Source organism: Dendrobates tinctorius, unplaced genomic scaffold, assembly GCF_039654945.1.
Source record: "Dendrobates tinctorius isolate UK_male_01 unplaced genomic scaffold, ASM3965494v1 ptg000054l, whole genome shotgun sequence".
Lineage (NCBI taxonomy): Eukaryota > Metazoa > Chordata > Amphibia > Anura > Dendrobatidae > Dendrobates > Dendrobates tinctorius.
The window spans coordinates 12,739,299-12,883,477 of NW_027361722.1; the positions used below are offsets into that span (position 1 = coordinate 12,739,299).

General features: G+C 46.9%; 1 protein-coding gene across 2 annotated transcripts; it reads left to right on the forward strand.

Annotated features, from left to right (window-relative positions):
• Positions 1-43,090: 43,090 nt before the first annotated feature.
• Positions 43,091-120,481, forward strand: TEX55 (testis expressed 55). Of its 2 annotated transcripts, XM_073577089.1 has the most exons (6): positions 43,105-43,325; positions 57,139-57,188; positions 66,485-67,501; positions 79,521-79,658; positions 92,741-92,803; positions 120,160-120,481. In XM_073577089.1, the coding sequence occupies exons 2-6, from the start codon at positions 57,141-57,143 to the stop codon at positions 120,193-120,195; spliced, it is 1,302 nt and encodes a 433-aa protein (XP_073433190.1). In that variant the 5' UTR covers positions 43,105-43,325; positions 57,139-57,140; the 3' UTR covers positions 120,196-120,481. The 2 variants fall into 2 exon arrangements, with proteins under 2 accessions (XP_073433191.1, XP_073433190.1); XM_073577090.1 differs by lacking the exons at positions 79,521-79,658; positions 92,741-92,803; positions 120,160-120,481 and adding an exon at positions 78,985-79,498 and having other exon boundaries at positions 43,091-43,325.
• The last annotated feature ends 23,698 nt before the right edge of the window (positions 120,482-144,179 follow it).

The window sequence follows — 144,179 nt, forward strand, 5'->3', positions numbered from 1 at the left end:
TATGTACAAGAATATAACTACTATAATACTGCCCCTATGTACAAGAATGTAACTACTATAATACTGCCCCTATGTACAAGAATATATATCTACTATAATATTGCTCCTATGTACAAGAATATAACTACTATAATACTGCCCCTATGTACAAGAATATAACTACTATAATACTGCTCATATGTACAAGAATATAACTACTATAGTACTGCCTCCTATGTACAAGAATATAATTACTATAATACTGCCCCTATGTACAAGAATATAACTACTATAATACTGCTCATATGTACAAGAATATAACTACTATAATACTGCCCCTATGTACAAGAATATAACTACTATAATACTGCCCCTATGTACAAGAATTTAACTACTATACTGCTCATATGTACAAGAATATAACTACTATAATGCTGTCCCCTATGTACAAGAATATAACTACAATATTACTGCTCCTATGTACAAGAACATAACTACTATAATACTGCCCCTATGTACAAGAATATAACTACTATAATACTGCTCATATGTACAAGAATATAACTACTATAATACTGCCCCTATGTACAAGAATATAACTACTATAATACTGCCCCTATGTACAAGAATATAACTACTATAATATTTCTCCTATGTACAAGAATATAACTACTATAATACTGCCCCTATGTACAAGAATATAACTACTATAATACTGCTCATATGTACAAGAATATAACTACTATAGTACTGCTCATATGTACAAGAATATAACTACTATAATACTGCCCCTATGTACAAGAATATAACTACTATAATACTGCCCCTATGTACAAGAATATAACTACTATAATATTGCTCCTATGTACAAGAATATAACTACTATAATACTGCCCCTATGTACAAGAATATAACTACTATAATACTGCTCATATGTACAAGAATATAACTACTATAATACTGCTCATATGTACAAGAATATAACTACTATAATACTGCCCCTATGTACAAGAATATAACTACTATAATACTGCCCCTATGTACAAGAATATAACTACTATAATATTGCTCCTATGTACAAGAATATAACTAATATAATACTGCCCCTATGTACAAGAATTTAACTACTATAATACTGCTCATATGTACAAGAATATAACTACTATAGTACTGCCTCCTATGTACAAGAATATAATTACTATAATACTGCCCCCTATGTACAAGAATAAAACTACTATAATACTGCCCCCTATGTACAAGAATACAACTACTATAATACTGCTCCTATGTACAATAATATAACTACTATAATACTGCTCCTACATACAAGAATATAACTATTAAAATACTGTCCCTATGTACAAGAATATAACTACTTTAATACTGCTCTTATGTACAAGAATATAACTACTATAATACTGCCCCCTATGTACAAGAATATAACTACTATAATACTGCCCCTATGTCCTAGAATATAACTACTATAATACTGCTCCTATGTGCAAGAATATAACTACTATAATACTGCCCCTATGTACAAGAATATAACTACTATAATACTGCTCATATGTACAAGAATATAACTACTATAATACTGCCCCTATGTACAAGAATATAACTACTATAATATTGCTCCTATGTACAAGAATATAACTACTATAATACTGCCCCTATGTACAAGAATATAACTACTATAATACTGCCCCTATGTACAAGAATTTAACTACTATAATACTGCTCATATGTACAAGAATATAACTACTATAGTACTGCCTTCTATGTACAAGAATATAATTACTATAATACTGCCCCCTATGTACAAGAATATAACTACTATAATACTGCCCCCTATGTACAAGAATATAACTACTATAATACTGCTCCTATGTACAATAATATAACTACTATAATACTGCTCCTACATACAAGAATATAACTACTTATAATACTGCTCCTATGTACAAGAATATAACTATTAAAATACTGTCCCTATGTACAAAAATATAACTACTTTAATACTGCTCCTATGTACAAGAATATAACTACTATAGTGCTGCCCCTATGTACAAGAATATAACTACTATAATACTGCCCCTATGTCCTAGAATATAACTACTATAATACTGCTCCTATGTACAAGAATATAACTATTAAAATACTGTCCCTATGTCCAAAAATATAACTACTTTAATACTGCTCCTATGTACAAGAATATAACTACTATAATACTGCCCCTATGTACAAGAATATAACTACTATAATATTGCTCCTATGTACAAGAATATAACTAATATAATACTGCCCCTATGTACAAGAATTTAACTACTATAATACTGCTCATATGTACAAGAATATAACTACTATAGTACTGCCTCCTATGTACAAGAATATAATTACTATAATACTGCCCCCTATGTACAAGAATAAAACTACTATAATACTGCCCCCTATGTACAAGAATATAACTACTATAATACTGCTCCTATGTACAATAATATAACTACTATAATACTGCTCCTACATACAAGAATATAACTATTAAAATACTGTCCCTATGTACAAGAATATAACTACTTTAATACTGCTCTTATGTACAAGAATATAACTACTATAATACTGCCCCCTATGTACAAGAATATAACTACTATAATACTGCCCCTATGTCCTAGAATATAACTACTATAATACTGCTCCTATGTGCAAGAATATAACTACTATAATACTGCCCCTATGTACAAGAATATAACTACTATAATACTGCTCATATGTACAAGAATATAACTACTATAATACTGCCCCTATGTACAAGAATATAACTACTATAATATTGCTCCTATGTACAAGAATATAACTACTATAATACTGCCCCTATGTACAAGAATATAACTACTATAATACTGCCCCTATGTACAAGAATTTAACTACTATAATACTGCTCATATGTACAAGAATATAACTACTATAGTACTGCCTTCTATGTACAAGAATATAATTACTATAATACTGCCCCCTATGTACAAGAATATAACTACTATAATACTGCCCCCTATGTACAAGAATATAACTACTATAATACTGCTCCTATGTACAATAATATAACTACTATAATACTGCTCCTACATACAAGAATATAACTACTATAATACTGCTCCTATGTACAAGAATATAACTATTAAAATACTGTCCCTATGTACAAAAATATAACTACTTTAATACTGCTCCTATGTACAAGAATATAACTACTATAGTGCTGCCCCCTATGTACAAGAATATAACTACTATAATACTGCCCCTATGTCCTAGAATATAACTACTATAATACTGCTCCTACATACAAGAATATAACTACTATAATACTGCTCCTATGTACAAGAATATAACTATTAAAATACTGTCCCTATGTACAAAAATATAACTACTTTAATACTGCTCCTATGTACAAGAATATAACTACTATAATACTGCCCCCTATGTCCTAGAATATAACTACTATAATACTGCTCCTATGTGCAAGAATATAACTACTATAATACTGCCCCTATGTACAAGAATATAACTACTATAATACTGCTCCTATGTACAAGAATATAACTACTATAATACTGCCCCCTATGTACAAGAATATAACTATTATAATACTGCTCCTATGTACAAGAATATAACTACTATAATACTGCCCCCTGTGTACAAGAATATAACTACTATAATACTGCCCCTATGTACAAGAATATAACTATTATAATACTGCTCCTATGTACAAGAATATAACTACTATAATACTGCCCCTATGTACAAGAATATAACTATTATAATACTGCTCCTATGTACAAGAATATAAATACTATAATACTGCCCCTATGTACAAGAATATAACTACTATAATACTGCTCATATGTACAAGAATATAACTACTATAATACTGCTCCTATGTACAAGAATATAACTACTATAATACTGCTCATATGTACAAGAATATAACTACTATAATACTGCCCCTATGTACAAGAATATAACTACTATAATAGTGCCCCTATGTACAAGAATATAACTACTTTAATACTGCTCCTATGTACAAGAATATAACTACTATAATACTGCTCATATGTACAAGAATATAACTACTATAATACTGCCCCTATGTACAAGAATATAACTACTATAATAGTGCCCCTATGTACAAAAATATAACTACTTTAATACTGCTCCTATGTACAAGAATATAACTACTATAATACTGCCCCCTATGTCCTAGAATATAACTACTATAATACTGCTCCTATGTGCAAGAATATAACTACTATAATACTGCCCCTATGTACAAGAATATAACTACTATAATACTGCTCCTATGTACAAGAATATAACTACTATAATACTGCCCCCTATGTACAAGAATATAACTATTATAATACTGCTCCTATGTACAAGAATATAACTACTATAATACTGCCCCCTGTGTACAAGAATATAACTACTATAATACTGCCCCTATGTACAAGAATATAACTATTATAATACTGCTCCTATGTACAAGAATATAACTACTATAATACTGCCCCTATGTACAAGAATATAACTATTATAATACTGCTCCTATGTACAAGAATATAACTACTATAATACTGCCCCTATGTACAAGAATATAACTACTATAATACTGCTCATATGTACAAGAATATAACTACTATAATACTGCTCCTATGTACAGGAATATAACTACTATAATACTGCTCATATGTACAAGAATATAACTACTATAATACTGCCCCTATGTACAAGAATATAACTACTATAATACTGCCCCTATGTACAAGAATATAACTACTATAATACTGCTCCTATGTACAAGAATATAACTACTATAATACTGCCCCTATGTACAAGAATATAACTACTATAATACTGCTCATATGTACAAGAATATAACTACTATAATACTGCTCCTATGTACAAGAATATAACTACTATAATACTGCTCATATGTACAAGAATATAACTACTATAATACTGCCCCTATGTACAAGAATATAACTACTATAATAGTGCCCCTATGTACAAGAATATAACTACTATAATACTGCCCCTATGTACAAGAATATAACTACTATAATACTGCCTCTATGTACAAGAATATAACTACTATAATACTGCCTCCTAGCTGTGAGGTTGTGTGTCAGTGGTTCTCCTGATGTCTGGAGCAAGCCCAGGGAGGGGCCACCCTGGGCGGGGAAGCTCCCCTGGCAAGGCCCAGGCTTCCCGGCCTACACTTGGACTAGCCTCCCAGGCTTCTAATGGGAATGTTAATCCCAAAGCCACTGTGAGTCCAGTGAATGCAGCGAGTCAAAGCTGCAGCAGTTCGGTGAAGGAGGAGAAATCTTTGACTAAAGTTTTGGGAGGAAAACCTTCTCCAGTTCCAGCAAAGAAGCAAGAAGGCAATGTGTCAGTGAGTGATGGAAACCAGCAGAATGTGAAGTCTTGTAGCTCCCCAGTCAGTAAGCAGCTCCTGCCAGGTGCACAGGTGAGATCGGCCCCAGCTGTGCAGATCACCTCTCCAGCTTCCAGGCAGAGACGGACGTCTTTGGAAAGGCAGACAATGCAGGAGAACCTACAGCAGCATGGCAGTATGGCGCGGTCAGGACGCACACGGTCGCAATCAGGTGGCAGCGATAAACCTGCTGCGGAGCCTGCATCCAGCCAAGGGGCCACAAAACCATCCGTGGTGGACCCGCACAAGACTGTCTTCAAAACCCCTGTACCCGTGGTCAAGACTAAGCCTGTGGAGCCGGCGCGTGCACCCGAGCTGCAGCTAGCGGATGAGATACCGGGACTTGTCCGAAAACTGGGTGAGTTACAGCAGCAAAAAAAAGCGCTGCAAATGGAGGTAGACTTCATCTATAGCCTGAAGACCACTAATCCTGCCAGTAATGACGCCTATGACCTGAGACTGAACACACTGGGTGTACAGCTGGCGAGTGTTGTGCAGGACACTGAATCTGTGCTGGAGAGCATGGGGCCCCTGGCAGAGACCTACAGGAACCGGGAGCGGTTCGCCTCCTATAAGCAGGACTGTGCTGTAGAGGCCAGGACCCCTGATGTTCAGGACGGGACCCCCCAGCAGCGGATACGGCCAGTGTTACAGGCTGCCCGCTTCTGCTTCCAGGAGGGAAAACAGCTGCAGCAGCAGGCAGCTCAGTGTGAACAGGAGCATGTACTTCAGACTGCAGCAGAGGCACCACAGGTCCCAGAATGCCCCACACAGGAGCAGGACAGTGTATGTGAGACTGTTTGTGTTGATGAGGCTGAGGCAGCCGAGTGTGAACAGGAGCACACACTGCAGACTCCAGCAGAGGCACCACAGGTCCCAGAATGCCCCACACAGGAGCAGGACAGTATATGTGAGACTGTTTGTGCTGATGAGGCTGAGGCTGAAGCACAGACTGTGGCTGGTGATGCTGTGCCCATGGGGTCGGGGGTTGGAGGGGTCTCACATTCTGTAATAGACGTCGCACTGTCTGATGATAATGATGCTGCTCATGATAATGTGCATGATATGTGTGATTATCCCCCTTTGCCATCTAGTCCACAAGGTGTGACAGCCCCCCCTGCTGCAGGCCCTCTCCCTGTCAGTCAGCCCAGTGTGACCCGGCAGGTGCCCCCCAGGAATGCCTGGAGCCGCGGCGCCCCATCCTTCACTTCCAGCGCCAGGTATACCGGCCAGACATTCAAACGCATTAATGTGGTGCGGTTTAAATACATAGGTGCCAAGGAGGATCTGCCACAACGCAGGTATGTGGTGAGAGAGCTGCTCTGCGGCCAGATGGGGTTTGTGGCAAATGAGATACTGGCGGTGTCTAATCTTCAGGACAGGCAGGGCTACGAGGTCAGCTTCAAGCTCATGTCTGACCTGGATAGATTCTGGGCCAATTACCCCAAGTTCAGAGATGCTGAGGGCTGGAATAAGTTTGTGTTGGTTCCTATCTCCAGGCCGGACACTGTCACAGTGAATATCACCTTCTGGAATGAGGCCGTTCCTCCACAGGACATCGAGGTGTGGCTCCGGAGACACTGTGACCTCGTCTCTGGACTCACCAAGGTCAGAGATGAGGATGGTATCTGGACAATGGGGTGGCGGGTCTTGGTAAAATTACGGCAATGTGATAACATCACTGCCCACTTACCCAACTCCTTCTTCATTGGGAGGGAGAAGGGAAGGTGTTATTATCCAGGGCAACCCAGAAAGTGCTTCAAATGTGGTGGGAAAGGTCATCTGGCTAACGCCTGTACTGTGGTGAAGTGCAGTCTGTGTGGGGCAATCGGCCATGTCGCTGCAGACTGCCGGGACGTCAGGTGCAACCTCTGTGGTAGGATGGGCCACCCTCACAGGGACTGTCCAGACGCCTGGCACAACATCTGCAGAGTCTTCCCTGATGAGTTAGTGATGGCAGGGGCAGAGGCTCAGGAGGATGAGGATGTGGTGGCAGGGACACATGAGGAGGAGGATTTAATGTCAGGAGAGATGTTGACCAGCTCAGATGCCCACCAGGAGTCCACTCAGGCAGCACCAGAGAAGCAGGGTGCAGAGGGGAACATGGAGGTCGTCCATCAGGTCCAGCAGCCTCAGATAGCCCCCCCCTTCAGCATCGCTGTCTGTATCTGATGACTGGAGCATTAATAATAATAAAAGGAAGAAAAAGAACACATCCTCCCGTAAACCTGAGGCAGAATATGACACTGGTCAGACTGCTAGTAAGAAGGTTCAGAATTCTGCAGGAGTGATGGTCGTGTCCAACAAGTATGGAGTTTTATCTGAGTCCAATGGTGACGATTATGAGGAAGAGTTGAGGAAAGTTGATGCTGAGTGTGACAGAGACATAGAGGACCATCCCCCGCCAAAGCGGAAGCCCTTATCTGTGGACCCTCAGGTAGAGTCTGACATGGATACCAGTGGTGGACAGAACATCTCTGACTCATGATGATGGCTGTTACTCTGCTCCTTCTATATTGTGCTGTGATGGCGGGGTTCTCATTGACAGTGACCTCGAGCAATGTGAATAGCATTAAGCTGAGGAGAACTAGACACACGGTTTATGAACATCTCAAATATCTGGACACAGATGTCATCTTCCTGCAGGAGACACGACTGACATCTCTGGGGCTTATGAGAGAGGCTGAGAGGGAATGGCGGTCCGGTCCTTCTTTCTGGTCACTGGCTGTGGAGCCTTACGCCGGGGTCGCTGTCCTGTTTAACACCAATGATGTGACTGTGCATAGGATGACGGAGGTGGTCATGGGAAGATGTCTGGTCCTGGAAGTCACTGTCCATGGGAGGCGACTCCGGCTTATTAACATCTATGGGCCACAGACAGTGACGGACAGGATCCAGCTGTTTAATGACGTCAAGCCTTACCTCTTCACTTCTCTTCCAGTGGTGATGGCGGGGGACTTTAATGCCATAATGACATCAGGTGACAGCTCCTCGGGTAGGGCAGTGACCAGGGACGGTAAGGTCCTACATAACGTCATAATGCAGGCAGGATTGACCGACGTTTTCACACAGGGTGGGCGACAGCCAAAATTCACGTATTCATGTTCCAACAGAAGCAGTAGGATAGATTTTGCTTTTGTCAGTCCCACTGAGGCTGTCGGCGCCCTGAGTGAGAAGGTCGTCCCTTACTCTGATCACCTCGCCTTGTACTTCTCTTTGGGTTCCTCTAACCGTCCGGACATTGGTAGAGGGTTGTGGAAGCTCAATTCCAGTCTCCTGGATGATGCCTATGTTCAGAGCCGTGTTCACTCCCTTATCCAGCTTCATCTAGACAGGGTTGACTTCTATGACAACATGACCGACTGGTGGGAGGACGTCAAGGAGGATATCAGATCCCTCTTAAAGAGACTGTCAGTTAATAAAGGGAAGAATAAGTACAGCCAGTACCTAAAGCTGCGCAAAGAATTGGAGTCACTGTATTCGGCGGGCGGGGATGACAAAGTGAAGATCGACCGGCTGAAATCTGAGATAAAGCAGTATCAGTATAGCAGGTATACCTCCCTGGTTCTTGAACGGGATTATGGGTCCTTAGGGGCCCCTGATCCCTTTGAGAATTGCAGGGAGAGGGTGGCCAAAAAAATGGTCACGGGTCTCATTGACTCCCAGGGTGTATTGCAGGATTCACGGGAGGGTATCCTGGAGGTGGTGAGATCTTACTATGCTGACTTGTTTCAGAGGAAAGTTTTGGATAAAGATAAGATGACTCAATTCTTGGAGGCAACTCCAGCACCTGATACTAATGATCTGGACTTTCCTCCTTTGACAGCAGAATTAACGGTGGAAGAAGTTAAGGTGCCTATTGATAAGTTATATCTGAAGAAGGCACCAGGTCCAGATGGTATAACGGCAGAATTTTATAAGAAATTCAGAGACCTCCTGGCTCCAATTCTCGTGGATGTGTATAGAAATTGTCTAGAAAATCACCTGATGCCTCCATCCATGAGGGTGTCCTCGTTAATTCTGCTGTCTAAAGGTAAAGAGTCGAGCGACATCAAGAACTGGAGGCCGATTGCCCTCTTGAATGTGGACAGGAAGATTCTAGCAAAGATCCTATTTTCTAGATTAGTCTGTTTGTCCCCGGCACTGTTGGCAGGCTCTCAGTTTGGCACAGTAAAAGGGCGGAACATCTCTGGAGCAGTCATCTCGATACGAGAGATGTTTGAGAGATGTAAAGCTCTGCGGTGTGGGAGATATGTTGTTAGTCTGGACCAGGCTAAAGCCTTTGACAGGGTTGATCACGACTATCTGTGGGCCACTTTGTCAAAGTACGGTATTCCGGGACAATTTGTGGATTGGTTGAAGACGTTGTACAGAGAGGCGGTGAGCTTTCCTCTGATTAATGGTTGGCAGGGTGACACTTTTGGGGCGGGGGTGAGACAGGGCTGCCCAATGAGTCCGCTCCTGTATGTTTTTGCCCTAGACCCATTTCTGAGGTCACTGCAGGAGTGCGATTTTCAGGGGGTGCCGGTCCCCCACTGCCCGCCTCTGAATGTTGTTGCCTATGCGGACGATGTGACTCTGGTGATCTCCAATCCTTGTGATGTGCAGATGTTATCTGCGTCCATCAGAAGCTACTCAGAGGCCTCCGGGTCTCTGGTCAACCTTGAAAAGAGTCAAGCTCTGTGGACATTAGATACTGAGCCCAGCTTTGATCTGCCGCAGTTTTCCAAAGCCTCCACCCATATTAAGATCCTAGGGGTTAAATTTGGGAGGGATGATAATGCCACGCTAAATTGGGAGGAGAAATTGGAAACCGGAAATGCAAAGGTTCAGCGATGGAAGAACTGGAGGCTGACCTACAGAGACAGGGTCACAATGTTGAAGACTTACCTGGTCCCCGTTTTCTTGTATGTCTCTGTCATTTTCCCTTTGCCAGAATCTTTCTCAGCGAGGCTCTTCAGCCTGTTCTTCCAGCTCTTGTTGGGGAATAGGATGAACCTGATAAAGAGGGGAATAACGTACCTACGGCGGAGAGAGGATGGGCTGGATATGTTGAATCCAAGGGTTTTCTTTGACTCCTTGTTTCTAAAGGTGAATTTTGGGAACATGGACTCAAACAGTAGCTCCCTGTGGGTAAATAGTATCAGGTACTGGATATTGCCTTTTGCAGAATCTTGGGTGCGGGGCGGCAGTCTCAAGAGGAGGAGATGGACAGGTGACCACCTCCCCCAGTATCTGGACTATGGTCTGAAGTGTGTTAGGAGGTGGGGACTTGAGAGGTCTTACATTGAGAGCAGTACGAGAAGAGACCTGTATGCTCGTGTATGTAGGACTTTCTTCTACTCTCCACTGGCCCTGAGAGATTGTGTCACCACCACCCTGCAGGAAAGCCTTAGGTTCCTAAACGGGAAACGGCTACCTCCTAAACTGTTTGATGTCACTTGGCTTTCACTGCATAGTCGGCTCTTTGTCAAAGGGAACCTGAAACATCTGTGTGTCTCTGATCGGAATTGTCCCCTTGGTTGTCAGCAGGAGGAGACTATGGAGCACTTTATATGTGATTGCTGGGGAGGGAGGAAGATCTGGGAGGAAGTGTCAGATAATCTAAAAATCCCCAGACTGCGGACTCTAAAGTATCCCGACATAATCTATGGTGTCCCCTCCACTGTTAGTAACATCAACAGAGAGACGATGTACATTATAATCAGTGTCATCAAATACTATCACTGGCACATGAGAACCCGGGTGTCACTGCACAATGAGCTGTTCGATCACACCGCTGCCGCCAATCAGGTTATGTCAGAACTCCGGTGGATAAAATCACTAGAAGTTGGAAGGAGTCCAAGAAACATAACGTTATGGAGAAACGTAAAGTTCAGTTAGAAAATATGATAATGTTTTTTTGGTTTTTTTTCCTTCTAACTTTCTTTTTCCATCCCCAGGTGTGGACACTTTAATTTATTTATGAATATGATCTGATCATTAGTGCTGTGTATATATTACCTAAGTGGTTTGTGTTTTGTAATACTGGATGATTTTTGTTTTATTATAATTGTATTTATGTTTGGGTTTTTATAATAAAAATTGCCCCTATGTACAAGAATATAACTACTATAATACTGCTCCTATGTACAAGAATATAACTACTATAATACTGCTCCTATGTACAAGAATATAACTACTATAATGCTGTCCCCTATGTACAAGAATATAACTACATTATTACTGCTCCTATGTACAAGAACATAACTACTATAATACTGCTCATATATACAAGAATATAACTACTATAATACTGCCCCTATATACAAGAATATAACTACTATAATACTGCCCCTATGTACAAGAATATATATCTACTATAATATTGCTCCTATGTACAAGAATATAACTACTATAATACTGCCCCTATGTACAAGAATATAACTACTATAATACTGCTCATATGTACAAGAATATAACTACTATAGTACTGCCTCCTATGTACAAGAATATAATTACTATAATACTGCCCCTATGTACAAGAATATAACTACTATAATACTGCTCATATGTACAAGAATATAACTACTATAATACTGCCCCTATGTACAAGAATATAACTACTATAATACTGCCCCTATGTACAAGAATTTAACTACTATAATACTGTTCATATGTACAAGAATATAACTACTATAATGCTGTCCCCTATGTACAAGAATATAACTACAATATTACTGCTCCTATGTACAAGAACATAACTACTATAATACTGCCCCTATGTACAAGAATATAACTACTATAATACTGCTCCTATGTACAAGAATATAACTATTAAAATACTGTCCCTATGTACAAAAATATAACTACTTTAATACTGCTCCTATGTACAAGAATATAACTACTATAATACTGCCCCCTATGTCCTAGAATATAACTACTATAATACTGCTCCTATGTGCAAGAATATAACTACTATAATACTGCCCCTATGTACAAGAATATAACTACTATAATACTGCTCCTATGTACAAGAATATAACTACTATAATACTGCCCCTATATACAAGAATATAACTACTATAATACTGCTCCTATGTACAAGAATATAACTACTATAATACTGCCCCCTATGTACAAGAATATAACTATTATAATACTGCTCCTATGTACAAGAATATAACTACTATAATACTGCCCCTATGTACAAGAATATAACTACTATAATACTGCCCCTATGAGATATCTTATATACTTCTATTGTTAGGGGGGTCTTTGTAGCTGTGATTTCGGCTTTTGCCTGTGTACTATTTTTTCTGCTTTCGGGATATGACGGAGACACGCTGGAGCTTGGCGGATATAGAGTTCTGATTTATCGGACACGTTTGGGTTGTGTTCAAGCCTATCAATCTTTTTTATTCTGTTCCCGCTGCAGAATGTCCTGTATATATTACTTCAGTCGCGTTACTTTAAGTAATCTGCACATCTCAGCCGCTCTCTGGTCTCATGAATGCAAAGGTAAAATGCAGAAAGAAGAGGATGTATCGGGCCGCGTATATATGATATCTCCTCACATCCACTTAAGCCTCATTATTTATGGCGGTGCAATGATAATAAGAGGCAGCGAGGACGAGTCACGCATAAAGATTTCTTATGAGGAGCGTAATAACACTTCTTGACTTTCCCTCGATTTAAGTCATTGACGCCTGTGTCCCATTACGGTATAGTATGGCAAGAGGCAATATTCCACCTTCTTTACAGTCCGACTGAGCTTAAAGGGGAAGTCCATCTGTTACCTTCCAGAATAAAGGGACCGTGCACTTTTGAAAAAACTGATTTTACATACCTTTTGATCAGCATAGGTGATAAATTTCTGATAACTGAAAATCTGATCGCTGGGAGTCCCAGCGATCCAGATAACAAGAGTCCCAAAGTCCTCTGTGTTAGTAGAGAAGTAGTGCACATTTGTAACATCAGGTACTGCGCATGTGTAATGGCAGGTAGTGTGCATGTGTAACATCAGGTAGTGCGCATGTGTAAGAGCAGGTGCTGCGCATGTGTAACAACAGGTAGTGCGCATGTGTAACGGCCGGTACTGTGCATGTGTAACATCAGGTACTGCGCATGTGTAACAGCAGGTAGTGTGCATGTGTAATGGCAGGTAGTGTGCATGTGTAACATCAGGTAGTGCGCATGTGTAAGAGCAGGTGCTGCGCATGTGTAACAACAGGTAGTGCGCATGTGTAACGGCCGGTACTGTGCATGTGTAACATCAGGTACTGCGCATGTGTAACAGCAGGTAGTGTGCATGTGTAATGGCAGGTAGTGTGCATGTGTAACATCAGTTAGTGAGCATGTGTAATAGCAGGTAGTGCGCATGGTTAATAGCAGGTAGTGCGCATGTGTGACATCAGGTAGTGCGCATGTCTAACGGCAGGTAGTGCACATGTGTAATGGCAGGTATTGTGCATGTGTATCGGCAGGTAGTGTGCATGTGTGATGGCAGGTAGTGTGCATGTGTGATGGCAGGTAGTGCGCATGTGTAACAGCAGGTAGTGCACATGTGTAACTGCAGGTAGTGCGCATGTGTAACAGCAGTTACTGCTCATGTGTAACAGCAGGTAGTGCGCATTTGTAACAGCAGGTAGTGCACATGTGTGATGGCAGGTAGTGCGCATGTGTAACAGCAGGTAGTGCGCATGTGTAACGGCAGGTACTGCTCATGTGTAACGGCAGGTAGTGCGCATGTGTATCGGCAGGTAGTGCACATGTGTATCGGCAGGTAGTGTGCATGTGCAACGGCAGGTAGTGCACATGTGTATCGGCAGGTAGTGTACATGTGTAACGGCAGGTAGTGCGCATGTGTAACAGCAGGTAGTGCACATGTGTGACGGCAGGTAGTGCGCATGTGTAACAGCAGGTAGTGCGCATGTGTAACGGCAGGTACTGCTCATGTGTATCGGCAGGTAGTGCGCATGTGTATCGGCAGGTAGTGCACATGTGTATCGGCAGGTAGTGCACATGTGTATCGGCAGGTAGTGTGCATGTGCAACGGCAGGCAGTGCACATGTGTATTGGCAGGTAGTGTGCATGTGTAACGGCAGGTAGTGCGCATGTGTAACAGCAGGTAGTGCACATGTGTGACGGCAGGTAGTGCGCATGTGTAACAGCAGGTAGTGCGCATGTGTAACGGCAGGTACTGCTCATGTGTAACGGCAGGTAGTGCGCATGTGTATCGGCAGGTAGTGCACATGTGTATCGGCAGGTAGTGCACATGTGTATCGGCAGGTAGTGTGCATGTGTAACGGCAGATAGTGCGTATGTCTAATGGCAGGCATTGCGCATGTATAACAGCAGGTAGTGCGCATGTGTAACAGCAAGTAGTGCGCATGTCTAAAGACAGGTAGTGCGCATATCTTAAGGAAGGTAGAGTACACGCGTAACGGCAAGTAAAACAGACTGCTCTACTCGACTATAGTGTGGTGGTTCGCATGTGTGGGATCAGCCCTATGCCAATAGAGCCCCTTTCTCAGGAGTGTTGGGTCATAACTGCACCTCACAACCTGTGCACTCGACCCCATCCCATCCCACCTCCTCCCCAACCTCACCACCACACTTATCCCATCCCTAACCCACCTCTTCAACCTATCACTTACTTCTGGTACCTTCCCTTCTGCTTTCAAACATGCCACAATCACGCCTATCCTTAAAAAGCCAACGATCGACCCAACAGCTAGCTATGTCCAGCTATCGCCCAATATCGCTGCTCCCATTCGCTTCCAAACTCCTGGAACAGCACGTCCACGCTGAACTTTCTTCCCACCTCTCATCTAACCTGCTCTTTGACAATCTACAATCTGGTTTCTGCCCCCATCACTCCACTGAGACAGCCCCGACCAAAATTACTAACGACCTACTTACAGCCAAAGCTAACGGACAATACTCTATACTCCTCCTTCTAGACTTGTCCTCTGCATTCGACACAGTTGACCTCGCCCTATCCTGGATCTCCTCATACCTTTCCAACCGCACATTCAGCGTCTCCCACTCCGACACCACCTCCTCATCCCACCCTCTGTCTGTTGGAGTCCCCCAAGGCTCTGTTTTAGGACCCCTACTCTTCTCAATCTATACTCTTGGCCTGGTGCAACGCATCAAGTCCCACGGATTCCACTACCACCTTTATGCTGATGACACTCAGATCTACCTCTCTGGCCCAGACGTCACCTCTCTGCTGCCAGAATCCCACAGTGTATCAGCCATATCCTCCTTCTTCTCCTCTCGCTTCCTCAAGCTCAATGTGGACAAATCTGAGCTCATCATCTTTCCTCCATCTCACAGATCTTTCTTGCCTGACCTATCTATCACAATTAATGACATCATGCTTTCCCCCGTACCGTAACTCCGCTGCCTCAGAGTAACCTTTGACTCTGCCCTGTCCTTCAAACCGCACATCCAAGCTCTCTCCACCTCCTGTCGCCTCCAGCTCAAAAATATTTCCAGAATCCGTCCTTTCCTCAACCCTCAATCTACTAAAATGCTTGTGTATGCCCTCATCTCCCGCCTCGATTACTGCAACATCCTTTTCTGTGGCCTCCCTGCTAACACCCTCGCACCTCTCCAGTCCATCCTTAACTCTGCTGCCCGACTAATTCATCACTCTCCTCGCTACTCCTCCGCTTCTCCCCTCTGCAAATCTCTTCACTGGCTCCCATTCCCTCAGCGTATCCAGTTCAAATTACTAATACTGACCTACAAGGCCATCTACAACCTGTCTCCTCCTTACATCTCTGAACTAATCTCCCGATATCTTCCCTCACGTAATCTCCGGTCCTCCCAAGACCTCCTTCTCTCCTCCACATTTATTCGCTCCTCACCCAACCGCATCCAAGACTTCTCCCAAATATCCCCCATCCTCTGGAATTCTTTGCCCCAACACGTCAGACTATCAACCACATTCAGATCCTTCATACGGAACCTGAAAACCCACCTCTTCAGGAAAGCCTACAGCCTGCAATGATCCCCGCTGCCTCACCATCACTGGAGCTGCTGCAACCCCCCAACCTATTGTCTCCTTCCCCACCATCCTGTAGAATGTAAGCACGAAAGGGCAGGGTCCTCTCCCCTCTGTATCAGTCTGTCATTGTTAGATTGTTTACTGTAAGTGATATCTGTAATTTGTATGTAACCCCCTCTCATGTACAGCACCATGGAATCAATTGTGCTATATAAATAATAACAATAATAATAACCTATGTTATGAATAGATGACAACTTTGAAAGTTGGGAATAATCCTTTAAGGATCATGGTTGGACATTTTGACAAAACAGAGGAGGTTCCATATGGTCATTAGGAGGTTCACAGTCCAATTCACCGAAAAGCAACAATTTTCTGAGGGTTCCATGAGACTTGAAGCTCAAGGACCACCACCCACCACGGGCCATATACAACAATGGGTGCACAATATTCCATTTTTGCTCTTTGTATGTATTTTCTTCCTTTAAATTCTCTCTCAATCATTGGCTCTTGAAGAGCAATATTGTACAGTAGAGTGAGAACCACCATGACTACTTGGATCTTAGTTAAGATTTTTCTTTTCTTGCGCTTGATGCAGCTGAAAAGTGTTCAGGGAGCTGCCCCGTAGATAAACACATTGCACAAAGCTGAATCCCGCTGAGGGTTGTGTACAGGCTAAAAATAGGAGACAGCGTTGCAACGCCGGACTTTACAGAATTGAGCCTGCTGCTGTGTGCGCTAGTCCTGTACCACACTGCCTCTGCTGGTCACTCCTAGCATAGCGCCATGGACAATAACAATAATTATAACCATTATTATAGCACTAGTTATTAGGGTCTGAACTATTTAATTTCTGCAAATCTATGAGTGTATCTATCTATCTATCTATTTCTCTCGCATTCTGGATAATCATTTGTCACTTTCTACACATGTGGTAGGGGCCGGGATTGGGGGCTGGACCGCTGCTTACCCTGTCCGGATGACACAAACACCAGGCGATGCAAGGACGAGGCGGAGACAGATTTTGCTTCTAACAGTTCCGGATTTATTCGTCGTCCTCCTGACGACCGTAGCCATGCGCCGCAGCCACTTTACAGTTCTCCGTCTCTAGGCCCGGGTACCTGCACCTTTGCTCCAGTCGAAGTAACGTCCCTTGCGGATCTTTCACTGGGGCTGTCCTAGACCAATCTACCGCCAGCGCTTCACCTGCCTGAGGTCGTCGTCCAATCGGTACCCCCAGGGCCTTGTCTGTTCTGCGGTCCGTCGGGTCAGGGCCACCCCCCTGACTGTCTCTTTCCTGTCCGTCCCCTGGTTGAGCTCTTCTCTCTTCACTGTCTTCTACCGAGCTCCTCCCTGGACTAGCCTGCCTGGAACCCTACCCTGTTCTATTTATCCCCTCTCTCACCGGGAATTCCCCTCCTGGGTTCCTATCTCCCCGCCCCCCATGACTAAGCGTTTCTCAAGCCATAAGCTGATGTTGAGTCCTAAGCTCCTCCCCCCTGCCATCTTGTGGTCATTTCTAGGTACTGCATTCTCCTATCCACCTTTCCTAGCTGTCACCCTTCTATCCTGTCAATCTCCGTCTCTTGTGCACAAACCGTCCCCTCCTTCTACCAGTCACGTCTGTCCGTCAAGTCACCTTCCCCACACTCCACCTCCCTTTGTCCATTGTCGTCCCGACAATCGTACTCCCTACCTACGTCGTTCTGAAGCTTGTCCACAGTCTGTTGTCGGACCGTTCGTTGGGCCAAAACCCGCTGCACACGGGGCCGAACTTAACCGGGAGCATCATGCTCCGAGCAGCCTACTGCTACTTGCCAGCGCGCACGCCACGTGACAACTTATGTACAAGACCAAAGAAACAGGGATGGGCTATATACGGGGGATAACCACAGACAATAATTCGGCTTTTAGGTAGACAGTTTTATTGAACTTGTATAGACCACACATAAGTTAAAAACATAAAAAAGTCACACATGTGACTTGACAAAGACAAACTGGCTCACAATAGAACCCAAACCCTATAGGTACCCTCCACAAGAGACCTGTCTATATATAAACAGCATACCAGTTGGTGGATGGATATGGTGATTTGAGATGGAATAAGTGGGCTTACAATATTGTCCGTCTATCTGAAAAGAAGAAAATCACCGTTATACAGATAACAATGTACTCCCTAAAATAGGTTCCATATATATGACACATCACCATAATCTATTTTTATGTTTTTAACTTATGTGTGGTCTATACAAGTTCAATAAAACTGTCTACCTAAAAGCCGAATTATTGTCTGTGGTGATCCCCCGTATATAGCCCATCCCTGTTTCTTTGGTCTTGTACATACATTCTCTTTGAATGGGCTGGGTTGGATCCCACTATATTATTCATTGATGGTGGTGCCCCTACCCGTGGTTTGCACGCCACGTGACAACTTATTTCGGGTTGGCGAAGTCCACCCGGACTACTCTACGGCGTGAACCTCCCACTACTCTCCCCTTCTACTACCTTCAGCTGTCCGGAACGCCATGACCGAGGCCTTTCGCCTACCAGGTTATCATTGGTGCCCGCCCGTCCTTGTGGGGTGTCCCATGGTGTTGGGGACCTGACTGACGGACCCCTGTCTGGTTCAACATCCCTCGTCTCTTTGTCCTTCATTTAAAAGAGTCATGGTCGGCGTCTTAGTTACATCTACCTCGTACCCAGAACCTGTTACATACACATTTTTTGTTATACACACTATTCACTAAATCAACTCTTAACATACTATTATCTTTACTTTAATAACAATATGAGTTACCCAACAGGGGTAACCCCTTTTCCCTTATTTGTTTTTTTCATTTTTTTTTTTTTTTCTTTCAACATAACATTTTAAAAGAGAACATAAATACTCCCCCTCCCTTTAACATGAGTACTTCCTCTCCCACATCCCCGCTATGCCAGGAGCAAACAATCAACAATAAAACATGTCCCTTATCTTGGACGTCGAACTGTCCTCTTGGGGCCTGCACAACGGTGCAGCGAAATCCCGACAGTCCGGGCCATCTCCTGACGGCTGATGTTGCGCCAGTCCAGCAGGGAACTCCACAGCCGTGGAGCTCCCGGAGTGTCTCGACTGTTCCTGGGCCCGACTGTTCTCTTTGCCCAGGGCTCAGGGGTCATCTCCCTCTTGAGAGATGCGTCAAAAGGGGTAGAAGGGGCCGAAGGTGGTTCCATGGCACGCGTTCCACGACAGTTCTCTGCTTGGGAACCAGTAGTCGACCACCGGTGGTGGCGTGGACACGCTCATCTCTGTTGAAGTGGTGGCTTCGCTCCATCCGGCCCCCAGCTCCTGCAGCTCCAACCGCAGGTGAGGGACCGGGGTCGTTGACCGATGAGAAGCGGAGCAGCAAAGCTGGGGCCTGCTAGTGGCGGAGCCCGATGACCCGGCCAAAGCCGCTATCCGGAGGGGGGCCGGAGCAGCCGTGGACCTTGATGGGCAGGCCACAGGTGCAGTATGGAGTGCGGCAGAGGCGGCCCCGGGTATCAGTGAGCAGGCCACAGCTGGAACCATGAGAGAGGCCAAGGCGGCCACGGGTGCCGCCGGGTAGGCCGCGGCCGGCGCCGCAATCGAACCACAGGCGACCGCGGAGCAGGCCGCAATCGGAGTCGCAGACGGGGCCGGAGTGGCGGCCGGCACTGGTGGTAAACTGCTGCTGCCAGGTAGAACGCAGCAGCGTCGGCCGCGGGCTGGTTCCTCACCGGCGACGCGGGACGATTCGCCGCCAGGCGGGGTGGCTCAGGGTGGCGAGTGAGAGCGTCGGTCAGCCCAGCGGAGGCCGCAAAGCCCTCCGTGACCGGGCCCATAGGAACTCAGGAGGCTGCACGGGAAGGCCAGCTGGAGGGGGGCGGTCGCGGAGCCGCCGGCCGGAGGATCTCTCACCTTCCCCAGCGCCGCAGCCTCTGGCAGGTCACTCCGCAGCTCTTCCCGTGACCTCCGTCCGGCAGGGCTAGCCTCCAGGCTCGTGGGTCCCGTGGGGAGGATCCCAGGTGATGTCTTCAGCGGCTGCTCCAGCAGAGCCCGAAGTCGATCCTTCCCTCCACCCGATGTCTGGGGGCCGTCAGTGGCTCCCGAAAGCAGGCCTCCAGGCGAGATTCGACCTCTTGACGCCAGCGCCCCGGATCCGGAACCAAGTCTCCAATTATAATCCACAGGTATTTGTAATCCACAGATGAACAGTCCAAGTCCTGTTGGGTTCTTCAGAGGCAGACCCTGCGGCGGAAGATGTCGTATTAGCGGCAGCGATCCTGCCGACTATGCCAAATGTGGTAGGGGATGTGGGGTGGACCGCTGCTTACCCTGTCCGGATGACACAGACACCAGGCGATGCAAGGACGAGGCGGAGACAGATTTCGGTTGTAACAGTTCTGGATTTATTCGTCGTCGTCCTCCTGACGACCGTAGCCACACACGGCAGCCACTTTACAGTTCTCTGTCTCCAGACCCGGGTACCTGCACCTTTGCTCCAGTCGAAGTAACGTCCCTCGCGGATCTTTCGTTGGGGCTGTCCTAGACCAATCTACCGCCAGCGCTTCACCTGCCCGAGGTCATCATTCAATCGGTACCCCCGAGGCCTCGTCTGTCCTGCGGTCCGTCGGGTCAGGGCAACCACCCTGACTGTCTCTTTGCTGTCCGCCCCCTGGTCGAGCTCTTCTCTCTTCACCGTCTTCTACCGAGCTCCTCCCTGGACTAGACTGCCTGGAACCCTATCCTGTTCTATTTACACCCTCTATTACCGGGAATTCCCCTCCTGGGCTCCTATCTCCCCGCCCCCCATGACTAAGCATTTATCAAGCCATAAGCTGATGTTGAGTCCTAAGCTACTCCCCCCTGCCATCTTGTGGTCATTTCTAGGTACTGCACTCTCCTATCCACCTTTCCTAGCTGTCACCCATCTATCCTGTCAATCTCCGTCTCTTGTGCACAAACCGTCCCCTCCTTCTACCAGTCACGCCTGTCCATCAAGTCACCTTCCCCACACACAAGACCCATAATAAATACATATATAAAAGGGTGATCCCCCTTAAAAGAATCTTTCACAGACGGAATTGTTTAAAACTAGAAGAGTTTACTCTTTGGTTCTTCAGTTTCTTCACTTTGGCACCACATGCTTGATGGTGTCAATCTCTTAGACAAGGCACAATATGTGTAAGTGGTTCAATGCTCTCTAGAGGGCACTGTTACTTGAATTCTCTAGCCAATCTTCAACCTGCCCTTAACCAATCAGGCCACATCACAAGTCAAAGGGCGGCTGACCTTAGGCTCTAGTCGCTTCTCTCCTGTTGAGGCCACATCCAGATATGAGCCTAGCACCACCTGAGCAGCCTTGCCTGCCTCATGGGCTAACGTCTCTCCCAGTCCCAGTAGACTCCCCAAACCTGATCTCTTCTCAGGCTCTTCTATGGCCTGAATGTTCTAGCACGTCTGTGTAGGGAAGCGGACTAACCTATGGACCTCTCTGCAGCAGGAAGGAAACTGTACAATGTGCTTGACGTGGACTGCTGTATATGAATGTGGGAGACAGACAGCTGGAGATAGTAGAGGATAGTGAAGTACTGGATTTGGCCACTAGGGGGAGACCAAGGACAGCAGGAAAAGAAGATGTTGTAGTACTGTAGTTTGGCCACAAGATGGAAGCAAGTAGCAGTGAGGAAAGGGCTTACCAACAGCTTAAGGCTACGAAACTTCAGAGTCATGGGGGGCGGAGTTACAGGAGCTCTACAGGGGAATATAAGAAGGCAGAGAGAGTTCCAGAAGCCAGTCCAGGGAGAGGAGCTCAAGAGAAGAGAAGACAGGAGGAAGAGACGGACAGAGAAGAAGCTCCGGTAGGGACTGAGGAGAGAGACGGTCAGGGGGGTGGCCCTGACAGGAGAGCTGCAGGACAGAGAAGGCCCAGGGGGTACCAAACGGACGGACTCGGACGGGTGAAGCGCTGTGGTGGTAGGCCTAGAGCAGCCACAGTGAAGAGCCGTGAGGGACGTCAATTAGGAAAAGGAAGAAAGTGAAGGGTACCCGGGCCTGTGTGCGGAAGTTATCGTGCAGATGCTGTGTTGTGCTGTGGTCATCGAGAGGACGGCCAATAAAGAGGACCTGTTGAATGCACATCGGTGTCTGTCTCAAGTCTGTCTGTGATGGAAAAAGGACCACCCCCCCAGTCGGCACACGTACCTACATCTGTCCCAAGCAGCAATCACTCTCAACCTGCTCACAGTTTTCTCTCCATTAACCTCTCCAAGCCTTTCATGGCTGAAACAAGATGACAATTCTTGCCTAAAGAATTACCTAAGGGCACACAGGTAGGTTCTCTCCTTGAGGTCATAGTCTTGATCCTCATGGCCCCTAACTCACTGGCAAAGGACATGCAACTCGGATCTTCTAGCATGGATCAATCCTGAATAAACAAGCCTCTGTGGCCTTTAGGCACAATAATTTTACGAATATACAAGCCACTCTGTCCTTCAGGCATGTATTCTTCCCAAATAAACAAGCCACTCCAGTCTTCAGGCACAAATACTTCCCAAATAAACAAGCTCCTCCGGTTTTCAGGCACAAATACTTTCCGAATAAACAAGTCATTCCAGCCTTCAGGCATGGATATTTTTTAATAAACAAGGCAGTCCAGCCTACAGGCACAGATGCTTTTCAAATAATCAAGCCACTCCATCCATCAGGCACAGATCCGTCTAAATAAGCAAGTCATTTCTGCCTTCAGGCACGGATACTTCTCAAATAAACAAGTAACTACAGCCTTAAGTATCACAGGTAATCTGGTGTCACGGGGTTACTGCAACAGTGTGGTGCCAGAAGTCCGCAGCGTCTGATTGCTCCAACTCCGGTGCTGAGAAGAAGCACTTCTCCTTCATTTTAAATGTGTTTATTCGTTGTGGCAGAACAGGGGTTAATCGGCCATGTTGGAAATCCCTGTGCTCACAGCTGTGCCCGTTTAGCCACTCCTTTCCGCTTTATAATCTGGGCTCTGTTACAAATCCTTGTCAGAGCTATCATTTGCTGCATGGCTTAGGAGGGAGAGGAATTCATATTAGAAGGAGTTGGAGGAGTTATCAGTGACTGTTGCTTGGATTGTATGAGTAGTAATTCAATATCCTTCTCTATTTTGGTTTATTCCCTTATTTTCATAACCCGCTGCATTCCTCTGTTATATGTGAGTGAATATTTTATATGCCTGGAGTTTTCTGTTAAACCCTTGTTTGTGCTGCCTTGTTTGCCAGGTTGATGTACTACCGTGCACAGTAGCACCTCTCTTCCCTGGGTGGGGGAAGAGAACAGATGGAGAGCTAACTCAGGAGATAAGGCAAGGGTGGAGGCCCCGGCATCTTCACCTTCAGAAGTATCCCGGGGAGCAGGGTGAGCTAGGGCGCCCTCTAGTGTTAAGGACAGGGAAGGAACCCCTAGTCCTGGGTTACCCGACAGCTTTATCATGACATCTGGTTAAGTTTAATGGCTTCTCTGCAGAAATAGATGAAGTTAAGATAAGTTACATTCCCTTCGACTAGACCTTGTCAGTGGGACGAGGAGGGTGCTGCCTGCGCCCACTCCTAGGAGGAGCCGCACGCTCAACTGAAATGCCAATTCAGGTAAGTCACGTAGTCGTGAGCATACTACTCTTCTACTTCTCCCCATTTATAGGTCGCGGATCGGATTAAACCTTTGGAGTACAGGACGAAAGGGAACATAGTTTCACCCCTCTGTACTCAACTCCTAGTTAAGCCTCTGACCAGACCCTATAAAACACAAACTTTAGATCAGAGCCCCCCCAAATATACAGAGCTTAGATTGCTGTTTACAGACCCCAGACTAGACCCTAATAATTTAAAGGGAATCCATCAGTAGGATCAATAGACAGATAAATAGATAGTAACTCTTTAGTCTCTGATGTTTAATGCTCACATTTCCATATTTGCATTGTTTTATCTGTTCCCTTCAATTATCATATGATCATAAATACGGAATCCGCCCAGAAATGGTCATATAGAGACCTCAGGTCCGGCCGCACGACTTTCCCTGAATCAGAGCTATGGTGAATAGCATTTCCATGGTGGAATAAGAAGGTGAGTGATTTGTACGAGCGTCTATTAGGCCGCCATTATTAGCCAGGATTAATGCTGCGGACACGAGGGGCACTGAGCCTTGCATATTGACAGTCCATGCTGAGTTATTAGTAGCCGCGTCCTCTGGATTAATGACGGTGTACTGACGGAGTCATTACATGTGCGGTCACTTGGGGACTGATAGATAACTCTGTGACTCTCGGCGTTAGGACAGATAAATGGAAATCTGATAAAAGAAGACTTTACAGGTCAATTAAAAGATACTATTAAAGGGAACCTGTCAGCATATTATACATAGAGCAGCCGTGCTTTGGCCTTAATGGCTCAGGTACCCCCATAAAAATACTATTTTTATAGAGATCTAATGTTCCAGTCATGGGAAATCTAGTTCAGAAATCGTGTGTTAGTGCTAACTCTAAGCTAATCCTTCTGCCTCTTCATGTGACCCCAGATCTCCTGTGTATGAGGCTTGTGCGGATCCTTCTGCCTCTTCATGTGACCCCAGATCTCATGTGTATGAGGCTTGTGCGGATCCTTCTGTCTCTTCATGTGACCCCAGATCTCATGTGTATGAGGCTTGTGCGGATCCTTCTGTCTCTTCATGTGACCCCAGATCTCCTGTGTATGAGGCTCGTGCGGATCCTTCTGTCTCGTCATGTGACCCCAGATCTCCTGTGTATGAGGCTCGTGCGGATCCTTCTGCCTCTTCATGTGACCCCAGATCTCCTGTGTATGAGGCTCGTGCGGATCCTTCTGCCTCTTCATGTGACCCCAGATCTCATGTGTATGAGGCTTGTGCGGATCCTTCTGCCTCTTCATGTGACCCCAGATCTCCTGTGTATGAGGCTTGTGTGGATCCTTCTGTCTCTTCATGTGATCCCAGATCTCATGTGTATGAGGCTTGTGCGGATCCTTCTGTCTCTTCATGTGATCCCAGATCTCATGTGTATGAGGCTTGTGCGGATCCTTCCGTCTCTTCATGTGATCCCAGATCTCATGTGTATGAGGCTTGTGCGGATCCTTCTGTCTCTTCATGTGATCCCAGATCTCATGTGTATGAGGCTTGTGCGGATCCTTCTGTCTCTTCATGTGATCCCAGATCTCATGTGTATGAGGCTTGTGTGGATCCTTCTGTCTCTTCATGTGACCCCAGATCTCCTGTGTATGAGGCTTGTGCGGATCCTTCTGTCTCTTCATGTGATCCCAGATATCCTGTGTATGAGGCTTGTGCGGATCCTTCTGCCTCTTCATGTGACCCCAGATCTCCTGTGTATGAGGCTCGTGCGGATCCTTCTGTCTCTTCATGTGACCCCAGATCTCCTGTGTATGAGGCTTGTGCGGATCCTTCTGTCTCTTCATGTGACCCCAGATCTCCTGTGTATGAGGCTTGTGCGGATCCTTCTGCCTCTTCATGTGACCCCAGATCTCCTGTGTATGAGGCTTGTGCGGATCCTTCTGTCTCTTCATGTGACCCCAGATCTCCTGTGTATGAGGCTTGTGCGGATCCTTCTGCCTCTTCATGTGACCCCAGATCTCCTGTGTATGAGGCTTGTGCGGATCCTTCTGTCTCTTCATGTGATCCCAGATCTCATGTGTATGAGGCTTGTGCGGATCCTTCTGTCTCTTCATGTGATCCCAGATCTCATGTGTATGAGGCTTGTGCGGATCCTTCTGTCTCTTCATGTGATCCCAGATCTCATGTGTATGAGGCTTGTGTGGATCCTTCTGTCTCTTCATGTGATCCCAGATCTCATGTGTATGAGGCTTGTGCGGATCCTTCTGCCTCTTCATGTGACCCCAGATCTCCTGTGTATGAGGCTTGTGCGGATCCTTCTGTCTCTTCATGTGATCCCAGATCTCATGTGTATGAGGCTTGTGCGGATCCTTGTCTCTTCATGTGATCCCAGATCTCATGTGTATGAGGCTTGTGCGGATCCTTCTGTCTCTTCATGTGATCCCAGATCTCATGTGTATGAGGCTCGTGCGGATCCTTCTGCCTCTTCATGTGACCCCAGATCTCCTGTGTATGAGGCTTGTGCGGATCCTTGTCTCTTCATGTGATCCCAGATCTCATGTGTATGAGGCTTGTGCGGATCCTTCTGTCTCTTCATGTGATCCCAGATCTCATGTGTATGAGGCTTGTGCGGATCCTTCTGCCTCTTCATGTGACCCCAGATCTCCTGTGTATGAGGCTTGTGCGGATCCTTCTGTCTCTTCATGTGACCCCAGATCTCCTGTGTATGAGGCTCGTGCGGATCCTTCTGTCTCTTCATGTGATCACAGACCGACTGGATGATGTGAGATCGGGGCTCTGTGGGAGCCGGATCATCACTTCCAGGACTCCTCGTTTTTAACGACATTGGCTGGATGTTGTTCGGTTACGGAATAAATTAAGAGCCAATCAGACGCCTCTTGATGGTGTTACATGATGGGTAAGAATCTGCCTGGATTACTCAGCCCCGAGGACGCGATTAATCCTGACCAAATCCACAACTCTATTTGTAGAAATTCAGCCACAAATTTGCGGACCCTTCACCATGCGTCACTGCTCCTGCAGACCCTTATAATAATAATAATACATTTTTATTTTTATAGCGCCGACATATTCCGCAGCACTTTACATTTCAGAGGGGATTTGTACAGACAATAGACATTACAGCATAACAATAATCACATACAGTAGATTATAACAAATAACAAGAGGAATGAGGGCCCTGCTCGCAAGCTTACAGTCTATGAGGAAAGAGGTAGACACGAGAGGTGGGTGGTAACAGTTGCCCTGATTGTATGGACCAGCCATAATGTTAAGTGTGTAACAGTACAGACACAGAGGGCTAATGGATGCATAAAGCATGTGGGAACATGATGCGGGGAATCTGGTTATGGTAAAACTTTTGGCTGTGCCACACAGGGATAGGTTAGGTTAATGTGTTGAGGCGATAGGCCAGTCTGAATAAATGCGTTTTCAGGACACGCTTAAAATTGTGGGGATTGGGGACTAATCGTATTGACCTGGGAAGTGCATTCCAAAGAATTGGCGCGGCACGTGTAAAGTCTTGGAGACGGGAGTGGGAGGTTCTGACTATTGAGGATACTAACCTCAGGTCATCAGCAGAACGGAGGGCGCGGGTAGGGTGGTATACTGAAACAAGGGAGGAGATGTAGGGTGGTGCTGAGCCATGGAGGGCTTTGTGGGTGAGGGTAATAAGTTTATACTGAATTCTGGAGTGGATGGGTAGCCAGTGTAATGACTGGCACAAGGTAGAGGCATCGGTGTAACGATTGGTGAGGAATATGATCCTGGCTGCAGCATTCAAGACAGATTGGAGAGGGGAGAGTTTGGTAAGAGGGAGACCGATTAGAAGAGAGTTACAATAGTCGAGACGAGAATGAATAAGAGAAACAGTAAGAGTTTTTGCAGAGTCAAAAGTAAGAAAAGGTCGAATTCTAGAAATGTTTTTGAGGTGCAGATGACAAGAGCGAGCCAGTGATCGAATGTGGGGGGCAAAGGAAAGCTCGGAATCAAGTATGACCCCAAGACAGCGGGCATGTTGCTGGGGAGTAATAGTGGAACCACACACAGAAATAGCAATGTCGGGTATAGGTACATTAGTAGCGGGAGGAAACACCAGGAGTTCAGTCTTTGACAGGTTCAGTTTCAGATATAGTGAGGACATGATATTAGACACAGCGTTTAGACAATCGCCAGTGTTTTCTAGAAAGGCAGGCGTGATGTCAGGAGAAGAAGCGTATAATTGGGTGTCATCAGCATAGAGATGGTACTGGAAACCAAATCTACTGATTGTTTGACCAATAGGGGCAGTGTACAAGGAGAAGAGGAGGGGGCCTAGAACCGATCCTTGAGGAACCCCAACAGTAAGGGGAAGGTGAGAGGAGGAGGAACCGGCAAAAGAAACAGTAAAGGAGCGGTCGGAGAGATAGGAGGAGAACCATGAGAGAACGGTGTCCTTGAGGCCAATGGAATGGAGCATAGTGAGGAGGAGCTGATGATCCACAGTGTCGAATGCTGCAGAGAGATCCAAGAGAATTAGCATGGAGTAATGACCATTTGATTTAGCTGTTAGCAGATCATTAGAGACTTTAGTGAGGGCAGTTTCAGTGGAGTGTAAAGAGCGGAAACCGGATTAGAGAGGGTCGAGAACAGAGTTTTCTGAGAGATAGCGGATAAGACGGGAGTGGACCAGGCGTTCCAGGAGTTTAGAGATGAAGGGAAGATTAGAGACAGGTCTATAGTTAGCGGCACAGTTTTGGTCGAGGGATGGTTTTTTAAGTAGTGGATGTATGATGGCATGCTTAAATGAGGAGGGAAAAATACCAGAAGAGAGAGAGAGGTTAAATATTTTAGTTAGGTGAAGGGTGACAGCAGGGGAAAGGGACTGGAGGAGATGTGAGGGAAATGGGTCACTGGTGCAAGTAGTTGGGCGAGAAGATGCAAGGAGCCTGCTTACTTCTTCTTCTGTGACTGGTTCAAAATCAGAGAGTGAGTTAGATGCAGTGGGGGAGGGAGGACAGTGCATGGTATGAGGGGATTTGGAGATAATTTCCTGTCGGATCTGGTCAATTTTTTCTTTGAAGTAATTGGCCAGATCGTCAGCTCGGAGCTCTGTGGTTGGGGCCTGTACTCTTGGATTGAGTAGAGAATGAAAAGTGTCAAAGAGACGTTTCGGGTTATTGGACAGTGAGGTGATGAGGGTGTTGAAATAGGTTTGTTTGGAGAGGTGAAGGGCAGTGTTGTATGTTCTAAGCATAAACTTAAAATGGATGAAATCTTCGTGTAGATTGGATTTTCTCCACAGACGTTCGGCGCACCTGGAGCACCGCTGCAGGAAACGTGTTTGCACCGTGTGCCAGGGTTGTCGCCGTCTATGTTGTGGTGTTCTATTTATAGGGGGTGCAGATTCATCCAGGGCACTTTGAAGTGTTTCATTGTAATGCTTCAATGCAGAATCAGGACATGAGAGGGAGGAGATAGGGGCCAATGAAGACTGCAAGTTCTTCAGAAGTTTCTGGGTGTTAATGGCCTGTATGTTTCTATAAGTCTGGACAGTGTGGGTGACCTGAGCAGCCTGGCAGTTCTTTATAGAGAATGAAAGAAGATTGTGGTCAGAGAGCGGGAGAGGGGAGTTTGCAAAATCATCCACTGCACAAAGCCGAGAGAAGACCAAGTCGAGGGAGTTTCCGTCTTCATGCGTTGGAGAATTAGTAAGCTGCGAAAGGCCAAATGAGGAGGTTAGAGATAAAAGGTGAGTAGCAGATGGGGAGAGGGGAAGAGCAATGGGGATGTTGAAATCTCCCATGATGAGGGTAGGGATGTTACAGGAGAGAAAATGTGGAAGCCAAGTGGCAAAATGATCCAGGAACTGATGGGAGGGGCCGGGAGGACGATACACCACCGCCACTTGCATGGAGAAGAGGGTGTAGAGTCTGACGGCATGGACCTCAAAAGAAGGGAAGACAAGTGAGGGTACTTGAGGGATAACCTGAAAGGTACATTTTGGTGATAGGAGCAGACCAACGCCTCCACCAGCTCTATTGTCTGATCTTGGGGTATGAGAGAAGTGTAGCCCCTCGTATGAAAGAGCAGCAGCAGTGGTAGTATCTGACTGCTGGATCCAGGTTTCAGTAAGAGCCAGGAGGTTAAGAGAATTAGAAAGGAAGAAGTCATGAATGAAGGAGAGTTTGTTACACACTGACCCTTATTATTGTGCCGCTCTCCAGCCCTTCAGGAACAATCTGCTTCTGTTACAGTCGAATTTTCCACATGGTGACTCCTTAGTCCAGATACCTGATACCATTTTTCTGCTCCCCTATGTTTTCATGCATAGTTGAGTCATTGGTCTTATTTCCATGTACAAAGTATCCTTTTTGGCAGCAAATTCTTTCATGAAAACCACTTCTGGCCAGACTTCTCCAAAATGTAGATGGTGTAGCTGATCTCACTGGTTGCTTCCAGTTCTGAGTTGATGGCACTGCTGGAAATCTTCCAATTTTGAATGGAAGTATCATGGTGTGTCTGTCATCTGCTCCACGAAGCCTCCTTGACTGACCACTGCGTCTACAAACTTCAACGCAAGTGTAACTAGAAGAATTGATGAAGGCCACGGGTGGTCACCAAATATTGATGGAATTTAGTTTCTCTTGTTCATTCGCTTTGGATTTTGCTAATTAACAAAAGGTAAACTATTAACATTTCTATGTTTTGAAGCATTCTTACTTTACAGCATTTTTCCAAAGGTGCCTAAAACGTGTGCTGTATGTATCATACATTATACCGTGTTGACACATCTATAGCATATAACATGCCTACTGTACATATATACCATATGGTCATCTCTCCTATGGGACCTGCTCCTGCAACGTTTGCACTTGTCCAAAGCTGCTGCTGTATTCATTCTGCATGCGGCACTGGTGATGGGGGAGACGTCAGGATCAGAGGCTTTGGGCGTCGCAAGCTACGGCCAGCTACTGTTTAGGGTTGTTGGGACTTGTAGTGCCATCCAGTCTAGTAGAATAAGAATATGTACTGTCAGCTGGAATAATCAGCTCCTTACCCTGGCCAATTGGACTGCACCACACCCTACAAAAGCTCCCAGCTGCCTCCTAGAAGCTGCCAGATACAGTTCTGCTTGCTTGTGAAGGGGGGACCAGGGCCAGATGCTGTTGGGTCGCCCTCGCACACCCAGGGCAGCGGGGTACTCGGTACCGGGCTGATGTCAGGCGGGCATGTGTCACAGCAGCGGCGACCCGGTCCGTGGCCCTGGGCGCCCAATATCAATGGCGGTGATGTTAATGGTGTTAAAGTTTATTAGAATAGTTTGTGACGCCACCTGTGGTGTTTGGCAAGTAAGGTGTTGAGCCAACGCTGTGTGCAGATCCGCTGGGACTGATGGTGTGGTGCAGCAGAGATGGTGTAGCTCCCCACAGGTGGAGCTGTAGTCCCAGGGCAGTGTAGGTGCAATGGATGAGGAAAGGCACAGAATGGTATGGATGCTGATACTCAGGTGTAACGGTGCGGGAATAGCTAGAGGACACCAGAGTATGCGGTTCCAAGGCTTTACTCACTGTTTGCAGTTCACACCACTGTCTGCCTCCGTACTGTGTTCTCCAGGTCAGGGCCCCAGCCAACCTCCAGGCAGGATAGGATTCTCCCTTCCACACTCCGCCAACATGTACCTTGCTGAACGACTCCTCCCATGCGCCTTTAGGTGCGAAGCACTCCAGTACTTAGTTACCCTGGAATGCCTCTCTCTAGGTGTTCCAAGTCTTTGCTTGTATGACAGACAGCTGTAGCCTGCTTCGGGGACTCCTCTCTGCGTCCCAGCTCTCTATTCAGTTGCTGTTGTGTCCCAAGTCTATGATGGGAGCAAGGCGTTAGTGGCTCACTACTCCTCCTGTGTCTGTTGCCGAACATAAAGATCCAATCAACCTCGGGGACCGGGCCCCGGCCTTTGCGCTCTCTGGACTGGAAGGGTTCTCTATCTTTCTTCAACCAGATTCCCACCGTCCTTCTATTCTCCTTCGTTCCGATCTGTTCTCTCTCTTATGGAAGGTTAGGTTATCAATCTTATCAGTCTCTTTCTCTGGTCTTTCTCGTGCCAGCAGCCCAGATCACTGGGACCTGCTGCAGCACGTCCCTCAGACACCCATCTTCTCTCTTCTCTCTCCTCTAACCAACAACAACTTTCACTCTTCCCACTCTTTTATATCATCTCACTCCACCCGCCTCCCAGCACATCTCGTGTTACGAAGAAGGGTTCCACGAGGGGTGCTCTGCTACCCCCAGCCTGAAGCTGTTAGGTGGCCCCACTGAACTATCCTGTGTGTGGAATGCAGGTGTGGAGCGTGGAAAGGAGTTCCCACCCTACCTGGATGGTGGGGCACTACACCTTAGGAGAAGGTGCAGTACCTCTGTGGCGACTGAAGCCTCAGGGGCGCCACACTGTAGTATTCGTCCTGTACTCACATGTCATTCGGGGGTCCTTGTTACCTCCCCATCCATACAGCTGCACACGTAACAGGAGACCTTGGGTCTGCTTCAACAAGATCAGGTACATTCGGCTGTGGCATACAGTATGGGACAGAGTCCACTTTGATATTCCCTTTGCCTGGTATGTGTGATGGCCATCTGCGAATCTGGGCTGCAGTAGGAACAGCACCCTGAGTAACCCCAAGACCCTTAACCCCTATACAGGGATCTGGAATTGTAGCAAGGCCCAGGAGGTAGCTGTCTGGTGGAGCAGTGGACCAGAGCAGGACGGCTGCCAAAGGGTTAAAATTAAAACCCGTAATCGTGGTCAGGAGGCAGGAGTCGGAGGCCGGAGGGCAGCAGAGGTGCAAAATCAGTAGGCAGAAGAAGAGTCAAAAGTCTGGGCCAAGGTCAGTAAAACCAGAAGGGCAGCAAAGGTACAGAATCAGCAGGCAGCAGAAGGGTCAGGAATCCAAGCGAAGGTCAGCGTCAAAAAATCGGAAGAGAGGCAGGGGTGCAAAAACGGCAGCCAATAGAGTGGTCAGAAATCCAGGCTGAGGTCAGAGTTAACTATAGCAATTCACACAGTAACACGCAGGGGAACCAAGAATATATCCGGCGGCTTGCAAGACCCGTCCCAAGGTATTTGAGGGATCAGGTCTTCCCTCACAGGTTGCCAGACTGATGATGTAATTAGGACCGCCCCCAGGACCAGGCCAGATGGTGATGCAGTAAGCCCTACATGACTGACAGAGGGGCAGAGCCTGCACCCACCAGATGCCTGCACAGGAGCCTCTTCTCCGTCACCACCCTCACCCAGGGGTGAACCACGGCGTCTCCCAGTGGCCGAGGCAGGAACAGCCGTCCCCGAGTCCGACGGCGACGGTCCGGTGCCTCCTAGTGGCCGAGACCGGAACAGCAGGCCCCGAGTCTGGCGGCGACGTGCCAGTCCGGCGCCTCCTAGTGGCCGAAGCCAGACCAGCAGGCCCCGAGTCTGGCGGCGACGTGCCAGTCCGGCCCCTCCTAGTGGCTGAAGTCAGAACAGCAGGCCCCGAGTCTGGCGGCGACGTGCCAGTGCGGCCCCTCCTAGTGGCCGAAGCCGGAACAGCAGGCCCTGAGTCTGACAGCGACAGGACAGTATGCTAACAGTTTTTGCCTCCGTTCTGCCCAACCGGACTCCGCCTCAACAGCTCCTGTTGGTACCAGGGACTCCCTGTTCAGTGACCCAGCTATTCTGAGGCTTGCCACCGTTTCCCATAACTCTTCCCCAACCTGTTCCCTTCTCTTTGGAAAGAACGAGACATGCACTTCAATGCCTCTTCTGGGCCATAGTCCCCGGACCGGGGATATTTGTTAGCCTCTCGATGTGCTCTCTTGCTGGCTTGAAGCTTGGTACTTTTAGGACCCATCGCAGCTTTTACTTGAACTTGAACCCTCACAGTGTCCAAGACTCTCAGCGACTGAACTCTCTCTGAACTTGACTGACTAGGAGCAGGAAGTGCTTTTCCTTCTAATCTGATCTAACCCCTTCCCATATGTGCGCTAATCCCAAATGTTAACTATACCTTACCCAAATTGCTGCAAATATATCCCTATGCCTTGTAATGGTTCCCTTATGGACAGACTTCCCGAATCCCCGGGAACTGCTGTGAGTTAGAAACTCCAGGAAAACGGAGACACAAAACAACCATGAGGATAAAATCCAAAAACTTTTTAAAACATCTAACCATACAAAAATTCATATTCATTACTGTTTGCATTAACTTTCCTTGACTCAGTATCTCCTTCTAAACCCCTACACTTGGTTCACACACCTTGATTTTCAGTTTCTATTTTCTTGTGGATTTTCTGGTTTATGATCTCAACTGGTTTACTGACCATTATCTTGTCTCTTTCTCTTTACTTTTTTTTCCTTCCTGGTTCTGATCTGGTAACTGACTGTCGCAAAAACACAGCTGGGGAATCACAGCAGATCTTATGGGTCATAGCAATAGTCAAGAACCAACACTCAGCCGCCTCCAATAGTCAGGACAATTATGCAATTGACTGACGAGTGATGGACGAGACCGCAGCTGTTTTCACCACTAGCACGGTTAATGGGATCTGACAGTGAATGTATGGTTTATACACATCGAATTCAAACACATGGAAAATATACATATACCCCAGAATGGTCACTGCCATCTCCACAATAACAAAAAGAACCACTAGCTGCCACCACCAATAGTTTATACAGGTTGATTGGACACCCGTTACAGGTAACATATGGCTTCAGGGGTGCGGTTTACAGAACAAGAGGAACAGAACCATTCATATATTTGATCCAAAAAAGTAGGCAGTGTTTATAAAAAATATACAAAGATGTTACAAAATGCACAAAGCAATGCTGCATATACAATTTCAGTACATAGAATAAAAAGGAATAATCGAATAAGAGGACTAAATGTGTCATTTGTGTCCCTCCGTTTAGGGAATTGTTACAAAACCACAGCGAACGGTATCTTCCAGGACTGACAATGACATCGGACTCAAACTCTGACTTTATTGAATGCTGCATTTTTTTCTTTTTGCACGGAAATCCTGCAGTTTAACTGTCCAAGTAAAGTGGATGTTATTCCATGAAAACTGCGCACCCGGTGGTCTAAAGACGCTGCCGAACTGTGATTTTGGTGCTTTTTTCTCTCTTGTCTAAAAAAACTGCAGATACTTTTTTTTAAAGTGCAGAATCAAAGCTTTTCTGCACAATAAAAAACCACAAATGCAACTTCACATCTGCACCAAAACCGCATCAAATAATGGGAAAAGGGCAGAACAAAAAGGCAATAGTCAAAGAAGATTGTTATTACATACTTTGGTGAGTTAATCTGCAAAAAAACCCACAGTATTTATGCACTGTGTGGACACAGCCTTGCATACAGAAAAAAGCCAGGTATGATATAGTGAAGCTTACATAAAAATTAGAAAGTTCTGGCGGCTCCGACTGTGAATGAATTAAACAAAAATAGATCCACAGGTCCACTCTGCTCTGACTAATCAAAAGCCGCGCCGGAGATGCCGGGAGGTTAGGGATTCGGGCCTCCCGTCCAGCTGCCAGGTAGCACTGATCTGGACGCTGAATTGGAGTCCTGTGAATCGATCCTCTAGTCCCAACTGTCCTGGATACAGCGGACAGTTCTGGATTTTGGTCTACGCCCTGCAGTCACTATCTTCTGCTGAATGTCCCTCTGTGCCAGCGTCCCTCTGACAACTCCTCCGGCTGGGGGAGAAAATAATAGTAAATGGGAGTGGGGTGTGGCAAGGGGCGTGACCAAAATGTTTCCGAGGAAGGCTAGGCATGATTTCTCTTTTTATTCTTCAAAAGTTGGGAGGTATTTGAAAGGTTATGGATTTCTGGTCTTTTATAAGATATATTATGCTCCTGTGTTCTTTATAAGAGAGGTGCTGCCAGACTCTGGTTTCCAGACTCCTCTGTGCCCATCTCCTTTAGACTCATTTGTCTCCTCCTCCTCCGACTTCTCAGTCCTCTTCCAGACTTCTTTGTCCTGATCCAAACTCCTCTGTCCTCCTCCAGATCTCTATGTCCCCTCCTCTTCCAGGCTACTGTCATCCTCTATTTTCCTCCAGAGTCCTTTATCCTCCTCCAGATTCCTCTGTCCTGCCCTCTTGCACATTCCTTTGCCCCCTCATTTTCCAGACTCCTCTTTCCCCTCCTCTTCCAGACTCCACTCTTTTTCCAGACTTCACTGACCCCTACTCTTCCAGGCTCCTCTGTCCTCTTGTGTTTCAGACTCCTCTGTCCCCTCCTCTTCCAGACTTCTCTGTCTCCCCTTATTTTAGAAGTCTCCAGGAATTGCAGGAACCGATAGCTTTCAATGGCGGCTGTGAAGAAATGGAGGTGTTGCCCACACTTCCCCTTGAAGATATGTGAAGTGATGTAATATTATATGGTATTTGGAATGTTTAATGTTTTATATTGACAGTAATAGGGTGTGTTCTGCCCAACCACAGGTACAGTGCCTTGCAAATGTATTCAGCCCCCTGGAACTTTTCAACCTTTCCCCACATATCATTTTTCAAACATAAAGATACCAAATGTAAATTTTTGGTGAAGAATCAACAAGTGGGACACAATTGTGAAGTTGCTTGAAATTTATTGGTTATTTAAAATTTTTTTGGAAATTCAAAAACTGAAAAGTGGGGCGTGCAATATTATTCGACCCCTTTACTTTCAGTGCAGCAAACTCACTCCAGAAGTTTGTGGCGCCCCTGAGGCTCAGTCGCCACAGAGGTACTGCACCTTCTCCTAAGGTGTAGTGCCCCACCGCCTGGGTAAGTAGGGAACTCCTTTCCACACTCCAACACCTGCACCCCACACACAGGATAATTCAGCACTGATCACACTGCAGCTTATTATTATTATTATTATTATTATTTATTGTTATAGCGCCATTTATTCCATGGCGCTTTACATGTGAGGGGGGTATACATAAAAACAAGTACAATAATCTTAAACAATACAAGTCATAACTGGTACAGGAGGAGAGAGGACCCTCCCGCGAGGGCTCACAATCTTCAAGGGATGGGTGATAATACAGTAGGCGAGGGTAGAGCTGGTCGTGCAGCAGTTTGGTCGATCGGTGGTTACTGCAGGTTATAGGCTTGTCGGAAGAGGTGGGTCTTCAGGCTCTTTTTGAAGGTTTCGATGGTAGGTGAGAGTCTGATATGTTGTGGTAGAGAGTTCCAGAGTAGGGGTGATGCGCGAGAGAAATCTTGTATGTGATTGTGGGAAGAGGAGATAAGAGGGGAGTAGAGAAGGAGATCTTGTGAGGATCGGAGGTTGCGTGCAGGAAAGTACCGGGAGACAAGGTCACAGATGTATGGAGGAGACAAGTTGTGGATGGCTTTGTATGTCATGGTTAGGGTTTTGTAATGGAGTCTCTGGGCAATTGGGAGCCAGTGAAGGGACCTGAGCCAGCTGGCACGGGAAAGAGCCAGCTGGCACGGGAAAGAGAAGAGAAGGAGAAAGACGTAGACCTGCAACCTAAGCTTCCATAAGAGAGAGAAGGAACAGCGCGGAACGAAGGAGTAGGAGAACAGAGAGGAGTTGTGGGATGGAAGAGGAACCCTGCCTATAGGTTCTCAACGCAAGGCCGGGGCCCGGTCCCCGAGGTTGTATGGACACTTATGGTTCTGCAGCAGACACCGGTGGAGTAGTTGGCTGTAAATGCACTACTCCTATCTGAGACTTGGGACACAACAGCAACACGGATAGAGAGCCGGGATCCAGGAGGTCCCTGATCGGGCTACAGCTGTCTGTCATACAAGTAAGGTTCTAGGAACATCTGACAGGAGGAACTTCAGAGTAACCACGGTACTGGAGTTCTTCACACTAAAAGGCGCAATAGAGGAGTCGTTCAGGAAAGGCACATGTTGGCGGAGTGTTGGAGAGGAGAACCCTGACTTGCCTGGGAAGTTGATTGAGTCTCTACCTCGGAGGACACGGCATGGAGGCAAGCACCAGTGGGGACCACGAACTGTGAGTAAAGCTTTGAAACTGCAAGCCCTGGTGTCCTCCATTCATTCGCCGCTAACACCTTCAGCACCGCTACATCTGGGTACCAGCATCTATACCATTCTGTGCCTCTCCTCATCCATTGCACCTACACTGCCCTGGGACTACAGCTCCACCTGTGGGGAGCTACACCATCTTTGCTGCACCACACCATCAGTCTCAGTGGATCTGCATGCAGCGTTGGCTCAACATCTTACTTGCCAAACACCACGGGTGGCGTCACGAACTATCCATATAAACTATACTATTAACATCACCGCCATTGATATTGGGCGCCCAGGGCCACGGACCGGGTCAATGCTGCTGTGACACATCCCCCTGACACCGGCTCCGTACCGGGTACCCCGCTGCCCTGGGTGTGAGGGCGACCCAAGTTCATTGTGGATCTCTGAATAATCGAATGTTGTCCTAAATGACTAATGATGATAAATATAATCCACCTGTGTGTAATCAAGTCTCTGTATAAATGCACCTGCTCTGTGATAGTCTCAGGGTTCTGTTTGAAGCACAGAGAGCATCATGAAGACCAAGGAACACTACAGGCAGGTCCGTGATACTGTTGTGGAGAAGTTTAAAGCTGGATTTGGATACAAAATGATTTCCAAAACTTTAAACATCCCAAGGAGCACTGTGCAAGCGATCATATTGAAATGGAAGGAGTATCATACCACTGCAAATCTACCAAGACCCCGCCGTCCCTCTAAACTTTCATCTCAAACAAGGAGAAGACTGATTAGAGATGCAGCCAAGAGGCCCATGATCACTCTGGATGAACTGCAGAGATCTACAGCTGAGGTGGGACAGTCTGTCCATAGGACAACAATCAGTCGTACACTCCACAAATCTGGCCTTTATGGAAGAGTGGCAAGAAGAAAGCCATTTCTCAAAGATATCCATAAAAAGTGTCATTTAAAGTTTGCAACAAGCCACCAGGGAGACACAGCAAACATGTGGAAGAAGGTGCTCTGGTCAGATGAAACCAAAATCGAACTTTCTGGCAACAATGCCAAACGATATGTTTGGCGTAAAGGCAACACAGCTCATCACCCTGAACACACCATCCCCACTGTCAAACATGGTGGTGGCAGCATCATGGTTTGGGCCTGCTTTTCTTCAGCAGGGACAGGGAAGATGGTTAAAATTGATGGGAAGATGGATGGAGCCGAATACAGGACCATTCTTGAAGAAAACCTGTTGGGAGTCTGCAAAGACCTGAGACTGGGACGGAGATTTGTCTTCCAACAAGACAATGATCCCAAACATAAAGCAAAATCTACAATGGAATGGTTCACAAATAAACGTATCCAGGTGTTAGAATGGTCAAGTCAAAGTCCAGACCTGAATCCAATCGAGAATCTGTGGAAAGAGCTGAAAACTGCTGTTCACAAGCGATCTCCATCCAACCTCACTGAGCTCGAGCTGTTTGCCAAAGAAGAATGGGCAAGAATTTCAGTCTCTCGATGTACAAAACTGATAGAGACATACCCCAAGCGACTGCAGCTGTAATCGCAGCAAAAGGTTGGCGCAACAAAGTATTAAGTTACAGGGGCCGAATAATATTGCACGCCCCACTTTTCAGTTTTTGAATTTCCACAAAAATGTAAAATAACCAATAAATTTTGTTCAACTTCACAATTGTGTCCCACTTGTTGATTATTCACCAAAAATTTATATTTGGTAACTTTATGTTTGAAGCATGATATGTGGGAAAAGGTTGAAAAGTTCCAGGGGGCCGAATACTTTCACAAGGCACTGTAGTTGACAGAGATAGAGTTAATAGTTGGGACTAGCCCAGAGTGGGAAGGCTAAGTGTGAATACAGTGGAGTTAGAAAGGGATGAGCCTGCAGCAGTAGCAGACCTCCAACTAGCTGAGTAGCAGAACTGCATGCAGTGGGTGTATTTGTTGCAAGACAAGAAGGAGATGACTGAGGCAGGTAGTAAGCTCCTACGGGAGAAGCGACAAAGAGAAGGAAGTGATTAGTGTTCTGGATCGGTCCAGATGACAAAAAGGGAGTAGTATCGGGACCTGGGGCAGGAAGCCTAACGGGACAGTACAGAGTTGTCCGTCAGTCAGGTAACAGGATGGAAGAGGAAGGATAAATGAGACGATGAGGAAAGGCCCCGTGAGGTGGTGCAGAGGCGTCAATAGAGCGTAAAGCTAAGTATCGGCCATATTGGCAGAGAAAACTCCCCTAAGGGGAGACGGACGCAGAACCATGGGTGGAAGTATATTTTGCTTTCTGGACTGTAGTGCAGATATCGGGGACGAGGAGGCTTCCGGGATAATGTGCTGGGCTGTGCTGAGGCAGAAGAGCTAAGCGAAGTAGAAAGCGAGAGCGACTCCTGGAAAGAGAAGGGAAAGTGTGTGATGACCTCCATGTCAAAACAGCAATGACTATGAAGATGAATGCCTACGGCTGGTTTCACATTCGCGCTTTTTAAGCGCACGCACGGCCGGGGGTAGCTCCGCCCCCGAGCCGGCTCTCTGCCCGGCGTGCCCGCCCCTTCCTTGTAGCGCCGCCTCCTAGCGCACAGCGGCGCCTGCGATCGGTGCACCCTATCTTTAGCATAGGGTGCGCAGATCGTGTGCAGGCCGTGCGCTAGTTGCGCTTTGACCTGCGCTGCGCACTTTTGACGGTGCGCCGTGCGCGCCAAAATCAAACTTTTCGGATTTTGGCGCGCACGGCGCACCGTCAAAAGTGCGCAGCGCAGGTCAAAGCGCAACTAGCGCACGGCCTGCGCACGATCTGCGCACCCTATGCTAAAGATAGGGTGCGCCGATCGCAGGCGCCGCTGTGCGCTAGGAGGCGGCGCTACAAGGAAGGGGCGGGCACGCCGGGCAGAGAGCCGGCTCGGGGGCGGAGCTACCCCCGGCCGTGCGTGCGCTTAAAAAGCGCGAATGTGAAACCAGCCTACCATCTGCTGTACAAAGTTCCTCATAAGTTATTCTTCAGTAAATATACGCTTATTTATGAGCTATGGTCTACCTCACTGAACTCTGGAACATCTGGTCCTGGCCGGCTGAATCCACCGGCGTATCGTTGTGGACATGCGCACGCCTGCGTTTAAAATCGCATGCGTTTTAAGAGTTAACATGGCTAGAAAGTAGTTAGAACGCATGCGCCAAAAAAAAGCAAACGCGTGCAAAACGCATGATACGTCTTTTGCATGCGTTTCTATTGCGCACGAAGCGCGGCGCTAAAAAACGCTAATGTGAAAGTAGCCTAAGAAGAAGGGAAAAGGCAACCGCCTCGCTCTAGGTTACATAGTCAGGGGCGAACTGAAGGCCCCTGTGACTGGGCTTCATAGGAGATCAGAAATGTTACTGTATACTGCAATACTCTAATCTTGCAGTATATATTAGATGAGCTGGTCCCTCCAATGGGCTAAAACGTAAAGTAAAAATTAATTTAAAAAAAATATAATAATGTTGTTTTCATTCCATGGTGCTGTAGATGAGAAGGAGTTACTTACTGTTTTTCAATAAAAAAAAATATATATATATAAACTTTTTTGGCATCATTGTTTCTCTAAGAAGTCTGATGCCCGAAAATAGATTGAAACTCCTGAATTGTCTTTTTCAGTCAATGCACTTCTCCCAAAAGATGCAACAAAAAGCGATCAAACTGTCTTATGTACCCCAAAAAGGTCTTTATAAAAAGCCATGGCTCAGTTTGCAGGAAACAAGTCCTCGCCCTGCTCCATGGATGGAAAAACATAAAGATGACGAATCTCGTAAAATGGCGTCACACATTGCAATTGTTTACCCAGTACAATATAGTAATAAAAAACAGACAAGCTTGTCGTCGTCGTCGTATTCGGACTGACCGGAAGCCTCCAGGTCATTTTATTTTTTACAGCGCAATAAAAGACTTAAACCCCCCCCCCCCCTAAAAAAAAATTAATTTAAAAAAAAAAAATTGTGGCATTTTTTTTACCTCTAAAATTTTTTTTTTCTGCAATTTTACCCCATTTGGAACATTTTTCTTGTTTTTAGTACATTATATGGTAAAACGAATGGCATCATTCACAGCTACAATTCATCCTGCAAAAATACAAGCTGTGGTGACGGGAAAATGAAAAAGTTATGGCTCTTGGAAGAAGAAGAGGAAAAAAAAAATGAACTTGGAAAAGCGCAAAATGATGGTGGCGGGAACAGGATAAACTCCAGTCACTAAAAAACGTGACCAGTGCGACCCCAGGAATGGTGGCGGCAGCGATCGTAGCGGTCATCTTCCAGACGTCCGGGCTGACTCTCGTTATAACGATCCGCTAATCCGCGTGTGCTCGAGATCTGCTCCCTGATCCCGAGACCTTGACCGCTCAGGTGGTCACAGGAGTGACCATTAATGACTGAGACCCCCGGAGCTGGCGGCGGGGGATTAGCGGCGTCGTTATCCGAGCACGATGTTCTCTGTCATTATCTGATGCGCCTTCATTAAAGCGATCAGCGCCGACCGTGCCAAGAAATCGTAATTACAATTATGGACATTAGCGGGACGGGGCGCGAAACTAATGGAACAGACGCGTCCGGGGGCGATGGCGCACTCAGGAGCTCGGGGCTTTGATGTAACGAGCTGATGTGACGCCGGCGCACGGACCAGAAATCCCCAGCGACAGAAAAAACAAAAGTGTTGCTGTACAGGTCGTGTTCGGGGGAAATGTTTAACTCTTCGGCACATATGTAAATAACGGGACGGCAGCGCCACGGTCCGCGTCTGGAATTCAGCAGCGACCAGAGCTAGGGGTGGACTGCGTTACTCATGGCGACCGCCAGGGCTGTATTAATATATGTATAAACTCACTATCCCCCCAAAGCTAGAAAATTGGAAGTGATTTGTTTACATGTAGATTTAAAAAAAAAAAAAAAAAAAAATTAATTCCAACTTTAATTTTGTTTCCATGACAACAGAGGGTTATGGTGACACACTGAAAGGTGAATCTTCGCTCTACGGAAGCCGCAATGGGACATTTCAGCAGAAAGCAGCCGCTCAGCTGAGGCAAGAGCCTTTTTAGCTTGTTGCCATGACATCAGTGCGTCATCACGTGATCATTCGTGGGCGTCGTTGTACGGTGAACGGTCGTCATGGTGACGGGCTCAGCGTCCACACTACGGTGGCAGCAAAGGGACAATTCTAGACGACAAGCGCTGCAGCCTGACACCTCACAGGACAGAAGGAGGAGGTCCGGGTGCAGGTACGTGCTGCTCCGCCGTGGTAGTGACGGCAGAGCCTGCTGAGACTTGTTGTTCCCCTGCAGTAGCGGCTTTTTAGGTCGCTTTGTACTGAACGTGGTGTCAGCAGAAGACGGACCGGAACATGGAGGACTAATGTTCTGTAATCAGCGCAGTATCTGCAGGCAGCCACAAACATCAGTGCAGAGCCCAAACTGCAGCCCCCTAACTACAGCCCCCTAACTGCAGAGCCCAAACTGCAGCCCCCTAACTGCAGAGCCCAAACTGCAGCCCCCTAACTGCAGAGCCCAAACTACAGCCCCCTAACTGCAGAGCCCAAACTACAGCCCCCTAACTGCAGAGCCCTAACTACCGTCCCCTAACTGCAGAGCCTTAACTACAGCCCCCTAACTACAGCCCCCATACGCAGAGCCTTAACTACAGCCCCCATACGCAGAGCCCAACCGTAACTACAGCCCCCTAACTACAGCCCCCTAACTACAGCCCCCATACGCAGAGCCCAACCGTAACTACAGCACCCTAACTACAGCCCCCTAACTGCAGAGCCCTAACTACAGCCCCCATACTGCAGAGCCTTAACTGCAGCCCCCATACTGCAGAGCCCTATCTACAGCCCCCATACTGCAGAGCCTTAACTACAGCCCCCATACTGCAGAGCCTTAACTACAGCCCCCATACTGCAGAGCCTTAACTACAGCCCCCATACTGCAGAGCCTTAACTACAGCCCCCATACTGCAGAGCCTTAACTACAGCCCCCATACTGCAGAGCCTTAACTACAGCCCCCATACTGCAGAGCCTTAACTACAGCCCCCATACTGCAGAGCCTTAACTGCAGCCCCCATACTGCAGAGCCTTAACTGCAGCCCCCATACTGCAGAGCCTTAACTGCAGCCCCCATACTGCAGAGCCCTATCTACAGCCCCCATACTGCAGAGCCCTAACTGCAGCCCCCATACTGCAGAGCCTTAACTACAGCCCCCATACGCAGAGCCCAACCGTAACTACAGCCCCCTAACTACAGCCCCCTAACTGCAGAGCCCTAACTACAGCCCCCTAACTGCAGCCCCCTAACTACAGCCCCCATACGCAGAGCCCAACCGTAACTACAGCCCCCTAACTACAGCCCCCTAACTGCAGAGCCCTAACTACCGTCCCCTAACTGCAGAGCCTTAACTACAGCCCCCTAACTGCAGCCCCCTAACTACAGCCCCCATACGCAGAGCCCAACCGTAACTACAGCCCCCTAACTACAGCCCCCTAACTGCAGAGCCCTAACTACCGTCCCCTAACTGCAGAGCCTTAACTACAGCCCCCTAACTGCAGCCCCCTAACTACAGCCCCCATACGCAGAGCCCAACCGTAACTACAGCCCCCTAACTACAGCCCCCTAACTGCAGAGCCCTAACTACAGCCCCCATACTGCAGAGCCCTAACTGCAGCCCCCATACTGCAGAGCCCTATCTACAGCCCCCATACTGCAGAGCCCTAACTACAGCCCCCTAACTACAGCCCCCTAACTGCAGAGCACTAACTACAGCCCCCATACTGCAGAGCCCTAACTGCAGCCCCCATACTTCAGAGCCCTAACTCCAGCCCCCATACTGCAGAGCCCTAACTGCAGCCCCCATACTGCAGAGCCCTATCTACAGCCCCCATACTGCAGAGCCCTAACTACAGCCCCCTAACTACAGCCCCCTAACTGCAGAGCCCTAACTACAGCCCCCATACTGCAGAGCCCTAACTGCAGCCCCCATACTGCAGAGCCCTAACTACAGCCCCCATACTGCAGAGCCCTAACTGCAGCCCCCATACTGCAGAGCCCTATCTACAGCCCCCATACTGCAGAGCCCTAACTAATGCGCCCATACTGCAGAGCCCAGACTACAGCCCCCTAACTGCAGCCCCTCTACTGCAGAGCCCAAACTACAGCCCCCTAACTGCAGAGCCTTAACTACAGCCCCCTAACTGCAGAGCCTTAACTACAGCCCCCCAACTGCAGAGCCTTAACTACAGCCCCCTAACTACAGCCCCCTAACTGCAGAGCCCAAACTACAGCCCCCATACTGCAGAGCCCTAACTAATGCGCCCATACTGCAGAGCCCAGACTACAGCCCCCTAACTGCAGCCCCTCTACTGCAGAGCCCAAACTACAGCCCCCTAACTGCAGAGCCTTAACTACAGCCCCCTAACTACAGCCCCCTAACTGCAGAGCCTTAACTACAGCCCCCTAACTACAGCCCCTCTACTGCAGAGCCCTAACTACAGCCCCCTAACTGCAGAGCCTTAACTACAGCCCCCCAACTGCAGAGCCTTAACTACAGCCCCCTAACTACAGCCCCCTAACTGCAGAGCCCTAACTGCAGCCCCCATACTGCAGAGCCCTAACTACAGCCCCCATACTGCAGAGCCCTAACTGCAGCCCCCATACTGCAGAGCCCTAACTACAGCCCCCATACTGCAGAGCCCTAACTGCAGCCCCCATACTGCAGAGCCCTATCTACAGCCCCCATACTGCAGAGCCCTAACTAATGCGCCCATACTGCAGAGCCCAGACTACAGCCCCCTAACTGCAGCCCCTCTACTGCAGAGCCCAAACTACAGCCCCCTAACTGCAGAGCCTTAACTACAGCCCCCTAACTACAGCCCCCTAACTGCAGCCCCTCTACTGCAGAGCCCTAACTACAGCCCCCTAACTGCAGAGCCTTAACTACAGCCCCCCAACTGCAGAGCCTTAACTACAGCCCCCTAACTACAGCCCCCTAACTGCAGAGCCCAAACTACAGCCCCCTAACTACAGCCCCTCTACTGCAGAGCCTTAACTACAGCCCCCTAACTACAGCCCCCTAACTGCAGAGCCCTAACTACCGTCCCCTAACTGCAGAGCCTTAACTACAGCCCCCATACTGCAGAGCCTTAACTACAGCCCCCTAACTGCAGAGCCCTAACTACAGCCCCCATACTGCAGAGCACAAACTGCAGAGCCCTAACTGCAGCCCCCTAACTGCAGCCCCCTAACTACAGCCCCCATACTGCAGAGCCCTAGCTACAGCCCCCTAACTGCAGAGCCCTAGCTACAGCCCCCATACGCAGAGCCCTACCGTAACTACAGCCCCCTAACTGCAGAGCCTTAACTACAGCCCCCATACTGCAGCCCCCTAACTGCAGCCCCCATACTGCAGAGCCCTAACTACAGTGCCCATACTTCAGAGCCTTAACTACAGCCCCCTAACTGCAGCCCCCATACTGCAGAGCCCTAACTACAGCGCCCATACTGCAGAGCCCAGACTGCAGCCCCATAACTGCAGCCCCTCTACTGCAGAGCCCTAACTACAGCCCCCTAACTGCAGAGCCTTAACTACAGCCCCCTAACTACAGCCCCCTAACTGCAGAGCCCAAACTACAGCCCCCTAACTGCAGCTCCTCTACTGCAGAGCCCTAACTACAGCCCCCTAACTGCAGAGCCTTAACTACAGTTCCCTACCTACAGCCCCCCAACTGCAGAGCCTTAACTACAGCCCCCTAACTGCAGAGCCCAAACTACAGCCCCCTAACTACAGCCCCCATACTGCAGACCCTTAACTACAGCCCCCTAACTGCAGAGCCTTAACTACAGCCCCCATACTGCAGAGCCCTAACTACAGCCCCCATACTGCAGAGCCCTAACTACAGCCCCCATACTGCAGAGCCCTAACTACAGCCCCCCAACTGCAGAGCCCTAACTACAGCCCCCTAACTGCAGCCCCCTAACTGCAGCCCCCTAACTACAGCGCCCATACTGCAGAGCCCAAACTACAGCGCCCATACTGCAGAGCCCAAACTACAGCCCCCATACTGCAGCCCCCTAACTGCAGACCCTGACTACAGGCCCCTAACTGCAGCCCCCTAACTACAGCCCCTGACTGCAGCCCCCTAACTACAGCCCCCATACTGCAGAGCCCTAACTACAGCCCCCATACTGCAGAGCCCAAACTTCAGCACCCATACTGCAGGGCCCTAACTGCAGACCCTGACTGCAGCCCCCTAACTACAGCCCCCTAACTACAGCCCCCATACTGCAGAGCCCTAACTACAGCCCCCATACTGCAGAGCCCAAACTTCAGCACCCATACTGCAGAGCCCTAACTGCAGACCCTGACTACAGCCCCCTAACTGCCGCCCCCTAACTACAGCCCCTAACTGCAGCCCCCTAACTACAGCCCCTGACTGCAGCCCCCTAACTACAGCTCCCATACTGCAGCCCCCTAACTGCAGCCCCCTAACTGCAGCCCCCATACTGCAGAGCCCTAGCTACAGCCCCCATACGCAGAGCCCTACTGTAACTACAGCCCCCTAACTGCAGAGCCTTAACTACAGCGCCCATACTGCAGAGCACAAACTGCAGAGCCCTAACTGCAGAGCCCATACTTCAGAGCCTTAACTACAGCGCCCATACTTCAGAGCCTTAACTACAGCCCCCTAACTGCAGCCCCCATACTGCAGAGCCTTAACTACAGCCCCCTAACTGCAGCCCCCATACTGCAGAGCCCTAACTACAGTGCCCATACTTCAGAGCCTTAACTACAGCGCCCATACTTCAGAGCCTTAACTACAGCCCCCTAACTGCAGCCCCCATACTGCAGAGCCTTAACTACAGCCCCCTCACTGCAGCCCCCATACTGCAGAGCCCTAACTACAGCGCCCATACTGCAGAGCCCAGACTACAGCCCCATAACTGCAGCCCCTCTACTGCAGAGCCCTAACTACAGCCCCCTAACTGCAGAGCCTTAACTACAGCCCCCTAACTACAGCCCCCTAACTGCAGAGCCCAAACTACAGCCCCCTAACTGCAGCCCCTCTACTGCAGAGCCCTAACTACAGCCCCCTAACTGCAGAGCCTTAACTACAGCCCCCCAACTGCAGAGCCTTAACTACAGCCCCCTAACTACAGCCCCCTAACTGCAGAGCCCAAACTACAGCCCCCTAACTACAGCCCCCTAACTGCAGAGCCTTAACTACAGCCCCCTAACTGCAGAGCCCAAACTACAGCCCCCTAACTACAGCCCCCTAACTGCAGAGCCTTAACTACAGCCCCCTAACTACAGCCCCCCAACTGCAGAGCCTTAACTACAGCCCCCTAACTACAGCCCCCTAACTGCAGAGCCCAAACTACAGCCCCTAACTGCAGAGCCTTAACTACAGCCCCCATACTGCAGAGCCCTAACTGCAGCCCCCTAACTACAGCGCCCATACTGCAGAGCCCAAACTACAGCCCCCATACTGCAGAGCCCTAACTACAGCCCCCATACTGCAGAGCCCAAACTACAGCGCCCATACTGCAGAGCCCTAACTACAGCCCCTGACTGCAGCCCCCTAACTACAGCCCCCTATACTGCAGAGCCCTAACTACAGCCCCCATACTGCAGAGCCCTAACTGCAGACCCTGACTACAGCCCCTAACTGCAGCCCCCTAACTACAGCCCCTGACTGCAGCCCCCTAACTACAACTCCCTAACTGCAGAGCCTTAACTACAGCCCCCTAACTGCAGAGCCCAAACTACAGCCCCCTAACTGCAGCCCCCTAACTGCAGCCCCCTAACTGCAGCCCCCTAACTACAGCCCCCTAACTACAGCCCCCTAACTGCAGAGCCCAAACTACAGCCCCCTAACTACAGCCCCCTAACTGCAGAGCCCAAACTACAGCCCCCTAACTACAGCCCCATAACTGCAGGGCCCAAACTACAGCGCCATACTGCAGAGCCCTAACTGCAGACCCTGACTACAGCCCCCATACTGCAGCCCCCTAACTACAGCCCCCATACTGCAGAGCCCTAACTACAGCCCCCATACTGCAGAGCCCAAACTGCAGAGCCCTAACTGCAGAGCCCATACTTCAGAGCCTTAACTACAGCGCCCATACTTCAGAGCCTTAACTACAGCCCCCTAACTGCAGCCCCCATACTGCAGAGCCTTAACTACAGCCCCCTAACTGCAGCCCCCATACTGCAGAGCCCTAACTACAGTGCCCATACTTCAGAGCCTTAACTACAGCGCCCATACTTCAGAGCCTTAACTACAGCCCCCTAACTGCAGCCCCCATACTGCAGAGCCTTTACTACAGCCCCCCTAACTGCAGCCCCCATACTGCAGAGCCCTAACTACAGCGCCCATACTGCAGAGCCCAGACTACAGCCCCATAACTGCAGCCCCTCTACTGCAGAGCCCTAACTACAGCCCCCTAACTGCAGAGCCTTAACTACAGCCCCCTAACTACAGCCCCCTAACTGCAGAGCCCAAACTACAGCCCCCTAACTGCAGCCCCTCTACTGCAGAGCCCTAACTACAGCCCCCTAACTGCAGAGCCCAAACTACAGCCCCCTAACTGCAGAGCCTTAACTACAGCCCCCTAACTGCAGAGCCCAAACTACAGCCCCCTAACTACAGCCCCCTAACTGCAGAGCCCAAACTACAGCCCCCTAACTACAGCCCCCTAACTGCAGGGCCCAAACTACAGCGCCATACTGCAGAGCCCTAACTGCAGACCCTGACTACAGCCCCCTAACTGCAGACCCTGACTGCAGCCCCCTAACTACAGCCCCCTAACTACAGCCCCCATACTGCAGAGCCCTAACTACAGCCCCCATACTGCAGAGCCCAAACTTCAGCACCCATACTGCAGAGCCCTAACTGCAGACCCTGACTACAGCCCCCTAACTGCCGCCCCCTAACTACAGCCCCTAACTGCAGCCCCCTAACTACAGCCCCTGACTGCAGCCCCCTAACTACAGCTCCCATACTGCAGCCCCCTAACTGCAGCCCCCTAACTGCAGCCCCCATACTGCAGAGCCCTAGCTACAGCCCCCATACGCAGAGCCCTACTGTAACTACAGCCCCCTAACTGCAGAGCCTTAACTACAGCGCCCATACTGCAGAGCACAAACTGCAGAGCCCTAACTGCAGAGCCCATACTTCAGAGCCTTAACTACAGCGCCCATACTTCAGAGCCTTAACTACAGCCCCCTAACTGCAGCCCCCATACTGCAGAGCCTTAACTACAGCCCCCTAACTGCAGCCCCCATACTGCAGAGCCCTAACTACAGTGCCCATACTTCAGAGCCTTAACTACAGCGCCCATACTTCAGAGCCATAACTACAGCCCCCTAACTGCAGCCCCCATACTGCAGAGCCCTAACTACAGTGCCCATACTTCAGAGCCTTAACTACAGCGCCCATACTTCAGAGCCTTAACTACAGCCCCCTAACTGCAGCCCCCATACTGCAGAGCCTTAACTACAGCCCCCTAACTGCAGCCCCCATACTGCAGAGCCCTAACTCCAGTGCCCATACTTCAGAGCCTTAACTACAGCGCCCATACTTCAGAGCCTTAACTACAGCCCCCTAACTGCAGCCCCCATACTGCAGAGCCCTAACTACAGTGCCCATACTTCAGAGCCTTAACTACAGCGCCCATACTTCAGAGCCTTAACTACAGCCCCCTAACTGCAGCCCCCATACTGCAGAGCCTTAACTACAGCCCCCTCACTGCAGCCCCCATACTGCAGAGCCCTAACTACAGCGCCCATACTGCAGAGCCCAGACTACAGCCCCATAACTGCAGCCCCTCTACTGCAGAGCCCTAACTACAGCCCCCTAACTGCAGAGCCTTAACTACAGCCCCCTAACTACAGCCCCCTAACTGCAGAGCCCAAACTACAGCCCCCTAACTACAGCCCCCTAACTGCAGAGCCTTAACTACAGCCCCCCAACTGCAGAGCCTTAACTACAGCCCCCTAACTACAGCCCCCTAACTGCAGAGCCCAAACTACAGCCCCCTAACTACAGCCCCCTAACTGCAGAGCCTTAACTACAGCCCCCTAACTACAGAGCCTTAACTACAGCCCCCTAACTACAGCCCCCCAACTGCAGAGCCTTAACTACAGCCCCCTAACTACAGCCCCCTAACTGCAGAGCCCAAACTACAGCCCCTAACTGCAGAGCCTTAACTACAGCCCCCATACTGCAGAGCCCTAACTGCAGCCCCCTAACTACAGCGCCCATACTGCAGAGCCCAAACTACAGCCCCCATACTGCAGAGCCCTAACTACAGCCCCCATACTGCAGAGCCCAAACTACAGCGCCCATACTGCAGAGCCCTAACTACAGCCCCTGACTGCAGCCCTCTAACTACAGCCCCCTATACTGCAGAGCCCTAACTACAGCCCCCATACTGCAGAGCCCTAACTGCAGACCCTGACTACAGCCCCTAACTGCAGCCCCCTAACTACAGCCCCTGACTGCAGCCCCCTAACTACAACTCCCTAACTGCAGAGCCTTAACTACAGCCCCCTAACTGCAGAGCCCAAACTGCAGCCCCCTAACTGCAGCCCCCTAACTGCAGCCCCCTAACTGCAGCCCCCTAACTGCAGCCCCCTAACTGCAGCCCCCTAACTACAGCCCCCTAACTGCAGAGCCCAAACTACAGCCCCCTAACTACAGCCCCCTAACTGCAGAGCCCAAACTACAGCCCCCTAACTACAGCCCCATAACTGCAGGGCCCAAACTACAGCGCCATACTGCAGAGCCCTAACTGCAGACCCTGACTACAGCCCCCTAACTGCAGCCCCCTAACTACAGCCCCCATACTGCAGAGCCCTAACTACAGCCCCCATACTGCAGAGCCCAAACTGCAGAGCCCTAACTGCAGAGCCCATACTTCAGAGCCTTAACTACAGCGCCCATACTTCAGAGCCTTAACTACAGCCCCCTAACTGCAGCCCCCATACTGCAGAGCCTTAACTACAGCCCCCTAACTGCAGCCCCCATACTGCAGAGCCCTAACTACAGTGCCCATACTTCAGAGCCTTAACTACAGCGCCCATACTTCAGAGCCTTAACTACAGCCCCCTAACTGCAGCCCCCATACTGCAGAGCCTTTACTACAGCCCCCTAACTGCAGCCCCCATACTGCAGAGCCCTAACTACAGCGCCCATACTGCAGAGCCCAGACTACAGCCCCATAACTGCAGCCCCTCTACTGCAGAGCCCTAACTACAGCCCCCTAACTGCAGAGCCTTAACTACAGCCCCCTAACTACAGCCCCCTAACTGCAGAGCCCAAACTACAGCCCCCTAACTGCAGCCCCTCTACTGCAGAGCCCTAACTACAGCCCCCTAACTGCAGAGCCTTAACTACAGCCCCCCAACTGCAGAGCCTTAACTACAGCCCCCTAACTACAGCCCCCTAACTGCAGAGCCCAAACTACAGCCCCCTAACTGCAGAGCCTTAACTACAGCCCCCTAACTGCAGAGCCCAAACTACAGCCCCCTAACTACAGCCCCCTAACTGCAGAGCCCAAACTACAGCCCCCTAACTACAGCCCCCTAACTGCAGGGCCCAAACTACAGCGCCATACTGCAGAGCCCTAACTGCAGACCCTGACTACAGCCCCCTAACTGCAGCCCCCTAACTACAGCCCCCATACTGCAGAGCCCTAACTACAGCCCCCAAACTGCAGAGCCCAAACTGCAGAGCCCTAACTGCAGAGCCCATACTTCAGAGCCTTAACTACAGCGCCTATACTTCAGAGCCTTAACTACAGCCCCCTAACTGCAGCCCCCATACTGCAGAGCCTTAACTACAGCCCCCTAACTGCAGCCCCCATACTGCAGAGCCCTAACTACAGTGCCCATACTTCAGAGCCTTAACTACAGCGCCCATACTTCAGAGCCTTAACTACAGCCCCCTAACTGCAGCCCCCATACTGCAGAGCCTTTACTACAGCCCCCTAACTGCAGCCCCCATACTGCAGAGCCCTAACTACAGCGCCCATACTGCAGAGCCCAGACTACAGCCCCATAACTGCAGCCCCTCCACTGCAGAGCCCTAACTACAGCCCCCTAACTGCAGAGCCTTAACTACAGCCCCCTAACTACAGCCCCCTAACTGCAGAGCCCAAACTACAGCCCCCTAACTGCAGCCCCTCTACTGCAGAGCCCTAACTACAGCCCCCTAACTGCAGAGCCTTAACTACAGCCCCCCAACTGCAGAGCCTTAACTACAGCCCCCTAACTACAGCCCCCTAACTGCAGAGCCCAAACTACAGCCCCCTAACTGCAGAGCCTTAACTACAGCCCCCTAACTGCAGAGCCCAAACTACAGCCCCCTAACTACAGCCCCCTAACTGCAGAGCCCAAACTACAGCCCCCTAACTACAGCCCCCTAACTGCAGGGCCCAAACTACAGCGCCATACTGCAGAGCCCTAACTGCAGACCCTGACTACAGCCCCCTAACTGCAGCCCCCTAACTACAGCCCCCATACTGCAGAGCCCTAACTACAGCCCCCAAACTACAGCCCCCAAACTGCAGAGCCCAAACTGCAGAGCCCTAACTGCAGAGCCCATACTTCAGAGCCTTAACTACAGCGCCCATACTTCAGAGCCTTAACTACAGCCCCCTAACTGCAGCCCCCATACTTCAGAGCCTTAACTACAGCCCCCTAACTGCAGCCCCCATACTGCAGAGCCCTAACTACAGTGCCCATACTTCAGAGCCTTAACTACAGCGCCCATACTTCAGAGCCTTAACTACAGCCCCCTAACTGCAGCCCCCATACTGCAGAGCCTTTACTACAGCCCCCTAACTGCAGCCCCCATACTGCAGAGCCCTAACTACAGCGCCCATACTGCAGAGCCCAGACTACAGCCCCCTAACTACAGTCCCCTAACTGCAGAGCCCAAACTACAGCCCCCTAACTGCAGCCCCTCTACTGCAGAGCCCTAACTACAGCCCCCTAACTGCAGAGCCTTAACTACAGCCCCCCAACTGCAGAGCCTTAACTACAGCCCCCTAACTACAGCCCCCTAACTGCAGAGCCCAAACTACAGCCCCCTAACTACAGCCCCCTAACTGCAGAGCCTTAACTACAGCCCCCTAACTGCAGAGCCTTAACTACAGCCCCCTAACTACAGCCCCCCAACTGCAGAGCCTTAACTACAGCCCCCTAACTACAGCCCCCTAACTGCAGAGCCCAAACTACAGCCCCTAACTGCAGAGCCTTAACTACAGCCCCCATACTGCAGAGCCCTAACTGCAGCCCCCTAACTACAGCGCCCATACTGCAGAGCCCTAACTGCAGACCCTGACTACAGCCCCCTAACTACAGCCCCCATACTGCAGCCCCCAAACTACAGCCCCCATACTGCAGAGCCCAAACTACAGCGCCCATACTGCAGAGCCTTAACTACAGCCCCTGACTGCAGCCCCCTAACTACAGCCCCCATACTGCAGAGCCCTAACTACAGCCCCCATACTGCAGAGCCCTAACTACAGCCCCCATACTGCAGAGCCCTAACTGCAGACCCTGACTACAGCCCCTAACTGCAGCCCCCTAACTACAGCCCCTGACTGCAGCCCCCTAACTACAGCCCCCTAACTGCAGAGCCTTAACTACAGCCCCCTAACTGCAGAGCCCAAACTACAGCCCCCTAACTGCAGCCCCCTAACTGCAGCCCCCTAACTGCAGCCCCCTAACTGCAGCCCCCTAACTACAGCCCCCTAACTACAGCCCCCTAACTGCAGAGCCCAAACTACAGCCCCCTAACTACAGCCCCCTAACTGCAGGGCCCAAACTACAGTGCCATACTGCAGAGCCCTAACTGCAGACCCTGACTACAGCCCCCTAACTGCAGCCCCCTAACTACAGCCCCCATACTGCAGAGCCCTAACTACAGCCCCCTAACTGCAGGGCCCAAACTACAGTGCCATACTGCAGAGCCCTAACTGCAGACCCTAACTACAGCCCCCATACTGCAGCCCCCTAACTACAGCCCCCATACTGCAGAGCCCAGACTACAGCCCCCATACTGCAGAGCCCAGACTACAGCCCCCTTACTGCAGCCTCCTAACTACAGCCCCTGACTGCAGCCCCCTAACTACAGCCCCCATACTGCAGAGCCCTAACTACAGCCCCCATACTGCAGAGCCCTAACTACAGCTCCCTAACTGCAGAGCCTTAACTACAGCCCCCTAACTGCAGCCCCCTAACTGCAGCCCCCTAACTGCAGCCCCCTAACTGCAGAACCCTAACTACAGCCCCCATACCGCAGAGCCCAAACTACAGCCCCTGACTGCAGCCCCCTAACTGCAGCCCTCTAACTGCAGCCCCCTAACTACAGCCCCCTAACTGCAGAGCCCTAACTGTAGACCCTGACTACATCCCCCATACCGCAGAGCCCAAACTGCAGCCCCCTAACTGCAGCCCCTGACTACAGCCCCCTAACTGCAGCCCCCTAACTACAGCCCCTGACTGCAGCCCCCTAACTGCAGCCCCCTAACTGCAGCCCCTGACTACAGCCCCCTAAATTAATAACCTGACACCTAAATAAACACACACCCCAGACTAGTCCCCATAAATCAGTGAAACCCCAGACCTCAAAATAAATAGAGACCCCCAAATATCTACAGAGCCGTGATGTTGATGTAACCCCCCTGGCTCTGTTCCCATTTGTCCCTGTACACTCACCGGTCCCCTCATAGGGTCTCTCTTCCCATGGGGGGGTCTTGAGTGCTGATTGACGGCTGACAGTATTGGAGTTTTCTGTGGCTTGTGTTTGCTACGTACTGCCGGTCCTGTGAGGGCGTCAGAGCGACCTCGTGTGCCAGAATAGCTGTGTTTTTTCTCTGGATTTTTAGGCGGAAAACTGACCCAGCATTCCCCCGTAATAACACACACAGGGTTCCCCCATAACCAGTAACAACCACAGAGTTTTGCCATGGCTAGTAACACCCACAGGGTTGCCCCTTAACCTGTAACACAAATAGGTCCCCCATATTCCATTATCACCCACTGAGTTTCCCCATAACAAGTAACACCCACAGGGAAACCTCATTATTAGTAACAACCACAAGGTTCCCCAATAACAGTAACCTCCATAGTGTTCCTCCATAACAAGTAACAGCCACATGGTTTCCCCATAACCAGTGACATCCACAACGTTCCTCCATAATGAGTAGCATCTACAGGGTATCCTATAACCAGAAAGGCCCAAAGTGTTTCCCCATAACCTATTAGCCCCCACAGGGATCCCTCCTAACTAATAACACCCACGGATATTCCCTAGATCAATAACACCCACTGTGTTCACCCAAATCCAGTAAACACATAGGGTTACCCCCATAACAGTAAGAACCAGGGGTTACCCCCATAACAGTAACATCCTCAGGGTTCCTCCATAACAATTAACACCCACAGAGTTCCTCATAACCAGTAACACACACAGGGTTAACTCAAACAGTAAAATACATAGGATTCCCCCATAACCAGTAACACATACAGGGTCCCCCATAACCAGTATCACTATAGGGTTCCTCATAAACAGTATCACTACAGGGTTCCCCATAACCAGTAACACCTACAGGGTCCCCCATAAACAGTATCACTATAGGGTCCCCCATAACCAGTATCACTATAGGGTTCTTCATAAACAGTATCACTATAGGGTTCCCCATAACCAGTATCACTACAGGGTCCCCCATAACCGGTATCACTATAGGGTTCCTCATAAACAGTATCACTATAGGGTCCCCCATAACCGGTATCACTATAGGGTTCCCCATAACCAGTATCACTATAGGGTTCCCCATAACCAGTATCACTATAGGGTTCCCCATAACCAGTATCACTATAGGGTTCCTCATAACCAGTAACACATACAGGGTCCCCCATAACCAGTATCACTATAGGGTTCCCCATAACCGGTATCACTACAGGGTCCCCCATAGCAGTGTTTTATACTTGCTATATCTCCTCCTTACTGTTTCTTTCCTTCTTCCCCCTAGATATGGATGTGCCAGAGGGGCCCCTTCCCGAATCCTTCTCCCCAGAGCAGGTGAGTCTTTCCTCCTCGGCTCCTCGCTCTGTACCTTCTCTTATCCTATCTGCTGATTGTCACTTTCTACTGTTCCCTGTTATCAGCCACTGAAGACTTGGAAGAGTAGAACTGTGACAGTGCAGTGCAGCAGATTTGTGGATGCAGCTTCGTATGTGACTGGAGTATAAGCCAAGCTTATGAGCTCTGGGGGGTCACGAGAAGCTTTTGGCAAGGGGGATGGGCACGTGTCCACGAGTCTTATGGGGTCTTCTGGCTCGGAAGGTCTGGTTGTCACCCAGCTTTTCTAGGCTCCTGATCAATAAGGTACAGGAGGAGGGGAGGAAGAACGCGGCTTTATTGGCGGCCATACTGGTCAGCAGACGCCAAGTGCCCAAGCTTGAGCCGCCGTCCCGGGATCACACGGTTAATCCAAAACTGCAGCCCCAGCACTTGGAGCGCCGCCGCGCAGATAATAGAACCGAGCCGGAGCGAAGCATCAATCCGTATGGCAGAAGTCAGAGAGATTTAGGGTTACAAGCCGCGACCGCGAAGTTATGAATCTGCGCGGAACCACTCAAGGATTAACCCCGTCCGAGGCGGCATCCCTGGTATACACACGGACACCGCTCCGAATATCGTACCGGAGGCTGGAAACGACTGCAGTGAGTCACCCCCCATTATTAGGGGGCTCCGGGGTCTTCACAGCTACTAGTAACAATGGCGGATGAAGAGGATCCGATGGTTTCCGAGAGAAGCCTGCGGCCGGGCGTCATAGGAGAGCGCTGATGATGTCTAATGACAGGCGATCACAGGTTCAAGTCTCGCAGGAGGACCGACGAGAGTGTGGAAATCAGGTACAAGGATTGAAAAAAATAATCATTAAAAAGTCCTCCAAATAAATGTAATTCAAAGAAAAATACATTTAGTTTCTGCACGGCCACAACGATCCTGTCTGCACTGATAATCAGAATATTAATAATCCCAAACATCAAACGCAACAACAACAAAAATAGAAATAGCAAAGTCTCAGCTGGTTTTTGTTTAACACTTCTCACCCCCCAAAATTGAGGAAAAAACATACATCAGAAAGTCAGACGGTTCCCAAAACGGTAGCGATAAAAACGACAGCTGGTGCCGCTAAAAGAAAACCACGATACAGCGAGATCGACCAAGAAATCAAAAAGTTATCCCCCCGAGAACGCGGCGACACCAAACAACTATCCTCTACATCATTTATTTATCAATTTATTTATTTTACATAAAGCATAAAAGCAAAAATACAAATTTGGGATGAACCATAACCGTACTGGCCCCTAGGACAAGTGAACAACATAAAAAGAATAACCGCAAAACGATGGTGGAATAATTGTTTTTATTTCCCGTTTTTCAGTACATTATACTGTAAAATCAGCGCTTTTTACCGTCCCGGAGAGGTGGTCGCACACGCTCACTACCACCCCATTCACTGTCTATACAGTAGTAGAGGTGGTCGCACACGCTCAGTACCGCCCCATTCACTGTCTATACAGTAGTAGAAGTGGTCGCACATGCTCATTACCGCCCTATTCACTGTCTATACAGTAGTAGAGATGGTCACACACGCTCACTACCACCCCATTCACTGTCTATACAGTAGTAGAGGTGGTCGCACACGCTCAGTACCGCCCCATTCACTGTCTATACAGTAGTAGAAGTGGTCGCACATGCTCACTACCGCCCTATTCACTGTCTATACAGTAGTAGAGGTGGTCGCACACGCTCACTACCGCCCCATTCACTGTCTATACAGTAGTAGAGGTGGTCGCACACGCTCAGTACCGCCCCATTCACTGTCTATACAGTAGTAGAAGTGGTCGCACATGCTCACTACCGCCCCATTCATTGTCTATAGTAGAGGTGGTCGCACACGCTCAGTACCGCCCCATTCACTGTCTATACAGTAGTAGAGATGGTCACACACGCTCACTACCGCCCCATTCATTGTCTATAGTAGCAGTGGTCGCACACGCTCAGTACCGCCCCATTCACTGTCTATAGTAGAGGTGGTCACACACGCTCACTACTGCCCCATTCACTGTCTATAGTAGAGGTGGTCGGACACGCTCAGTACCGCCCCATTCACTGTCTAAGGAGAGGTGGTCGCACACGCTCACTACTGCCCCATTCACTGTCTATAGTAGAGGTGGTCGCAGACACACACACTACCGCCCCATTTCCTGTCTATAGTAAAGGTGGTCGCACACGCTCAGTATCGCCCCATTCACTATCTATAGTAGAGGTAGTCGCACATGCTCACTACCGCCCCATTCACTGTCTAAGGAGAGGTGGTCGCACACGCTCACTACCGCCCCATTCACTGTGTATAGTAGAGGTGGTCGCACATGCTCACTACCGCCCCATTCACTGTGTATAGCAGATGTGGTCGCACACGCTCACTACAGCCCCATTCACTGTGTATAGTAGAGGTGGTCGCACATGCTCACTACCGCCCCATTCACTGTGTATAGCAGATGTGGTCGCACACGCTCACTACAGCCCCATTCACTGTGTATAGTAGAGGTGGTCGCACACGCTCAGTACCGCCCCATTCACTGTCTATAGTAGAGGTGGTCGCACACGCTCACTACAGCCCCATTCACTGTCTATAGTAGAGGTGGTCGCACACGCTCACTACCGCCCCATTCACTGTGTATAGTAGAGGTGGTCGCACATGCTCACTACCGCCCCATTCACTGTGTATAGCAGATGTGGTCGCACACGCTCACTACCGCCCCATTCACTGTGTATAGTAGAGGTGGTCTTACATGCTCACTACCACCCCATTCATTGTCTATAGTAGAGGTGGTCGCACACGCTCAGTACCACCCCATTCACTGTCTATAGTAGAGGTGGTCGCAGACACACACACTACCGCCCCATTTCCTGTCTATAGTAAAGGTGGTCGCACACGCTCAGTATCGCCCCATTCACTATCTATAGTAGAGGTGGTCGCACATGCTCACTACCGCCCCATTCACTGTCTAAGGAGAGGTGGTCGCACACGCTCACTACCGCCCCATTCACTGTGTATAGTAGAGGTGGTCGCACACGCTCACTACAGCCCCATTCACTGTCTATAGTAGAGGTGGTCGCACACGCTCACTACCGCCCCATTCACTGTGTATAGTAGAGGTGGTCTCACATGCTCACTACCGCCCCATTCACTGTGTATAGCAGAGGTGGTCGCACACGCTCACTACCGCCCCATTCACTGTGTATAGTAGAGGTGGTCGCACATGCTCACTACCGCCCCAATCACTGTGTATAGTAGAGGTGGTCGCACACGCTCACTACCGCCCCATTCACTGTGTATAGTAGAGGTGGTCGCACATGCTCACTACCGCCCCATTCACTGTGTATAGCAGAGGTGGTCGCACACGCTCACTACCGCCCCATTCACTGTGTATAGCAGAGGTGGTCGCACACGCTCACTACCGCCCCATTCACTGTGTATAGTAGAGGTGGTCGCACACGCTCACTACCGCCCCATTCACTGTGTATAGTAGAGGTGGTTGCACACGCTCACTACCGCCCCATTCACTGTCTATAGTAGAGGTGGTCGCACACGCTCACTACCGCCCCATTCACTGTGTATAGTAGAGGTGGTCGTACACGCTCACTACTGCCCCATTCTCTGTCTATAGCAGAGAAGGTCGCACACGCTCAGTACCGCCCCATTCACTGTGTATAGTAGAGGTGGTCGCACACGCTCAGTACCGCCCCATTCACTGTCTATAGTAGAAGTGGTCGCACACGCTCACTACCGCCCCATCCACTGTCTATAGTAGAGGTGGTCACACACGCTCAGTACCGCCCCATTCACTGTCTATAGTAGAGGTGGTCGCACACGCTCACTACCGCCCCATTCACCGTCTATAGTAGAGGTGGTCGCACACGCTCACTACAGTCCCATTCACCGTCTATAGTAGAGGTGGTCGCGCACGCTCACTACCGCCCCATTCACTGTCTATAGCAGAGACGGTCGCACACTCTCAGTACCGCCCCATTCACTGTGTATAGTAGAGGTGGTCGCACACGCTCAGTACCGCCCCATTCACTGTCTATAGTAGAAGTGGTCGCACACGCTCACTACCGCCCCATCCACTGTCTATAGTAGAAGTGGTCGCACACGCTCACTACCGCCCCATCCACTGTCTATAGTAGAGGTGGTCACACACGCTCAGTACCGCCCCATTCACTGTCTATAGTAGAGGTGGTCGCACACGCTCACTACCGCCCCATTCACTGTCTATAGTAGAGGTGGTCGCACACGCTCACTACCGCCCCATTCACTGTCTATAGTAGAGGTGGTCGCACACGCTCAGTACCGCCCCATTCACTGTCTATAGTAGAGGTGGTCACACACGCTCAGTACCGCCCCATTCACTGTCTATAGTAGAGGTGGTCGCACACGCTCACTACCGCCCCATTCACTGTCTATAGTAGAGGTGGTCGCACACGCTCAGTACCGCCCCATTCACTGTTTATAGTAGAGGTGGTCGCATACGCTCACTACCGCCCCATTCACTGTCTATAGTAGAGGTGGTCGCACACGCTCACTACCGCCCCATTCACTGTCTATAGTAGAGGTGGTCACACACGCTCAGTACCGCCCCATTCACTGTCTATAGTAGAGGTGGTCGCACACGCTCACTACCGCCCCATTCACTGTCTATAGTAGAGGTGGTCGCACACGCTCAGTACCGCCCCATTCACTGTTTATAGTAGAGGTGGTCGCATACGCTCACTACCGCCCCATTCACTGTCTATAGTAGAGGTGGTCGCACACGCTCAGTACCGCCCCATTCACTGTTTATAGTAGAGTTGGTCGCACACGCTCAGTACCGCCCCATTCACTGTCTATAGTAGAGGTGGTCGCACACGCTCAGTACCGCCCCATTCACCGTTTATAGTAGAGGTGGTCACACACGTTCACTTCAGCCCCATTCACCGTCTATAGTAGAGGTGGTCGCACACGCTCATTACCACCCCATTCACTGTCTATAGTAGATGTGGTCGCACACGCTCAGTACCGCCCCATTCACTATCTATAGTAGAGGTGGTCGCACACGCTCAATACCGCCCCATTCACTGTCTATAGTAGAGGTGGTCGCACACGTTCACTTCAGCCCCATTCACCGTCTGTAGTAGAGGTGGTCGCACACGCTCATTACCGCCCCATTCACTATCTATAGTAGAGGTGGTCGCACACGCTCAGTACCGCCCCATTCACTGTCTATAGTAGAGGTGGTCGCACACGCTCACTTCAGCCCCATTCACCGTCTATAGTAGAGGTGGTCGCACACGCTCAGTACAGCCCCATTCACTGTCTATAGTAGATGTGGTCGCACACGCTCATTACCACCCCATTCACTGTCTATAGTAGATGTGGTCGCACACGCTCAGTACAGCCCCATTCACTGTCTATAGTAGAGGTGGTCGCACACGCTCATTACCACCCCATTCACTGTCTATAGTAGAGGTGGTCGCACACGCTCAGTACAGCCCCATTCACTGTCTATAGTAGAGGTGGTCGCACACGCTCATTACCACCCCATTCACTGTCTATAGTAGATGTGGTCGCACACGCTCAGTACCGCCCCATTCACTATCTATAGTAGAGGTGGTCGCACACGCTCAATACCGCCCCATTCACTGTCTATAGTAGAGGTGGTCGTACACGCTCACTACAGCCCCATTCACCGTCTATAGTAGAGGTGGTCGTACACGCTTACCAACTTTCAGGTGGTTATTTCTCAGCCAAATTCATGCCCGTTGGTTCAGTTTTATAAGGTTTAATACTAATGGGATGATGGCGTGTCCTGGTTCCTTTTAACTCCGTAAGCTGCATGATCCGTTGCAGTGTGATGCTAATTGATATCATTTAATGATGCGGCCGTGCCCCGTTCCCCTATGTGTGTAATGACTGCATGGCTCGCATTGATTATGATGCCCGCTCCCTCTAGCATGGGGCGATGATGTTTTCGGAGACGTTTGGCAGTGACGAGCAGGATCTGCCTTTCGTCTCCTGGATTAAAATAGCTGCGACAAGGGCGATTTTGCTGCATTTTCCTAAAATAGACACAAGCTATTTAGGAATGCGCTGCATAGCAGCAGATCCCGGGCCGTCCCCGGCTGATTACTGCCAAGTTGTTAAAGTGACTCCATCCGAGAGCGCGGCATCGGCGCAGCCTGGAAACGGGACAAAACCTTCTCCCAGGAGGAAATCTTATCTGGTTTTTTAAATCAAATCATTTTTTTTTATTGAAAAACTCCAAATACAAATTTTCCATCTTTCAAATAACATAAATGACATAATAATTCCATAGCATAAAACACAAACCGTATCTCGACTCCATTTCCCGAACCCCAAATCCCGACGTCCCGGAGAGGAACATTTTCATTTTCAGAGCAGTTCTAGAATAACGGAATATAAAATTCGTAGAAGGGGAAAAAGAGGACTAATAATTAAGGGATCGGATGGTAAATATTCTATCTACAAGAGTTACGTTTTTTGGTCGCCGCAACATTCATTCATTTATTGATGGTATCAATAAAAATGTCAGCTCAACGTGCAAAAAAAATAAGCCCTCACCCGTCCCCAGGTCACGAAAAATGAAGACGCTACAGGTCTCGGAAAATGGCGCCATTTTTTTATTTTTTTAGAAACTTTGGATTTTTTTTCAACAACTTAAATAAAAAAGAACCCAGACATGGTAATGACCTGGAGAATCATAGCGGCAGGTCAGTTATAGCATTTAGTGAACATGGAAAAAAAATCCCCAAAAGCAATTGTGCGATTGCACTTTTCTTTGCAATTTCATCACACGTGTTATTTTTCCCCCGTTTTCCAGTACGCTATATGGTAAAAACCAATGGTGTCATTCAAAAGTACAACCCGTCCCGCAAAAAAAACCAAGCCCTCACACGGCCATATTGATAGAAAACTAAAAAAAAGTTATGGCTCTGGGAAGAAGGGGAGTGAAAAACGAAAACACAAAAACGGAAAAACCCAAGGTGGTAAAGGGGTTAACTGATGAGATGACAATAGGCACATACGTATACATGGTAGAAATTAAACCCGTTGCATGATGTGTAGAATCAATAGTATCTGTTAGGGGAAGATGGTGTTTGCTAAGATCCATCAGACCCGGCTGAGCTGAGAGACCATGTCGGATTTGTAGGTATTGGTAAAAAAAATGTTACGTGATAAATTGGATTCCTCTTGGAATTGTTGAAAACTTTTAAGGACAGCGTTTGTAAATAATTGTTCTATCGATCAGATCCCTTTATGCTCCCAATCAGAAAAACCCTTTAACTTTGATACTTCACCGGAATTGGGATTACTCCATAGTGGTGTGTATTTGGTGAATCCCGTAATTCTCATAAGTTTCTTTCCTCTGCCCCACACTTTATACCCTAACACCAATGTGGGAGCAAGTCTAGTGCCCCTCTGTAATTGAAAAGTCTCAGAGAGTTGGCCATTCATTTGAATTTTAGCAACTGGGGAGTGACATAAGAGCGGGATAAAGCGATGTGGTAAGGACCAAAGCCCAGATGTTTCCAAACTGCCCACAGGTAACTCCATTCTACACTGTCAAATGCTTGGGCCGCATCCAAGGACGTAACCATTGTGCCGTCTCCCTTTGGAGGTTGAGAAATAGAGAGGAAATCGTGTCTGTGTAAATATGAGGGGTTGGGACATGGTGTAGGGGGGCAACAGAGTCCACACAGGCCCCCTGTATACCCACCACCCTTGGCTTGACTATAGAACGTGTTTATCCAGAACACAGGAGAAAAAACTGAAATCGTGGTTGATTTACAGACCAATGGCTTCTGTTTGTCCAAGAACTGGTCGTTCCCAATAATTTTACTACTGATTGACTAACGAAAGGGCACGTCCTTGCTATCCCGTATGGTGTAACCCAGCACTAGAACGAAGGTCCACTTTGACCTTTGCCATCTATGGTTATCGCACAGGCAGACCAGTCATCAATTGTAGTTCTACATAGAGCCCCAGAGGGTAAGCAGACCCACCACCACCATTCACATACACTTCATTCCCACATACATCCCTGAATGTGCTGCTACACGGGCCCTGAGTGTAGAGGGGCCATCGTCAGCTTGGCTGACCCTCCAACTGGCCGACATCTGACCGATATGGTCACAGTAGACTCCTTATAGAGCGCGGAGCCGCTGTCACATGACCGGTGCTTTGTTTTTACCATATTGCACTAATTACAGACTAAAGGAGCAATTCGGCCGACAGCTTTTTCTCCCACCCTCTAAACATACACACTTGGGTTGTCCAAGCATGCATGTTCTCATTAGGAAGAGGGGTGTAAGCCACTGGCAGATGCTTCCGGCGGTGGCTTCTCTCCTTTGAAAATAAAGGATCTGCCATATTGCCTGACCACTCGTTCCCCCGTCATCTGTCATCAGGGGAAGTTGACACTTCCATGCACATTAGGTTCTTGGCCAGTCCTCACGACATTGGTGGGTTCATTCAACATTTGTCTGATGTGTATAGTCACCCTATGGATTGTGCGATCTGCCTGGTACCATTGCATAGTAACTAAAGAGGACCCGGGATAGACTGGACAAACCTATGGACCAGAGCTGTGCTATACTGTACATACTTACGTGCAGACTTTGCACAGGGGCCCGAGGGTTAAGTGGGTCACCACCACCTACTTGTGTATTGTGAGTCAACTGTCAGAGAAGATTAACTGACCTGTCCACATTTGGACTTCTTCCTATGCATAGCTCTACCCTTTGTGACACAAGAAGTGGTTGTCCCCAATGACGGAGATGGCAGTGGCTATCGAAGGATCACAAAAATAGACTTAAAGAGAAAAATCATCAGATCCATCTAAGGCACTCAATACCAGGAATGGATTGGTGAACCAAAGCATTGGGCACCGTGACTAAGCAGTTTAACCAAAGAACTCGACCATAAGGGTACTAAAACATGGAAGTAAAAATGGCATGGGTAAGGGTTCAACCAAGGCCTCATTAGCAGAATAGTTTTTATGAGTGCCTCCCATGGTAGTTGCTCTCTTAGACAGTAAGGGACCCAATGTACCCAATCAAGGGCGATTTGGGTAACTTCTTGTTGTTTCGACTACACGTTGCTCATAGGCTTCATTAACAGCAACTCTACTTCCAAACAATCTAAGCAGGCATAATTGATGTGATATTGTGTAATAGTATATAGCAGTAAGTGCATAGAGTTCAGTTAGCTGTTCTATCTGATTTCTTTCTGTTCACGTCAGGAAGGTGTAACTACCGAAGGTGGCACAACCTCTGAAACATTGACACCATCACGTCCTCAGGATGGTCAACCCAAAGACGATGGGTTTGGAGAAGAGACAACCAAACAGGAGATCCTTGTAGTTGCCTCTGAGGAACACGATGACATGTCCTTCAAGAAGGTTGGAGAAGATTCTCCTATGAAGATATCTGAAGAAGAAAGAGGATCACCACCGCTGACTGAGAACACATCCAAGGAGGAAGAACAGGTGGAACATTCTCTGACATTATTGAATGAGGAGACATCTCAAGAGGAAACTAGAACACCACTGCTGTCTAAGAACACATCCATAGAGGACGTACGGGTGCAAGAATCTCTGGTCATATTGAATGAGGAAACACCTCAAGAAGAAAGATCACTTTCGCTGACCAAGAAAATATCCACAAAGCAAGAACAGGCAGAAGACATCACAAGTTTAAAGGGCTTACAAGAAAGCAACATTATATCTAGTCATGGGGATGGTAAGACTGAACCTATGGAAGATTCCTTAGAAGGAACACCTGATTTATCAAAGCTTGAAGTCAAACTTGGACCAGTTTCTAATCTGAACCTAGAAGCCATTAATCCTGTTAATAAAACAGCTCCAGCATCTTCTGACGAAGGTTCTCCAGGCCACAAAATCCAAAATCACGAAACGATCGGCACAAATGACAGTCACCACAATTCCCACTCAATACAGTCAGCGGATTCTTTTAAAGAAGATGCGACCATAAGCAGAAATGTTGAAGGTGAAACAGTCAACCCTGTGGAAACTATGAGCAACCACCACGAAGACGACTCCACCAAAGTTCTCGATAAAGAACTAGTACGAGCCAATGAAACTACTGGCAACGACCAAACCACTGGAGGAGAAGACGTACTACCTGCTAAGGCGATGGAGTGCGTACAGACGGCTGACAGCGTCAAAGATGATATCACAACAGCAGTTTCTGAACAGGAGATGGTCACTGCAGGACCATTGCAGCCCCCTGCCCGGGGGGTAAGTAGACGCCTTCATGACTATTAGTATTGTAAGGATCAGTGGTCCCCAATGTGTGGCTCTGTAGCTGAGAAGTGAATCCAGTTACATTGGACACTATTGCATTCACTACTCAGCTGAGAGCAGAGTTCTTCAGAATTAGATACAAGTACATGAGGCTGAGCTGCAGTTCCAAACACAGCCACAGGAGTGGCGCTATTTCTATAAAAAAAAAAAGTTAGCCAGCTCATACTTAAATTCAGCACAACCCCTTCATATTGTAGTGGTCTCGTCTCCCCCACAAATATGTTCCAATATGAGCAGAATCTCCTTTTAATACAAGATGTCAGTGCTGGAAACATAAAAGATGGGAATGATGGCGGCTCCAGTGCACGGGCAGTGACGCTGCTCTGAGGTTTGGGGACAATTTTGAAACTGTGAGTGGCATTTGTGGAGGAGCGTTTTACGTTTTTCCCCTCCATGTGACCTATTCACAAGACTTTAGATTAGTGGAGGGCAACTGGGGTAACACCATGCCCCTCAAAGAGGCAAAATTAGTTCGGCCAGCAGGGGGCATCATCACACAGTGACTCTATTCATGTCAGTGAGAACAGAACAGGGAGAGGAGAGGACTGCAGCCCCAGAGAGATAAGTATGGGGGAAGGGGCATGTAGGTATGGGGCATGTGCTGCACTGTATATGGGGGCATGTACCTGCACTGTGACTGAGGGGCATGTGCCTACACTGTATATGGGGGCATGTGCCTGCACTGTGACTGAGGGGCATGTACCTGCACTGTATATGGGGGCATGTGCCTGCACTGTATATGGGGGCATGTGACTGCACTGTATATGGGATCATGTGCCTGCACTGTATATGGGGGCATGTGACTGCACTTTATATGGGGGCATGTGACTGCACTGTATATGGGATCATGTTACTGCACTGTATATGGGGGCATGTGCCTGCACTGTATATGGGGGCATGTGACTGCACTGTATATGGGGGTATGTTACTGCACTGTATATGGGATCATGTTACTGCACTGTATATGGGGGCATGTGCCTGCACTGTATATGGGGGCATGTGACTGCACTGTATATGGGGGCATGTTACTGCACTGTATATGGGGGCATGTGCCTGCACTGTATATGGGGGCATGTGCCTGCACTGTATATGGGGGCATGTGACTGCACTGTATATGGGGGTATGTTACTGCACTGTATATGGGATCATGTTACTGCACTGTATATGGGGGCATGTGACTGCACTTTATATGGGGGCATGTGACTGCACTGTATATGGGATCATGTTACTGCACTGTATATGGGGGCATGTGCCTGCACTGTATATGGGGGCATGTGACTGCACTGTATATGGGGGTATGTTACTGCACTGTATATGGGATCATGTTACTGCACTGTATATGGGGGCATGTGCCTGCACTGTATATGGGGGCATGTGACTGCACTGTATATGGGTTCATGTGACTGCACTGTGAATGAAGAGCATGTTCTACACTGTATATGGGGGAATGTGCCTGCACTGTATATGGGGGCATGTGCCTGCACTGTGACTGAGGGGCATGTGCCTACACTGTATATGGGGGCATGTGCCTGCACTGTGACTGAGGGGCATGTACCTGCACTGTATATGGGGGCATGTGCCTGCACTGTGACTGAGGAGCATGTGCCTGCACTGTATATGGGGGCATGTGACTGCACTGTATATGGGGGCATGTGACTGCACTGTATATGGGATCATGTTACTGCACTGTATATGGGGTCATGTGACTGCACTGTATATGGGTTCATGTGACTGCACTGTGAATGAAGAGCATGTTCTACACTGTATATGGGGGAATGTGCCTGCACTGTATATGGGGGCATGTGCCTGCACTGTGACTGAGGGGCATGTGCCTGCCCTGTATATGGGGGCATGTGACTGCACTGTATATGGGAGCATGTGACTGCACTGTATATGGGAGCATGTGACTGCACTGTATATGGGGCATGTGACTGCACTGTATATGGGGCATGTGCCTGCACTGTATATGGGGGCATGTGCCTGCACTGTATATGGGGGCATGTGCCTGCACTGTATATGGGGGCATGTGACTGCACTGTATATGGGGGCATGTGCCTGCACTGTATATGGGGGCATGTGCCTGCACTGTATATGGGGGCATGTGCCTGCACTGTATATGGGGGCATGTGCCTGCACTGTATATGGGGGCATGTGACTGCACTGTATATGGGGGCATGTGACTGCACTGTATACGGGGGCATGTGACTGCATTGTGAATAAGGAGCATGTGCCTGCACTGTATATGGGGGCATGTGCCTGAACTGTATATGGGGACATGTGACTGCACTGTATATGGGGGCATGTGACTGCATTGTGAATGAGGAGCATGTGACTGCACTGTATATGGGGGCATGTGCCTGCCCTGTATATGGGGGCATGTTACTGCACTGTATATGGGAGCATGTGACTGCACTGTATATTGGGGCATGTGACTGCACTGTATATGGGAGCATGTGCCTGCACTGTATATGGGGGCATGTGACTGCATTGTGAATGAGGAGCATGTGCCTGCACTGTGTATTGGGGCATGTGCCTGCACTATATATGGGGGCATGTGCCTGCACTGTGACTGAGGGGCATGTGCCTGCACTGTGACTGAGGGGCATGTGCCTGCACTGTATATGGGGGCATGTGACTGCACTGTATATGGGGGCATGTTCCTGCACTGTATACGGGGGGCATGTGACTGCATTGTGAATGAGGAGCATGTGACTGCACTGTATATGGGGGTATGTTACTGCACTGTATATGGGGGCATGTTACTGCACTGTATATGGGGGCATGTTACTACACTGTATATGGGGGCATGAGACTGCACTGTGAATGAGGAGCATGTGACTGCACTGTATATGGGGGCATGTTACTGCACTGTATATGGGGGCATGAGACTGCATTGTGACTGAGGGGCATGTGACTGCACTATATATGGGGGCATGTGACTGCAGTTTATATGGGGGCACGTGCCTGCACTGTATATGGGGGCATGTCACGTTGGATTGACCACCGCCGCTCTGTATGAAGGGTGGACGTCGCCTCCCCTGGTCCCTGCTGGGTCTAGCGCAGTTATTGTTGTGTACGCAGCATAAGTGCCTTTATAGAATTTCTAATAACAGTGATATTGCTGGATCGCGTATTTTACGGCCGCCCGGTGTCCTGCCTTACGGAACATTACCTCCGCCGATTGTTCCAGCTAATGCTGTCGGAGGAGTCACTAACATATCAGTAGAAGTGTCTGTGTTTTCCATTTCTAGATGTCACCTCTCAATGACACTATGAATGTTACACATTACACCAAGAAGCCAATATCATCACCTATAACGAGCGCTGCGGGGGGAAGCGGCTCAGTGTACCCCAAACGTGAGCTCCGGCTCCTACTACAGACATCCTGCTGATAATCCCCCGGGTGCCCCCCATGAATGTACACTCACCTCACCCCGATCCTGCAGTCGTTGTTACTCTCCACACCCTATGGGCAGTGGGTGTCAGCATGTCTGCCCTGGGGTTTAGTCTGTGGTCTGTACTAGTTTAGGGGGGTTGGGTCTTGGATCACTATTCATCCCCTTCACGTACCCGGCCATACATGTGCAGTCATGGTACACGTGTATGAAGCGAGCCCAGGACCTGTGCCCGCTACATACAGGGCAGATGCCGGCTGTAATACATAGCCCGGTGTGCCTGTACCAGCAGCAATATATGAAATATACATATTATAGGTATTAAACTCTCAGGGATTAGGCAGCGTTCACACAGGCAATTCGGTTTGGTCTAAACAAGTGCAGTTTTATTGCTTTGATAAGACTTCAAGGGACTCAAAACCAAAAGCAAAAGGTATCTGTCATGATCCAGGTTGGATCTGACAGAGTAAATGCACAAAGTAACCTTTTTTTTTTCCCTTGGCTGTGTGCCAAAGGTGGTTTTGCCCCCGGTGGCCATTAAGGTCATTGCACTGTGGTGATTTCAGTTGTAGTTTTCCCCCCGGTGGCCATTAGGGTCATTGCACTTTGGTTACCTTAGTTTGTGGATGTAATTATGTAACAGGTGTGAAAGCTCTATAAGAGAGTATCAGGTGTGTTAATCACTGTTGGTGATAAAATATTCATTTGCAAGCAAGCCTGGGTGAAGGATGGAGCTAAAGGATCGTCACGGGCAGCTCAGTGAGATTCCTGGAGTGTCAGCTATGGTGTCTGCAAGGAGGGCTGGCATGGCGTGGTGGAGTCGCAGCTATGGTGTCAGCAAGGAGTTCGTGCATGGATTGGTGGAGTGGCAGCTATGGTGTAGAGCTGCAATCAAAATGCTTGACGTTGTTGCCGAGAGCTGGACTCAAGCATGCTGGACTTTTTGGCAGAAAAGCTGAACTCATTTGCGGGACTCTGTTTCTGGACAGCTGCACGCAGGTGTGGACTCTGTTTGCTCCAAGGCTGCACTATGATGCTGAGGAGGTCCGTTTCTGGACAGTGCACCCAGATGTCGGACACGGTGGAGGAAAGATGCACGCAGGTGGTGGGCTCTGTTGCTGAGAGCGTAAGCAACAGAGCAAAGCTAAGTGGTGTTTCCCCTGTTTTGTCACTTTTCCTTATGTGTGTTTAGTGCAGTGGTGGGATTAGTTTCTGCACCAACCAATTCCTTAGTGAGGGTTTAGGTGCAGGGCGAGTCAGGGTTTTTAGGTTCCTGATCAGCGCCCGGTGCGGAACCGGCCTAGGGAACGTTAGGAGTGTAGAGACACTGACTCAGGGGAGTGCAGGAGGTCTCCATGTCCCCTTTCCCTATAGCAGAGCCACCATTGTTATTGTTACCCAGGTTTTCCCTATTCCCTTTGTCTTATTGTATTAGTTACCGGCCTGCGGGCCGCGTCACATAGGACAATTACACGTGCCGCGACCTGTTGTATCAGTTATCGGCCAGCTGGCCGTGTCACTCAGGACGGGGCACGTGACAGTATCGCAGCAAATAAACCGTTCATTCAGCAGCACATATATGTCAGTGCGGATTCACCCCAACAGAGTACAGTTCTTTCTTCTGCAGCAAACTTTACTCAAATATAAGGTATGGTCTTACCAGTCTCGGTACCCCCTTCAGCTTGAGCTTCAGCAGCTTCCAGCTCCAAACAGACATGTTCAACACCATGCACAGTTCACACTGAACAGGTTGAAGCTTCCACGCAGATTTCTAAAGCTCCAACGCTCAAACTGCTCAGCTTTTCTAGCTGACCTATGCGGTCTCCATTTAGAGAGAGACCGTGGCTTGTCTTTCACCCAGCTACAGCTCACATTTTGGCTGGTCACTCACCTGCAGCTCACTCAACTCTGCTCAACATCCAGCAGGCTGACACACCAAGTGAACACAGGCCTGGTTCTTAGTCAAAGCTAGTCAGCTAGTTTACTAATTTTCATCAGATTTTAATCCGTGTATCCATTTTTTATTTCCATGTGTGATCCGTGATATAGAACTACTCTAGAACACGTCCATGATCCCATGCGGCTTCCTGGGTTTATAATAGAAATCCATCTGTAGACATTAGATACCGCTCTGATGTTCCGTATTCCGGTGGGGTCAGATTTTTTCTCGCACTCACAGACTTCAATGTGTGAGTCTCATCCGAGACTCGGTAAATTTCTCTTCTCATGGACAGTCGGACTGACAAAACAATTGTTCGTCTGAACATGAGCAGCCCTATAGAATAACATTGGTCAATGCGCTGTCAGTGTGCGATCAGATAAAAAACCAGACAGCACTAGGACGATTTATTCGCTCGTCTGCGTAGGCCTAAGGCCACATCCACCATCCGTGTGTTACAATCTAGGACACACAGACCCGTTTTTCCTCAGGTGTCGTCCTAGTTGTACCTAATTGCTCTTGTGTGTAGAGGAGTCCTTGCTTCCAAGCAAATAAAAAATCCTTCGGAAGATGACATCTTCACTCACGTTTATCACCAAGCAACCAGTCTGTGATGCAAAATGGAAGCAAAAGTGAAGCCTCCGATCTGCATCCGTGTCTGACAGATCCCCACAGACCTGAGAGACCGAGTCTGACCTACACAGGATCACATAGGATCAGACTGAGACCTGCGCTGAGTCACAGGATCTCACTATCAGATCCATGGCTTTAACGGTGTGTAAATACATCCATTCTACTATATGGGACACCCCTATGTACCCCCTTATATAGCCTGCACCCCCATGTAACCCCCACATACAGCCTGCACCCCCATGTAACCCTCACTTACAGCCTACACCCCCATGTAACCCCCACATACAGCCTGCACCCCCATGTAACCCTCACTTACAGCCTACACCCCCATGTAACCCCCACATACAGCCTGCACCCCCATGTACTCTCTACATACAGCCTGCACCCCCATGTACTCTCTACATACAGCCTACACCCCCATGTAACCCCCCACATACAGCCTGCACCCCCCTGTAACCCCCACTTACAGCCTGCACCCCAATGTAACCCCCACATACAGCCTGCACCCCCATGTACTCTCTACATACAGCCTGCACCCCCATGTACTCTCTACATACAGCCTACACTCCCATGTAACCCCCCACATACAGCCTGCACCCCGATGTACTCTCTACATACAGCCTGCACCCCCATGTAACCCCCACATACAGCCTGCACCCCCATGTACTCTCTACATACAGCCTGCACCCCCATGTACTCTCTACATACAGCCTGCACCCCCTTGTACTCTCTACATACAGCCTGCACCCCCTTGTACTCTCTACATACAGCCTGAACCCCCATGTACTCTCTACATACAGCCTGCACCCCCTTGTACTCTCTACATACAGCCTGAACCCCCATGTACTCTCTACATACAGGCTGCACCTCCTTGTACTCTCTACATACAGCCTGCACCTCCTTGTACTCTCTACATACAGCCTGCACCCTCATGTACTCTCTACATACAGATTGCACAACTCGCATACTTGCTGCACCCCATGTAACGTCCACATATATCGTTTACCCCATATGTATCCCCACATATATATTATTATTACGCTATGCTTATACAGCGCTATCATTTTCCGCAGCACTTTACATACATTATCATCGCTGTCCCCAAAGTCTGCACCCCCTATATCTACCTCCACATGTCTCCAGCACCTCTTATATGTACCACCACATGTAGCCTGCACCCCCATATGTACTCCTAGATAGAGCATGCACCCCCACATGTAGCCTGCACCCCATATGTACCCCCACATGTAGCCTGCACCCCCTTATGTACCCCCACATGTAGCCTGCACCCCATTATGTACCCCCATGTTGTGAATTCGCTTTCTTGCCTACCTCTGGTTACTACTGAAGGTAGTGGAGCTGGTCAAATTGACAGAGGGGTTGCGAGTTCTCTTTCTGGGCTCCCTCTGGTGGTTACTGGAAGTAATGGAGCTGATCTGATTAACAGAGGCTTGCCACCTGATAATGAGGATGACGATTGGAGATCTGGGGTTTCAGATTGGGATTTAAGACAGCCAACTCCCTCTATCCCTGCTGGTGATTTTTTCCTGCCTCCTGAGGTCTTAGTTTCCAGCTCAGTCCCTGCCTGCTCAGCTAAGTGTTCTTTTGCTATTGTTCTCATTAGATCTGGTTTTGTCTATTTCAGTTTTGTGTGGTCAGCCAGCTCCGGCTGGGGCTGTGCTGAATTTCCATCCTTATGTTACTGCTTGTGCCAGTTTGTTTTTGTCCCTTATTAGATTGGCCTCTTTCTGCTCTGCTTTCAGAATATACCAGAGTGCTGATATAGTGGGCGAAGTCGTGCGTATTTTTCTATCAGACGTGTTGGGCATTTTTTTTGCAGGGTTTTTTGCGTGATTGCAGACAGTGTCTTTCCTTTCCTGTCCTGTCTAGTCAGTGTGGGCCCCATCATTTGCTCAGCCTATTTTCCTACCTGCGTTTGTGTTTTCATCTTGTCTCACCGTCAATACATGTGTGGGGGCTGTCTATTCCTTTGGGGTCTGCTCAGGGGCAGTTTAGATTTCCCCATTCATACTTTAGGCTTAGTTAGCTCTCCGGCTGTGCCGAGGCATCTAGGATCATCGTAGGCACGCTCCATGGCTACTGCTAGTTGTGTGGATAGGATCAGGGGTCTGCAATCTGCTTAGTTACCAACCTCTCTGGTTTTCTGTGGCTTGGCTTGGGCTTGCTCTCCTCCTCGGTGACCCAATCATAACCACCCCACATGTAGCCTGCACCCCCATATGTACCCCCACATGTAGCCTGCACCCCCATATGTACCCCCACATGTAGCCTGCACCCCCATATGTACCCCCACATGTAGCCTGCACCCCCATATGTACCCCCACATGTAGCCTGCACCCCCATATGTACCCCCACATGTAGCCTGCACCCCCATATGTACCCCCACATGTAGCCTGCACCCCCATATGTACCCCCACATGTAGCCTGCACCCCCATATGTACCCCCACATGTAGCCTGCACCCCCATATGTACCCCCACATGTAGCCTGCACCCCCACATGTAGCCTGCACCCCCATGTACCCTTGTTCCCTAATCACCTGACAAAATTTCACTTGCAACCGTTGCATGGGTCCACCCATAAGTCACATTGGCATGACATCATCACAGGTTCTTCACCATTTCTCTTTCTCCATTGGGGTAGGGAGCTGACCTCTGCTCCTCTGACAGTGCACCCCCAGTAAAGATGGCGGTTTTCCTCCCCAGTCCAGTGGAAGTATGAAGGGGGAAGTTTAACCCCTTAATGACCCCGATACGCCTTTTAACGGTGACAGTCAAGCGTACTTATTCCTCATCGCCACTTTTTAACAGCGCTGCAAAATAAGTGTATAGCGCCCCCAGCGTTGGAAAATCTCCGGGGTTTCGGCTACCGGGGGTAGCTGAGACCCTGGAGAACATGATTCAGGACGATTTTTACTGTCCCCAGTCTTCACCGAATAACGGTGATCGCAAAGAAAAAAAAAATCCAATTTTCAATTCATTTCTTTCTCCTCGTGTATGATCTAGTACATCAGAGGAGAGAGAAATGGAGTCCTCAAGTTCCCCACCGGTACCTCCGCCATCTTCGGACCCTCCTGCTTCGTCCCCCGGCCCTCCGCGCCATCGTCCGGGAAGAAAATGGAGGGAGCATGCGCAATGCGCCTACCGAGATCTGCCGGCCGGTACCCGGCAACAATAGGAGATTTTTCCTATTGGTTCATTTTGATCACTGTGATAGACCGTATCACAGTGATCAAAATACAAAAAATAGTAAATCTTCACCCCCCTTTGTCACCCCCTTAGGTAAAAATAATAAAATAAAAAATATATATTTTTTCCATTATTTACAGTTAGGGTTAGAGCTATGGTTAGGGTTGGGGCTAGGGGTAGGGTTATGGTGGGGTTACGGTTGTGGTGTTGGGGTTAGAGTTGTATTGAGGTTATGGTAGTGGTTAGGGTTGTGTTGGGATTAAGGTTGTGGTGATGGGGTTAGGGTTGTGTTGTGGTTAGGGTTGTATTGGGATTACGGTTTTGATGATGGGGTTAGGGTTGTGTTGTGGTTAGGATTGGGGTTAGAGTTGTGTTGAGGTTAGGGTTGGGGTTAGGGCTGTTTTAAGGCTGGAGTTAGAATTATGGGGTTTCAGCTGTTTAGGTACATCGGGGATCTCGAAACGCGACATGGCTCCCGCTATCGATTCCAGCCAGTTTTGCGTTCAAAAAGTCAAACGGTGCTCCCTCCCTTCTGAGCCCTGCCATGCGCCCAAACAGTGGATTTCCCCCACATATGGGGTATCGGCGTACTTAAGAGAAATTGCACAACAAATTTTGTGGTCCATTTTCTCCTGATACCCTTGTGAAAATAAAAGTTTGGGTCTAAAGTAATTTTTTTGTGAAAAAGTAAAATGTTCATCTTTTCCTTCCACATTGCTTTAGTTCTCGTGAAGCATCTGAAGGGTTAATAAACTTCTAGAATGTGGTTTTGAACACCTTGAGGGGTGCAGTTTTTAGAATGGTGTCACTTTTGGGTATTTACTGTCATATTGACCCCTCAGAGTCACTTCAAATGTGAGGTGGTCCCTAAAAAAATGGTTTTGTCAATTTTTTTGGAAAAATGAGAAGTCGCTGGTCAACTTTTAACCCTTATAACGTCCTAACAAAAAAATTTTGCTTCCAAAATTGTGCTGATGTAAAGTAGACATGTGGGAAATGTTGTTTAATAACTATTTTGTGTGACATACAGTATCTCTCTGATTTAAGGGCACAAAAATTAAAATTTTGAAAATTGTGAAATTTTCAAAATTTTTGCCAAATTTCCATTTTTTTCATAAATAAACACAAGTCATATCGAAGAAATGTCACCACTAACATGAAGTATAATATGCCAGAGGGACCAGTTGAAGCGTTCCAGAGCTATAACCTCATAAAGAGACAGTGGTCAGAATTGTAAAAATTGGCATGTCATTAAGGTGAAAATTGGCTCGGTCAATAAGGGGTTAAAAAAACAACAAAGTTTTTTTTAAAATCTTCCTTCATAGTGGCTCCCCCTTTCCCCGCAACCTGCCGCCCAAGAAACCCACCCTCAGGTGCCTAGTGGCAAAGTCAAGCCTACTGGCATGTAAAGTGGTGCGGAATATGTCGGCGCTATAGAAATGAAATTATTATTATTATTATTATTATTACTGACAGCTATGTTGATAGAAAAATTGAAAAATTATGGCTTTTGAAAAAAGGGGAGGCAAAAAATGTTACTGTCCCAAAGGAGTTCAATACCTGTCACTCACCATAAATGTGTACATTTAGAACCTGGCATAAAAGCCGCTGTTCTCCTGAATCCGGCGCTGTTCTTCTTTTGTTCCTGCTCCTCTGCGTTTCTGAGATATGGCCTCTTCTTTCCTATATATAAATCTAGTGTTATTATGCAAGTGGGCGTGGTCAGTGAGTCTTCTGTCTTCCTGAGAGCCACACCCAGCTCGCTAACAAGCCTGGATTTAAATACAGGGAAGAGGGGGCCATATCTCCGGAACGGAAAGGAGCAGGAACAAAAGAAGAACAGCACCGGATTCGGGAGAACAGCGGCATTTACATCAGGTGGAAAAAAATATATATGTATGGCAAGTGGTAGATTCCTTTAATGGGTCTGAAATAGTTTATTTTAATTTTAAGGGTCTGCGATCTGCTTTAGTTTTGGTGTCTGTTCTGGTCTGTATTAGTTGGGGGTCTTATTTGGGATTTGCTATGTATTAGGGTGACGCACATTCCCTACAATGAGAACCGATAGAACTATCAGGAGAGAAATAATCCGGAATAACTCCCTGACTATGAGAACGGAGAATTGCACAGAAAAGTAAATCCAATTTGAGCATATTAGTGAAGTTGCAGGAGGACGTGGAGACGGCGGCGCGGTAATCACATCAGAGGGGTGTAAGTGATTGTATTCCTCCTCATTCTCCAGACACACTCTGACCCCGAGATCGAAGCTGCAGAGAAATGACTCCACGGGATGGGGATAATCTGTTTAGTGCAGCACGGCGGTGTTTAGATTCTGCTCCACCTGCGCAAATGTGGCGAGACTGGACAGGACGGGGCCTAGTCTGCGGAGTCACTTTTACTTGACACTGGATCGTCAGCACCGTGTTACTATCGAGTCAAAGCTGCAGCAGAAAGCAAAAATTCTGCCGGGGTATGTAAACTTTTGAGCACAACTGTACATTTTTTTTTTTGCCTAAAATACAAATGAAATGTGTCATCTGTAACTTTGGGTCTTTTAGATCATTTCATCTTCAACTTTATCAACTGTTCACAGTAACAGTAATTTTTACCAGGGGCGCCCAAACTTTTACATGCCACTGTATTCTGTTCTTTCATATTCCTTTTATCCAGCACTACAAGATCCCGTACCCATCTGAAATATCCGCTATGGTCTCATAGTCTAGAAGGTTCTTGCGGTCAGAGTTTAGTGACACCGTCCCCTTATTCTTCACTTTCTAGACGGACGGCAGGAAGGTCCTGATCACAGAGTTAAGTCACCTGCCGAGCGCCGCACCGCAGACCCCTCCGGTCTACGAGGACCCCTTTGATCGATCACTGAAGTACATGGAGAAACACAACATCCTGCAGATATTTCAGGTAAAACATCCCAAATATCCGGCTGTAAACTGGACCGACCACTACAGAGCGGAGATATTAGAGCCGGAGGAGCGATGTGTCCGTAGAAGAGGCTCGTGGGGCAATACTGCCCCTGTGTGCCCACCGTTAGTACTGCACTCCAATGTCTACAGTCCACCTCAGTCAATGAATGAATTATGGTAGAACCCCACACTGAAATGGAAATATTGGTTTTAGGTAGGTTACTAGAGGGAGGAAATTTTCAGTTTCAGACAGAGTGAGGACATGATAGTAGGAACAGCTGAGAGAAAATCCCTCATATTTTGTATTAAGGTGGTGGTGATTCCAGGAGACAATGTGTATAATTGGGTGTCATCAGCATAGAGATGGTACTGAAAACTCAACAGAAGAGAGAAGAGGAGGAGGCTTAGGACTGAACCCTGAGGAGCCCCGACAGTAAGAGGAGGGGGCCTAGGACTGGATCCTGACAGTAAGAGGAGGGGGCCTAGGACTGAATCCTGACAGTAAGAGGAGGGGGCCTTGGACTGAATCCTGACAGTAGTAGGAGGGGGCCTTGGACTGAATCCTGACAGTAATAGGAGGGGGCCTAGGACTGAATCCTGACAGTAAGAGGAGGGGGCCTAGGACTGAATCCTGACAGTAAGAGGAGGGGGCCTAGGACTGAATCCTGACAGTAAGAGGAGGGGGCTTAGGACTGAATCCTGACAGTAAGAGGAAAAGGGGCCTAGGACTGAATCCTGACAATAATAGGAGGGGGCCTAGGACTGAATCCTGACAGAGGAGGGGGCCTAGGACTGAATCCTGACAGTAAGAGGAGGGGGCCTAGGACTGAATCCTGACAGTAAGAGGAGGGGGCCTAGGACTGAATCCTGACAGTAAGAGGAGGGGGCCTAGGACTGAATCCTGACAGTAAGAGGAGGGGGCCTAGGACTGAATCCTTACAGTAATAGGAGGGGGCCTAGGACTGAATCCTGACAGTAATAGGAGGGGGCCTAGGACTGAATCCTGACAGTAAGAGGAGGGGGCCTAGGACTGAATCCTTACAGTAATAGGAGGGGGCCTAGGACTGAATCCTGACAGTAATAGGAGGGGGCCTAGGACTGAATCCTGACAGTAATAGGAGGGGGCCTAGGACTGAATCCTGACAGTAAGAGGAGGGGGCCTAGGACTGAATCCTGACAGTAAGAGGAGGGGGCCTAGGACTGAATCCTGACAGTAAGAGGAGGGGGCCTAGGACTGAATCCTGACAGTAAGAGGAGGGGGCCTAGGACTGAATCCTGACAGTAATAGGAGGGGGCCTAGGACTGAATCCTGACAGTAATAGGAGGGGGCCTAGGACTGAATCCTGACAGTAAGAGGAGGGAGCCTAGGACTGAATCCTGACAGTAAGAGGAGGGGGCTTAGGACTGAATCCTGACAGTAAGAGGAGGGGGCCTAGGACTGAATCCTGACAGTAAGAGGAGGGGGCTTAGGACTGAATCCTGACAGTAAGAGGAAAAGGGGCCTAGGACTGAATCCTGACAATAATAGGAGGGGGCCTAGGACTGAATCCTGACAGAGGAGGGGGCCTAGGACTGAATCCTGACAGTAATAGGAGGGGGCCTAGGACTGAATCCTGACAGTAAGAGGAGGGGGCCTAGGACTGAATCCTGACAGTAAGAGGAGGGTGCTTAGGACTGAATCCTGACAGTAAGAGGAGGGGGCCTAGGACTGAATCCTGACAGTAAGAGGAGGGGGCTTAGGACTGAATCCTGACAGTAAGAGGAAAAGGGGCCTAGGACTGAATCCTGACAATAATAGGAGGGGGCCTAGGACTGAATCCTGACAGAGGAGGGGGCCTAGGACTGAATCCTGACAGTAAGAGGAGGGGGCCTAGGACTGAATCCTGACAGTAAGAGGAGGGGGCCTAGGACTGAATCCTGACAGTAAGAGGAGGGGGCCTAGGACTGAATCCTGACAGTAAGAGGAGGGGGCCTAGGACTGAATCCTTACAGTAATAGGAGGGGGCCTAGGACTGAATCCTGACAGTAATAGGAGGGGGCCTAGGACTGAATCCTGACAGTAAGAGGAGGGGGCCTAGGACTGAATCCTTACAGTAATAGGAGGGGGCCTAGGACTGAATCCTGACAGTAATAGGAGGGGGCCTAGGACTGAATCCTGACAGTAAGAGGAGGGGGCCTAGGACTGAATCCTGACAGTAAGAGGAGGGGGGCCTAGGACTGAATCCTGACAGTAAGAGGAGGGGGCCTAGGACTGAATCCTGACAGTAAGAGGAGGGGGCCTAGGACTGAATCCTGACAGTAATAGGAGGGGGCCTAGGACTGAATCCTGACAGTAATAGGAGGGGGCCTATGACTGAATCCTGACAGTAAGAGGAGGGAGCCTAGGACTGAATCCTGACAGTAATAGGAGGGGGCTTAGGACTGAATCCTGACAGGAATAGGAGGGGGCCTAGGACTGAATCCTGACAGTAAGAGGAGGGGGCTTAGGACTGAACACTAAGGAACCCTGACAGGAATAGGAGGGGGCCTAGGACTGAATCCTGACAGTAAGAGGAGGGGGCTTAGGACTGAACACTAAGGAACCCTGACAATAATAGGAGGGGGCCTAGGACTGAATCCTGACAGGAATAGGAGGAGGCCTTTGACTGAATCCTGACAGTAATAGGAGGGGGCTTAGGACTGAACACTAAGGAGTCCTGACAGTAATAGGAGGGGGCCTAAGACTGAACCCTGACAGTAAGAGGAGGGGGGCTTAGGACTGAACCCTGAGGTACTCTGACAGTAAGAGGCGGGGACCTAAGCATGAACCCTCAGGAACCCCAACAGTAAAAGGAGATGATCTAGGACTGAATCCTGACAGTAAGAGGAGGGGACCTAGGACTAAACCCTTAGGAACCCTGACAGTAAAAAGAGGGGACTTAGGCATAAACCCTGAGGAACCCTGACAGTAAGAGGAGGGGACCTAGGACTAAACCCTGAGGAACCCCGACAGTAAAAAGAGGGGACTTAGGCATAAATCCTGAGGAACCCTGACAGTAAGAGGAGGGGACTTAGGCCTGAACCTTGGGGAACCCTGACAGTAAGAGGAGGAGGCTTTGAACTGAACCCTGAGAAACCCCGACAGTAAGAGGAGATGACTTAGGACTGAACCCTGAGGAACCCCGACAGAGATGGGGACCTAGGACTGAACTTTGAGGAACCCTGACAGAGGAGGGGACCTAGGACTGAACCCTGAGGAACCCCAACAGTAAGAGGACAGGACCTAGAACTGAAACCTGAGGAACCCCGACAGTTATAGGTGGGGACTTAGGACTGAACTTTGAGGAACCCTGACAAGAGGAGGGGACCTAGGACTGAACCCTAAGGAACCCTGACAGTAAGAGCATGGGACTTATGACTGAACCCTGAGGAACCTCAACAGTAAGGAGAAGAGGAGAGAAAGAAAAGCCAGCATATGATGTCTATCTATGTACAGTATCTCCCCATCTACAGTACCTATTGTCACGGGGTCCTTCTCTGGTATCACACAATCAACAGAGCAAGCGAAGAGTGAACAATTCCAAGACCTTTATTCAGGCAAAAATACGAAAAGGTCCATATTCAGTCCACCACACAAAGGATAAGATAGTCCAGAATAAGAATGCAGTCCAGTATCAGGATAAAATGTCCAGGGAAACGAGATTTCAAAACTCTAGCATTCAGAGGATAAAAATGGATCTTCTCTCTGAAATGCAGCCTTTTCACCATCATGTCTATACCGGAACTGACCTGTCCAGCTGCCGTTCTTCCCCCACCCCCTTCCTTGTCCAGGGGTAGTCAAACAAATTGCCTCCCAGAGGAGAACAAAAGGCCTTAGGGATTAATGCACTACAGGGGGTCATCAAGAGACAGATGCAGTGAGGCTGTAGACATACAATGTAATAAGAAAATCACTATGAAAATAACTGGAATTGTTAAAAATAGGAATATACAAAAAATGACATCCACATAGCATATCACACCATGACAACTTCTCCCCCCCCCATAATAAGTGAGCACGCCATGAGGTCTACACAGACCTCTGGCCTGCTCACTTTAGTCCACATTGCTCAGTTATTTATAGTTCCTTGTACAGTGGCAGGGGTAGGTCGGCCTGGGGAGCCTATGGTTCTTTTCGAGACAGACCATCGTCCTTCTGGTGTTGGCTTCCTCGCTTGTATTGGATGGAGAAGCTGTAGGGTTGTAAGGACAAGCTCCACCGCAGCAATCTTCCATTGTCCCCTGATACGCGGTTCAGCCATGTGAGGGGGTTGTGGTCTGTAACAATTGTGAAGTCTCTGCCATACAAGTAGGGCTGCAATTTTTTTAGCGCCCATACGATGGCAAGGCACTCCTTTTCAATAGTGGCATAGGCAACTTCCCGATCCAGTAGTTTCCGACTGGCAAAAGCAACAGGATGTTCTTCTCCGGCGGCGTTCACTTGGCTAAGTACTGCCCCAATCCCAAAGGTGGATGCATCTGTCTGCACGAGGAACCTGCGTTTATAATCCGGGGCAGCCAAGACAGGAGCAGTGACGAGGGCAGTCTTTAACGCTGAAAAGGCATCCTCGCATGCCGTCATCCACGTCACATTCCTAGGCATGTTCTTGCGGGTCAGGTCGGTTAGGGGCTTGGCCAAGGTGCTGAAGTTAGAAACAAATTTGCGATAGTAACCAGCAGTTCCTAAAAACGCAAGTACCTGCTTTTTAGTCTGGGGTCTACACCAGTTACTAATGGCTTCCACCTTGGCAGGCTCAGGCCTTAGTGTCCCACTCCCTACTCTATGCCCGTACTGCACCTCAGCCATCCCTATTTGGCACTTATCAGGGTGAATGGTCAGTCCTGCAGTAAGGATACAGTCCAGCACTATGCCCAAGTGTTTAAGATGTTCCTCCCAGGTTGTGCTAAAAATGGCGATGTCGTCTAAGTAAGCACAGGCAAAGTCCTGACATTGTTGTAACAGTCGATCCACCAGTCTTTGGAAAGTAGCGGGGGCAGTTTTCATCCCAAAGCGCATTCCCAGGAACTCATAAAGCCCAAATGGAGTAATGAAGGCTGAGCGCTCCCGAGCATCCTCCGTTAGGGGTATCTGCCAGTACCCCTTGCTCAAGTCTAACGTGGTCACAAATTGGGCACTGGCCAGACGATCCAATAGATCATCATTCCTGGGCATGGGATAAGCATCACTCTTGGTGGCATCATTTAGTCGTCTGTAATCAACACAGAATCGTGTTGTACCATCCTTCTTGGGGACCAGGACGACAGGAGAGGCCCCAGAACTGTAAGATGGCTGAATAACTCCCAGTTGTTTCATCTCCTCCAGTTCGTTCTTTATCATGCCTTGAACATCCTCTGGAACCCGGTAGGCAGCCTGCTGGATGGGGCGTTGTCCGGGGGTCTCCACATGGTGACTGGTGAGAGTAGTCTTCCCCGGCTTTGAGGAGAAAGCAGCAGCCCTCGGCCTTAGTACGGCGACAATATCGTCCTTTTGTATATCCGATTAATGGGAGCCCAGGGGCACTTGTTCCAGTGATCCTCCCGCTTGGGCAACCTGGAGGAGATCTGGGAGATACTCGTCATCGGCGGTATCACTAGGGGGGTGGCAGACAGCTAGAACAGGCAGATATCGGTCGTGGTAGTCTTTCAGCATGTTAATGTGGACGGTTTTCTGTCGTCGACCACTAGAGTCCAGGGCAATAGCATAGTTAGTGTCATTAATTTTCTTGACAACCTGGTAAGGGCCTTCCCACACTGCTTGAAGCTTGTTGGCATGGGAAGCAGTAATCATGAGCACTTATTGACCTTCCATAAATTCCCGGTTCCTGGCATTACGGTCATACCAGGTTTTTTGTCTGGACTGGGCCATTCGCTGATGTTCTTTAGCGAAGGTAGCTAGCTGGGCGAGACGGTCTCTGAGCTCTAGAACATAGGGAACGACGGCCATTCCGGTATCTGAGATGTCTCCCTCCAAATGTTCTTTCAGAAGAGTGAGAGGCCCACGGACCTTCCGGCTAAACAGTAGTTCGAAGGGAGAGAACCCTGTGGACTCTTGGGGAACCTCCCGATAGGCGAAGAGGAGATGTGGCAGGTACTTTTCCCAGTCTTTTTCAACGTCAACAAAAGCCCTCAGCATATTTTTTAGGGTTCCATTAAAGCGTTCACATAGTCCCTTGGTCTGCAGGTGGTATGGGGTGGTGCGAATGGCTCGAACACCACAGGTATGCCATAGGGACTGGACCAGATCTGACATGAACTGAGTGCCTTGATCTGACAATATTTCACTTGGAATCCCTACCCGGGTAAAGATGGTAACAAGGGCCTCGGCTACCTTTACTGCTGTAATACTGGACAGGGCCACAGCTTCAGGATACCTAGTGGCATAGTCCACCACGGTCAGGATATATTTTTTCCCCGACCTGCTGGGGTGGGCCAGAGGACCTATGATGTTGACGGCTACACGTTGAAATGGTTCCTCAATTATGGGCAGGGATTGCAGGGGTACCTTATGTCGAGCTCCTGGATGCCGCATTTGCTGGCACACATCACAGGTGCGGCAATAATGGGCTACAGACTGCGAGACGCCCGGCCAGTAAAAACTTTGGGTGAGTCTCTTTTCAGTCCTTTTTCTCCCTTGATGCCCAGCCAAGGGGATGTCATGGGCCAGTTGAAGTAGCTGTGCCCTGTACTTCTGAGGGACAATGAGTTGCCTGGTCGTTGCATCAGGGTTGCCCTGGTCACTGCCCTTTGTTACACTATAATACAGTCCGTTTTCTCGAGTGAAGCCATCCCCATTATCTCCCATGTGCCCAGTTTCTGCCTTTCGCCTAAGGGCTGCTAAGGTAGTGTCACCCTCTATTTCTCTCCTAAACTCCTCTCTGTTTTAAGACTCTCCCAATGTAGTAGCAGCGAAAGTATTGCTTACCGACTCTGATGCGGTTCGGGGTGGTTGCTCCCCGGTGGGGTCCGGATGACGTAGTGCTTGAAGGGCCTGTAGTCGGGTGACTGCTCCCACAAATTGGCACTGTAACTCCCCAATGTCGTTCCCAAGGAGGATATCTGCAGGAAGTCCTCCCATAACTCCAATCCAACACAGTTTTTCTCCACAACCATAATCCAAACGCACAGAAGCTCGCTGTATATATTTGCGGGCACCGCCCGCCAGGACAATGGGAATTCCCGGACCCTGGTAAATTGCCTCGGGTCGAACCACACGGGGGTCAGCGATAGTCAAGAATGCCCCCGTGTCTCTAAATCCTGACACTTTGTATCCATCAATAAAGACATCCTGCAGGTGGCGTTGCCGTTGCTCTGATTAGCTAAAGGACAGAGGCCGGAGTCCGTACACTCCAGGAGGGGTATCTATGGTGCCGTGGTCGGTGGTCCACTCTGGTGGGGGTGGTGGTAGCTCTTCCTCAGGTGTGGTGGAATGTACAAGATGCACTGGACGAGGTGGGGCTGCGTGGGGCTCCCTCCGAATCTTGGAGGGGCAGCCAGACTGAAAATGTCCAGGTTGCCCACACCCATAACACCTCTCTGTGATACCCCCAGGTCGTGGTCGGAACTGTTGGGGCCTAGGATTGTGAGCCGTGATTGTCATCGGCTTGCGACTATGTGGAAGGGCAGATATAATTGGAGGGGGACGGGGCGCGGGAGCAGGCCGTGGTTCATTGTCCAGAAGCCTCCTCCATTGCGGCCGGATAGTAAGGGCTTCATCGGTCAGGGCTGCAGCTCTATCCACGGTACACGGCGTGCGCTCCCGGACCCATTCCTGTACCTCTGCAGGGCACTTGGCAAGAAATTGTTCTATAAGGAACGCCTGTATAACATCTTCCACAGTAAAGGCGTTTTCTGCTTCCAGCCATCTCCGACATGCCTCGGACATCTTATGTGCATACATCCTAAACGATCCCCCCGTGGTGCATGGGAGGTCTCGGAACTTGGCCCTATATGAGTCTGGGGTGATAGCATGGTAATCCAGGATAGTCCGCTTTACAATGTTATAATCCCGATTCCGCAGTGCATCAATGGTTCGGTAAGCCTCCGCCAAGCTTCCGTTCAGGAGCCCCACTAACAAACGCATCCAGCTAGAGTGGGGCACCTCCATCACAGCACACTGCTGCTCAAAGTCTTTGAAGAACCCCTCCACATCTCCAGAAGCCTCATCAAATGGCTTAAACTCTGTCCGGGTGATTCGTACAGGCTCCCGGATTGTTGGGGTTACACTCCACATTGCATTACTCCCTTTTTCAAGCTCCATTGCTTCCTGTCTCCGCTGTGCCCGGCGGGCAGCCTCCTCCTTGTACTCCTGAGAGACGCCGGGGCCCAGAACCGCCATCTCTTCTTCATACCACACCAACCACTGGCTTTTCTGGATGGGGATCCTGGTCTCCAGTGCTTGTCCTTCAGACATCTGGGAGGAGGTGGCCGGGCTAGCGTCCACCAGTAGATCGATTAAGGCCTCTTTAGTCAGTCCCTGGTAGTGCAGGCCCAGGTCTCTGGCTCTCTCCTGTAAACTGCATACAGTCCAATTTCTGTACTCACTCTGTGGGTGGTTCTCCATTGGGTTACGCTCTGTTGATCCCACTGCTGCCACCAGTTGTCACGGGGTCCTTCTCCGATACCACACAATCAACAGAGCAAGCGAAGAGCGAACAATTCCAAGACCTTTATTCAGGCAAAAATACGAAAAGGTCCATATTCAGTCCACCACACAAAGGATAAGATAGTCCAGAATAAGAATGCAGTCCAGTATCAGGATAAAATGTCCAGGGAAACGAGATTTCAAAACTCTAGCATTCAGAGGATAAAAATGGATCCTTCTCTCTGAAATGCAGCCTTTTCACCATCATGTCTATACCGGAACTGACCTGTCCAGCTGCCGTTCTTCCCTCACCCCCTTCCTTGTCCAGGGGTAGTCAAACAAGTTGCCTCCCAGAGGAGAACAAAGGGCCTTAGGGATTAATGCACTACAGGGGGTCATCAAGAGACAGATACAGTGAGGCTGTAGACTTACAATGTAATAAGAAAAACACTATGAAAATAACTGGAATTGTTAAAAATAGGAATATACAAAAAATGACATCCACATTACATATCACACCATCACACTGCCCCTATGTACAGTCATGAGAAAAAGCTAAATACATCCTCTTTGAATTCTATGGTTTGACTTATCAAGACATAATAAAAACCTTATGGTTCTTAAAGGGTCTTAAAATCAGGTAAATCCAACTTCAGGTGGAGAAAAGCAACACAAAACAAACTACACTGTAGTATTATTTGTCAAAACTAGGCCAAAATGTGGAACCAGTGAGTGAAAATTAAGTACAACCTTATTTTGTCCATAAGATTTAAGAGGGTAAGTAGCAGTCAGGTCAGGTGCTACTGATTTATTTTTCATCGGCCAGTGTGGCCATTTCTGTAAAAAGCATACTTTGTGGCAATTTGTTGGTCTGGAGCATTCAGGCGTGTCTGTGTTGACACAATGTCAAGGAAGAAAGACTTCAACAATGATCTATGAAAAGCAATTTTTGCTGCCCATCAACTTATTAATGGCTATAAGGTCATTTTTAAACAATGTATACACTCAAGTATTTTGCAGTAAGAATAGCTATTTACAAATGGAAAACATTCAAGACAGTTGACAATCTTGCCAGAAGTTGACGGTCCCAACACATCCACCCCTAGGTTAGACCATACAATGCTCAAAGAAAATATTTTTTTTAAAAAAACAAGAGCTACAGCTCAGACTCTAAAGGCTTCAGCTTGTCAAAAAGTGCAAATTCATGAAAGTACAACTAAAACAAGTATGGCTTGTTTGTAAGGAATGCCAGGAGGAAGCATCTTCTTTCTAAAAAGAACATAGCAGCCGTGTTAAAGTTTGCAAAGTTGCATCTGAACACCCCACAAAGAACAATCTCTTTTGGACAGACTAGACCAAAGTGGAGATGTCTGTCTATAATACCATGCACTGTGTTTGGTTATTATCAAACACCTAATCTTGTCCTTGCTCTAGGCCCCAGGCCATGCTCCCACCTGATATGGTCACATCTCTTTCCTGTAGTCCAAACTGGGTTTTCCAAGTAACCTGGTGTTCTGTTTTGTCCTCATCATTCAAGGCCTTTTATGGCCAAATCTAACAGGTATGCACTGTCTGAGTTTTCACTATCTTTGCATTGAGTTACCACTAGTTCTTCAGGAATTTTCTTCATCATTCCTTCTCTCAGTCAGCTTATGCCTCCAGTGAAAGGCTGCTTATTTATCATCTACCGTAATCTGCAATTACCTCCTAGCTCAGACCTGCTTTTCACTATTCACCTGCTGCAAGCATAGCAAACTTTTCTCTGCTTGTACTGGTGCTGTTCACACTGTTACGCTGTCGGATATAAAAAGTCTACACACCCCTGTTAAAATGCCAAGTTTTGGTATGTAAAAAAAAATTATACCAATAAAAAACATTTACGCACTTTTTCCACCTTTAATGTCACTAAAAATATGGGAAAATCAATTGAGAAACAAACTGAAATCAATTGAAGGGTGAAAATAGAAATAAAATAATTTGGTTACATAAGTGTGAGTACCCTCTTATAATTGTGGATGCACGGCTGCCATCATTTACCGGGATTCTGATTAAACCCATATAATGTTTTGCTGTTCTAGAAGGATTTTCCTGAAATTTTCATAGTTGCATTTTACAGCAAAAGCCATGATCCGTCAACAGCTGACAACATAGCAAAGGATCTCAGTGCTGAAAGTTATCAATCAGGAGAAAGATACAAAAATATTTCCCAGACATTAGATCTACCATGGACACTGTGAAGACGTCATCAAGAAGTGGGTTAAATTTGGCACGGCATTAACATTACCTAGAACTGGACTTCCCTAAAACATTGATGAAAATGCAAGAAGAAAATTGGTCCAGGAGTCCTACGCCAACATTAAAGGAGCTTCAAGAAATCCCGACAAGACCTGTTTTGTGTACTGTATGTGGGAAAGTAGGAAAGTCTGGGAGGAAGGAGAGAAGCCCTAGTCTATTCCTAATCCCGTGGTTACCCCTGAAGTTAGAGATGCCCGGGTCTCGTACCTCTCTGTGCTCTTACAAAATCCTACACAACTTCCACCCTCACCCAGGGAGGAAAGGGGCAGGAGTAAAAGGGTATCTCCAGACGGGGAAACTAATGCACAATCAAACATCAGACACACAGGATAAAATACAAAGGGAAAATGGGTACAGTAAAGAGGCAAAAAAGCAACACGAAAGAACACCAGTAGGGGAAGGAAGAGGTATTCACAGCAAACCGCATGCAACAATCTCAAGAAGACGAGTGACTCGCGAGAACACTTTCTCCAATGACACCAAGAACAGAATAAAGATTCTATTGCTCGCATGGAGGGAAGACAGACACAGGTTTATATAATGGAAGGGTATGTTTCCAATAAGCAGTACAGCCAAAAGACCACAAGGAACGTGGGAAATGTTTTATGCTTTGATGAGACTAAGGTAGAACTCTGGGTCTGTAATTCCAAAATGTATGTTTGTCGCAAAACCAGCAGCTTGCACCACCAAAAGAGCATTATACCCACAGTGAAGCATAGTGGAGACAGCACTATGCTTTGGGGCAGTTTTTTGGTAGCTGGAATTGGGGCTTTAGTCAAGGTGGAGGGAATTATGAGCAGTTCTAAATATCAGTCAATTTTGCAACAAAATCTTCTTGACTGTGGTAGAAAGCTAAATATGCAGAGGTATTTTACCTTTTATCACGACAACGACCCTAATCGACCTCCAAATCGGCAAAAGAAGAGTGGCTTCAACAGAATAATATCAGGGCTTTGAATGGCCCAGTCAAAGCTAGACCTGAATCCAAGTGAAAATCTGTTGGAGACATGAAGAGGAGCCATGGGAGGATGGGGAGCCATTGCAGCGAAGAGTGGGAAAACAGTGTCAATTCTTTATGTGCCATGCTGATAGATTCCGACCCAAAAAGACTGAATGCTGTCATGAATAAAATGCAAAGGATACTTCACTAAAGCATTAGTTTGAGTGTGCATATTTATGCAACCACATACTTTATGCAACCTGGAAACAAATTTGTACATATTTTGGGACACATTAAGGTGGAAAAAGTTCTGAAATTATTTTTCTTGGTAGGATTTTTCTACATGACAAAAACTTGACATTTCATTAGGGATGTGTAAACTATATATATTCACTGTAGTATTAATTTTTCCTGTTCATCACTATTGCCTGCAGTTAACCATTCATTTCCTGATTGCGTACAACTCTGCCATTAACTATTTGATTGCTGCAAGTACTGGGCTGACAAGGCAATTACTGTTCCTGTGTATATAAACTCTCTTTTCTCGCTGTCACATAGTATTTCCCTCTCTGCTTGTCTGCTTGTTGTCTTCCACTGTCCTGGCACTTGCTGATCAACATGCTGTCTGTCATGTTATACCCGTTGTTCGGTCACCTTCCATCTGTGTTGCTCACTCTGACTTATGAGAGAATGCCCCTCACCACATGAGCCCATAACACGACTCCTACCAATTGTTCAGCACCATGGTTTAGGGGTGATAATTTGGGCTTCTTTTACAGCTGCACTACCTTAGGTGCCTTGTGATCGTGGCGTTGACAATGAACTTTTCTATATATCAAAATATTCTAGAGTCAATTGTGAGTCCATCGATCCAAAAGCTAAAGCTTGGCCTAAACTGGATCATAGTACAGGACAATGATCACAACCACAGCAACAAATCTACATCAGAATAGCTGAAAAAGCTAAAAAAAGATAAAACTGCACAAAACTGTTCCATCACCTAAAACATCACCGTAAGCAGTTGTCTGTGGTCAAATGTTCTTTCATTAAGCAGAAGCTCCCCCCAAATTTTCATGCACCCCTAGTGGTCAGTGCAGGAAAATGCTACGTTTCCCACTGCGCACTACAGACCCCATGGTAGTGGGGCCTCCATGGTAAGTACACCAGTGCTGTTCAAAAAGTGATGGTCGATCTGTCGCTCTGTTATTACAGGTTTATCTTTATCTTCTCTTTAATGTTTTACTAGGAGATCACAGAAGATCTGGTTTTCGAAAAGCCAGAGGATCCACTGGATTTTATGCTTGGAAAGGTACATTTTGAGATCTGCGTCCACTTATACTATACATCAAGAATACTTTTGTATTACTTTTACCATAAACCTTGTTGGGTGAAGTGCAGGGATTGTTTATAACACATAATTAATAAGGTGGAAATCATGGAGCACAGTTATTTTTAGTAAAAATAATGCCAGGACTGTGGAGCGTTGAACTTCATACATATGTCATAATGTGTGTTAATATGAAATCCCTATGTATATCTCTATTTTACTCAATATTATAAGTGTTATAGAGTATAATATAATACTGCCCTCTGCATACAAGAATATAACTACTATAATACTGCTCCTACGTAAAGAATATAACTACTATAATACTGTCCCTATGTACAAGAATATAACTACTATAATACTGTCCCTATGTACAAGAATATAACTACTCTAATACTGCTCCCTATGTACAAGAATATAACTACTATAATACTGCTCCCTATGTACAAAAATATAACTACTATAATACTGCCCCTATGTACAAGAATATAACTACTATAATACTGCTCCTATATACAAGAATATAACTACTATAATACTGCTCCTATATACAAGAATATAACTATTATAATACTGCTCCCTATATACAAGAATATAACTACTATAATACTGCCCCTATGTACAAGAATATAACTACTAGAATACTGTCCCTATGTACAAGAATATAACTACTATAATACTGCTCCTATATACAAGAATATAACTACTATAATACTGCCCCTATATACACGAATATAACTACTAGAATACTGTCCCTATGTACAAGAATATAACTACTATAATACTGCTCCTATATACAAGAATATAACTACTATAATACTGCTCCTATATACAAGAATATAACTATTATAATACTGCTCCTATATACAAGAATATAACTACTATAATACTGTCCCCTAGATACAAGAATATAACTACTATAATACTGCCCCTATGTACAAGAATATAACTACTATAATACTGCCTCTATGTACAAGAATATAACTACTATAATACTGCTCCTATATACAAGAATATAACTACTATAATACTGCTCCTATATACAAGAATATAACTATTATAATACTGCTCCCTATATACAAGAATATAACTACTATAATACTGCCCCTATATACAAGAATATAACTACTAGAATACTGTCCCTATGTACAAGAATATAACTACTATAATACTGCCCCTATATACAAGAATATAGCTGCCATAATACTGTCCCTATATACAAGAATATAACTGCTATAATACTGCCCCTATATACAAGAATATAACTACTATAATACTGCCCCTATATACAAGAATATAACTACTAGAATACTGTCCCTATGTACAAGAATATAACTACTATAATACTGCCCCTATATACAAGAATATAGCTGCCATAATACTGTCCCTATATACAAGAATATAACTGCTATAATACTGCCCCTATATACAAGAATATAACTACTATATATAGGAAAGATCTTTGAACAAATTATTAAACAACATGTATGTCAATACCTGGATAAGAATGAAGTGATTAAACAGAGTCAGCATGGGTTTGTAACTAATAAGTCATGTCAGACTAACTTAATTTCCTTCTATGACGGTATCACTGATTGGGTGGATCAAGGAAATGCTGTAGATATAGTATATCTTGACTTCAGCAAAGCATTTGACAAAGTCTCTCATACAATCCTTATTGAAAAAATGACTAAGTATGGAATGGACAAGGCAACTGTTAGGTGGATTCATAACTGGCTTAGTGATCAGACCCAAAGAATGGTCGTAAATGGCTGCACATCCAGTTGGAAGAATGTCTCAAGTGGGGTACCACAGGGCTCTGTCCTGGGCCCTGTATTGTTCAACATCTTTATCAACGATTTAGATGAAGGAATTGAGGGTAAACTGATTAAATTTGCTGATGACACAAAGCTAGGAGGGATAGCTAATACTAGAGAAGAGAGAGAGAGGATTCAAAAAGATTTAAATAAACTGGAGAAGTGGGCAGCAACTAACAGAATGGTTTTTAACAGGGAGAAATGCAAAGTACTACATCTGGGCAATAAAAATGAAAAAAGCATATATAGAATGGGAGGAATAGGGCTAAGTGACAGCACATGTGAAAAAGACTTGGGTATACTAATAGATCACAGACTGAATATGAGTCAACAGTGTGATGCAGCAGCAAAAAAGGCAAATGCAATTCTAGGATGTATTAACAGAAGCATACAGTCTAGATCACGTGAAGTCATTATTTCCCTCTACTCCTCTTTGGTCAGACCTCATCTGGAATATTGTGTCCAGTTTTGGGCACCACATTTTAAAAAAGACATCAACAAACTGGAGCAAGTTCAGAAAAGAGCGACCAGAATGGTGACCGGTCTGCAAACCCTGTCTTATGAGGAAAGGTTGCAGGATTTGGGAATGTTTAGTTTGCAAAAGAGAAGACTGAGAGGAGACTTAATAGCTGTCTACAAATATCTAAAGGGCTATCACATTGTAGAAGGATCAACTTTATTCTCATTTGCACAAGGAAAGACTAGAAGCAATGGGATGAAACTGAATGGGAGGAGACACAGATTAGATATTAGAAAAAACTTTTTGACAGTTAGAGTGATCAATGAGTGGAACAGGCTGCCACAAGAAGTGGTGAGTTCTCCTTCAATGGAAGTCTTCAAACAGAGGCTGGACAGACATCTGACTGGGATGATTTTTAGCGAATCCTGCTTTGAGCAGGGGGTTGGACCAGATGGCCCAGGAGGTCCCTTCCAACTCTACGTTTCTATGATTCTATTCTATGATTCTATAATACTGCCCCTATATACAAGAATATAACTACTATAATGCTGCCCCTATGTACATGAATATAACTACTATAATGCTGCCCCTATGTACATGAATATAACTACTATAATACTGCCCCTATGTACATGAATATAACTACTATAATACTGCCCCTATGTACATGAATATAACTGTGATGGTGTGATAGGCTATGTGGATATCATTTTGTGTATATTTCTATTTCACTGATTTTCATAGTGTTTTTCTTGTTGCCTTGTGCGTCTGTAGCCTGACTGTGTCTGTCTCTTGATGACCCCCTGTGGTTCCTTAATCCCCAAGGCTCCTTTGTTTCCTCAACCTGTCTGATTACCCCTGGACATAAGGAGGGGGCTGGGGAGGACAGAAGCTGTACACAAGGAAGGGGGTGGGGAGGAGAGGAGGTGGACAAGTCAGTTCCTGTGTGGAGAGCTTCGTGAAGACTGCACCCCAGAGAGAAGGACCCATTTTATCCTCTGGTGCTAGAGTTTTGGAATCTCATCTCCCTGGACACCTTATCCTGTTACTGGACTACATTCTTGTTCTGGACTATTGCATCCTCAGTGTGGTGGATTGTTTATGGACCTTCTAATTTTGCCTGTAATAAAGGTCTTGGGATTGTTCACACTTCCCTCTCTCTGTTGATTGTGTGTTATCGGAGAAGGACCCCGTGACAACTGGTGGCAGCGGTGGGATCAACAGAGTGTAACCCAATGGAGAACCACGCTCAAAGTGAGTACAGAAATTGGACTGTATCCAGTTTACAGGAGAGAGCCAGAGACCTGGGCCTGAACTACCAGGGACTGACTAAAGAGGCCTTAATCGATCTACTTGTGGGCGCTAGCCCGTCCTCCTCCTCCCAGATGTCTGAAGGACGAGCACTGGAGACAGGGATCCCCATCCAGAAAAGCCAGTGGTTGGTGTGGTGCGAAGAGATGACGGTTCTGGGCCCCGGTGTCTCCCAGGAGTACAAGGAGGAGGCTGCCTGCCGGGCACAGCGGAGACAGGAAGCAATGGAGCTTGAAAGAGAGAGTAACGCAATGTGGAGTGTAACCCCAACTATTCGGGAGCCTGTACGGATCACCCGGACAGAGCTTAAGCCATTTGATGAGGCTTCCGGAGATGTGGAGGGGTTCTTCAAGGACTTTGAGCAGCAGTGTGCTGTGATGGAGGTGCCCCACTCTAGCTGGATGCGTTTGTTAGTGGGGCCCCTGAACGGAAGCATGGCGGAGGCTTACCGAACCATTGACGCACCGCGGAATCGTGATTATAACATTGTAAAGCGGACTATCCTGGATTACCATGCTATCACCCCAGACTCATATAGGGCCAAGTTCCGAGACCTCCCATGCACCACGGGGGGATCGTTTAGGATGTATGCACATAAGATGTCCGAGGCATGTCGGAGATGGCTGGAAGCAGAAAACGCCTTTATTATGGAAGATGTTATACAGGCGTTCCTTATAGAACAATTTCTTGCCAAGTGCCCAGCAGAGGTACGGGAATGGGTCCGGGAGCACACGCCGTGTACCATGGAGAGAGCTGCAGCCCTGGCCGATGAAGCCCTTACTATCCGGCCACAATGGAGGAGGCTTCTGGACAATGAACCATGGCCTGCTCCCGCGCCCCGTCCCCCTCCAATTATATCTGCCCTTCCACCTAGTCGCAAGCCGATGACAATCACGCCTCACAATCCTAGGCCCCAACAGTTCCGACCACGACCTGTGGGTATCACAGAGAGGAGGTGTTATGGGTGTGGGCAACCTGGACATTTGCAGTCTGGCTGTCCCTCCTGGATTCGGAGGGAGCCCCACGCAGCCCCACCTCGTCCAGTGCATCTTGTCCACTCCACCCCGCCTGAGGAAGAGCTACCACCACCCCCACCAGAGTGGACCACCGACCATGGCACCATAGATACTCCTCCTGGAGTGTACGGACTCCGGCCTCTGTCCTTTAGCTACTCAGAGCAACGGCAACGCCACCTGCAGGATGTCTTAATTGATGGATACAAAGTGTCAGGATTTAGAGACACGGGGGCATTCCTGACTATCGCTGACCCCCGTGTGGTTCGACCCGAGGCAATTTGCCAGGGTCTGGGAATTCCCATTGTCCTGGCGGGGGGTGCCCGCAAATATATACAGCGAGCTTCTGTGCGTTTGGATTATGGTTGTGGAGAAAAACTGTGTTGCATTGGAGTTATGGGAGGACTTCCTGCAGATATCCTCCTTGGGAACAACATTGGGGAGTTATAGTGCCAATTTGTGGGAGCAGTCAACCGACTACAGGTCCTTCAAGCACTACGTCATCCGGACCTCACCAGGGAGCAACCACCACGAACCGCATCAGAGTCGGTAAGCAATACGTTCGCTGCTACTACATTGGGAGAGTCTTGGGACAGAGAGGAGTTTAGGAGAGAAATAGAGGGTGACACTAGCTTAGCAGCCCTTAGGCGAAAGGCAGAAACTGGGCACATGGGAGATAATGGGGATGGCTTCACTCGAGAAAACGGACTGTATTATCGTGTAACAAAGGGCAGTGACCAGGGCAACCCTGATGCAGCGACCAGGCAACTCATTGTCCTTCAGAAGTACAGGGCACAGCTACTTCAACTGGCCCATGACATCCCCTTGGCTGGGAATCAAGGGAGAAAAAGGACTGAAAAGAGGCTCACCCGAATTTTTACTGGCCGGGCGTCTCGCAGTCGGTAGGCCATTATTGCCGCACCTGTGATGTGTGCCAGCGAATGCTGCATCCAGGAGCTCGACATAAGGTACCCCTGCAATCCGTGCCCATAATTGAGGAACCATTTCAACGTGTAGCTGTCGACATCATAGGTCCTCTGGCCAACCCCAGCCGGTCGGGGAAAAAATATATCCTGACCGTGGTGGACTATGCCACTAGGTATCCTGAAGCTGTGACCCTGTCAAGTATTACAGCAGTAAAGGTAGCCGAGGCCCTTGTTACCATCTTTACCCGGGTAGGGTTTCCTAGTGAAATATTATCGGATCATGGCACTCAGTTCATGTCAGATCTGGTCCAGTTCCTATGGCATACCTGTGGTGTTCGAGCCATTCGCACCACCCCATACCACCTGCAGACCAAGGGACTATGTGAACACTTTAATGGAACCCTAAAAAATATGCTGGGAGCTTTTATTGACGTTGAAAAGACTGGGAAAAGTACCTGCCACATCTCCTCTTCGCCTATCGGGAGGTTCCCCAAGAGTCCACAGGGTTCTCTCCCTTCGAACTACTGTTTAGCCGGAAGGTCCGTGGGCCTCTCACTCTTCTGAAAGAACATTTGGAGGGAGACATCTCAGATACCAGAATGCCCATCGTTCCCTATGTTCTAGAATTCAGAGACCGCCTCGCCCAGCTAGCTACCTTGGCTAAAGAACATCAGCGAATGGCCCAGTCCAGACAAAAAACCTGGTATGACCGTAATGCCAGGAACCGGGAATTTATGGAAGGTCAATAAGTGCTCATGATTACTGCTTCCCATGCCAACAAGCTTCAAGCAGTGTGGGAAGGCCCTTATCAGGTTGTCAAGAAAATTAATGACACTATGTTATTGCCCTGGACTCTAGTGGTCGACGACAGAAAACCGTCCACTTTAACATGCTGAAAGACTACCACAACCGATCTCTGCCTGTTCTAGCTGTCTGCTACCCCCCCCTAGTGATACCGCCGTCGACGAGTATCTCCCCGATCTCCTCCAGGTTGCCCAAGCAGGAGGATCACTGGAACAAGTGCCCCTGGGCTCCCATTTATCGGATATACAAAAGGACGATATTGTTGCCGTACTAAGGCCGAGGGCTGCTGCTTTCTCCTCAAAGCCGGGGAAGACTACTCTCACCAGCCACCATGTGGAAACCCCCGGACAACGCCCCATCCAGCAGGCTGCCTACCGGGTTCCAGAGGATGTTCAAGGCATGATAAAGGACGAACTGGAGGAGATGAAACGACTGGGAGTTATTCAGCCATCTCACAGTTCTTGGGCCTCTCCTGTCGTCCTGGTCCCCAAGAAGGATGGTACAACACGATTCTGCGTTGATTACAGACGATTAAATGATGCCACCAAGAGTGATGCTGATCCCATGCCCAGGATTGATGATCTATTGGATCGTCTGGCCAGTGCCCAATTTGTGACCACGTTAGACTTGAGCAAGGGGTACTGGCAGATACCCCTAACGGAGGACGCTCGGGAGCGCTCGGCCTTCATTACTCCATTTGGGCTTTTTGAGTTCCTGGGAATGCCCTTTGGGATGAAAACTGCCCCCGCTACTTTCCAGAGACTGGTAGATCGACTGTTACAACAATGTCATGACTTTGCCTGTGTTTACTTAGACGACATCGCCATTTTTAGCACAACCTGGAAGGAACATTTTAAACACTTGGGCATAGTGCTGGACTGTATCCTTACTGCAGGACTGACCATTCGCCCTGATAAGTGCCAAATAGGGATGGCTGAGGTGCAGTACCTCGGTCATAGAGTAGGGGGTGGGACACTAAGGCCTGAGCCTGCCAAGGTGGAAGCCATTAGCAACTGGTGTAGACCCCATACTAAAAAGCAGGTACTTGCATTTTTAGGAACTGCTGGTTACTATCGCAAATTTGTTTCTAACTTCAGCACCTTGGCCAAGCCCCTAACCGACCTGACCCGCAAGAACATGCCTAGGAATGTGACGTGGACGACTGCATGCGAGGATGCCTTTTCAGCGTTAAAGACCGCCCTCATCACTGCTCCTGTCTTGGCTGCCCCGGATTATAAACTCAGGTTCCTCGTGCAGACAGATGCATCCACCTTTGGGATTGGGGCAGTACTTAGCCAAGTGAACGCCGCCAGAGAAGAACATCCTGTTGCTTTTGCCAGTCGGAAACTACTGGATCGGGAAGTTGCCTATGCCACTTTTGAAAAGGAGTGCCTTGCCATCGTATGGGCACTAAAAAAATTGAAGCCATAATTGTATGGCAGAGACTTTACAATTGTTACAGACCACAACCCCCTCACATAGCTGAACCGCGTTTCAGGGGACAATGGAAGATTGCTGCGGTGGAGCTTGTCCTTACAACCCTACAGCTTCTCCATCCAATACAAGCGAGGAAGCCAACACCAGAACGCCGATGGACTGTCTCAACAAGAAGAACCATAGGCTCCCCAGGCCGACTTACCCCTGCCACTGTACAAGGAACTATAAATAACTGAGCAATGTGGACTAAAGTGAGCAGGCCAGAGGTCTGTGTAGACCTCATAGCGTGCTCACTTATTATGGGGGGGAGAGGTTGTGATGGTGTGATAGGCTATGTAGATGTCATTTTGTGTATATTTCTATTTCACTTGTTTTCATAGTGTTTTTCTTGTTGCATTGTGTGTCTGTAGCCTGACTGTGTCTATCTCTTGATGACCCCCTGTGGTTCCTTAATCCCCAAGGCTCCTTTATCTCCTCAACCTGTCTGACTACCCCTGGACATAAGGAGGGGGATGGGGAGGACAGAAGCTGTACACAAGGAAGGGGGTGGGGAGAAGAGGAGGTTGACAAGTCAGTTCCTGTGTGGAGAGCTTCGTGAAGACTGCACCCCAGAGAGAAGGACCCATTTTATCCTCTGGTGCTAGAGTTTTGGAATCTCGTCTCCCTGGACATTTTATCCTGTTACTGGACTCCATTCTTGTTCTGGACTATTGCATCCTCACTGTGGTGGATTGTTTATGGACCTTCTAATTTTGCCTGTAATAAAGGTCTTGGGATTGTTCACACTTCCCTCGCTCTGTTGTGCGGTATCGGAGAAGGACCCCGTGACAACAACTACTATAATACTGTCCCTATGTACAAGAATATAACTACTATAATACTGCTCCTATGTACAAGAATATAACTACTATAATACTGCTCCTATGTACAAGAATATAACTACTATAATAACTGCTCCTATGTACAAGAATATAACTACTATAATACTGCTCCTATGTACAAGAATATAACTACTATAATACTGCCTCCTATGTACAAGAATATGACTACTATAATACTGCCCCCTATGTACAAGAATAGAACTACTATAATACTGCTCCTATGTACAAGAATAGAACTACTATAATACTGCTCCTATATACAAGAATATGACTACTATAATACTGCCCCCTATGTACAAGAATATAACTACTATAATACTGCTCCCTATGTACAAGAATATAACTACTATAATAGTGCTCCTATGTACAAGAATATAACTACTATAATACTGCCCCCTATGTACAAGAATATGACTACTATAATACTGCCTCCTATGTACAAGAATATAACTACTATAATACTGCTCCCTATGTACAAGAATATAACTACTATAATACTGCTCCTATGTACAAGAATATGACTACTATAATACTGCCCCCTATGTGCAAGAATATGACTACTATAATACTGCTCCTATGTACAATAATATGACTACTATAATACTGTCCCCTATGTACAAGAATATAACTACTATAATACTGCCTCCTATGTACAAGAATATGACTACTATAATACTGCCCCCTATGTACAAGAATATAACTAGTATAATACTGCTCCCTATGTACAAGAATATAACTACTATAATACTGCTCCTATGTACAAGAATATAACTACTATAATACTGCCCCCTATGTACAAGAATATGACTACTATAATACTGCCCCTTTTTACAAGAATATAACAACTATAATACTCCCTCCTATGTAAAAGAATATAACAACTATAATACTGCCTCCTATGTACAAGAATATAACTACTATAATACTGCTCCCTATGTACAAGAATATAACTACTATAGTAATGTCCACTATGTACAAGAATATAATTACTATAATACTGCTCCTATGTGCAAGAATATAACTACTATAATACTGCTCCTATGTACAAGAATATAACTACTATAATACTGCCCCTATGTACAAGATTATAACTACTATAATATTGCCCCTATGTACAAGAATATAACTACTATAATACTGCTCCTATGTACAAGAATATAACTACTTTAATACTGCTCCTATGTACAAGATGTTAGGGACGGCGGAACGTACTAAATATAAATAATAGGAAGTGCGTTCGCCGCCCGGGGTCCACCGTGCGGTAGATGTAATAACCGCTGCTGAGTAATAGTGGACACGGTATAATGCGATATACTGCACGCGGGTTTAACGTCACCCGAGAAGCGCAGGACGGACTCTGTTGAACTCACAGAGGCGCTAGAGTGCAAATAAAACAAAAACGCCGAGCCTGTTGGCTTCACAGGACTCGGCTGACTTGCACCCACGATATGCGGTCACAGGACACGTCCCAAGACAGGAGTCAATGTCTGTCCTGACCTACCGTGAGTGCGGCGTCGCTACCGCGGACGCCGGTAAGTGCTGCAGGTGCAGCGCGACGGTAACAACCGCCGCTGTACGACAGTGCCGTGAGAGATAACACCGTCAGATGCTAGTGTAGCGGTGAGTTAATAACTGTGGCGTCAGACTTGCCACTGGCTGGCGCTGACTATACTCTAACACCCTAACCACATACGTAATATCCAAGGGAAGGGGTTTCAAATGAGTCAGTCACCAGAATCATACATCCATCACCATTCACACCTAGCAAGCATAGTCTATACTAGCGCATGGCCGAGCCGCCATGCTGGCTTTTTATAGCCATGCGCTTCCGGGACCTTCCAGCCCTCTGAGAAGGGCCAATCAGATCAGAGGAAAGACCTGAGCACGTGACCCCCGATCTTCACTGGGAGATCGTCCCGCGGGCATGCCCAGTAGTGCGGCGAGAGGACTTAGCCTCTGGAGTGGTTTCCTGCACAGCAGGTTGCGATACGATTGCTGGACCAGAGGTGGCAGCAACATCCAGACCCAGTGAGCTGGTCTGAGCAGGGCGCCTGGTTCGTCAAGATTTCTGTGCAGGTCCATGAGCGGTCGGAAAGGAATGGGAGACCGCTGGATGTATGGCTCTGGATTCCTGCTGTGCAGCTGCCGTAATCCGACGCCTAACATTACCCCCCCTCCTAGGACCCCCCCCCCCCCTCTGAGCCTCGCTACGCTCAAAGGCCGCGATCAGGAGCGGAGCGTGGATGTTCTCCACAGGCTCCCAGGTCCGGGCCTCTGGACCATGACCCTTCCAGTCCACCAAATTAAACTTTTTGCCACGCACAATCCTGCGTCCCACAATGGCGTTAACCTCAAACTCGTCCGACGACAAGTCTGATGACCCGGCAGATGACTCAGAGAATCGGGCCATTTGAGCAGGGACATGTGGAAAACGTCAGAAATGGCTAAATGTGGAGGAAGAGCCAGGCGGTAGACCACCGAGCTGATTCGCTCGAGAACCTTAAAAGGTCCGATGTATCGCGGCGCGAACTTTGTGGACTCGGTCCGCAGCTTGATGTTTCGAGCAGAGAGCCACACCAATTCGCCGGGGGAAAAGGTTGGAGCGGGTCGCCAATGTGTGTCGGCGGATGCTCTCATTCTTTCTTTAGAAGCACGAATAGCATCCTGAGTGCGATCCCAAATGTCACGAGCCTCCACTGCCCAGTCTGCCATCCTGGAGTCAGCGGAGGACACTGGCATCGAGACAGGGACGCGCGGATGCTGGCCGTAATTTAGAAGGAACGGCGTCTGACCAGTGGAATCAGCCACTGCATTATTCAGGGCAAATTCAGCCCATGGTAGCAAGGATGCCCAGTCATCCTGCCTGGCAGAGACGAAATACCGCAGGTACGTGACCAAGGTTTGGTTGGCTCTCTCAACCAAGCCGTTCGTCTCGGGATGGTAAGCGAAGGACAGGTTTTGCTCACTGCTGAGTAGGCTGCAGAGCTCCCTCCAAAACCGGGACGCGAACTTGGGACCTCGATCACTGACAATTTTGTCCGGCATGCCTTGCAGACGGAATACATGTTTTATGAACAGTGTGGCAAGACCACGAGCGGAAGGCAACCGTGCGAGTGGCACCAGATGCACCATTTTAGAAAAATGGTCAGTGACCACCCAGATGACCGTACGGCCACCAGACTTTGGCAGACCAACCACAAAATCCATGCCAACCATCTCCCAAGGTCTATCCGCCACCGGCAAAGGGTACAATAACCCAGCCGGCCTCTGTCTAGGGGACCTGTTCCGTGCACACGAGACGCATGCTTGTATGTATTCCTTAGTGTCTCGAGCCATGTGCGGCGACCAATACGACCTTGCTAGGAGTTCTGTGGTCCGCTTAATGCCTAAGTGACCACCCACCCTGGATGCGTGCGCCCAGGCGAGAACCTCCGGCCATAGCTGAGGAGGCACAAATGTCTTGCCAGGTGGCACTGACTCGAGAGCAACTGGAGCCACGGTCATAAAGCTCTCCGGCGGGAGAATTAGCCGTGGCTCAGCTTCTCCTTCCTCCGCTGAGACCACCGAGCGCGAGAGAGCATCTGCACGGAAGTTCTTCTCTCCAGAGAGATAGTGCAAGGTGAAGCGGAAGCGGGAAAAGAAGAGCGACCACCTAGCTTGACGAGAGTTCAAGCGCTGGGCCGTTTGTAAATAGACCAGATTTTTATGGTCCGTATACACCTGGAAGGGAAACCGGGCTCCCTCCAGGAGATGTCTCCATTCGGAAAAGGCCAACTTCATTGCTAGCAGCTCCCTGTCGCCGACGGAGTAATTCTCCGCCGGTGAGAAGGTCTTTGAGAAGAAGAAGCAGGGGTGCTTCCGACCTTGAGCATCCTTCTGGAAAAGGACTGCTCCTGCACCGACGGAAGAGGCATCTACCTCCAGGATAAATGGTTTATCCACATCGGGACGGTGTAGGATGGGAGCGCCAGCAAAATGGGATTTTAGAGACGAGAAGGCCTTGGAGACCTGTTCAGAACAAGCGTTAGGATTGGCTCCTTTCTTTGTGAGAGCAACCAAAGGAGCTACCAGCGTGGAGAAATGAGGTATGAACTGGCGGTAATAGTTGACGAACCCTAGGAAGCGCTGCACCGCTTTGAGTGAATGAGGTGTCTATTACCGCTTGCAGTTTGGCCAGATCCATAGCCAACCCCTGGGCCAAGATGATGTAGCCCAGGAATGGCTCCTGCTAAAACTGGCACTTCTCCAGCTTGGAGAAAAGAGAGTTCGCCCGCAGACGGTCGAAGACCCTGCAGACGTCTATCCGGTGGGAGGTCAAATCTGGCGAGAAGATGAGGATGTCATCCAGATAGACCACCACCGAGGTGGAGAGCATATCGCGGAAGACGTCGCTGACGAAATCCTGGAAGACAGCAGGCGCATTACAAAGGCCGAAGGGCATGACCAGATATTCAAAGTGGCCATCCCTGGTATTAAAGGCTGTCTTCCACTCGTCTCCTTCGCGAATGCGGATCAGGTTGTACGCCCCCCGTAGATCTAATTTCGTAAAGATCCGGGCCCCTCGCAACCTGTCAAATAGCTCAGAGATCAACGGGAGAGGGTATTTGTTTTTAACTGTAATGGCGTTGAGACCTCTGTAGTCAATGCAGGGACGTAACTCTCCGCTCTTCTTCTGCACGAAGAAGAACCCTGCACCAGCCGGGGACACCGACTTTCTGATAAAACCTCTAGCCAGGTTCTCCCGGATATATTGAGACATAGCTTCTGTCTCAGGGAGTGCCAGTGGATACACACAGCCTCTAGGAGGTTCCGTGCCTGGCAGAAGATCTATCGGGCAATCGTAAGGACGGTGCGGCGGGAGCGTCTCTGCAGATTATTTAGAGAAGACGTGCGCGTACTGGTGGTAAGGTTTAGGAAGCGCGGAGAGATCCGCGGGCACTTCAGTGGAAGCTACCTGAACACTGCCCTTCAGGCACCTTCCCTCACAGTCCTTGCTCCAACCCAGTATATTCCCCGAAGCCCAATCAATATGAGGGGAGTGACAACGGAGCCAGGGAACTCCGAGAAGCACCTGGTCGATGCCATCAGGCAAAATAAACAAGGACAGAATCTCACGATGAGAGGGTGAGATTGAGAGCCCGAGTGGGACGGTCTGATGGGTCACCTGAGATGGTAAAAGTGCACCATTAACCACTCTGATGGTCTGAGGTTGAGGCACTAACACCAGTGCAATAGCGTGTTTCTGGGCGAAGGTCGAGGACATAAAGTTCCCCTGAGCCCCGGAATCCACGGTAACCTCTACCTCCCAGGTGGAGGCCCCACTATCTAATGTCCCTCGGAATACCGGTTTGGGAGAAAAGGGTTTCATATTTGTCTGGCCACTACCTACGACCACCGGATGTGATCGTTTTTCCGACCGCAGAGGACACGTGCTAGCCGAGTGACCAAACTGCCGGCAGCGGTAACAATGTGCGGAGCTTCGCACCGGACGTGGCTTGGAGCCGGTGCGAGACACCTCCATAGGTTCGGAGGATGTAAGCTCCTGAGCGGAAGATCTTAGCGGCTCGGTGAAGGTGGGAGCCAAGTTAACCCTTCGTTTGGATTGTGCACGTTCCAGCTCGCGCTCCGTAAACCGGTGATCAATGCGGGTGGAGATGGCAACAATCACTTCCTCCAGACTTGTGGGGACCTCTCTGGTTGCTAGAGCATCTTTGACATGCTCTGCTAACCCTCTCCAAAACACGGGGATGAGGGCCACTCTAGTTCGGAAGCCAATGTCCGGAATCGAACGGCATAATGGCTGACTGAGATAGACTCCTGTGTTAGAGCCAATAATTGGAGAGAGATGTCGTGCGTGATCCGTGGTCCCAAAAATATCTGCTTCAGAGCCGCGAGGAACTGAGCGGCCCCCTGAACCACGGGATCATCACGCTCCCACAATGGCGTAGCCCACTCTTATGCCCTGCCAGATAAAAGAGAAACAATAAACTCCACCTTAGCCCGCTCTGTAGGGAACCGTGCAGCTAGTAACTCAAGCTGGATAGAGCACTGACTCACGAATCCCCTACAGGTGGCGCTGTCACCCGAAAACTTGTCGGGGAGCGGGAGGCGAGATATTGTCGGCATAGGCGTGAGTGTGGGCACGCATGAGACAGCCTCTGCGACTGCCTGAGCAGCGACTGCCGTAGCATTCGCAGCTGAAGTGGCGCTCTCGATAGCCGCCAACCTGCTCTCCAGCTGCCGAATGTACCGCTGCAGCTGCTGCAGGCCCGCCATTACTAGCCAGACCCTGGCGCTAGTATAATGTTAGGGACGGCGGAACGCACTAAATATAAATAATAGGAAGTGCGTTCGCCGCCGGGGGTCCACCGTGCGGTAGATGTAATAACCGCTGCTGAGTAATAGTGGACACGGTATAAGGCGATATACTGCGCGGGGGTTTAACGTCACCCGAGAAGCGCAGGGCGGCCTCTGTTGAACTCATAGAGGCGCTAGAGTGCAAATAAAACATAAACGCCGAGCCTGTTGGCTTCTCAGGACTCGGCTGACTTGCACCCACGATATGCGGCCACAGGACACGTCCCAAGACAGGAGTCAATGTCTGTCCTGACCTACCGTGAGTGCGGCGTCGCTACCGCGGACGCCGGTAAGTGCTGCAGGTGCAGCGCGATGGGAACTACCGCTGCTGTACGACAGTGCTGTGAGAGGTAACACCGTCGGACGCTAGTGTAGTGGTGAGGTAATAACTGTGGCGTCAGACTTGCCACTGGCTGGCGCTGACTATACTCTAACACCCTAACCACATACGTAATATCCAAGGGAAGGGGTTTCAAATGAGTCAGTCACCAGAATCATACATCCATCACCATTCACACCTAGCAAGTATAGTCTATACTAGCGCATGGCCGAGCCGCCATGCGGGTTTTTTATAGCCATGCGCTTCTGGGACCCTCCAGCCCTCTGAGAAGGGCCAATCAGATCAGAGGAAGGACCTGAGCACGTGACCCCCGATCTCCACTGGGAGATCGTCTCGTGGGCATGCCCAGTAGTGCGGCGAGAGGACTTAGCCTCTGGAGTGGTTTCCTGCACAGCAGGTTGCGATACCATTGCTGGACCAGAGGTAGCAGCAACATCCAGACCCAGAGAGCTGGTCTGAGCAGGGCGCCTGGTTCGCTGAGATTTCTGTGCAGGTCCCTGAGCGGTTGGAAAGGAATGGAAGACCGCTGGATGTATGGCTCTGGATTCCTGCTGTGCAGCTGCCGGAATCTTGATGCCTAACACAAGAATATACAGTAACTACTATAATACTGCTCCTATGTACAAGAATATAACTACCATAATACTGCCTCTATGTACAAGAATATAACTACTATAATACTGCTCCTATGTACAAGAATATAACTACTATAATACTGCTCCTATGTACAAGACTATAACTACTATAATACTGCCCCTATGTACAAGAATATAACTACTATAATACTGCTCCTATGTGCAGGAATATAACTACTATAATACTGCTCCTATGTACAAGACTATAACTACTATAATACTGCTCCTATGTACAAGACTATAACTACTATAATACTGCTCCCTATGTGCAAGAATATAACTACTATAATACTGCTCCTATGTACAAGAATATAACTACTATAATACTGCCCCATGTACAAGAATATAGCTACTATAATACTGCTCCTATGTGCAAGAATATAACTACTATAATACTGCTCCTATGTACAGGAATATAACTACTATAATACTGCTCCTATGTGCAGGAATATAACTACTATAATACTGCCCCTATGTACAAGAATATAACTACTATAATACTGCTCCTATGTACAAGAATATAACTACTATAATACTGCTCCTATGTACAAGAATATAACTACTATAATACTGCCCCTATGTATAAGAATATAGCTACTATAATACTGCTCCTATGTACAAGAATATAACTACTATAATACTGCTCCTATGTACAGGAATATAACTACTATAATACAGCTCCTATGTACAGGAATATACTATAATACTGCCCCTGTGTACAAGAATATAACTACTATAATACTGCCCCCTATGTACAAGAATATAACTACTATAATACTGCTCCCTATGTACAAGAATATAACTACTATAATACTGCCCCTGTGTACAAGAATATAACTACTATAATACTGCCTCCTATGTACAAAAATATAACTACTATAATACTGCTACTATGTACAAGAATATAACTACTATAATACTGCTCCTATGTACAAGAATATAACTACTATAATACTGCCCCTAAGTACAGGAATATAACTACTATAATACTGCCTCCTATGTACAAGAATATAACTACTATAATACTGCTACTATGTACAAGAATATAACTACTATAATACTGCTCCCTATGTACAAGAATATAACTACTATAATATTGCCCTGTATGTACAAGAATATAACTACTATAATACTGTTCCTATGTACAAGAATATAACTATAATACTGCTCCTATGTACAAGAATATAACTACTATAATACTGCCCCTATGTACAAGAATATAACTACTATAATACTGCTCCTATGTACAATAATATAACTACTATAATACTGCTCCTGCAGTCATATGTTAAAGTTTGGGCACCCCTATTAATGTTAACCTTTTTTCTTTATAACAATTTTGTTTATTGCAACAGCTATTTCAGTTTCATATATCTAATAACTGATGGACTCAGTTATATTTCTGGATTCAAATGAGGTTTATTGTACTAACAGAAAATGTGCAATCTGCATTTAAACAAAATTTGACCGGTGCAAAAGTATGGGCACCTCAACATAAAAGTGACATTAATATTTCGTAGATCCTCCTTTTGCAAAAATAACATCCTCTAGTCGCTTCCTGTAGCTATTAGGGTGTGTGCAGACGCTGCTGAATCTGCTGCGGATTAATCTGCACGGATTTTGCAAAAACCGCAGATAAGCCGCAGGTCAAAAGACTTGCGGATTATCTGCTGTTTTGCCTGCGGTTTGGTCCTGCGGATTCACCATCTCCACAATGGTGGAGATAGGAACCCGCTGTGGATTCCGCAGAAAGAATTGACATGTCACTTCTTTCTGCGGTTTTCAAAACCGCAGCAAATCCACGCGGATTTTTCCGCAACGTCTACACAGCGGGTTTTTTTTACCATTCATTTGAATGGTACTGTACACCGCAGCTAAAACTGCTGCGGGTCCGCAGCGGCCAAAACCGCTTCGGAAACGCAGCAGAATCCGCAGCGTGTGCACATACCCTTAATGAGTTCCTGGATCCTGGATGAAGGTATTTGTGACCATTCCTGTTTACAAAACAATTTCAGTTCAGTTAAGTTTGATGGTCGCTGAGCATGGACAGCCCGCTTCAAATCATCCCACAGATGTTCAATGATATTCAGGTCTGGGGACTGGGATGGCCATTACAGAACATTGTAATTGTTCCTCTGCATGAATGCCTGAGTAGATTTGGAGCGGTGTTTTGGATCATTGTCTTGCTGAAATATCCATCCCCTGCGTAACTTCAACTTCGTCACTGATTCTTGCACATTATTGTCAAGAATCTGCTGATACTGAGTTGAATCAATGCAACCCTCAACTTTAACAAGATTCCCGGTGCCGGCATTGGCCACACAGTCCCAAAGCATGATGGAACCTCCACCAAATTTTACTGTGGGTAGCAATTGTTTTTCTTGGAATGCTGTGTTTTTTAGCCTCCATGCATAACGCCTTTTTGTATGACCAAACAGCTCAATCTTTGTTTCATCAGTCCACAGGACCTTCTTCCAAAATGTAACTGGCTTGTCCAAATGTGCTTTTGCAGACCTCAGGCGACTCTGTTTGTGGCGTGCTTGCAGAATCGGCTTCTTTCGCATCACTCTCCCATACAGCTTCTCCTTGTGCAAAGTGCGCTGTATTGTTGACCAATGCACAGTGACACCATCTGCAGCAAGATGATGCTGCAGGTCTTTGGAGGTGGTCTGTGGATTGTCCTTGACTGTTCTCACCATTCTTCTTCTCTGCCTTTCTGATATTTTTCTTGGCCTGCCACTTCTGGGCTTAACAAGAACTGTACCTGGGTTCTTCCATTTCCTTACTATGTTCCTCACAGTGGAAACTGACAGGTTAAATCTCTGAGACAACTTTTTGTATCCTTCCCCTGAAAAGCTATGTTGAATAATCTTTGTTTTCAGATCATTTGAGAGTTGTTTTGAGGAGCCCATGATGCCAATCTTCATAGGAGAATCAAATAGGAGAACTACTTGCAAGTGGCCACCTTAAATACCTTTTCTCATGATTTGATACACCTGGCTATGAAGTTCAAAGCTCAATGAGGTTACAAAACCAATTTAGTGCTTCAGGAAGTCAGTAAAAAGTAGTTAGGAGTGTTCAAATCAAGAAAATGAAAAGGGTGCACATACTTTTCAACCGGTCAAATTTTGTTTAAATGCAGATTGCACATTTTCTGTTAGTACAATAAACCTCATTTGAATCCAGAAATATAACGGAGTCCATCAGTTATTAGATATATGAAACTGAAATAGCTGTTGCAAAAAACCAAATTGTTATAAAGAAAAAAGGTTAACATTAATAGGGGTGCCCAAACTTTAACATATGACTGTATGTACAAGAATATAACTACTATAATACTGCCCCTGTGTACAAGAATATATCTACTATAATACTGCTCCTATGTACAAGAATATAACTACTATAATACTGCCCCTATGTACAGGAATATAAATACTATAATACTGCTCCTATGTACAAGAATATAACTACTATAATACTGCCCCTATGTACAAGAATATAACTACTATAATACTGCCCCTATATACAAGAATATAACTACTATAATACTGCTCCCCTATGTGCAAGAATATAACTACTATAATACTGCTCCTATGTACAAGAATATAACTACTATAATACTGCCCCTATATACAAGAATATAACTACTATAATATTGCTCCCCTATGTGCAAGAATATAACTACTATAATACTGCTCCTATGTGCAAGAATATAACTACTATAATACTGCTCCTATGTACAAGAATATAACTACTATAATACTGCTCCTATGTACAATAATATAACTACTATAATACTGCCCCTATGTACAAGAATATAACTACTATAATACTGCCCCTGTGTACAAGAATATAACTACTATAATACTGCCCCTATGTACAAGAATATAACTACTATAATACTGCCCCTATATACAAGAATATAACTACTATAATACTGCTCCCCTATGTGCAAGAATATAACTACTATAATACTGCTCCTATGTACAAGAATATAACTACTATAATACTGCTCCTATGTACAATAATATAACTACTATAATACTGCCCCTATGTACAAGCATATAACTACTATAATACTGCCCCTGTGTACAAGAATATAACTACTATAATACTGCCCCTATGTACAAGAATATAACTACTATAATACTGCCCCTATATACAAGAATATAACTACTATAATACTGCTCCCCTATGTGCAAGAATATAACTACTATAATACTGCTCCTATGTACAAGAATATAACTACTATAATACTGCTCCTATGTACAAGAATATAACTACTATAATACTGCCCCTATGTACAAGAATATAACTACTATAATACTGCTCCTATGTACAAGAATATAACTACTATAATATTGCTCCTATGTACAAGAATATAACTACCATAATACTGCTCCTGTGTATAAGAATATAACTACTATAATACTGCTCCTATGTACAAGAATATAACTACTATAATACTGCTCTTATGTATAAGAATATAACTACTATAATACTGCTCCTATGTACAAGAATATAACTACTATAATACTGCTCCTATGTAGAAGAATATAACTACTATAATACTGCCCCCTATATACAAGAATATAACTACTATAATACTGCTCCTATGTAGAAGAATATAACTACTATAATACTGCTCCTATGTACAAGAATATAACTACTATAATACTGCCCCTATGTACAAGAATATAACTGTAATGTGCTCCTTGATCAGCTCTGTAATGTAATTCCTACACAGCTCCGCTATAATCTCTGCATTTCCTTTATGTAATCAAGGTTCTCCCCGCAGTTTATTTCTAGTCAGAAGACTTAGTAGAACGCAAAAGTCAATATTAGTGAGTAGCAGTGAGGAAATATTAACATCCAGAAATAAACACTTAGTGAAGCCGCTCTCGTTCAGTAGATTCTGTAGCGATAAATGATATTGATTGCTCCGTTAATCTCTGGGCTTTTTTGCCGGCACTAATGAGAGTCTGGTTACAGCCGCTGTACCGCCATTACCTTGCACCTCTAATGCAAATATCAATAGAGCGAGCAGCAGAATAAATAATGCCGTGCTATCTGCTATTTCCACAGCTAAACAACCCCAATATATAGTCACAAGGACATTACCGTAATCTGCAGAACACACATTATAAACCATGCAGGGTTATTCAGGACTAATATTACAGAGGCACAAACATCTACACCCCGGGAATGAGGCGTAATAATGAGGAGCAGAGAGCGCGAAAGCTGAAACATACAAATTACCAGTGTATGAGAAATCAATAACCTTAGGAGAAATGTCCGATAAAGTAATGAGAAGAAGCCCGGTTCCATAGGAGCTGTGTTACAGTATTTATATTCCTGTACGGTGCCTTGGAAAAGTATTCATATCCTGAGAACTTTTACACATTTTTTCACATCAAACTTAAATATATTAATTGGGATTTTATGTGACACCACAACAAAGTAGCAAGTATTTGTGATGTGTGAAGGAAATGATACAGAGTTTAATAAATATATAAAAAGTATATATCTGAAAATTGTGAGGTGCATTAGTATTCAACCCCCCGAGTCAATACGTTGTAGGGCCAACTTTCGCTGCAGTCTATTGGGTCAGTCTCTCCCAGCTTTGCACATATGGAGGTGACATTTTGCCCCTTCTTCTTTGCACACTCGCTCTCACTCAGTGAGGCTGGATGGAGACGTCTGTGATCAGCAATTTTCACATATTGTCACAGATTCTCACTGGTACTTAGGTTTGGAATGTGACAAGGCCGTTCTTACATAGGAATATGCTCTGCTATAAACCATCCATTGTAGGTCTGACAGGATGTTGAGGGTCGTTGTCCTGCTGGATGGTTAACCTATGCCCCAGTCTCTTGTCTTGTGCTGCCACTAGCATGTTTTCCTCTAGGATTGCCCTATATAAGCTTCATCCACCTTCGCATCAACTTTGACCAGTTTCCCTGCCTCTGCTGAAGAAAAGCCTCTCAACAACATGATGCTGCCTCCACCATTTGTGACTGTGGGGATGGTGTTTTCAGGGTGATGTATGGTGTTCGTTTTCCACCCCACCTAGCATTTTTCTTTTAACCCATAATGTTTTTCTTTGGTGTCATCTAACCAGAGCCCCCCTCTTCCACATGCTCGCTGTGTCCCCTACATGGCTTTTGCATATGGGACTTCTTATGTTTGCTTTTAACAATGGCTTTCTTCCTTCTACTCTTCCATAAAAGCCAGATTTGTGGCGTATACAACTAATAGTTGTCCCGAGAACAGATTCTCCCACCTGAGCTGTGCATCTCTGCAGGTCCTCCAGAGTGACCCATGGGCCTCTTGGCCGCTTCTCTAATTAGTGCTCTCATTGGTTGGGATGCTAGTTTAGGTGCATGGCTATGTCTTGGTAGGTTTGCAGTTGTGCCATACTCCATCCATTTTTGGATGATGTATTGAACAGTGCTCTGTGAGATGTTCAGAGCTTGAGCAATTATTTTTTTATAACCTAACCCTGCTTTATTCTTCTCCAAAACTTTATCCTTCACCTATCTGGTGGGCTCCTTGGTTTTCATGACAATGTTTGATTCCTAGGTATTCTCACACAGACCTTCACAGAACAGCTGTGATTATGCTGATAAGAAATCACACCCAGGTGAACTCATAGTAGTCATAGTCTTGTACACTTGGTCTTTAAACTGCAAATATGCAGCTCTTTCAACCATTTTTGTACGGGTGGATTTATCTTGCATTACAATGCACTTGCTGATTACAGTATAACTCAAGCACATTGTCAGTGATATCAATCTGTCTAGTTAGACGCAGACAATATGATAAAATCAGTGTCGTCAGCTTAGTTCTAAATTAAACGAACAAGAGATACAATGGAGAATAGCCCAAAAAAGGAGAATGGTTGGAGCTCTGCCAGAACCCTATAAAAGCAGCATCTACTTGTGTGCGTGTTTATGACTTGACTGCTTTTATACTTTGGTTTCAGTAGCCCTTAATTGGCTTTTGGTTTCAATTCACCTTTGATAATAAATGACACAACTTATATAAGTAGAGATTTTCTCTTTTAACTGGATCATGCTTTAGCAATATGTAATTTACTGTGTGCAGCGTGTGTGCGTGCAGTGTGTGTATAGTGCGTGCAGTGTGTGTGTATAGTGCGTGCAGTGTGTGTGTATAGTGCGTGCAGTGTGTGTGTATAGTGCGTGCAGTGTGTGTGTATAGTGCGTGCAGTGTGTGTGTATAGTGTGTGCAGTGTGTGTGTGTATAGTGCGTGCAGTGTGTGTGTGTATAGTGTGTGCAGCGTGTGTGCGTGCAGTGTGTGTGCATGCAGTGTGCGTGTATAGTGCGTTCAGTGTGTGTGTGTATAGTGTGTGCAGCGTGTGTGCGTGCAGTGTGTGTGCATGCAGTGTGCGTGTATAGTGCATGCAGTGTGTGTATAGTGTGTGCAGGGTGTGTGTATAGTGCGTGCAGTGTGTGTGTGTATAGTGTGTGCAGCGTGTGTGCGTGCAGTGTGTGTGCATGCAGTGTGCGTGTATAGTGCGTGCAGTGTGTGTGTATAGTGTGTGCAGCGTGTGCGTGCAGTGTGTGTATAGTGTGTGCAGCGTGTGTGCGTGCAGTGTGTGTATAGTGTGTGCAGCGTGTGTGCGTGCAGCGTGTGTGCGTGCAGTGTATGTGTATAGTGTGTGCAGCGCGTGTGCGTGCAGTGTGTGTGTATAGTGGGTGTGCAGAGTCCATGGGCTTGGTTACCGCATGCTCACTTGTGTCTGATGACTGGAAAAAAGCGGCTTCAGCGACAATAAGTTCATTTTCACCTTGTAGTCAAACCTGCAGATTACCACTGATACTGCAGGTAAATATAATTTTTGATGGCGCCCTATAATCTTTTGCGCTTTGTGAGCTTTATTTTCTTTGTGCAGTTTAATAAATTTGTGTTGTAAGTTCACAATATTTCTACCGCACAACCCTGCCTGGTTAGTATCTACTAGCGCCTCCTTTTGTAAGTATCACAGCTTGTAAATGCTTTTTGTAGCCAGACAAGAGGCTTTTAGTTCTTCTTTGAGGGATTTTCCTCCATTCTTCCTTGGAGAATTCCTCTAGTTCTGTGAGATTCCTGGGCCGTCTTCCATTCTCTGCTATTTTGAGGTCTAATCACAGATTTTCAATCATGTTCAGATCAGGGGACTGTGAGGGCCATTGTAAAACCTTCAGCTCGCGCCTTTTGAGGTCGTCTATTGTGGATTGTGACGTGTGTTTTGGATCATTCTCCATTTGTAGGAGCCATCCTCTTCCTCTTCCTTTTTTCATCTTCAGCTTTTCTGCAGATGGTGTTATGTTTGCATCAAGAATTTGTAGAAATTTCATTGAATCAATTCTTCCCGCTACCCGTGAATTGTTCCCCATGCCATTGGCTACAACATTGATCCAGCTGCATGCTAAATGGTTGGTGAGATGTTTTTTTTTCCTGAAGTTCTGTGCCCTCTTTTCTCCACACATACCTATGATCATTAAGGCCAAAGATTTCTATTTTAACCTCATTGGTCCACAGGACTTGTTACCAAAATACATCAGGCTTGTTTAGATGCTTTTTAGCATACGTCTGATTCTGAATTTTATGGTGATGATGCAGGATAGGTTTTCTTCTGATGACTCTTCCATGAAGACCATATTTGTGCGGTAGAACAATGTACCACAACTCCAGACTCTGCTAAATCTTTTTGAATGTCTTTTGCTGTCAAGCGGGGGCTCTGATTTGCCTCTTTTACAATCCTACGAGCAGCTCTCATTGAAATATTGCTTGGTCTTCCAGACCTTATCTTGACCACCACTGTTCCTGTTAACTACCTGTATTGCCGACATCCCTGCATGCTTCTGTCCTCTCCCGGCAGGGACGCCAGCTTACTCACCGCCGTGGCCTGCGTTCCTGCACTTCTTCCTCCTCCAGCATTTGTCCTTGACACACAGATCCCAGGGAACAATGCTTAGGGCGCGAGCGCCGCGCTCCGTCCTTCTTAAAGGGTCCTCACATGCCGTTCTAAAGTGTTCCCCGTCAATGGCTGGGAGACACTTATTATTAAAGGCACCTTCACTTGAATAGAGGTGCCTAAGCAATGTGTAAAGTTAGTCCCCTGCACACTTGCTTGTTGTACCCGCCAATCAGTCTACCTGTCCAGTACTTGTCTGTCCGTACCTGCCTTGATTCCCTGTATTTCAGCCATACCTGCTTGCACCTCCCAATGCCTATCTGTATACTAGCTGTACCCAATAGCATCTGTGGTTCTTGTGTTCCTGCCATACCTGCTTGTATCAGCTGTACTTTCCTACTTAGCCGTTCCAGCTACCTGTCCCTTGGGTATCAGCTGTTGTGCATCCGAGGTCTGTCCTCGTGTAATATCTGGTGTCCATTGGGAGCCAAGCCTAACCCCATCATCAGGAGCTCTAGTGAAGACTCAGGGTCTCAGCTAGTCACACCTCTCCAGGCTCCCCTCGGACTACGGCACAGTGGTTCCACCATTCCCCTTACTCTGCCATTTCTTGATTACATTTTGAACTAAGGAAAGGGCAACTTGAAAACACTTTGCTATCTTCTTATAGTCTTCTCATGCTTTGTGGGTCTCCACCATTTTCAGGGTGCTCGGCAGTTGCTTAGAAGAACCCATGGCTGCTGTATTTTGGCGCAAAGTTGGAGGAGGCTTGGTGTTTATAAAGCTGGAAATTTCCATCACCTGGCCTTTCCTAACGATGATGGTGAAGAAGCCATAACCTTAACAGGTCTGAAACCTTGGTCAAAGTTATCAGAGCACACAAGTCTTCAAGGGTGGCCAAACTTTTGCGTTGGCCCATTTTCCGTTTTGTAATTTTTAAAATGGAAAAAAAATATATATATAATTTGCCTAAGATACAAATGAAATGTGTCACCTTTCACTTTAGGCCTTTTGGAGTTCAGTTTATCTTCAAGTTGCTTAACTGTTCACAATAACAGTAATTTTGATGAGGGGTGCCCAAACTTTTACATGCCACTGTATACAGTTGCTGTGTATAAATAGTATTGGGTTTGCAGCATTTCTGACACATCTGATTACACTTTCATTTTAATTGTGTTCGTGTTCCATCCTTATGTAGAATCCACTCCTGTACTTGAGATATAACATCAGGTTGTTTCTTGGACTAAGGATATTTTCTTTTTGTACAGAAGTCTCATTACGCAGCCTCGTCCTTTGTGGCACAAGAGAATGTAACGTGCATTCAGAATACAGATATACAGATGGTGGAAATGTACTTAGCTGTAATAATGACACAGGGATCTACTTTTATATTCTTTGTTCAGTGTAGGGTCTGCGGGGGGGGCGGAGTTGACACAAGAATCTCATGTTCTTTGTTTAGTGTAGGGTCTGCAGGGGCGGAGCTTGACACAAAAAATCTCTTTTATATTCTTCGCTCAGTGTAGGATCTGCGGGGGTGGACTTGACACAAGAATCTCTTATGTTCTTTGTACAGTGTAGGGTCTGCGGGAGCAGAGCATGACACAAGAATCTCTTTTATATTCTTCGTTCAGTGTAGGGTCTGCGGGGGCGGAGCATGGCACAAGAATCTTTTATATTCTTCGTTCAGTGTAGGGTCTGCGGGGACAGACCATGACACACGAATCTTTCATATTCTTCATTCAGTGTAGGATCTGTGGGGGTGGAGCTTGACACAAGAATCTCTTTTATATTCTTCGTTCAGTGTAGGGTCTGCGGGGGCGGAGCATGGCACAAGAATCTTTTATATTCTTCGTTCAGTGTAGGGTCTGCGGGGACAGACCATGACACACGAATCTTTCATATTCTTCATTCAGTGTAGGATCTGTGGGGGTGGAGCTTGACACAAGAATCTCTTTTATATTCTTCGTTCAGTGTAGGGTCTGCTGGGGCAGAGCATGACACAAGAATCTCTTATATTCTTCGTTCAGTGTAGGGTCTGCGGGGACGAAGCTTGACACAAGAATCTTTCATATTCTTCATTCAGTGTAGGATCTGTGGGGGTGGAGCTTGACACAAGAATCTCTTTCACGTTCTTTGTTTAGTGTAGGGTCTGCGAGGGCGGAGCATAACATGGATCTTCTTTTTCATGTTCTTTGTTTAGTGTCGGGTTTGCGGTGGGGTAGTGCATTATACAGGGACTTTTGTTTGATGTTCTTTGTTTAGTTTAGGGTCTGTGGGGACAGAGTATGACAGGTAATTTTCTCTCTGGTATTGAGTAGTGTAAGGCCTTACATTAGAGGTGACAAGTGTTACAAATGATACATTGTACGTAAGTAACTTTATAATGGATATTACTTTGGGGCAAAGAAGCATAAAGTTGTGCCTTTTGCTTTTTAGGTCCAGTCTATGATCTTCACCAAGAAAGAACAGTAATGACCCCTCCCCCGAGGAACCTGCTGAGAAGAAATTCATACTCATCAACCATTTAGATCAATGACATCCTCTATAAAGGAGTGTGTAACATTTAGGAGAGACTATTCTAATCACTGATGGTATTAGACCTTTGGGAGTGGTACTAACCCCCCTGCCCTGCTATTCATCCTCTAGGGCTGAACTCAGCCATGACTAAGGTGCAGTTACCAAAATATGACAGGTGGCTCCAGTTCTCATTTAACAATATTACTGCAGTATGGAATAAAAATTATGTTTTATCGGAAAATTCTTCATTGCTTACCATCTATTGTATCTTCATTTGGGACTGTATTCATCCCTGAGGATATCCATGCTTGGCGGTCTGACTTTACTGTGTCGTCTAACCTTCCAGAACTGGTAATAATCCTCCAAGACAGGTACTGTTCCTCCAGGACGGGTACTAGTCCCTCAGGACTGATACTAGCCTTGTAAGACTGGTGCTGATTCTCTACAGCCTGAACTAGCCATTTGGGACTGGTACTAATCCTCCTTTAGGACTGGTACTAACTCTCTGGAACTGGTACTAGCCCTCCAGGGATGGCACAAAGCCTTCTCTCCTGCCCCACAGATGGAGCCTTGTATCGTTTAGTGTCCTTGGCTGTTTAGCTGCCCGCACTGATACATTGTAACAAACCAGCAGGACAGGAGAGAGCTTTTTGTACTAATTTGTTCAGTGCAAAGGCAATTGTTTAGATTGGAAACAACTGTAACAAAACTTCAGCTGTGAGATGTATCATCTGATGTGTTATTATGTACAGGATTCCAGGCTGAAGAGGTGAATGCAATGATTTCCATTCACTGACAGCAATCAGCTCTGAAGGAGTCCACAAGTGGAATCAGACAATGATTTTCTGTCAGTCTGTACATTGAAGAACACTCTACATACTGTCATGTGTGAGCCCACCACACCTTGGCTAAAATGGCTGATAACATAGAGCAATGTTATGTATACACCTATCCTACATTACCAGGCTGATAACTGAGGACAATAGTTTTCATCCACCTGCTCTTCACTCATCCTCCCCTACAAGGCTGATAGCAGCGAGCAATAGAGAATGGAGATCAGATGGGTGTTAGTCTCGTGTTTCTCTGGAATACACCAATCCATTATCACAAATCTGATGACTGCTGAGCCGTGTATCTAATCCTCTCCTGTGTGATACTGACTGCTGAGCTGTGTATCTAATCCTCTCCTGTGTGATACTGACTGCTGAGCCGTGTATCTAATCCTCTGCTGTGTGATACTGACTTCTGAGCCGTGTATCTAATCCTATCCTGTGTGATACTGACTGCTGAGCCGTGTATCTAATCCTATCCTGTGTGATACTGACTACTGAGCCGTGTATCTAATCCTCTCCTGTGTGATACTGACTGCTGAGCTGTGTATCTAACCCTATCCTTTGTGATACTGACTGCTGAGCCGTGTATCTAATCTTCTCTTGTGTGATACTGACTGCTGAGCTGTGTATCTAATCCTGTCCTGTGTGATACTGACTGCTGAGCTGTGTATCTAATCCTATCCTGTGTGATACTGACTGCTGAGCCGTGTATCTAATCCCATCCTGTGTGATACTGTCTGCTGAGCCGTGTATCTAATCCTACCCTGTGTGATACTGACTGCTGAACCGTGTATCTAATCCCATCCTGTGTGATACTGACTGCTGAGCCGTGTATCTAATCCTATCCTGTGTGATACTGACTGCTGAGCCGTGTATCTAATCCCATCCTGTGTGATACTGACTGCTGAGCCGTGTGTCTAATCCTATCCTGTGTGATACTGACTGCTGAGCCGTGTATCTAATCCCATCCTGTGTGATACTGACTGCTGAGCCGTGTGTCTAATCCTATCCTGTGTGATACTGACTGCTGAGCCGTGTATCTAATCCTATGCTGTGTGATACTGACTGCTGAGCCGTGTATCTAATCCCATCCTGTGTGATACTGACTGCTGAGCCGTGTGTCTAATCCCATCCTGTGTGATACTGACTGCTGAGCCGTGTGTCTAATCCCATCCTGTGTGATACTGACTGCTGAGCCGTGTATCTAATCCTATCCTGTGTGATACTGACTGCTGAGCCGTGTATCTAATCCCATCCTGTGTGATACTGACTGCTGAGCCGAGTGTCTAATCCTATCCTGTGTGATACTGACTGCTGAGCCGTGTATCTAATCCTATGCTGTGTGATACTGACTGCTCAGCTGTGTATCTAATCCTATCCTGTGTGATACTGTCTGCTGAGTCGTGTATCTAATCCTATCCTGTGTGATACTGACTGCTGAGCCGTGTATCTAATCCTATCCTGTGTGATACTGTATGCTGAGCTGTGTATCTAATCATATCATGTGTGATACTGACTACTGAGCTGTGTATCTAATCATATCATGTGTGATACTGCTTTCTTAGCCCTGCATCTAATCCTATTAGGTGTCATATGATCTGTTAAGCTGCTGTATCTCAGCCTATAATTTATGAAACTGTCTAGTGTATCTAATTTTTTTAATGTGTGATAATCTCCAGTGTATCTAAGTTTCTGCTGTGTGATACGTGATACACCGCCTGCATTACCTCCTATGTATATAATGGGTATACAGTAGATCGGATGGAGCAGGCGCCATCTCCTGGTCATGACTGTGTATTACGGCTGGTGGAGGATGTATTAGATAAGGTCCTGCTCAGCTTCACTTGATGTTTGTTACCGCGCAGTAATAACATCCCTGGGGGCCGCTGCCACCATCGACTCTTCTCCGCACACAGTAACACGTCTAATGAAGAAGCGAACAATCAGAAGATTCCTGTCCTCTTCTATCTCACTCTCTGTCGATTTTCCCTCCATCTCTGGACTCCTGCATTTTCTGCTTAGAAAGGAAAGAATATTGTGGAAGTGAAAAAGAGAAGGAGTTGAAAAGTAACCGTTACGTTATTGCCATAATTACTATTTATATAATGTGATTATATTGTGTGGTCCCACGTCGGTGACAGCACCACCTCACATACACACATGGTCAGAATTGTTGGTGCCCCTCGTTTAATGACAGAAAACCCCACAATGGTCACAGAAATAACTTGAATCTGACAAAAGCAATAATAAACCAAAAATCTATGAAAGTGAACAGATGAAAGTCAGACATTGCTTTTCAGCCATGCTGCCACAGAATTTTTTATAAAATAAAACTCATGAAATAGGCCTGGACAGAAATGATGGTTCCCCTGAAAATATTGTGACGAAAGGGACATGTTACATCGCGGTGTGTCCACTAATTAGCATCACTGGTGTCTACAATCCTGAAGTCAGTGAGTGGCCGGTATAGAGGCTACAGATCCTCACTGTGCTGTGTGGTGACACGGTGTGTATCACACTCAACATGGACCAGAGGGAGCGAAGGAAAGAGTTGTCTCAGGAGATTAGAGAGAAAATTATAGACAAACATGTTACAGGTAAAAGATATGGGACCATCTCCAAGCAGCTTGATGTTCCTGTGACTACAGCTGCACATATTATTCAGAAATGTAAGCTCCATGGGACTGTAGCCAACCTCCCTGGATGTGGCTGCAGGAGGAGCATTGATGACAAATCAAAGAGACGGATAATATGAATGGTAACAAGAGAGCCCAGAGAAACTTCTAAACAGATTAAAGGTGAACTTCAAGCTCAAGGAACATCAGTGTCAGATCACACCATCCGTCGTTGTATGAGCCAAAGTGGACTTCATGGGAGACGACCAAGGAGGACACCATTGCTGAAAAAAAATCATAAAAAAGCCAGACTGGAATTTGTCAAACTACGTGTTAACAAGCCACATAGCTTCTGGGAGAATGTCCTATGGACAGATGAGACAAAAATGGAACTGTTTGGCAAGGCATATCAGCTCTATGTTCACAGATGGAAAAATGAAGCATATCAAGAAAAGAACACTGTCCCTACTGTGAAACATGGAGGAGGCTCTGCTATGTTCTGGGGCTGCTTTGCTGCATCTGGCACAGGATGTCTAGAATCTGTGCAAGGTACAATGAAATCTCAAGACTATCAAGGGGTTCTAGAGAGAAATGTCCTGCTCAGTGTCAGAAACCTTGGTCTCAGTCACAGGTCATGGGTCTGGCAACAGGATAATGACCCAAAACACACAGCTAAAAACACCCAAGAATGGCTAAGAGGAAAACATTGGACTATTCTGAAGTGGCTTCTATAAGCCCTGACCTAAATCCTACTGAGCATCTTTGGAAAGAGATGAAACATGCCGTCTGGAAAAGGCGACCTTCAACCACGAGACAACTGGAGCAGTTGCTCTTGAGGAGTGGCCAAAACACCTGTCAAGAGGTGCAGAAGTCTCACTGACAGTTACAGCAATCGTTTGATTGCAGTGATTGCCTCAAAAGGTTGTGCAACAAAATATTAAGTTAAGGAACCATCATTTCTGTCCAGGCCGATTTCATGAGTTTTATTAAAAAAAAATTCTGTGGAAGCATGGCTGAAAAGCAATGTCTGACTTTCATTTGTTCATTTTCATAGAATTTTGATTTATTATTACTTTTGTCAGATTCAAGTTATTTATGTGACCATTGTGGGTTAATCTGTCATTAAACGAGGGGCACCAACAATTTTGACCACGTGTGTAGATGTCTATACACGAGGAATAACACTATTTCTGGCCATTTTATGTCTTGTTTCTTGCACCACTTTTCCCTTGCATTCTCTATTTCTACTCTTCTGTTGTCTCTGAGCTGGTGGGTACAAACTAAGTGCATTGATTTCTCCTATACACAATACATACACGGATACGAGGGATTCCCAAACTCTTGTCACTATGTTTAGAAGCAGCAGCATGGAGGACATTATACAGCAGCACTGAGCAGTGTAGCTGTGAGGTTGAATAAAACAATGTGATGAAATAAAGCTCATGGAGGATATTATACAGCAGCAACGAGCTATGTAACAGTGAATTGAGCTGTGAAATTAGACCATTTACTAGAAAACAGCAGCTTGGGGATCATTATACATTACAACTGAGCATTGTGAATCCATCTCTGAGGTGAGAGAAAACACTAATATCATCAGCAGCATGGAGAACATTAACCCCTTGACGACCGCCGATACGCCTTTTCACGGCGGTAATTAAGGGTACTAAAACCACAGCGCCGCTAATTCACGGCGCTGTGGAGAAAGTACATAGTGCCCCCCAGTGTCGGATTTTCTCTGGGGTCTCGGCTGCCAGGGGTAGCCGAGACCCCAGAGAACATGAATCGGTTGGTTTTTACCGATCCCGCTTTTGCGATCGCCATTATTAACCCTATAATGGCGACCGCAAAAAAAAAGAAGCCGCGATTATGCATTAAATTTCTCTTTCCTCTGATACAGGAAAGATGTATTATTATTATTATTATTATTATTTATTGTTATAGCGCCATTTATTCCATGGCGCTTTACATGTGAGGGGGGTATACATAAAAACAAGTACAATAATCTTAAACAATACAAGTCATAACTGGTACAGGAGGAGAGAGGACCCTGCCCGCGAGGGCTCACAATCTTCAAGGGATGGGTGATAATACAGTAGGCGAGGGTAGAGCTGGTCGTGCAGCGGTTTGGTCGATCGGTGGTTACTGCAGGTTATAGGCTATGTTATGTATATCTTTGTACCGTGTTAGCCAGTAGATAGAAGAATATTCAGAATTGAGAGTCCTCAGTGGTTGATACCTTTTAATGGCTAACTGAAAAGATGGTAACACATTGCAAGCTTTCGAGACTACTCAGGTCTCTTCATCAGGCTAGACTAATACAAAATCTGAAGTCACATTGTGCATAATATGTGACTTCAGATTTTGTATTAGTCTAGCCTGATGAAGAGACCTGAGTAGTCTCGAAAGCTTGCAATGTGTTACCATCTTTTCAGTTAGCCATTAAAAGGTATCAACCTCTGAGGACTCTCAATCCTGAATATTTTTCTTTCCCCTGATGTGATCGCACATCAGAGGAGAGAGAAATAGGGTCCCCGATCCCCCCCCGGTACCTCTCCATGGTCCTCCGTCCCCTCCCGGTGGTCCCGAGTCCCGCCGGCGTCCTCCGATGGGCGCCGCCATCTTGAAAATGGCGGGCGCATGTGCAGTGCGCCCGCCTGGAATCTGCCGGCTGGCAGATTCCATTCATTATTTTGATCACTATGATAAACGATCATAGTGATCAAAGTAAAAAAAATAGTACATAACCCCCCTGTTTATCACCCCCTTATATAGGCACACATAATGAAATAAAGAAAATATTTTTTTTTCCAGTTTTGCATTAGAGTTAGGGTTAGGGGTTGGGCAAGGGTTAGAATTAGGGTTAGGGCGAACTAGGCTTAGGGTTAGAATTAGGATTAGGGTTGGGGTTAGGGTTGTGATTAGGGTTAGGGGTGTGTTGGGGTTAGGGTTGGAGAAAGAATTGAGGGGTTTCCACTATTTACCAACTTTGGGGGTCTAAAAATTGGGGTCTAAAAAATCACTTTTGTGGAAATAAAAAAGACTTTATTTTCACGGCTCTGCGTTTATAAACTTCTGTGATGTGCTTGGGGGGGTTCAAAGTGCTCACCACACATCTAGATAAGTTCCTTGGGGGGTCTAATTTCCAAAATGGGGTCACTTGTGGGGGGTTTCCACTGTTTAGGCCCATCAGGGGCTCTGCAAACGCAACATGATGCCCGCAGACCATTCATCAAAGTCTGCATTCCAAAATGGCGCTCCTTCCCTTCCAAGCTCTCCCATGTGCCCAAACAGTGGTTCCCCCCACATATGGGGTATCAGTGTACTCAGGACAAATCGCACAATAGCTGTGGGGGTATGATTTCTCCTGTTACCCTTGTAAAAATAAAAATTTGGGGGCGAAAAGATCATTTTTGTGGAAAAAAATGGATTTCTTATTTTCACGGCTCTACGTTATAAACTTCTGTGAAGCACTTGAAGGTTCAAAGTGCTCACCACACATCTAGATAAGTTCCTTAATGGGTCTTGTTTCCAAAATGGGGTCACTTGTTGGCGTTTTCCACTGTTTAGGCACAGTAAGGGCTCTCCGAACGCAACATGGCATCCGATCTCAATTCCAGCCAATTCTGCGTTGAAAAAGTCAAACGGCGCTCCATCCCTTGCGAGCTCTGCCGTGTGCTGAAAAAGGGGTTTACCCCCACATATGGGGTACCGGCGTATTCAGGAGAAATTGTACAACAAATTTTGTGGTTGATTTTCTCTTTTAACACTTGTGAAAATAAAAAAAAATTGGTTCTGAAGTAAATTTTTTGCAAAAAAAAGTTAAATGTTAATTTTTTCCTTCCACATTGCTTTAGTTCCTGTGAAGCACTTAAAGGGTTAATAAACTTCTTGAATGTGGTTTTGAGCACCTTGAGGGGTCTAGTTTTTAGAATGGTGTCACTTTTGGGTATTTTCTGTCATGTACACCCCTCAAAATGACTTTAAATATGATGTGGTCCCTAAAAAAAAATGGTTTTGTAAATTTTGTTGTAAAAATGAGAAATCGCTGGTCAACTTTTAACCCTTATAACTTCCTAACAAAAAAAAAATTTTGCTTCCAAAATTGTGCTGATGTAAAGTAGACAAGTGGGAAATGCTATTTATTAAGAAATTTGTGTGACACATCTCTCTGATTTAAGGGCATAAAAATTGAAAGTTTTAAAATTGCAAAATTTTCAAAATTTTCGCCTTATTTCCGTTTTTTTCATAAATAAACACAAGACTTATCGAAGAAATTTTACCACTAACATGAAGTACAATATGTCATGAAAAAACAATCTCAGAATCAGCGGTATCCACTAAAGCGTTCCAGAGTTATAGCCTCATAAAGAGACAGTGGTCAGAATTGTAAAAATTGGCCTGGTCATTAAGCTGCAAACTGGCTCTGTGGCTAAGGGGTTAAAAAGCAGCACTGAAAAAGTATAGTGGTGAATCCAGCTTTTGGGCAAGATAAACCCTTACTAAAAACAGAATCAGCATTAAGAGCATTATACATTAGTACTGAGCAGTGAACTGGAATAAAACAGTTGGGTGACATAAAACACAGGATATTATGCAGCAGTAACAAGTTGTGTAGCAATGAATTCAGCTTTGGAATTAGATAACACACTTACTAGAAAGCAGCATAGACATCAGTATACATTAGAACTAAGCATTCTAGCTTTGATTCTAGTTCTGAGGTGAAAGAAAACACTAATGAAGTCTAGCTGTCAATCCAGCTTTTAGATAAGATTAACCTTTACTTGAAAGTAGAATTAGAATTATAAACATTATACAGCAGTACTGAGCAGTGTAGCTGTGAGATTAAATAAAAAACTTCTTAAAAAGCAAAAGTTGCAGGAAGGACATGATAAAGAAGTATTAAGTAGTGTAGATGTGTTTGCGGCACTGAAATTAAAACACTAGCATCAGCATGGAGGACATTAGGCATCACTGCACAGTGTAGCTGTGAATCCAGCAAGCTAAATACTTACAAGAAAGGAGCACCGTGGGCGGCTATACCATTGATGTAGTTGCACACGGGCTCTAAGCATACTGGGAGCCCACTTCTTCCTTCAAGGCAGCAAGCAACTTTTGCCACAAATTCATATTATGGTGCATTACAATGAGCTATTGGACTGCAAAGGGCCCATATACTGTTTTTCTACAGGGGCCCCTTTTGTCTGCATCCATTCCTGAGCAGCGCCCCCCATCTGAGCGAGTTTAAGCCACTCTCTCCCTCCACTCTGCTCCTCCTTACTCCTCTTGTACTTCCCCTCTCCATTGTCTTTAATATTCAGCTGTAATCTGATCCCTGAGTGAACTGGATATTTCTCTGGTAAGATATGTTACAAAATCTCTAATATTCACATGTACTAATGATTTCTGCAAAGAAAATACGGTAAGTAAAAAAAGCCTGAAAATTGTCATAAGTGTAATGCGATGTTCACATGTTGCATTTTTTTCTAGCTTTTTTAATGCAAATTATCAGCTGCATTTCACAGTACCAGCAAAGTCAGTGAGATTTCAGAAATCTCATGCACACGCCTTGTTTTTTTTTTCCTGACAGTTTTGTCACAAGAGCTTGGTTTTTGCAAAATGTAGCATGTCACTTCTTTCAGCGGTTTTTCGTCATTTTTTATCTGCAAAAATGAAGTAAAAAAACACAGATATTAGGTTTTGTTGCATTTTTTTTTTTTGCTAAAACCTGATGATGTTGAATCAGATTTTTTTTTATGCAATAAACTTTATCAGCACACACAAGACACAAATGTACCCTGATAAAAACTAAATAAAAAAAGCAACAAAAACTAATCAAACAATGCAGCAAAATCTAAGAAAAAACGCAACAAAAACTAAGTAAAAAACGCAGCAAAAACTAAGTAAAAAACACAAAACTAAGCAAAAAAACAACAAAAACGACAGCAAAAACTAAGTAAAAAAAACAACAAAAACTAAGCAAAAAACGCAGCAAAAAGTAAAAAACAAAAACTAAGCATAAAATGCAGCGAAAACTAAGTAAAAAACGTCACAGAAACTAAGCAAAAAACGCCGCAAAAACTAAGCAAAAACCGCAACAAAAACTAAGTAAAAAGAACACAGCAAAAAAAACTAAGCAAAACCTGCTTTTTGTAAGCAGCTTAAACTCAGCTTACATTTGGCATAAAAAATACACAGCAAAAATGCAAAGTGTGAACATAGCCAAATAGGGGTAGCGGGACTTAGTAATATGAGGTTGTGTTGGCGTGGCAGTAGGTTCATAAAATTAGAGCATAAAGTGTGCTAATCATAGCAAATAAATAAACGTACCTTGGGATCTGTCGGGTGCTGCTGCATCTCATTCTTTTCTTTTGCATCGCACTCACAATAGATTTTGCTGAGTAATTTTTTCTTTTATTTTTTCTTTTTCTTTTATGCAGAACTTTGCACAATGGCTACAGTTATTATTTTTTTCCAATGATGCTGCTGTACACCTTATGGCCAGGAGGTGGCAGCAGAATTACACGCAGGTTTCCTAATATTGGACACTTCATTCTTGAGGCAGAATAATAATTTCCTGCTATTGTTCTTCAGTGCAGGTAAAGACACATAACGAGGTGTGGCTAACGAGCAAGCGCTGCTTGAGACCTCTGCAGCCTGATAAAGGGCACGTCGTGTAAGGCCGACCCTCTGCAGTCCGCATAAGACTATGTCAGATTGGATGATCCTTTATAATCCTATATAACTGTGACCGATATAAAAAAGCCTGCCCCATGCCACATTAACCCCTTCCTGATATGCCATTCTTTGGGTGTGAGTTCTAGAGGGGCTGATGCCAGCTGTGTGATACAGCCAGCGCCTGCCTGTAACAGCAGCGACCGGAGCTCTGGCAGCAGCATTGAAGCAGTTCGGTAGGGTGTGGGCGCCCAGAAGCCTTTCCACAGCGCAGTCGTGCCATGCCAATGGGTTACCATGGAGGGGGGTTCCGGAGGGACCCTGTCCCCGACATCTGGGGGCTGCTATGAAGCCCTGTATTTGTCTGGGCTTCATACGAGATTGGTAATTTACCCTTATACAGTAATAAAGTTTTTCAGTATACAGTTGTGCTCAAAAGTTTTCATACCCCGGCAGAATTTTTGCTTTCTTGGCCTTTTTTCAGAGAATATGAAGGGTAACACCAAAACATTCCCTCCACTCATGGTTAGTGGTTGGGTGAAGCCAATTATTGTCAAACTACTGTGTTTTCTCTTTTTACATCATAATGACAACAAAAAACATCCAAATGACCCTGATCAAAGGTTCACACACCCTGGTACACAGTGACTGCACCAGCAGAATAGTGAGTGCAGCTCTGGGGTACAATACAGGAGGTAACTCAGGATCAGTAATGTAATGTATGTACACAGTGACTGCACCAGCAGAATAGTGAGTGCAGCTCTGGGGTATAATACAGGATGTAACTCAGGATCAGTAATGTAATGTATGTACACAGTGACTGCACCAGCAGAATAGTGAGTGCAGCTCTGGGGTATAGTACAGGATGTAACTCAGGATCAGTAATGTAATGTATGTACACAGTGACTGCACCAGCAGAATAGTGAGTGCAGCTCTGGGGTATAGTACATTATGTAACTCAGGATCAGTAATGTAATGTATGTACACAGTGACTGCACCAGCAGAATAGTGAGTGCAGCTCTGGGGTATAGTACAGGATGTAACTCAGGATCAGTAATGTAATGTATGTACACAGTGACTGCACCAGCAGAATAGTGAGTGCAGCTCTGGGGTATAGTACAGGATGTAACTCAGGATCAGTAATGTAATGTATGTACACAGTGACTGCACCAGCAGAATAGTGAGTGCAGCTCTGGAGTATAATACAGGATGTAACTCAGGATCAGTAATGTAATGTATGTACACAGTGACTGCACCAGCAGAATAAGGAGTGCAGCTCTGGAGTATAATACAGGATGTAACTCAGGATCAGTAATGTAATGTATATACACAGTGACTGCACCAGCAGAATAGTGAGTGCAGCTCTGGAGTATAATACAGGATGTAACTCAGGATCAGTAATGTAATGTATGTACACAGTGACTACACTAGCAGAATAGTGAGTGCAGCTCTGGGGTACAATACAGGATGTAACTCAGGATCAGTAATGTAATGTATGTACACAGTGACTGCACCAGCAGAATAATGAGTGCAGCTCTATAATAATAATAATAAATTTTATTTTTATAGCGCCGACATATTCCGCAGCACTTTACATTTCAGAGGGGATTTGTACAGACAATAGACATTACAGCATAACAATAATCACATACAGTAGATTATAACAAATACCAAGAGGAATGAGGGCCCTGCTCGCAAGCTTACAGTCTATGAGGAAAGAGGTAGACACGAGAGGTGGGTGGTAACAGTTGCCCTGATTGTATGGACCAGCCATAATGTTAAGTGTGTAACAGTACAGACACAGAGGGCTAATGGATGCATAAAGCATGTGGGAACATGATGCTGGGAACCTGGTTATGGTAAAACTTTTGGCTCTGCCACACAGGGATAGATTAGGTTAATGTGTTGAGGCGATAGGCCAGTCTGAATAAATGCGTTTTCAGGACACGCTTAAAATTGTGGGGATTGGGGACTAATCGTATTGACCTGGGAAGTGCATTCCAAAGAATTGGCGCGGCACGTGTAAAGTCTTGGAGACGGGAGTGGGAGGTTCTGACTATTGAGGATACTAACCTCAGGTCATCAGCAGAACGGAGGGCGCGGGTAGGGTGGTATACTGAAACAAGGGAGGAGATGTAGGGTGGTGCTGAGCCATTGAGGGCTTTGTGGGTGAGGGTAATAAGTTTATACTGAATTCTGGAGTGGATGGGTAGCCAGTGTAATGACTGGCACAAGGTAGAGGCATCGGTGTAACGATTGGTGAGGAATATGATCCTGGCTGCAGCATTCAAGACAGATTGGAGAGGGGAGAGTTTGGTAAGAGGGAGACCGATTAGAAGAGAGTTACAATAGTCGAGACGAGAATGAATAAGAGAAACAGTAAGAGTTTTTGCAGAGTCAAAAGTAAGAAAAGGTCGAATTCTAGAAATGTTTTTGAGGTGCAGATGACAAGAGCGAGCCAGTGATCGAATGTGGGGGGCAAAGGAAAGCTCGGAATCAAGTATGACCCCAAGACAGCGGGCCTGTTGCTGGGGAGTAATAGTGGAACCACACACAGAAATGGCAATGTCGGGTATAGGTGCATTAGTAGAGGGAGGAAACACAAGGAGTTCAGTCTTTGACAGGTTCAGTTTCAGATATAGTGAGGACATGATATTAGACACAGCGTTTAGACAATCGCCGGTGTTTTCTAGAAAGGCTGGCGTGATGTCAGGAGAAGCGTATAATTGGGTGTCATCAGCATAGAGATGGTACTGGAAACCAAATCTACTGATTGTTTGACCAATAGGGGCAGTGTACAAGGAGAAGAGGAGGGGGCCTAGAACCGATCCTTGAGGAACCCCAACAGTAAGGGGAAGGTGAGAGGAGGAGGAACCGGCAAAAGAAACAGTAAAGGAGCGGTCGGAGAGATAGGAGGAGAACCAGGAGAGAACGGTATCCTTGAGGCCAATGGAACGGAGCATAGTGAGGAGGAGCTGATGATCCACAGTGTCGAATGCTGCAGAGAGATCCAAGAGAATTAGCATGGAGTAATGACCATTTGATTTAGCTGTTAGCAGATCATTAGAGACTTTAGTGAGGGCAGTTTCAGTGGAGTGTAAAGAGCGGAAACCGGATTGGAGAGGGTCGCGAACAGAGTTTTCTGAGAGATAGCGGATAAGACGGGAGTGGACCAGGCGTTCCAGGAGTTTAGAGATGAAGGGAAGATTAGAGACAGGTCTATAGTTAGCGGCACAGTTTTGGTCGAGGGATGGTTTTTTAAGTAGTGGATGTATGATGGCATGCTTAAATGAGGAGGGAAAAATACCAGAAGAGAGAGAGAGGTTAAATATTTTAGTTAGGTGAGGGGTGACAGCAGGGGAAAGGGACTGGAGGAGATGTGACGGAAATGGGTCACTGGTGCAAGTAGTTGGGCGAGAAAATGCAAGGAGCCTGCTTACTTCTTCTTCTGTGACTGGTTCAAAATCAGAGAGTGAGTTAGATGCAGTGGGGGAGGGAGGACAGTGCGTGGTATGAGGGGATTTGGAGATAATTTCCTGTCGAATCTGGTCAATTTTTTCTTTGAAGTAATTGGCCAGATCGTCAGCTCGGAGCTCCGTGGTTGGGGCCTGTACTCTTGGGTTGAGTAGAGAATGAAAAGTGTCAAAGAGACGTTTCGGGTTATTGGACAGTGAGGTGATGAGGGTGTTGAAATAGGTTTGTTTGGAGAGGTGAAGGGCAGTGTTGTATGTTCTAAGCATAAACTTATAATGGATGAAATCTTCGTGTAGATTGGATTTTCTCCACAGACGTTCGGCGCACCTGGAGCACCGCTGCAGGAAACGTGTTTGCACCGTGTGCCAGGGTTGTCGCCGTCTGCGTTGTGGTGTTCTATTTATAGGGGGTGCAAATTCATCCAGGGCACTTTGAAGTGTTTCATTGTAATGCTTCAAAGCTCTGGAGTATAATACAGGAGGCAACTCAGGATCAGCAATGTAATGTATGTACACAGTGACTGCACCAGCAGAATAGTGAGTGCAGCTCTGGGGTATAATACGGGATGTAACTCAGGATCAGTAATGTATGTACACAGTGACTGCACCAGCAGAGTAGTGAGTGCAGCTCTGGGGTATAATACGGGATGTAACTCAGGATCAGTAATGTATGTACACAGTGATATAGCAGAGTTTGCTTTTATATCCCTTTAAATGCCTTTAAGACTTCAATTGCCTTTTGCCTAATATTGCTAGAATTATTCTTATGTAGACTATTAGTCTCTGTTTTCAAGGAAACTATACTTGTTATCATATTTGTTCTCTATAGTCAGTAACAACATGTTCTGGGTACATTGTAAACATGGTATATCCCTGAAGGTGATGGTGGGGGCTGCATGAACTCCCATAGAATTACATATTGTTGTAAATGGTATAAAAGATTGCCTTGTATTTCATTACGTCAGATAAAGTGATTTGACCACGGCTCGTGTGTGTTGAGTCTCTTTGTCTCCAAGCGCTTGTCATCAGAAGGGCGAAAACCTCATAATCCGGACTCACTGGTGATCTGGCATAGCTGACTGTTGGTCAGAACAAAAAGCAGCTACAACAACAGTGACTGCACCAGCAGAGTAGTGAGTGCAGCTCTGGAGTATAATACAGGAGGTAACTCAGGATCAGTAATGTAATGTATGTACACAGTGACTGCACCAGCTGAATAGTGAGTGCAGCTCTGGGGTATAATACAGGATGTAACTCAGGATCAGTAATATAATGTATGTACACAGTGACTGCACCAGCAGAGTAGTGAGTGCAGCTCTGGAGTATAATACAGGAGGTAACTCAGGATCAGTAATGTAATGTATGTACACAGTGACTGCACCAGCAGAGTAGTGAGTGCAGCTCTGGAGTATAATACAGGATGTAACTCAGGATCAGTAATGTATGTACACAGTAACTGCACCAGCAGAGTAGTGAGTGCAGCTCTGGAGTATAATACAGGATGTAACTCAGGATCAGTAATATATGTACACAGTGACTGCACCAGCAGAATAGTGAGTGCAGCTCTGGGGTATAATGCAGGATGTAACTCAGGATCAGTAATGTAATGTATGTACACAGTGACTGCACCAGCAGAGTAGTGAGTGCAGCTCTGGAGTATAATACAGGATGTAACTCAGGATCAGTAAAGTAATATATGTACACAGTGACTGCACCAGCAGAATAGTGAGTGCAGCTCTGGAGTATAATACAGGATGTAACTCAGGATCAGTAATGTATGTACACAGTGACTGCACCTGCAGAATAGTGAGTGCAGCTCTGGAGTATAATACAGGATGTAACTCAGGATCAGTAATGTATGTACACAGTGACTGCACCAGCAGAATAGTGAGTGCAGCTCTGGGGTATAATACAGGATGTAACTCAGGATCAGTAATGTAATGTATGTACACAGTGACTGCACCAGCAGAGTAGTGAGTGCAGCTCTGGAGTATAATACAGGATGTAACTCAGGATCAGTAAAGTAATATATGTACACAGTGACTGCACCAGCAGAATAGTGAGTGCAGCTCTGGAGTATAATACAGGATGTAACTCAGGATCAGTAATGTATGTACACAGTGACTGCACCTGCAGAGTAGTGAGTGCAACTCTGGAGTATAATACAGGATGTAACTCAGGATCAGTAATGTATGTACACAGTGACTGCACCAGCAGAATAGTGAGTGCAGCTCTGGAGTATAATACAGGATGTAACTCAGGACCAGTAATGTAATGTATGTTTACAGTGACTGCACCAGCAGAGTAGTGAGTGCAGCTCTGGAGTATAATACAGGAGGTAACTCAGGATCAGTAATGTAATGTATGTACACAGTGACTGCACCAGCAGAGTAGTGAGTGCAGCTCTGGAGTATAATACAGGAGGTAACTCAGGATCAGTAATGTAATGTATGTACACAGTGACTGCACCAGCAGAGTAGTGAGTGCAGCTCTGGAGTATAATACAGGATGTAACTCAGGATCAGTAATGTAATATATGTACACAGTGACTGCACCAGCAGAGTAGTGAGTGCAGCTCTGGAGTATAATACAGGATGTAACTCAGGATCAGTAATGTATGTACACAGAGACTGCACTAGCAGAATAGTGAGTGCAGCTCTGGGGTATAATACAGGATGTAACTCAGGATCAGTAATGTAATGTATGTACACAGTGACTGCACAAGCAGAGTAGTGAGTGCAGCTCTGGAGTATAATACAGGATGTAACTCAGGATCAGTAAAGTAATATATGTACACAGTGACTGCACCAGCAGAATAGTGAGTGCAGCTCTGGAGTATAATACAGGATGTAACTCAGGATCAGTAATGTATGTACACAGTGACTGCACCTGCAGAGTAGTGAGTGCAGCTCTGGAGTATAATACAGGATGTAACTCAGGATCAGTAATGTATGTACACAGTGACTGCACCAGCAGAATAGTGAGTGCAGCTCTGGAGTATAATACAGGAGGTAACTCAGGATCAGTAATGTAATGTATGTACACAGTGACTGCACCAGCAGAATAGTGAGTGCAGCTCTGGGGTATAATACAGGATGTAACTCAGGATCAGTAATGTAATGTATGTACACAGTGACTGCACCAGCAGAATAGTGAGTGCAGCTCTGGGGTATAATACAGGATGTAACTCAGGATCAGTAATGTAAAGTATGTACACAGTGACTGCACCAGCAGAATAGTGAGTGCAGACCTGGGGTATAGTACAGCATCAGTAGGGGATCAGTAATGTAATGTCTATACAAGATCATCTTTAATGGGAAGCCGTCATGCTGATAATGGTGTCTGATCTGCAGCCTGGATGTTATAGCGCAGGAGGAGATGATTAGATTATACATTTTTATGGGAAAAGTTTCAGTAAGTTCTGCATACATGTAAATCCTTGGTGTTTGTATGCAGAGGAGTCCAGTGGGCGGTCCTACTCAGTGACTTGCCTTATCGCTGTGGATGCAGAGATTGCTGTCCATCACTAGTGGGACCGCCCACTGGACTCCTCTGTATGCAAACAGTGGGGACTTCAATGAATATAGTACCAGTTATACAGAATCTTTTGCAGTAATCCAGTAGATCTTTCTGCTCTGTCTTCTCTATCCCAGGCGGCCACAGATCAGACTGTGTGATCCACCAGATATGTTCCCTTTATATGTAGAGTGACACTAATAATGAAATTATTTGATGCTTATGGAATTGGAACCCAAAGACATTAATAATCCCCCCCAAGAGCTCAGCGGCCCCCGCGCTCCATTATTTCTTTATATGGACCTTGATGCAGCTGTGTGAGGAGCCGTCAGGACACAGAACTTTCTGCGGCTCGTGGAATCACAGAACGTTTTATGGTTCCGGGGATTGGCAGATCTGCAGCAGTAATTAGTTCTCCGAGACTTTATTACTCTGTGAGTAATGCCGGATCGCCATAAATAGTTTATAGCCGTGACGTGTGGATAGAAATTCACCCAACTTGTGACGAGCGTTTTTGGGGTCAATGTCTCATGTGCAGACGCTGTCAGGGGTGGAGAGGCCATACATGACCTTAATGGGACAATCCCTAAAAGGGGATCCTGGCGTATTATCCGGGACCCTACACCCCGGACAGCAGGAATGAATGGAGGAGACGGCAGCTACTAATGATGTGACTGGTACCAGCACAATGGGCAACGCGTCTCTTGGTCCCCGCCATCACCACATCCTCAGTACCGTACAGTGCCACAATCACCGGGGTCCGTCCAAAGTGGATCCCTGTTCTTTAGTGTGCAGTTGGGTAGATGGGTATGAGACCACTGGACATAAGAAATTGGGCAGCAAACCTAAGCCATTGCCAGCCGGGGACAAAGGCACTAAATACCTGGACATATGTGACTGAGACACTAACCACTAGTCTCCAGGGACTGTTACACTGATCACTAGTCTCCAGGGACTGTTACACTAACCACTAGTCTCCAGGGACTGTTACACTGATCACTAGTCACCAGGGACTATTACACTAACCACTAGTCTCCAGGGACTGTTACACTGATCACTAGTCACCAGGGACTGTTACACTGATCACTAGTCACTGGGGACTATTACACTGATCACTAGTCACCAGGGATTATTACACTGATCACTAGTCACCAGGGACTATTATACTGATCACTAGTCACCAGGGACAGTTACACTGATCACTAGTCACCAGGGACTGTTACACTGATCACTAGTCACCAGGGACTGTTACACTGATCACTAGTCACCAGGGACTGTTACACTGACCACTAGTCACCAGGGACTGTTACACTGATCACTAGTCACCAGGGACAGTTACACTGATCACTAGTCACCAGGGACAGTTACACTGATCACTAGTCACCAGGGACTGTTACACTGATCACTAGTCACCAGGGACTGTTACACTGATCACTAGTCACCAGGGACTGTTACACTAACCACTAGTCTCCAGGGACTGTTACACTGATCACTAGTCACCAGGGACAGTTACACTGATCACTAGTCACCAGGGACAGTTACACTGATCACTAGTCACCAGGGACTGTTACACTGATCACTAGTCACCAGGGACTGTTACACTGATCACTAGTCACCAGGGACTGTTACACTGACCACTAGTCACCAGGGACTGTTACACTGATCACTAGTCACCAGGGACAGTTACACTGATCACTAGTCACCAGGGACTGTTACACTAACCACTAGTCTCCAGGGACTGTTACACTGATCACTAGTCACCAGGGACAGTTACACTGATCACTAGTCACCAGGGACTGTTACACTGATCACTAGTCACCAGGGACTGTTACACTGACCACTAGTCACCAGGGACTGTTACACTAACCACTAGTCACCAGGGACTGTTACACTAACCACTAGTCTCCAGGGACTGTTACACTGATCACTAGTCACCAGGGACAGTTACACTGATCACTAGTCACCAGGGACTGTTACACTGATCACTAGTCACCAGGGACAGTTACACTGATCACTAGTCACCAGGGACTGTTACACTGATCACTAGTCACCAGGGACTGTTACACTGACCACTAGTCTCCAGGGACTGTTACACTGATCACTAGTCACCAGGTACAGTTACACTGACCACTAGTCACCAGGGACTGTTACACTGATCACTAGTCACCAGGGACTGTTACACTGATCACTAGTCACCAGGGACTGTTACACTGATCACTAGTCACCAGGGACTGTTACACTGATCACTAGTCACCAGGGACTGTTACACTGACCACTAGTCACCAGGGACTGTTACACTGACCACTAGTCACCAGGTATTGGGGCACTACAGTGCATTACTTACATAGGGGACCGGGACAGTAACGAGCAGTCATCAGAGTCTAGTGGTTAATGTCTCAGTAATATGAATGAGCCACTAACCACTCGTCACCAAGGACTGAATTGCAGCACTAAATAACCGGACACCAAAGGCTTTAATATGGATCCGCAAATGACTCCACCTCACCTGTGCTTAAAATCTGCCAAACCATCCTGCAGCATCAGTTGGCGACATTCACGTCTGGGACCAGGGTCGTTTTAGTAATTTTATTTTTTTTACAAGTGAAAAAATGGCAAAAAAGTGAAATCTGCAGTAATGGCAATGTGGCGCTAATCCACACCGAATTCCACTACGAGACACCTAATACACGTACTTGTGTGATAATTAGGCCGCGCGTCTGAGGTGCGAGCCTATAACACCGGGATCATCTCTACAAATCCCATGTAAGAGCGGTGACTCAGCGACTGATTCCTCGTGAATTATAAGGCGATAATGCAGAGATACGATAATACACGGAGGAGTCCACGGTCTCGGTCTGACCCCACGGGTATAATGTATGCACATGTAAGCTGCACATACCACAGGCCAGGCTGCTGCCCGGAAGACCCCCGGCAAATACCATCAGGAAAGCCCCCTGCAGATGCCTCCAGGCGTGGATCCTATCATTGGTCCCAACTGAGCAGTGGTGGCGTTTTAACAGCGCTGCAGTCAATCTGGGAACTCAGTGGTCCTACCCAAGATGCTGCTCAGAGGCACTGATTGGCTGCAGCGCTGTGGACATGATGTCAGCGCTGCAGACAATGGTAGGCATCGGAGACTCACCGCTGGACCTGGGGAGGATGAGGAAAGTACAGTTTGTATCTTTAAAATAAACCCTAGATGGGGGACAGATGATTTCAAAAACCTCTTTAAGGCATGACCACTGGACCTGCATCCATGTTAAGATTGGGGCCCTGTTCTGCACCTCCAAGAAGGATGAGGTGGCAACAAATTCACTTTTACAGGAGTTACGAAAAGTAAGTAGTGAGCCCTGTATCTATCAGACATTTATGGGGTATGCTATGGGTATACCATTAATGTCCGAGATGGGACAACCCCTTTACATGCTATATACTGTCTACTACACACAGGGTATTTATGGATGTTATAACCACGTGACAGCAAGACAAATGGGGTAGAGATAGCAAAGAAGAAGGTCACACATAGGAAGAGTTCAGGTTGGGCCAATCAAATTTAGTCGGGTGTTCCACCTCCGCTGTTCTCCGATTCCCAAAACCAGAGCAGAACTCCTCAGCCATTAACATATAGACCTTTTATTTTTGGATCAATGTCTTACACTTCAGCTTATGAGCAGAGGATCACACATGCTTCTTTTCGAGAAGATCTACCAACTCTTATCTTCTAGCCTTCCACAGATACTGTAAATATGAGGACATCAAAGTCTTAATTAGTCCTGACTGATATCTACAACCAAAGGGTTGTGGAAATCCCAAAACCGTTTTAGCACAGTTCGGAGATGTCCATTACCAGAAAGTTCTCACACAACACTCAACAACATTCGAAAACCTCAGTTCCAGTTATGGAAAGACGTTTGGCATCTCTTTGTTTTTTTTTTTTATTAGTGAAGGTACAAGATCTTAGACTTCCCCCTGTGATCTTCTCATGACAATTTAGAATGTGAAAGATCCGTTTTGGGTGAGTTTTCCTGGGAGCAGTGTCCTGGTCATGTGCTGACTTCATGGTTCCGTTAACAAGCCAAGACCCTAAAGCCACCATGAGTGATCGTTATGGAACTCTGGATTTGCTTTACACCATGGTTTTGGGACGTTCTTTGAACATGAAGTTTCATCCATATAGCATGATCCCATTCTAGGTGTCCACCTTGGATATCTGTGAAGGATCTATTTAATCATCTTCCAGTTATTCCATTTTTGCTGGCCAACTATTGAGCATGGACATCTAGTCCTGGTTTCCTCAACAAGCAAAACCCTACCACTACGATGTTTGACTAATAAGGAAGCCTAGATTTGCTTTACAACATATATTTGTGGACATTTGTTGCCCATAGACTTACATTCCTCTGTATACTATTATCCTATATTATTTCAGGACCATCCCAATTTGAGATGACCATTGATGTCCCTCTTAGATAACAATAGTGGGTTCAGTTCCTCTTCAACCATGAGTGACATTTTGGTGGCCCATTTTTAAGCATGGGCATCTATTCATGGTCTTGTTGCGTGTGGACATCTCCTTTTCGGGTCTGCCATTGCCAATTCATAATCCAATAAAATCCTTATGAGGATCCTGGCTTGGGGACATCCTCAACCTTTTGAACAGTGGCTATCTGGGAATATGGAAAGTTCCTTTACTTTTAAGGAAATTTGCCAAAGCTGCCAGATAATAAATATAACTAGGTCTTATGTCTCACCACATTTCTTCATCGCTCCTCAGCGTTGACGGATTTATGGCATTACCTGTGGATTTACGGCTCTGTACAGAAGACAGGTTTATATAATGGAAGAGAGGGAAAAATGCAACTTAATGATCATTTACAAATGGTGTCTCCACCCAGAAGAGAAATCTCTGTATGGCATACATACTGTAATATTCCTCTAGGAGAGTTCATGTGTTAAGAGATAATGGCCTAGTGGGTCATCTGATCCACCTATAACTGCCCCCTTTTCTGGAGAATGAGGTCCATACGTGGGCACTCACCAGGTGCCTGGATCCAGAGTAGTGCAAAATCTGAGGAGCACGTAAAGTTCCTCCAAATAGAAAATGAATAAACATTGTGATATATTTGTCTGTAAATTCTGCCCCAGTCCCTTCCACAGGCCTGCGTAAGGCCACCGCTCCCATGTACCCATGACCATAACAATTCACATTACTATGGTGACGAACAGGGGTCAAGAGACCAAATGTTACATTTTATGATACAAAGATAATAGATAAATAGATAACAGATAGATAGATATTTCCCGGATCTGTACATTCCTCAACCAAGAATCTGCAAAAACCCTAGTCCATGCCCTCATCATCTCCCGCCTTGAATACTGCAACCTCCTGCTCTGTGGCCTCCCCTCTAACACTCTCTCACCCCTCCAATCTATTCTAAACTCTGCTGCCTGACTAATCCACCTGTCCCCCCGCTATTCTTTGGCCTCTCCCCTCTGTCAATCCTTGCACTGACTCCCCATTGCCCAAAGACTCCAGTTCAAAACCCTAACCATGACATACAAAGCCATCCACAACCTATGTCCTCCAAAAATCTGTGACCTCGTCTCCCGATACTTACTTGCACGCAGCCTCCGATCCCCACAAGATCTCCTTCTCTACTCCTCTCTTATCTCCTCTTCCCACAATCGCATACAAGATTTCTCCCGTGCATCCCCCATACTCTGGAACTCTCTACCACAACATTTCAGACTCTCGCCAACTGTGGAAACCTTCAAAAAGAACCTGAAGACCTACCTCTTCTGACAAGCCTACAACCTGCAGTATCCACCTATCCATCAAACCACTGCACGACCAGCTTTGCCCTCACCTACTGTATCCTCACCCATCCCTTGTAGACTGTGAGCCCTCGCGGGCAGGGTTCTCTCTCCTCCTGTACCAGTCGTGACTTGTATTGTTTAAGATTACTGTTCTTGTATGTATTATGTGTACCCCCCCTCACATGTAGCTCCATGGAATAAATGGCACTATAGTAAATAATATTAATAATAGATAAATAGATAATGGATAGCTATCACTATCCCCACAGTGACACATGGTGGTGGTAACATCATGCTGTGGGGATGTGTTTTGGCTGCAGGGACAGGGAAAATGGTCTGCGTCGAGGGGAAGATGAAAGGTGCGAAATACAGGAATATTGAGCAAAACCTGTTTGTCTGTCAGTGATCTGAGACTGGGAGAAAGGTTCACCTTCCAACATGACAATGACCCAAAGCGTACTGCTAAAGCAACACTCGAGTGGTTTAAGGGAAATCGTGTAAATGTTTTGGAGTGGCCGAATCACAGCCCCGACCTTAAACCAATGGAGAATCTGTGGTCAGACTTGAAGATTGCTGTTCACCAGAGGAAACCATCTAAGTTGAATGAGCCTCATAGAGACTTATCCAAAGTGGATTGCAGCTGTAATTGCTACAAAAGGAGGCTCTACAAAGAACTGACTTTAGGAGGTGAATAGTTATGCACACTGAAGTTTTCAGTTATTTTGTCCTATTTGTTGTTTGCTTCACAATATAAAGAAAAACAAATGTTCACAGTTGTCCGCATGTTCTTTACATGAAGTGGTGCAAACCCTCAAAAAAACCCTCCAGGTTGTGAGGTATCAAAACACGAAAAATGCTAGGGGGGTGAATACTTTTACTAGTCACTGTAGTTTATTTTTATCAATTGATAAAATGCAAAGTGAATGAAGAAAGAAAAAACTAAATTCCATCAGTATCTGATGACTGCCCTTCACTTTCATGACCACTATCTGGTGACCGTCTGTCGCCTC

Excerpts from the sequence above, each read along its gene's own strand:
- TEX55 (XM_073577089.1), top strand. The coding sequence starts at position 57,141 with ATGGATGTGCCAGAGGGGCCCCTTCCCGAATCCTTCTCCCCAGAGCAG. Across the intron at positions 67,502-79,520 it reads TGCAGCCCCCTGCCCGGGGG|ACGGACGGCAGGAAGGTCCT; the intron begins GTAAGTAGACGC and ends TTCACTTTCTAG. Across the intron at positions 92,804-120,159 it reads TGGATTTTATGCTTGGAAAG|GTCCAGTCTATGATCTTCAC; the intron begins GTACATTTTGAG and ends TTTGCTTTTTAG.